This window comes from Pogona vitticeps, chromosome 4 (assembly GCF_051106095.1).
Source record: "Pogona vitticeps strain Pit_001003342236 chromosome 4, PviZW2.1, whole genome shotgun sequence".
Lineage (NCBI taxonomy): Eukaryota > Metazoa > Chordata > Lepidosauria > Squamata > Agamidae > Pogona > Pogona vitticeps.
This window is the reverse complement of record NC_135786.1, coordinates 37,315,300-37,437,195: the sequence shown is the minus strand read 5'-3', so window position 1 is coordinate 37,437,195 and position 121,896 is coordinate 37,315,300. Positions and strand designations below refer to the sequence as shown.

Below are 121,896 nucleotides of genomic sequence, written 5' to 3'. Positions count from 1 at the left end.
TCTTCACTTAAGATCGAGCTGTAAATTACAGATAACCTCTTATTCTCATGTATTCCAGAGACATGACATAGCCATACCTGCATTAGTGAGCTATCAAATTTGCAAACAATGGCCGGTCACAAAACAAGGCAAGCCATTTGGTTCAGTTTCAGTCTAAACATCAGAGGAGATTCCAGGGTGCTGGTAAACTTGCTGCCTCATTGCTTTACCTTTGCCCATAATGACTAATAAAAGTGGCCAAGGGGCTACCATAGTTTAGACTATCAACATCAGCAATGCCTCACTGAGGGAGAGTTACCTTCTCCTGTGTGTGAAGGAAACTATTATATGGCCCATCTTGAAACAGTCAAATTTGACAACAGATAATCTTAATAACTTTGTTGTCAATACACCCTTTATGGGCAAGGTAATTAAGCAGATGGTGGTGGAGCAGCTCTAGACATTCCTGGAGGAGAATTGCCTTGATCCATTCCAGTTCAGATTCAGGCCACGGCATGGTACTGAAACAGAATTGGTCTTGCTGCACAAAGAATTTTGAAGGGAGTCTGATGGAGGAGGAATCATCACTTGTTTGTGCTCCTGTATCTCTAAGCAGCTTTTGATACAGTCAACCATGGTATCCTCCTGGATAGACTCTTGGGTGTGGGGATTAGGGCCCTGTTACTCAACTCGCTCCAGTCCTTCCTCAAGTCCAAAAAGTGCAGCTCGGGGAAGATTTGTTGGTTCTTTGGCTCCTCAACTATGGTGTGCCCCCAGGGGTGATCAATATTTATGTAAAGCTATTGGGAGAGTTAATTAGGAGATCTGGAGTACAGTGTCACAAGTACATTGATGATACACAACTCTATCTCCCCTTTACAACCTCTGCAGTGGATGCCATCCAGCTGCTTGAGCATGGCCTGTCTTCAGTCTTGGTGTGCATCAGGGCCAACAGGCTGAAACTGAACCTGAGCAAGATGGAGATCCTTATCCTGTACCCTTCTGATAGGTTAGAGGGCAGTCTGCCTAGGTTGTGTGGGGTAATCCTCCCACTTAAGGATCAAGTTTGGAATCTGGGCATTTCCTATGATCATGGGATTCCCAGACTACAGCTGTGTCCAGGTCAGCTTTTAACTAACTGAGGCTTATCACCCAGCTTTGCCATTACCTAGACGAGGGGGCCCTGAGGATGTTTGTGTATGCATTGGTGGTCTCCAAGATTGACTACTGTAACACTCTATTTCTTTGTGAGTGACCCAGAGAGTATAGCAAGTCTAGAATATGGCCACCAGGTTGGTGACGGGTGTGAGTTAATTTGACCATATCACCTCAGTCCTGGCTTACCTGCACTGGTTACCTGTAATGTCAGGTTCAAGGTTTGATGCTTATTTATGGAGCCCTCCATGGTTTGGGTTCCTGTTACTTGTCAGAGCACCTCTTCCCAAGAACATCAACCTGCACCACCAGATCTTCTCAGGCCACATTATTCCTGGTTGCCACACAGAGGGAAGCCAGAAAAACATTGACCAGAAGTTGGGCTTTTTTGGTTGTGGCACCTGCCCTTTGGAATGGGCTCCTGGCTAAGCTGTACCAGGTCTCCTCCCTGTGTGCCTTTGAAAGTTTGTTCAAGACCATTCACTTCAAAGAGGCTTTTAATGGCATCTTCAAATGAACCTGCCCAGTTGTCCTGCCTGTCCAATTATAGGTTGGTGTTCTTGGTTTGTTTGCTTTATGATGCTTGATTTGATCTGATTTGATTGGATTCCTGTATATTTATAATAATGGTTATTGTTTAATTTATTGTTACACTTTTGCTTTGACCTTATTTGTTTGTTAAGTACCCAGAATAGTGCTTTGTACTAATGGGGTAGTGTAAAAGTCTAATAAATAAATAAAATAATTTACAAATTTTCGGAGGCTTGAAAAGTTCCTGATAAGACAATGAGATGTCTTTGCTGGATCAGACCAAAGATGTATCTACTCCACCATTCTGCTCAGATAGCAGCTAACCAATTGCCTATGGGAACTCTGCAGGCAGGACACAAACATAATAGCAGTTCTCCACTGTGTTTCACTGCATCTGGTACACAGAAGCATAATGCCTCTTTCCTCTACTTGTCAGTAGTGAATTACTCAATCATGTTTAATAACCATTGACATTCTTATTCTCCATGAATTTATGTTATCCTCTTTTGAAGTCATCCAAGCTGATGGACATGGCTGCATATTATGATAGCAAATGCCATAGCTGAACTCCATGGTGTGTGAAGTTATTTCCTCTTATCAGCATTTGAATAACCACCATTTAGTTACATTTGATTACCCAGGTCCATGTATACCTTTTGATGACTCTCAAAATCATGATAACTCTGAGTGTTGACCATTAAAGAGTTTGCAGAAATAAACTCTAATTTTCCAGAACAATAACCAAGAAAAAAACATGTAAAGATATACGGCAAGGTACAAGAAAGGAGGCTGGATATCTCAATAGTTTAGGTAGAAGTTGGGATTTCAATTCCCTACTTTGTCTTCTGAGAGAAGAGTCAGCCTGTGTGGCCTTCGGCAAGCTATACAGTCCCAGGGGGACTCCAGAAGAAGACAATGGCAAACCATTTCTGAGTATTCTCTACCTGGAAAACCCTGGACAAGGTCACCATAAGTCAGAATCGACTTGATAGCACACAATTATTATTGTTACAAAAAACTAGCCTCTTGGTAGTTAATGCTACCTTTAAAAAAAAAGGCATAAGCTTGGTGACTTGCTAAAGAAGCAGTTATTGACCCTCATAGAAAATCTCTGGCCATTTAAAATTTGCCTAAATAGATAATAAACAGCCAGATTTCATATCATACATTTATTTTCTCCTTTTATTTTCCCCTTTTTCCTTCTGATTCTCTGTTATGATCTCAACAGCCTTTAACACTCCATGGCAAAAGCTGGAAAGAAAGTCTCCACCAATAAAACCACATAGAGATGCACTTGTTCTTTATTGGAACGAGAAAGATGTCACAGTTTCTGCTTGGTATAATTCTCCTTGAAATGCGTAAACATAGATGCCATTTTTTAAAAGGGCAGGGAAGGAAGAGCTCTTAGAATACCAGATGGTACACTGAATGTTACTAGTAGTAATAAATAATGCCCTTCATTGGCTCTGGGTTTTGCCTGCTCTGTCCAGGAGCTGGCATTACAATACAGTGGAGATAAAGCCAACCTGGGTATTTGGACAACGAACAGGATGCTTATAGATCATCCAACGAGACTTGACGGTTGTGGGCCTAGATGGCAATGTCAGTATTATCAATATTGTTCATGTTCTTGTCTGCTTTGCAGGAAAAATACCGGTTCCAGATTTGCAGGAATGTGGTCCTGAATTTTTTGATCCTGAATGCATAAACAATGGGGTTCATGGCTGAGTTCCCATGTGTCAGAAAGATTGCAATGTGGGTGAGGATGCGAGGGGGATTCCAGGAGGGACAGAAAAAGCTGACACAGTTGCGTATGTGCAGAGGCAGCCAGCTGACAGCAAACAAGAAGAGAACCAAGGCCAGAGACTTTGCAATATGGAGCTCTTTCCCATAATACTTCTCTGGGTCCGTTGAACTGGAGCCAACCTTTTTGTTAAGCTGCTTGCGGATGATCTTGAAGACCTCCAGATAGATAACAAACATAAGGAGCAATGGAGGGAGCACCCAAACAAAGAAGTTGAAGTATACCATATACTCCATGCTGATAACATTCTCAAACTGGCAGCTAACAATGAACTTGAATTCACTAGAGTTCTTCCGCATGCTGTTCAGGTTGTTCCAGCCAAACATAGGGGTCAACCCCACAAGGAAGGAGATCAGCCAGCAGCAAGCAATAGCCACTCCGGCACGTTTGGGAGTCACCACACTCTTGTAGCTGCAGGAACAAGAAACAAAACATACACTGATGTCTTACAAATGACAAGATAAGTTGCGTTTGAAGAAGGAACATACTGTAGTTTGAGAACAGCATACATGTTCTAGATGTAGAAGGTCCTAGATTCAGCTTTTCACTTTTAGGCAAAAGAGCAGATAGCAGATGATTAGAAATACCCTAGTCTGTCTAGGCTCTGAGCTATATTTTATGATAATCCGTCATTAGAAAAAGGAATCCCTTAGTTGCATAAAGCATCTGATTGTCACAGCAGGAACATGTCTCACTTTACCAGAGTTTTCAAATTAGCTTCTCTCCATGTGAATAGCAATGTATCTAAAAAGCAGAAGGGTTCTGTTCATGTGTAGGTTCTACATGTGAGCCATGGCCCTGGAAAACTGAGGTTTATTTTGTGCAGAGAGCCTTTCATTTTAAATACATTGTTCTCCACAGAGAGGAAACAGTGGAGAGGAGAGGAGCTGGGCAGTGCTCGCCAAGATATGTATGTTTTGTTAATATGGTATGTTTTGTTAATAACCAATGCTTATGGATTTATATTACCATAATTGTATATATGCTGTTGTTAGCCGCTCCGAGTGGTATAACTATACCAGATGGGCGGGATATAAATCAAATAAATAAATAAATAAATAAATAAATAAATAAATAAATAATTGGTCTTTGGGAACTAAACAAAGGCTTCATTTGCAAATCTGGTTTTCAGGCATGAAATCATATCTCTGGAACACTGATTTCAGCTGTAATGATATGTTATCACTAAGATGCAGTTTGGCCCTGGGACTTTTGGAGAGTCACTGGTAACCACAATATTCAAACTATATATCCCAGAATCCTCCAGCCAACAGGGCCAGTGGCCATATTGGCTAGGGAATCCTGAAAGGTAATGCAAAAGAGTCATTTTTCCAAGCTCTGGACAAGATGGACGCATAGTGTGGACTAGTGTAAGGCAACTCCCCATGTTCCAAGAAAACATGAGAAAAAGGATACAGATGGCTTGTGAACCAGGATGAGATATTTTTTGCCATGAAATTTTAGAGAGAGGTACCTCCACCACCACCACTGCCATCACCCCTGGTTACTAGCCATTCTTGGCAAAGTACCTACGGATTCATAGTTTCACCAATTTTAAAATGTTGTGCTCCTATGCCAGTATTTAATCTTGATAGATTTTTTTTCAGGGAAGAAAAAAAAGACAGATGAGTAACTGGAAATATATGGGAAAGGCCAGATCTTCCTCTCCACAAATTTCATGACTGATGCAAGGGGATTCTAGAATAATTTCTTTATAGGCACTCAAAGAGAAAAGTTTTCAAGGTGGATTTCCAGACTAATTCAACTCCTTTAAAAGTGCCAGATATGACTGTATTTCCCCCCACCAAATAAAAATTAGATTACACCAGGCACTGAGGTAACAAACATGACAGATAGAAAACAATATGGTCAGTAAGGCAAATCATGCTTTGGTAGCTTTTCAGGAAAAAAAATGGTGGTGTGGAAATATGAACAATAAATGCATACTAATATCTTTAGTAAAGAGAAAAACTTTTCTCTTTCGGCAGGCCCTCCCTCCTGTCAATACTTGACTTTATATTTATTATAATTTTCTGTTTTCCCATCTTGAGCACTACTAAGCATTACTAATTACTATTGTTTTGAATTGTTTTTAACTGTTTTAGATTACAATGTTTGATTGAACCTGCCCGACGTAGACTTTATCTGAAAGGGCGGGACAGAAATCTAATAAAATAAAATAAAATAAAATAAAATAAAATTAAATAAATAAATAAATAAATAAAATAAAATAAAATTAAGAGAAAATCATTACCTGATTACCTGCCAAATAGGGAAAAAGTGAATCCCTGCCTCCATCACCAGGAAGAAGGAGGGAGATATTTGGCCCTTCAGATGTTGCTGGACAGCAAATCCTATGATACACCATCATTGTGTATGATGGCTATAGCTGATGGGCATTAGAATCCAGACCGTACATACTACATCCCTGATCAGTGTACTTTCTTCCCTGCATCTGTGCCAGCTTCCTGGTTATCTAACAAGACAACATAATGTAAATTGTAGACTGGGTTCAGCATTTCAAGTCCCATCTGAACCATCATGAGTGGCTTAAGACAGGCTACTGCATTTCTGATTCCCACATATAACATGCAGACAGTATGGGTGACCTCATGTAGGAGCCTGGTGAGAATTGCTCAGATAATATACTTTCAGGGTTTTAGAAAAAGTGCTATGAAAGTCATGCAAAACAAGAAAAGCAATGCAAAATAATATCTTTGAATTAGAAACCAACTAATGTTCAGAAAACAGAATACCCTTCCAGATCTATAGTTCTAAATTGTTGTTGATGGTGATGATGATCATGGACTCTTCAATGGACTGATAGTTACTGCTTGCTTACAATGAGGTTTTTACTGTGCCTCAGAGTTAGCATACAATGTTGTTTCTAAGCTTAATGTTTGATCAATATTTTTAAATGGTTTTGGTAATGACTAAAAAGAGATGTTGGCCTGGACCCAAACAGTCCAATATTATGTAACCTAAAAACACCACTCACCCGCCTCCAATTCAAAGCGCCTCTCTGAGAATTGGCTGCCTTTGCTGCAGACTGCTCAATTTGCAAACAAACATAATCAGTCAATGATTATGCGTCTCAGCAGCTGACACTTTCCTACGCAGACATTCCATTTTGAGTAGGAAGAAATTGCAAAACCAAGTCCTAGTAATGAAGTTTACATAGCAAATAAAGCTACAGATATTACAAATTTGAAGTAATTTGAAAAATGGCGGGATTAGAGTTGGGAAATTGGTCTTTCTCCATCCTGCAATTCTCACAAGCGGGAAAAGATTATTTGCAATAATATGTTTATTTTATTTTTATGAAAGGTTAGAGAGGCCAAGAATACAGTAGTCAGAGGGATAGGGAACATATAGTCTTCCAGATATTCTTGGACTAAAACTTCAATTGCCCATCATCACTGCCTATGCAGATGGGAGTTGAGGTGCAACAGTATCAGGAGGGCCACAAGTTTCCCACTTCTGCTTTTGAGATTTACAGGAATAAATTAAATTGCAGACAATTCAAACCTTGTAAACAAGCATCAATAATAAAATAAAATAAAATAAAATAAAATAAAATAAAATAAAATGATGATGATGATGATGATGATGATGATGATGATGATGATGATGATGATGATGATAATAATAATAATAATAATAATAATAATAATAATAATAATAATAATAATAATAATAATAATAATAATAATAATAATAATAATAATAATAATAATAATAATAAAGGAATTGACAAATGTACAGCTCTGTCTATGCACCATGGCAAGATCCAAAACCGTGATGGAACAGAGTTAGAAAATGGCATTGTTATAAAATCACTCTCAAATGATGAAAATTATAAATACCTTGGAATATTAGAAGGAGACAACATCATGGACACAAAAGTTACAAATGGACAAAAAGAAAATATATCAAAAGACTGTGGAAAATCTTAAAATCAAAATTAAATGGGGAAAATATAATCAAAGCCATAAACACATGGGCCATTCCAGTAATTAGATATCCAGCTGGAATAATAGATTGGACTCAAAACGAACTAGAAGAATTGGATCAAAAACACAGAAACTAATGAACATGCATCACACACTGCATCCAAAAAGTATTGTGGACAGATTATATTTACCAAGAAAAATTGGAGATTGTGGATTACTGCAAATACAGGAGGTAATAGAAGAAGAAAAAATAAGCCTAAATGATTACATCAGTAGAAGCAAAGAAAAAATTACTGAAAGCAGTGAAAATGGAGAATATTTTGAAAACAATAGAAACAAAGGCTCAATATAAGAATCCACAATTTGAAAAGAAATTAAACAGAAACCACTACATGGACAACACCTGAGAAATATTGATGGAAAACATGATCTTAATTCAAGATGGGCATGGCTAAAACTAGGGACCCTTAAGAAAGAAACTGAAGGCATGATTTTTTTCTGCAGAAGAACAAGCACTCCAAACCAACGTGATGGAAGCTAAGATCCAAGGAGTTAGTGCTAAGAGCATCTGCTAATGTCCAAAGATTGCAAATAGATTACAAAGTTAGACATGACAGAATGGCTAAGTTAGTGCACTGGTCATTATGCAAACAATATAACTTGCTGGCCTCCAAAAACCCATGGGAACATCAGGCAGAGAAGGTGTCAGAAAATGAGGAAGTCAAGATCTTGTGGGATTTCCAGATACAAATGGACAGACACCTTGAACATAACACACCAGACATAATAGTAACAGAACAAAGAAACGTCTGATTCATTGAAACTGCAATTCCAGGGGATGCCAGAGTTGAAAACAAAGAATTGGAAAAACTAACAAAGTACAGAGACCTGGCCATCGAAACATCTTGCCTCTGGAAGAAGCACACTTCAGTGGTCCCCGTAATTAGTGGGGCTTTGGGAACAATATCAAGAAATTTCACACAGTACTAAGCAGCAGCGGATCCCAGAAATCACACCATCAGAGCTTTTTAAAAAAGCAGCATTAGGAACAGCATACATACTGTGTTGATATTTAACAGATAGGTTTTTTGTTAAAACTTGTATCTGTTATATAATACCAGTGAATGTTTTTATAATTTTGACTGCGCCTGGTGTTTTTGAATCATCAACATAATCATTATTATAGACCATGAAGATGTTAAGAAAATAACAATCTTTCATGCAACCTAACACTGAATCTTAATGAGAGGAGGGAGCTTTCACAAATTTAGGTGGCTGTCTTCTGCCACTAATCAATTAGCGAAGTTCTTTTTCCCACCTCTGGCTTGCCTCTTTCTTCTCTCCTCCTGTTCCCCTCCCTTCTGTTGTTTGCTTGCTCCCCTTCTTCGTCTCTGACCAAAGCAGACATGCAATTCTCTGCTCCTGACCTCTAACAATGAGGCTGCAGGTGGATCAAGTCTCCCACATGGTTGACACTTGCAGTTTCTTTTCTCTCTCTCTCTCTTTTACACTTCTGACTCTGAGTATCGCAACAGTAATTAAATATATTTTTTCTACTTAAGATGCTTCTAGAGTTATTTTTATTATACAGTGGTGCCTCGCATAACGAGGGCACCGTTTAACGACGAATCCGCATAGCGATCTATTTTTTGAGATCGCTAATGCGATCGCATTGCAATATTTTCATGGGCAAAACATCGCATTGCAATGATCGGTAAGCGTTTCGCTTACCGATCTTCACATTGCGATGTTTCTAAAACAGCTGGTCGGCGGTTCCAAAATGGCTGCTGGGTGCCCAAAATGGCCACTGCAACCATTTTCACGCGACTTCCTTCACGCAGTGAAAATGGCGGCGCTATGGAGGATCTTCGCATAACGGTGAGTTTGGGCCCCATAAGAATGCATTAAATGAAGTTTAATGAGTTTCTATGGGGTTTCCCCGCGTACATTGCGATGTTTCCGGATAGCGACGATCAATCCGGAACGGATTAACGTTGCTATGTGGGGCACCACTGTATAAAGTGCTAGTTACTGTGAAAGGGGTGGATGCTGAGAATTTAGTTTGTCTCTCTCTGTCACACACACACTTTTTCTGTTGCTGTTGCTTTGTTTTTTCTTTATATTACACTAAATAAAAAAGTGGGGGGAGGGGTTTATTAAATTCCCACAAGAGAAGACTGTGAAATATTGGGGGCTGTAGTTCTCAGAGTCCCCCAGCGTACTGCATTCCAAAAGAATTTTTACAGGCTCTACAGTGGGGTCTTGACTTAAGAACGGCTTGAGTTAAGAACATTTTGACTTAAGAACCACTCTCATAGGAAAATATTGACTTGACTTACGTACTTAGATTTGAGTTAAGAACTGAAAAAAACCACGTGGGAGGCAGGGAAAGTGCAAAATTTGAACTTTCAGTTAACTGTTGGCCAGTGAAAAGGGTGCCTGTCTGCTTCCTCACTCCTCCCAGCGTTTAGAGAGTGGATTGGGAGACAGTCTTCGGACTGCCTGGTACTGGACTGCCTGGACTGTATTTTCCCTGCCTTCCCTGAACCTTTCTTGACCTAAGAAAAAAAGAAACAAAATATCCCCCTCTAGTGGTCGAAGGCGGAATAGCAGCTTCCCATTAGTTTCTATGGACGGAAAAGAGCAGATACGGATCAAATGGTTCTCAATGCATTCCTATGGGAAATGCAGATTTGACCTGCGAACTTTTTGACTTGAGAACCGCCTTCCAATACGGATTAAGTTCTCAAGTCAAGACCCCACTGTACTTAATATGCAGCAATAATGCCATCTCAGTCCTGCAGAGTTCAGTCAGATAAAACAGCATATTGAAACAAACAGCAAACAGAAAAAGACAGTGAGTCGTGAGTCTCGTGACTGCTTCTCTTGATCAAAGTTGGCTTCCAGGAGCCTAAAATAATGCCGGCCAGCTATTTACTGAAAAAGCCCTTCTTGAACCTCACCTTTTTGGATACCAGCAGCTCCGTCTCTCTTACTCCAGTCTTGGCCTCTTGGCGCAGTGGTTAAATTGCTGTACTGCAGCCAAAACTGTGCTCACGACCTGGGGTTCAATCCCAGGTATCTGGCTCAAGGTTGACTCAATCCTTCTGAGGTCGGGAAAATGAGTACCCAGCTTGCTGGGGGGGGGGCAATGTGTAGCCTGCATAATTAACTTGTAAATCGCTTGAAGCGCTATGGGGCAGTATATAAGCAGCACACTTTGCTTTTTTTGCTTTGCTTTGGGCAAATGCTAGCATATGGCTGAAAGTTGTTGGGAGAACATTGTTCCTGATGACTAAGAAAGTGAGTCAAATGTATGTGATGAGGAAAAGAAACAAACAGTGAAGAGAAATCCCTTCCAACCCTTTCACACAGGTTTCACGCTCACCTCAGTGGGAATGTTTTATAAAAAGTGCCAGATGCTACAGAACAATATTCTCTTTCTTTCCTCATAGATGAAGGAAAACCTCACAATTAAGTTTGGGCTGTGTTGATGCCTCATCATTTTCTAATAAAGCTAAATTCGCACAGTGCAGTGCTCTGGCACAATCACAAGGCGACAAGGAGCAATTACTCTGTAGTGCTCCTGGGCGTTGCTTACACAAAGGGATGTCTAAATTATCCTACCACCAAGGCAGAAAATGAATTCACAGAGAAGTCGCTGGAGTATCCCTTCCTTATGTAAGAATCCTGGCAAGAAACCCTTCATTCAGCCAAGGCCAGTGTTTCATGGAAGATGAATTAACTCGTAATGCTGGCACTACAAAAGCATGCCAGAGGTATTTTCTCTTCGTAAAGTGCCAGGACCAAATAACTGAACAGCTAAGTGTAAAATGCATATTTGGCCACCCTGGTAGTCTCCTGCTTAGAGTATGACTGTTGAGAGAACTCTAATTGCTTTAAGTGACTCAGAAATGGAACACCAATTAGATGCAACCTCGGTGGTTCACCATCAAATAATAAGTGCAGATGTAGCTACTGTACACCTTCATGGATTGCTGCCATGTCGTGGCGAAGGGGCCTGAGTAATTCAGAGATGCTATGGGATATGCCATGCAGGGACACCCAAGACGGACAGGTAATAGTGGAGAGTTTTGACTAAAAGCGATCCACCTGGAGCAGGAACTGGCAAGCCACTCTAGTATCTTTGCCAAGAAAACTCCATGGACAGAAACAAAAGGCTAAAAGATATGATGCTGGAAGATGAGCCCCTCAGGTCAGAAGGCGTCCAACATGCTACTGAGGAAGAGCGGAGGACAATTAGCTCCAGAGCTAATGAAGTGGCTGGGCCAAAGCTGAAAGGACGCTCAGCTGTGAACGCACCTGGAAGTGAAAGGAAAGTCTGATGCTGTAAAGAAAAATACTGCATAGGAACCTGTAATGTAAGATTGTGAAAGCCTTCGTGAATACAAATTAAAAACACCTTTATTTCGCTTTTCTCACAACCTGCATAATTCTGTACACTTTAGTCATGTCCTCTTTTACTGTTCCTTTTTGTTTTCTAAACTGAAAGGTCAAAAGATTGCTCTGAGTGTGTTACTCGCCCCCCCAGCTACTCATCACCAGACAGAAGGAAACAGAAAACAGGTAAACTGAGCATGAAACTAATAAAATTATTGTGCACTCAGATCCCCATTTTCTTTCCTATTCTTACATCCTTTTCTTGTTATGTCGGTTGCACATGACTCAGATTTAACCAATCACAGAGCAAAGACCCATGGGTCAAAATTGCTTGTGATAGCTTTTAGGACACATGAAATATCTGGTGTTTTTTTTTCCAGACTCTCTGCAGCTGTTGGGTATTATAGAACACAGAGAAATCTTTTTTCTCCTCCAGGGTCTTCTGCAACAAGAAAGTTCATGGAATCATAGAATAATGGAGCTGGAAGGGGCCTATAAGGCCATCAGGTCCAACCCCTGCCCAATACAGGAATCCAAATCAAAGTATATCTGACAGTTTTGGAGATTTCTTTACCTCCCAAAGTAATTTCCATTGTTGTACTGCTGTAACAGATAGGATGTTTTTCCTGATATTCAACTGTAATCTGACTTCTTCCCATTCTTACATGCCCTGCATTCTGGAATGATTGATAACAGATCCTCATAACTCACAACAGTGGCACACCATTTGCTTCAAATGCACAATGGGCCCAGGTATAAGTAACCACAATATGTCTTCCCAGTTCCTCTCTTGCATCTAGCTTTTTAACATGCCAACAATATGCAGTTGCAAACACCTTTGTGTGAGCTACTGGGTCTTGGTATCAGTTGGGAATGGATGGTAGTGGATATCCAGGCTAACATGAAAATAAAACTTTATCTTTCTTCTGTCGGAATCCGGCTCCGACAGCCTGTGGTGATGGGAGGGATCCCTGAAAGGTTCTGGAGGGAGAGACCTCTGAAATAAAGGAGACTGCAGTCGAATTATCTGGTTCAAAGCGTGCTCAGGGTCATCAGCTGAAGTACAGGATCTCTGTTACAATGGCTCACTGTCTGATCTCAGATCACTGCCCTGTCTTGTCTTGTCTTATTCAGCGATGCCTGGCACCTCCTTTTATTGTATTATAGGTTACAAAACATTAACTATCAGGTTACATAACTGAATGCCACGAGCCAATAGGGCGTCGAGTATAATCCGCCCAGCATCACACCACACGAGAACATCAACGTGACATTAACGTGGTACATAAAGTAATACAATATTAATACAACATGAGTACGTGACCATAAGCATGTAGGTTATGGTGCGTATACCCATATCCTTCAGCCGCCCACCCTCCCCGGAGATTTGTCTCCCTGTCTTGTGCCTTGAGACTAGCAAATGTAAGCTTGGCCCGTAACTAAGTTAAGATTTTTTTCTGGTGCCAATGGTGTTTCTTGGTTTTATTTCTTTTGATTTTATCATTGCTTTGCATTGCTCTTATGGTTTAAAACTTTACTGTATGTGTACAATTTATTCAGTGTGATAAATATCTCTAGGTTTACCCCAAACAGCACCTTTAACATCTCATGCATACATACATACATACATACATACATACATACATACATACATACATACATACATACATACATACATACATACATACATACATACCAAGCACTTGTGGGAGAAAATACTGTGGAATGTGTTTGACAGTGCACCGTTGTGAGTGATCTATTTTCATGCTGTATTAGTGTATGAAAACTAGTGTATTCCTTTGCCTTTTTACATGGTCTATCCTGGCCACAAAGACACACCACAGAGGGATATCACATGCCATAGACAGCCTGGCTTCAGAAGTACATCATCACATTTATCTTCATGCATAAAGAGCATTTCTTAAATGATTAGAAAACAGAATTGTTACCTCATTAAATAGTAATAAGGAAAAAAGATTTATTATCAGTTGCAGACTGTCACAAAGATGTCCACAAAGGCTAATATTCATAGCAAAAGTGCCTTTTCACCAGAACAATTCCTTTCCACTAAAAATACACTCCAGACCCATACTACTATTCAATAGCCGGGCTTCATGAGAACTAGGTTGGCTGTATCTCACACTTATTGTTACCCAAAGTTCTGTGGAATGAGGTCCACTTGTTAAATCTAATGCCATATAAAAGATTTAGAAATATCAAATAGTTTGGAGCTATGGCAAGCAGAAGGGTGAGGAATGAATGTTTAAAATAAAATATGTTGATGTATTTCTCCAGAGTCCTACTTCTTCAACTCATCAGGGTGTGCCAATGACCCTTGTTATTTGAAAGAGAAAAACATACAAAGGAGGAAGGGCACCTCAAGCTTCCCTGTGCCTGAGGTGGGACATGAAGCCCCCACCCCTGGCAATACTGCTGCTATTGCTGCTGACACACGCACACCCATCATTCACCCATGGCAATAGGAAGACAACCATCCTGCTTTGGCATGGCATACCAGTTAAAGGGGTCATTCATTTCTCCACTAACCATAAAGAGGAGGAGGAGGAGGAGGAGGAGGCAGTGAAGAAGGTGACACCTAAAGATGTGGCCAAAGGGAGAAAGGGGGAGGAAGCCAAGTTTTTGTATACCAGTTGGCTGTTTCCAGACCGCTTCCTTTAGCTGCTTTTACAAAAAGCCAGTTATTGCCTGTCTTTGTAGGTCCTTGGAGACAAGGCACTGGGAGAAGGGGGAACTTTCATAGCACAGGCAAGTTCTTTTCACCCTTCTCCCACAGTATCTTGGCTTGGGAGCCCCTTCAGAACCAGCCATGACAGAAAGAACTGGACTGAAAACAGTGTGCCTGTCATTTGAGGAGCAGCTCAGCTATATACAGAGAGGCCATCATGTGTGACAGAATGTTGGCCAAGAGATGGGTGACTACCACGTGACAAATTGTTCATAGCAATTATACAGGAAATAGCTGTAGTCTGCACTAATAAAAGGGCTACGCACATCAGTGAAATCGCAAATCTTCAAGGTATATCCAAATGAAAGCTTCAGACGAAACAAACAGAGAGCATTAAGTGAACAGAAGTTACTTTTCCAGCTGAGTGATTCCCTAAAAATATTAAAGGTTATAAAAAGTACAGTTGGACTTCTGTCACTGCTTTGCATAATGAATCTGGAAAAGCAAGAATTTATTTCTACAAATCTGTGTGGAACTGTTGCCATGGTACTTCTGAAGATCAGACACTTGTATGAGGTGTGTTCCTGCTAAATGGGCAGGCTGCCGCTTCACAACAGTTCATCTAGCTCACCTGACTGACTGAGTGAAAGATTGTTTTTCCCCTCCTGGTGCCAAACCTGTTAGTAGGTACAGTATACATCTTCTTGTGCTCTACTCCCTCTTTCTTTCCCTCTGTGAATGCATCATTTGTGCTCTATACCCTGTACAGGTCTAACATCCTTTAAGAGCAAGCTACACAGTCCCAAGATTCCCCCAGAATAAGGGAAAGGTAAACAACTAGAAAACCCTGAAAAGTGTCAGCATATGTCAAAATTGACTAGATGGCACACAGTTATTATACTATTGCTCAACTATGTCTTGAAATCATGGCCTGTGATTTCAAAACTGCTCTAGCTTTCTTATACTGTATGTGTTGCAGCATATAAGCTGGTTGTGGTGAAGGGAAAGCATTTTACATATATTCAGATGCATCCCTTTTGTTTGGTATCACTTTACATATTTTACAGCATAGCTCTTTCAATTAGCTTTTGAGGCTGAGTTTGTGTGTAATGCAACTCAGACCCTTCAGAGCCCCTTGTGTCATCCATCCCTTTCTGATCATTTGTCCATGGATAAAAATCTTAAACTGTCTTGGGAAATATCAACTATCTTAAGCTCATTTGAATGGCTCCTAGGACAGCAACAACACAGTACAAATTGTCACTTGTCTTGTCCTCACATATGAATAAGAGAAATCAAAAAATGATTCCCCTTCCCTCATGAGAGGGCAAAGAACTTTGTGAATTTTTCAACAAGAGAACTGAACGAATTTTCATGAAAGTGGGGAAAAATACACAAACATCAATGTTAATACAATGTAAATTGCAGAAAATGATAATGGTTGGTACTTTGTCACACAGATTTAAAAGGATCAGAAGCAACAGATGGGTTGTTTGTGCCTCTTTATACAATCAGGCAGTCATTCTCTTGTTGTTCATGTGCATGTTTATGCTTCTGAAAAGGGAAAAGATACCACCTTTGCCAAGAAACAGTTTCAGCCAATGTCAAAGACACCAACAAGAAAGAAAGAAAGAAAGAAAGAAAGAAAGAAAGAAAGAAAGAAAGAAAGAAAGAAAGAAAGACAAACAGACAGACAGACAGACAGACAGACAGACAGACAGACAGACAGACAGAGAGCATTTGTTGTCTCATTCTTGCCCGGAGGTGAGGAATTTCAAAGGCCTTGAAAATTGCTCATCATGAATTCAGACAACTTAAACTGCTGAATGTCCATGTCCTGTGCATAATGTTGTCAAGTGTCCAAAAGAGCTACCACATATATCAAACAGTCTTTAGCACCTTCAGCACTATCTATCTATCTATCTATCTATCTATCTATCTATCTATCTATCTATCTATCTATCTATCTATCTATCTATCTATCTATCTATCTATCTATCTATCTATCTATCTATCTATCTATCTATCCATCCATCCATCCATCCATCCATCCATCCATCCATCCATCCATCCATCCATCCATCCATCCATCCATCCATCCATCCATCCATCCATCCATCCATCCATCCATCCATCCATCCATGGCCTGTTCTTTCCTTCTGCTGGCAATCAGATGATGTCTGTGCTAATGTAGCTTGTCCACAGAGCATCCCTACCTGCACCTTTCTGGGCACTGTCAGGGTCTTGTACTTTTTATTATGGCTAGGATTGCTCTGTTTTGGTTCAGTTCCAGGATGTGCAATCACTGGAAATGAACTAAACATCTCCAGACTAAAATACTAATCCACCCTCCGGAGACATCAGTCCCCTGACATCATAAATTAATGATATGTTGTCAAGTCAATTCCAATGTATCTTGACTCTTTCCAGGGTTATTTAGGTGTATAATATTCAGAAGAGGTTTACCCTCTTTTTTTCTGGGCTGGCTCTTCTATAAGGCACGGAGGGAATCAAATTGCTGAGCCCTGCCATCCGGGTGTTCCAACTCACTAAACTCTTGACCATATCAGACCCGTGGAATATGTGAAGGAGGCCTTAGAGCCATGCAGGATGCACAGGATAATGCTATGTTGTATAAACTGAACATATAACCAGCAGGACTACTGGGTGCTTTGTTAGGTATACTGGCAGACAGAACTTTAGTAAGCCTGCTGATATTTTTCATAAAGTATATCTAGATGGAAATATGACTATAATTTGACTGGATGTCTATCTACCCCATTGACAAGTAAAACAAGGAGGGAAGGCAGGAGAGAATAGTGTAGATAGGGAAAGGACAGAGAAGATAGACAAAAGGGGAGGGCAATCTGAATCTGGAGGAATGAAACATTAAGGAACAATTTTGGATTTATGTGGACATCCAAGTGCCTAACAGTACATTCAGCAACAAACACTTTTCCTGTGTGTGGGTGCAAATACAAGGATGATTTATTCAAATCTGCAACAACAACAAAAATCAGGAAAATCAGAGACAAAACCACTGTATGGACGGGCCCTTTAGAAGGGGTACGACTAGCACATTCCCCACTTCACTTGTTGATGGGCACTGGGTAACAGGATGCCTGAAGAGAGCTACAGAAATACCATCAACATAAAGCATAAGCCTATAAAACTACTGTAAACTACAATTCCCAAACTCCCACAGTCAGCAAGATGAGCACTAAGCAACCACGCTTCTGGAGGTTTAGGCAGTTCGAGGTTCTGGAAGCCCAAAATATACCATTTCCAAGTTCTGCCATTGTGTCTCTCTGTCCAAAGTTTGAACAACATCAAACAGATCCTAAGTGCAATTACAGCATCCATGGAGCCGATAAGCAAGCGGTTTCCTTTATTATGAACATCCAGTTCTAACCTACATTAATGGTTTTATTTAAAGTGCTGTAATTCCAAATATTTTGCAGATAATTATCTGGGCTTGTGTAGCCTTCCTCTTGAGCCTTCTTCTACATGTGCAGCAGGCATTTAAGATCAGAAGCAAAGACAACAAAGGAACAAGACACGGAAACCTAAGTGAATGAAAATTGAAAAGCTTTTGTTAAGGAATTCAAAGGCAGCACCAACATCTTGTTCTGACTCTGGAATAATAAATTCAGTACACCACATTTCAGATCTGACCTTAAACTTCTACTTTCTTAATTCATTTTTTAAACTTCAAAAGGCACTATATTTTGCATGAATGTTGAGAATCCTGAATGCTAGAAGAATGGACATGTTGAATGCTAAAGTACACATTCAGGGGAATCCATTTCTGAAACAACTCATCCTTGATGTGGCAAAAAAGTGTAATTGTAAAAAAAAAATCATTACAAAGAGCAGCTTGTGTGTGATCTGGGTTATCTCTCAAAAGTAAATAATGACTATGCTGGGGGGGGGGAAGGGGAGACTGTTATAAGAGCAGGAAAGACCCACTTCCTGAGCATATATTTTAGACTTGGATGACATACCATTATCCCATCTAATGCAGCATCATGTTTGCACATCGTGGTTTGCAGATACACACTGGAGCCAGCAACACAAACAAACTAAGAAAATGAAAGTGAGAGGAAGCCCCACCATTAGGCAGAATGAGGTAGATCTGGAATATTGTGAAAAAGAAAGAAATTGGTACAGTACTTAATTTTTTTGTTATTGTAATTTTATTGCTATATTTCAGGAAAATTAGTGTTCTCTATCTCATGCACTGTGAACTGGCTGAACAAAAGGTACCATTCGCTGCTACTCTTTTGTCCACCCAGGCAGCTAAAGCCAAAAGTCCACTGAGAAGAATCATGTGCATAAGGGCAATTGTGCATGCAGTCTTCTCCTTTTGCTGGTTGTCCACCAAACAACCTATTACACAACCAAGGATGACTGGAGTATTCCTTTTTATATGCTGTTTCCCCAAATATCTATGTTTTGGCTGGCCATTTCCCCCAATATATTCCCTTTTGTATGTGGGTAGGGATCCTTCAGTCTCAAGAGACTATGGTAACGTGCTCTGTATGAAGGTCTTGGAACAGTATCTTGTGTGGCTGAGAAGGCCAATTCGAGAGAGACATTCTCTTCCACATTGAAGACAAATACAATCTGTCCCCTGTCCAGCTCCCTGGTTTTGCTTGTTTCGGGACTGCCTCTTTACCTCGGCCTGCTGTACAAGTGTCTCTTCAAATTGGGAGAGGCCATGATGCACCGCCTGCCTCCAGGCTGAACGCTCAGACATCAAGGTTTCCCATCTGTTGAGGTCCATTCCTAAGGCCTTCAGATCCTGCTTGCAGATGTCCTTGTAACACAGCTGTGGTCTCCCTCGGGGGCGGCTTCCCTGCACTAATTCTCCATACAGGAGTTCTTTTGGAATCCGACCATCAGCCATTCTCACAATGTGCCCAAGCCAACGTAGACGGTGCTGTTTCAATAATGTATACATGCTGAAAATTCCAGCTCGTTCTAGGACTACTCTATTTGGAACTTTGTCGAGCTTTTGTATGCAGTACTTCAAAATATATCAATTATTGTCCTTTTTAAAACAGAATTGGAGAACTCTTGCAGTATTTGGTTGAACATGAACACTGAAGCAGAAATGCATTTTCCTTACATTTGGGAAGTACAAATTAGTCATATTTTTATTAATATCTGAAGTAAACACATTTTCCCCCTGCACCTTGATGGAAAAATAAAAACAATCAAACTAGCATTGGATAAATGAAGCAAGAATGAATGAATGAATGAATGAATGAATGAATGAATGAATGAATGAATGAATGAATAAATAAATAAATAAATAAATAAATAAATAAATATGTACACTGTAAAACTAACCCCCCTCTCTTTTTAAAGCAAAATAGACCTTCTTTTGCTAACCCCTATTGATGTCTTAGGTACTATCCAACAGGTACCCGTGTCTCTCATATAACCAAAGCTGCACTTAATATTGAGCCATGAGAGATTTATAATTTGACCTTGCAACAATTCTATAAAGTGGGCCTGGCAGAGAAATGGCAAATTTACCAGAAGCAAAATGAGGGTGCTTTTTTTTAAAGTCACTGGCCCAAATCCTATTGCTTAGTTTAGTAAATTGCACCAGAGTATGCCCCTGAATCAATGAGGATTTGGTGACTCAACTCCTCTATAAATTCCATTGATTCAATGGTTGTTGTGGGTTTTTCGGGCTCTTTGGCCATGGTTCTGAAGGTTGTTCTTTCTGACATTTTGCCAGTCTCTGTGGCCAGCATCTTCAGAGGAGTGGAGTAGGAACTCTGTCCATGCTCTGTTGCTGTTTGTTGGATAGTATTTATAGCTGTGGGAATGGCTTTTGTCTTTTTTCAGGAGATAGGGTGATCATGTTTTTGTTGTGATGAGGGGGGAAGAGGGAGAGATTATCTGTCACTGTGATTGATGGGTGTCGTTAGCTGGTCTTTTTTGTGCAATGATCTCTGGCCCTTGTGGCTGGGTAAGAGTTCGTTGACCTTTTGCAGGTTGTATTTTTCAGAATGGGGCACCAGGCCGTGTTTAGTTTCAGACCTTCTTCTTTCCTGTTGAAGTTTTGTTTATGTTTCTGGATTTCAATGGCTTCCCTGTGCAGTCTAACAGATTGCTGGTGTTGTCCAGTACTTCAGTATTTTGAAATAGAATTTCATGTCCAGCTTGTTTAAGGGCATGTTCAGCTACTGCTGTTTTTTCCGGTTGCTCTAATGTGCAGTGTCTCTCATGTTCTTTGATTCTGGTGTGAATGCTGCGTTTTGTGGTCCCGATATATACCTGTCCACAACTGCAAGGCATCCAGTATACTCCTGCAGTAGTGATGGGGTCCCTTTTGTCCTTTGCTGACCGTAACATTTGTTGTATTTTTGTGGTGGGTCTGAATACTGTTTGTAGGTTGTGTTTTTTCCTCTTCAGTTTGGTGTTGTTTTCTTGTTTTGATGGCTCTTTTGATTTCATTCTTGAAACAGCCACCCACAAATAAGGTATTTCTGCCATACATCAAAGGGGTCATGGACCGTATGGGGAAACTTTTGAAAAAACACAACAGCAACCAGCAGAAGCATGGTAGGAAAGACAACAGAGATGACAGACTTGTTCACCATTCAGGCTAGTACAGATTCACATCCTATGTTCCTATCTCAAGCTGTTTGTTCTAACAACAGTCTATTATTACAGTCTGATAGCTCTGCCTGCATCTATTGCATTCAATACATTACTGAGGTTTTTAAATTGTTTACTATATGCTGAAATAACTAAATAATGAATAATTAATAGCAGGAAAGGCTATACAGTTAGGATTCATTTCACAACAAGGAAGATCACAGCAGCCCGAAAACAAGATCAATGGCTCTTGCTAACAAAGAGTGTTGATCTGAGCTCAAATGGAAGGGAGAGTAAAGCTAGAAAGACAGATCAAACTGATGAGAATAGGAGAGAATAGGAAGGAGAAAAGAAAACTGAGGAGGTCTTAGCAGAGTTCAAAGTTTAAGCCAGGAGGACCAGCAAAGTTTTTTTGTTTTGTTTTGTTTTTTGGCAGAGTGAGGACATCAGCTCAGATGGCACAGAGTGAGCAGGGTGGCCAGAATTTAATTTTTATAGTTTATAATTAGAAATGATTTTTATAGTTCAAACAGAATTACAATGCAACAAGTGGTAAAGACAGCAACCAGGTGAGTTGTGTGCCCGCTGAGTGTGCTGTCCTCCTAGCTGGCCATTTCAAGGTTCCTGCTCTCCTGCTCTGTGGTTCTTTTTCTTCAAACAGACTGGTCTCTTCTTCAAATGCAAAAAAATATTCCAAAGGGGACAGTCCTTTAAATGGTGAGCTATGCTCCCTAAAAGAGGGCACATGGCCATGCTACCTGGGAGCATGGCAGAGCAACAGCTGCCATTCCTCCCGTGCCCTTCATCCTGTTCCCTCTTGTTGGAAGACAGAGGTGTTTGTATCTCATGGCCTTGATTCCTAAACTACACTGCTCCCCTCAGATACCATGGAGGCTTTTGTTCTGCCACAACTATTGAAGTAGAATTCAGCTGCCAGGTCTGTTGGCATCTGTACATGGGTTGGGAGAGTCATGTGTCTTCTTGTCCTTTGCCTCAGTCAGCAAAGCACTGTAAGCAGTGGAAAACATAATGCATCCCTACCTTAAGGCCCACTCAAAATAAGGAAGAATGCATAAAGCATATTTTACTGGTCCTTCACAACATCCCAAAATATGAAGGATGAGAGTACAAGCCACAGGTTCTTGAGGCAAGTTAAGGCAAATGAACTGGACATCCAGAGGGCATCCAGAGGCCGTAGTAAAGAAATCAGTGGGCTCTTCTCTCCCAAGTGAGGAGTGAAGAGAAATTGGCTTTAATTTAGTTTAGGCTAGGAGGGGGAAAAAACTTGTCATTTCCCTGGCTCATTCTTAATGCCATCTTGACTATAACGAGTGCTAATGAAAGCTGATTTCTCAGATCTGCAGGGTTATTATTTATATGTCATTATTTTTGGAACTCCTTTTTTGCATAGTAATTCGAGTAAAATCAAAGAAAGTGCCCAGTGCTGCAAAAGCGTTTCTCGTAACAAGCAGAGTAATATTCTGACTGTCCTGATTCTGTCAGTGGTGGAATCTGGCTCACAGCTTTGCTAGCAAAATCAGCCACCCAGGAGAAAAGAAAAAGAGGATTCCATGTAAGGTCAGGGGTGGGAAGGGAATGAATGACAGATATGGCACAGTCCTAACACACAGGGCTGTTGTTACCATTAGAGTGAGTGAGGCCCAGGCAGCATATGCTGGAGGGTGGCAGTAGCAGTTCCTTCTGATCTGCCCCAGTACTCCTCAGCAATAAAAGTCAAAGAGGTGCTGCAGAATATACATGCATCAATATACAGTAGTAGGCATCCTTCAGTCTCAAGAGACTATGGTAATGTATGCATCAATGTAAACTGGTAACAAATGTTAAATGACAAAGATCATTTTTCACTTTTAAAATTTAAAAGAGGGTATGGTCCTTTTGTACTGAAGGCAAAAAAGATCTTGAAAATTTGCATCATCATGCATTTGTTGTAGTATAAAAATACAATAAAATGCTATATTTAAAAAAAATTAAACATCATATTAAATCAACTGATATTTAAACTTATTACAGTATTTAAAATTTAAATGCCGTCCTACACTGAATTAATTGAAGGTGCCTCATTCTTGTTTGCACAAGGCTTTGCTGTTAAGTTATTAAGATGGAATTAAAATATAGGAGCATTTCCTGAGGATAATCTCTGTTCTCCTATCCCTTTCTCTTTTATTTAGTACTACTCATTAGGGTAATTCCTTCCAGTCACTTTGGAAGTACAGTAGGCCTTCTCCCTCCCCTTCACTAAAAAGTGATAGCAAAGCCCTGCCTACAGTTCAGAAGCAAGAACATATGCCTGTACGGTCCCTACAGGGCAAAGCTTATAAATGTTACATTTTGGAAAACAATTCTCAGAAATGTCCCACTGGTCTTGATGACGAGAGAATTATGAAGTTATAGTTTGAACAGATGACTTTAAATCGTATCAAGAAAACCTGCTAATATGTGAAGTGAATGGCATTTCTCTAGCTGAAATGGCACTTAATATAAAAGAATATGGTAATTACCCAAATAAAGTTAAATGAGCAAGTAGCTAGCTTCAAATGAGAACAATGCAATCAACACTTTTTCTGAATCGAAACATATAACACGCATGCAATATAATTTGCAGTCAGTTAGTCCAAAGGTTCTTCTTCAATCCACCAAGGGGCTGGAAACTTCAGAATAAGGATGGAAAAGAAATTCACTTTAGCTGAGCTTTTTTTAAATTGTCCGATTTGTGGTCCCCAAGATTAGTGATGAAAGTCTGCAAATATCTTTACCATTCTCTGGAAGAAACTATGTTTGCCAGATTCCTCCTTTGCATTCCAAATATGTAGAACTACATACAAAATATGTCTATTTGAAAAATGTGATTTCTCTGGTGAAGTGGGTTGTAGTTCACAAAAGCTGATGCCAAATAACATATACTATTCTTAACAATGCCACAAGATTCTTGGCTCTTTTTGCTTCAGCAGACTACTGCATTAACCTTCCTGGGAATTTGAGTATTAGAAAACAAATATACTAGGAAAAGGGCATGTCAAAATACAAACAAATTTATGTGCGGAAAGGGGGAGGGGGTCCTTGTCCCAATATGGAACGTAAAGACCAGACTACAATTACATAATGAAAAAATTAATGCTGTCTTCTACTAGAAACTCACAGGCAGCTATATAAATTTACAGCTTACAGTTCCACAAAAAAATCTACTGGAAAAGCCAATGTCTACAGCCAAATTTTATGACACAACAGCATCCACTCAGACTTGTCAAACAGAAACTCTTAGTTCTGGAATTTAAGTCAGATATTACTTAGATCATTTCTCAGAAGTAGCAAAAGCAGAGCAGCAAAGCAAGTTCCACATAGCTTGCTGCTTCTTCAGAATCAGGGACAATGAGAAGCATCGCTGTGCAACACAGGCACATTTTTGTTACTGTTCCCATAGGGTATGGCTCTGATGATTCTCAGAACCAAGCAACGAGGAAACAGCTATTTGTGAGAGCTGCACTGATCATCAGTAGCTCCCTTAAGACGCAGGAACCCCGCCAGAGCTGTGGAAGCAAGCGGCAAAAGAGCTGCACCCTGGTGCCTAAGGTGACAGCCTTTGTGGGACTAATGGAAGGGCCAGCTCTTTGCCTGGCACAAATGCCATTAGTCTGTCTCCAGTGTCTAAGGATGTTTCTTTCCTTCTAGATGTGTCGGTGTAATTGCCAGTTTGCTACCAAGCATGCTGTCAATCCATAGCTTGCTCCCAAGAAAGTTGTATCTTGCCAATAACATTTACAAGATGAGTTTATTCCTCAGTCTAAAAGTTCTCTGAGGTAACTTTTAGTAGGACCGGAAAATGTTTCACAAAGCCCCAAAGGTCTCATTTTTTGCTGTTCAAAAACTAACATGTCATCCAAATACATGAGAAAGTGAATCCAGAATGCTAGAGGAAAAAAGGGAAATAGTGTGGAAGCATGTTCTTCACAATCCCCCTTTCTTAGGCATCATGTACTACCACTGTAATTCCTAAATCTCTGGTGATGCCTGCAAATTTCTGAATCAAACCTAACTACTTCTCTCCTTTTGATCACCTTCCTGCCCAGTGTTTATGAAGCCTGTATCATTTCCACTGCATTATTAGTTGTATAAGGGACTTTGTAGAATACCCAGTGTGGTGTTATGGACAGAGTATTAGACTAGGACTCTGGAAGCCTGAGTTCAAATCCCCACTAAACCATATTTAACTCACTGGGGGAGTGAGTTAAATATCTCACCTTGAGAACCCTATTAGGGTCACTATAAGTCAGTTCTCAGCTGATGGCACACAACATTCAAGAGATTGTTATGTGAAAAATTATACAAGACGGTTTTCATTCACTTACACAATTTTTGTGCAGCATTGTACCCAGTACCACTGTATTAGTGAATAATTTCAGCCCACTAGGACTATGCAGAATTTAGGTCTAAATCATATCATGAAATCATCCTTAGATATAGCCATGAGTTTTCTAAGGTTAGAAGGTTTTGTGTTTTCAATTTATTCTTGCTTTGGAATAAATACTTCACCACTCATATAAATAGGGGGGAAATATTATGACATTTCTGGAGTGCCTAATCAGAGCCTGAAGACGATTTTTCAAATCAAAATACCACAAGATTAGAAAAGAGTAGAATTAATTGAAATAACATGCTGAAATCAAGCAAATGAAATCATTCTATGTTAAAAGACATTAAAAGCAAGGTAAAATAAAACTGATTTTGCTACCTGCCAAAAAATATTCAGTGATACAGACCATCTCCCTTGGACGAAATTTTAATAACCTAGGTGCATCCTACCACAAAACCCTATCTGTGTTCCCACCAGCTAAGCCTCTTTTGCTGATACACGCAAGAGATTCTTGGAAGATAATCTCAGCCTGCTAGCAGCTCACATGGAAGGAGGTAATCTAGGTATCCATCTGCATTGGGAAAAAATAGTGGATGATTCAACAAACATGGCACCCTCCAACAAGATCCTGCTTGATAAAGTTGTTCTGATTTTCTTCCATTTCAGTCCTGCCCAAGCAGTGTGGCCTATTAAGCCAGTAATAATCTAAGAGCAATGTACGGCAGGCCATCATCAACTAGGAACTTGATCAATCTTATCTTTGTAGTACTTTTGTTGGACAACCAAAAACAAGGTGGTTGCCAAGCACAAGACAGGCCATAATGTGCATTTAATTTAATAAGTCACAAGTTGGGCAGCCTATTCCACCTTATAATAACACTGAAAACTTATAGCTCAGTGGTGTGTTTAGGTATCTGGCTGCAGAGCCAGAGGTTGGGAGTTTGATTCTGTATTGTGGCTCCTGCAAGTAGGACCAGCCTGTGTAGTCATGGGCCAGCTGCACAATCCTAGGGCACCCCCAGAATAAGTGAATGATAAACCACTTGAGTATTCTTCATTTGGAAAACCCTGAAAAAGGTCACCATGTCAGAATTGACTTGATGTACAATAATAATAATAATAATAATAATAATAATAATAATAATAATAATAATAATAATAATAATAATAATAATAATAATAATAATAATAATAATAATAATAATCAGCATCAGCAGCAGCATCAGCAGCATCAGCAGCAGCAGCAGCAGCAGCAGCAGCAGCAGCAGCAGGAGGAGTCGTCTCACCTAGCATAACCATGCACAATACGCTCATGCTAACACAGAGGGAATGTTGGAATCCCTCTTTCTCTCCCCCTTTTTTTCAATGACATATTCATGCAAAGGGAAAGTTTCTGAAAGTATTGTGGGGTTGTATATTCTAGCCCTGACCCGACTGACAAGACAGATAGAAGCAACCAGTATAGTCTTTCTCTCCAAACTGAAGTCTTACAAATAGAACTCTTCCACCTGAAGGGAGCCCCTGCCTAATCAAAGTCTCCCATCATGAACTATACGCATGGAATACCACTTTATCTATGTGCTGCTAAATACAGAGACAGAATTAGTAAATACGTGGCCACTATAAGAGTCTACTGTGAAATTAGCCTGTAATGTGCCTGAATTTTCCCTCCGTTTTCTTTCCCTGCTCAGAGTTCTGAAGCTATCAAAACTCTGTTAGATACTCTTACTGTTAATGTTACATATTTTGAAGAACTTACTGTTTCTGTGCTATCAGAAGCCAGAAGAATGCAGTTTCTTACCATCACTGCAGCAATGGTTGAACTTGTGCTCTAATGTAGAGAGGAATAAGGACTGCTCCCTGAAGTCTTGGATTCCTGCTAAATTTCCACAGAACTTCTGTGGAAGAAGTATCCCATTGACCGAGCCAATATGGGCTCTCAAGACTCTCTCAAAGGAAAGAGCTCAGAATGTAAGTCTTGAGGCCAGTAAGCACACCAAAGGGCAACATAAGACACAGAAATCGCTGTCCCAATGTCCACATAACAGAAAATGGGCACCCCACATCTCAGAGGCTTTGGTCAGTGAGACAAAAAACAGACACCCACTCGCACAAGAGAAGCAGGTTAGGAATGTAAGACCTTTGTTTGTGTGTGTGTTTATTTGTGTGTCCTTCTGTCTGCTCTGCTTTCTATATGGATGAGTAAGAATCCCCTTCCAGCTCATGTTTTAGAAGAATTTACCAAAATTCACAAATGTGTTCATAGTCCAGGTGGGAACAAGTTGAGTTTGTTTTGCTTGTTTGTTTGTTAATTCAGGTGGAAGGCATAAAAACTGACAGAGACCTCTATCTACACCATAATTTGAACATTTAATGCTTAAAAGCGCAAGGTTTGAATCACTGGGTATTCAACCTTCAATCTGAGTTGCTGCATTTTTAATACCTCCCTGTATGACAGGTAGACACAATATGGTCATCTCCACACTGGAGAACAGCTGTACCTGTTAGTTAAAACTTGGGAGATCATTTGTTTCAATTCATAATTTTTATGAATTTACCCAAATTGGCTAATTGCTTTCCCAGAGGGACTCAAACTGCAAATAATTTTAACAGTTTTTCTCATCTCTGGTTGCCTGTGCCACTGACAGCTCCTATGAAAACTGAATATGGATTCTTAATACAAAGAGGCAAATTGATTTCAGTCCTGTATAGCAATAGCAAAGATGTTGCCTCTGTAAATAAGAGCGAACTGAGCCGTGTTGCAAAAGCATGACTAAGAAAATGTTCAGAAGCATTCACAGCGTGGCAAATAGCCAGGAGAATCTCATAAATTTCACTAACCATTGTAGCTTTATAAATATATCAAAGTGAGGCACAGACTGATCAAAGTCTTAGGAGGAAAAGCATCACAAATGCAGTGGGATGGGCAGAGGGAAAATAACAAATGGAGACTGATGAGGCAGAGAACATTGCTCAAGGGGAATCAACTGACTATCAGAACAGTTCAAGAAAGAAATCACACGAAGTCTTCAAATCAAGATTGCACAATCTTCTAAAAGAGATAAATATAGCCAAATACAATTTAGCTTGGCATGATATAGTAGGAAAAAGCTACAAATGTTAATGAAATGTACAGGGTTCACAGGTCCCTTCTGAGTCATTATTTGGAAAAGCTTGGGCTGAGCAACATTAAAAATTGATTGCAATTTGAACAAAGTTGACAGAAATTAACCTGATTTGTATAATTAGAAGCATGGGCAGAAAAGTCAAATGCATTTCACTGCTGTGCCTCCCACTCCATTCCATTCAACACAAAGCAAATCTTCATCATGGAATCTGATGGAGCCTAAATCTTCCATCCTTCATGACTACATTGTTTTAAGGCGAACTGATATTCTGATGAGCCTAAACCTTTCAAATACAAGGTTGACAGAGCTTTGAAAAGTAACTTCTTTTGACCACAACTCCTAGAATCTCAGTTGGCATGGACATAGATTCTGGGAACTGTAGTTTAAAAAGTTATTTTTCCAGGCTCTGAAAAGGACAGATCATATTTTCTTTGCTAAATCCAAAAATATCAAAGCTTCATTAGACCTAAATACAGTCATAATTCTCTCTTCAAATCCCCTTTAAGGGATTGACCCCATTCCAATTCAATTCAAAAAGAGAAATGAACCAGTTTGCAGTTCCTCATAGGCATAAGGTTTAGCAGTGCTTCTGGACCACCCTTTACATCACATTCCTTTCTTAATTTGGTTCCTCATTGTCCAAAAGTAAATTAATGCATATTGTTAGTAAATGTGTAAGTCTGTATGTTTGCATGGACTTCCTGATGGACTTCCTGTGCTTCAGAGGTACAGTAAGAGTACTTCAGATCCCTAAACAATATGAGGGTCATGGGTTGCCCTCATATACTCGATATGAAAGTGTGTTCAATTCAAGCCAATTTCAACTATAAACAAAGTATAAAAGAAGAGAAGGAGAGCTTTGAAGTTCCCAATCAACAATTAGCACTAAAAAAAAAAAAAAACCAGACACAGCAGGCATACAGAAGTGACCGAGTCACAGTCTTCCCCACTGTAGTGAGATGTGCTGCGTATCAATGCCTAAAGCCAAAATGCTGTTGAGTAAATTGTGCCTGCATAAGGGCACTAATGTAACCATCAGGGGCAGATTGCTGTGATTAAAGGGTTCCTCCTCACTTGCAGCTTGCCTACAATTGGTCTCATTATGGGTGAATTATGCAAGGGTCAAAGCAGGAACTCTTCAATTACCAGCAATTTACTGCTGCCAGTAACATTATCCAGCAGAAGGAGATTGCTGGTAATTGCAGTGCTCTTGCTTGATCCTGGCACATTCCTGACTCACACACAATGAGCCTGATTGCTGGCAAATTTCAGGTGAGTCAGGCAACCCTGGAGATGGAAACAGCAAGTTATGCCTACATAAGAGCGCTGATGACATCATCACACTTACGTAGGCATAACTTATGCACAGGATTCTTGCCAATATGTACTAAATGATTGTTTGTTGGAACTGGGGATGAATGAGAGTTTCAATGCAGTCCATTTATGCATTGCCATTAGGAAATAGCAATTTCTTCATATTTTGGATAGAAATAACTAGAAATTTTAGAAAGTTGGATACAGAGGTAACCAAAACTGGCAGATTCCCCCGTTCATACCCAAGGCTATGCCTGCTTAACCCTTAAAAAGTGTGGATTTGAGCGCTTGTGCTTTCAACTACGTTTTTGCTGACTTAGGGTTATCACCTCTTTTTTTTCTATCAGAAACTCCTTATCTTTAACCCTATATGGTAGGCACGTGCAACTTGGTCCTCCCCATGCTGCAAATAGCTGTTCCTTCTGAATTTCACTTGTGCAAATGGGCAAAACTGTACTGTTAACTTATTCTGAAGACTTTACTGCAATTCACAATTCTCTTCAAGTTCAAAAGAAGACAGCTGCCTGCTTTAAAACCAGTACAACAGAAACTACAAATGTGCAGCAAAGATTAAGAAAGATGAAAACGTGTCCAAGAGAAAGAGAACTATGTCATTAATTAGCAGTCCAGGACTCTATAAAAGCCAATACAGTGATCTTTTAAGCAGTAGGATTCATGCCCAGAAAAATAAAAATGAGCACAAACTCTAGTAAAATAAATATACTGTACACTGATAAGCCTGGTTAAGAAAAATGAGGACCATATTTTTAAATATGTTTAAATGGTAGAAATTAGGAAACATGTTTACAAGGTAGCCAACTAAGGAGATTTATTTTATGTATTTATTTTTTTTTCTATTAATATATTTATTATCACAAAAATATTTCAGGGCACAGTACAGACAATAGATTTAAGACAATTTATGCAGTTACACTTAAGACATAACTTTTAGTGGCAAATGACCATAAGTTAAAAAAACTTCTGTCAGCATTTTAACAGCTCAGTACGCAACAGATAGTGTGTATAGAGATTTCTTAACTTGCAGCAGTTCACTGCTAAGTTATGCCTTAATGAAGGAGGAAAAAGGGATAGCAGAGGAGCTGATTATTTGCACCAGTGTTCATTTCAGAAGTTGTTGGATGGAACCTATGCTTGAACTTGTGTTTAGAGGGAAGGAATCTGTCAAAATAAGACAAAGAAAAGTAAGACGTAGTGACATCCTAGGACTAACTGACAAGTTATAACTTAACAAATCACTGGGTATGGGCAGGATACACCCATGTGTCTAAATAGGTTAACTATGGGTGTGTTGGTTTTATAACCAAAATAGGCAGCTTTACACTACAATCAACCTCCCTAGCAAGGAATTGGAAAGTAACCAATGTAACACCATTTCTTTGCAGAGAAAACCAAATGAGATTCAAGAGCAGGTTACATGCAGATAATTCTTGTCTTCCTTGGAATTCACTGAAGGCTGGAATGAATTCAGTGGACGCTTCTGGTGTTTTTGTGAAATGCAGGCTTTCGTTTTACACACCTGCATAAGCAATTACACTTGAAAATGAACCCTGTGCTTACTCCCTGATGTCCAATCACAAAACAAAGTAAACCAATTTGCAACCTATAGGGTATAAAAAAACTCTTGCTGTGACAGTCAGACACTTTCAGCACTCATGGAATTCCTTCTTCCAGTTACATGTTATCTCTAATATAATGTCTTTCTGACTGACTACAGCTATCATTAATTAGATAATAGAATGTCCAACTTATATCTTAAGAAAATTGGTAGGCACTAGTTGCAAAATTTGAATTTGAATTTTTGAACATATAAAAAAAGCATTTTGCTGAGGGAGAATGAACATTTCTGCAAAGGCAAATATTTACCAATATTTAAGGTAAGGAAAATACACCATCAGACAGATGCCCTTCACGTGTTCTCTCGCCTATTGTCTTAAAGCTGCACCTGCTTTTCCAGAGGCTATTCGGTGTGCAGGGCTCTAGACTGTCTATTTTGAATCATATCCAGAAAGGCTTACAAATATGGAAGGAGGAAAAAATGTTCCAGACATTTGTATGGTAAACACAATGTGATTAAAGCTTCAGATTAATCTCTCATTGTCTCGACCACAATCATCATGGTTTATAGACCTGATTCTTGATGTGGTGGTCAACAAATATCTCAGAGCAGAGTAACAGTAGCTGAAGATCCCTGCAAGAGACAAATTTATTGCATGACCCCTGCTTCTTTATGACTTGCCCTAAAGGCAGTTTGATCTTTGACATTACAGGAATGTTGTTCCTCCAGCATGAATTACCGTACTCTACTAGTTGTTGGTAGCACATCAGCAATCAATCAACTCTAAAAACACACAGGAAATTTATCTAAGAGCTCTTATATGATCAGTCCTTCTCACACCATTATTCCCTTCTCTGGCTCTTTTTCCTTCTCCATGTGCTCTTGGATTCTGCTCTTTTTGATTTTTTCCTCTTTTTTGTGCATATGAAAGTAGGAAAAGAATAAAATAAATAAAGTGAACCAGGCATTTCTGTACTAAACACACACGCAACGTGAAGGAATCGCTCCCTTCCTTTCCCTCTTTACAAACCTGTATTATGTGAATATGAGGCTGAATGAATTCTTGAACGCAGGGAGGTGGTTTTGGATGGCCTTTGAAGAATCTCAAAGGTAGTCATAGAGAGGAGGGGCAGGATGTGTTCTCAATCATCTCAGAGTGGAGGATTGTAATAATGAGCTCAAACTGAAAAGAAGTCAGATTTAGACTGAATATCAGGGAAAAACTTCTTAACTGTTAGAGCAGTTTGACAATGGACCAATTACCTCAAAAGGTGGTGAGTGCTCCAAAATTGAAGGTATTCAAGAGATATTTGGACAACCATCTGTCAGATCTGCTTTGATTTGGATTCCTGCATTGAACTGGGAGGTTGGATTCGATGGCCCCTTCCAACTCAATTATTCTATGATTCTATTAGATTATTCTATGATTCTATTAGATTCTATTCTTGGCTATATGAATCTTGGTCAGAAAATAGGGATTTGATCAGGAAATATATGATGGCACAACAACAGTGGGTCGGTTCCTCCTCTTTGATTGGTCACCCCCTAATTGGATTACTCAATACTTATTGGACTTAGTAGAACGGCTGGAGATTCCCTTGATGGCTTTGGAAAAGTGGTTGAAGCAGATATTGTTCTTTATGCTGGATATTGCTATCTCTAAACACTGCTGTAGGAGAAAGCATTTGAGATAGGAGCTTACTTTCCTCCTTCCCACGGTGTGCTTAAGACATCTAACTGATGGCAGCTGTGGTCAGTCAGAAAGGTGTTTTATTAAAAATAGCATGTCACTTGAAGAGGAAATTCCATGAGTGCTGAAAGAGTCTGACTGTCAGTAAGAGGGGTTTTTTTTATACCCTATAAGCTGCAAATCAGTTTAACTTGTTTTGTGATTGGACATCAGGAGGTAGGCACAACCTTTATTTGCAAGTATGATTACTCAGGCACAAAAGTTTGCTGGAAAGATGTCCCTCAAACACTAATGTAATCTTACCTTTCTAAAGATGGGCAGTCCCTAATACAATCTGAGTTTTCAGACTCAGGAATGAATGGACTTTCAGTTTCTCCTATGCTTGATTCATATACAGCTGTATTTAAAAAGGCTATATTTAACAATAACACCAGAAGCCTCCCATGAATTCATTCTAGCCTCCAGTGAATTCCAAGCAAACAAAAACAAAAACAAAATAAAAAACTGGGTTATATAATCCTGAAGTGTTCACTGCTTAGAATTCGGTTTCAAGGAAATAACATCATTAGAAGTTCATAGCACGATTTAGAATAGCGAAGAACATTATGGATTGCTGAAATTGTAATAACATTTTTGAAGAAATAGGAAATCAGGAAGAGTGGGGATAAAATGGGGTTTGAAAAGATCTATATGATAATCTTACTTCAATTCCTTTTAATCGATTGACATGTTCATATTAAATTAATAAAATGTGATCTTATTCAGTTTAGTTTCTTTTGGACATGAGCAATGTCCAAATGAAACTAATTCCTTTTTACTGATTGACATATTCATATTAAAATTAATAAAATGTGACCCTATTTAATTTAGTTTCTTTTAGATATAAGCAATGGAGACCTATGACATCTTTGTAGTTCTCTTCTTGCTTATAAATATAAACCCCAAGTATATGAGGAACAAATTGACACATCTACAATGTACGAACACCCAGTATTTCCAAAATGCAAATGTTGTGAGTAGTCCACACATGATATAGTGAAGACATTTTTGCAAATACTGGAGCATGGCTTGGAAAAGTTTCTTTTTTGGACTACACAATTCAGTTCTTACTGCACATAATGCAAATATTTGCACAATGCAAATGTAAATAATCTACAAAAGATATAGTAAAGATTTTTTTTGTCAAACACTGAAGCACAGCTTGGAAAGGTTATGCTTTTGGACTGTGCCTCCCAGAACTACTGGCCATGCTAGCTAGGAGATTTCAACTTGTAACATATTCAAGCACTGGATTAGAGTGGTGATGAGAAAAGTACTGAGCAGGGAAGGTTACAGAGGTCATTCAGAAAGGATGAAAGAGATTAATGAATGGCTGCTCCCCTAACACTCATTTATCATTTGTATAAATTGCTTAAGTCTGAAGAAGCTCAGGCCAAGTGGAAATTGTGTTTCTGTGCTTGGAATCCTCCAGCCTCTCAACTGCACAGCACAGGATAACAGCCAACCTATGCGGAAACATCTGTGATCAACCCCTCTGGCTAGACCTTTTTATGCTAAACACCTTCAGTTTCAATCATCTTCTCAAAAACAAGAGCTTAGGCATGTTAACTGGCAATTTTCACTCCATCCCAAGTCTGAGAAATCAGTAGTGGGAGAGAAACCAAAACCCATTTAAAGGCAGCACAAAGCCTTTGGCCACATGTCAAAGATCAGGCAATAACAACTATATTAGGACTAACCAAATATGTACAAAAGGCAGTTGGGATGGGGGAGGGAACAGAAGAGAAGACGGATAATTGCAGATAATGTTGAAGGCATGAGGCCACATTTGTCAGAGTCATATGTTGGAATGGAATATAGGCTTCCCAGGTCTCAAGGCACCCACTAAAATTGCAAGAATTTATTCTTATTCTCCATGTCTATAAGAAGGGTGACAAATCTCTGAACAAATGGAGCCCTGGAGGAGGGTAAAGTTCAACTTTGGGGGCATAATGTGCCATTAGTGCCTAAGTATCCTTCACCACCCGTTCCTAGCTGGCATCAGATCTCAATGTCTCTGCACAGAGGTGTTTGTATGTGTCTTGTACCAAGATGATAAAGGCTCTTTCCAGCTCTGTTATTCTATGGCTGAAACCATTCTCTCCAGGAAAAACTGATTGAATCCACAGCAACTTCTGTTGTATTAAACAACATCAAACCCTACTACAGTTCAAAACTGTGTCCAATCTGATTCTCTTCTGATACACTATTGGGTAATACAGCATCACTGCTTTTCTTCCATCAGTTGTCTGCCCATCCTTTCACACCTGCCCAATCCACCTCACTCCTCCCATGACTGTCAGTTTCTTCTCTGCTTTTTCTTTTCTGCCTCATTCACATATGCAGATGTGTGATTCCTTTTTCGTTAATAAACCACAAATCCAAAGATACACCAAAACATTTTTCTAAAAAAGCAAAAAAGGGGGGGGCAAGAGCAGGGCATGACATTCCCATCATGTGGTGTCACACACAAGCCCTGATACACCCATGATAAGAGTTTGCATGTCCACCCACACCAGATTAAAACAAAGAAAGAAGTGCTGAAATTTGGACATGTGCTACAACCCGGACCACACCTCTTTGAAGTTAACCTGCAGCAAATATGCATTGTTCAGTTTCTCATAAACGTCTAGTTCCAGCCTAGGATTCTAAAATCTTTGAAGCAGCATGTCAATCTCCCTAATCCTTCTGGGACTGCCAAGTAAAGTTATGATCTGTGGTGAAAGCATGCTGTTGGCCAGATTCTTTCCCATGTTGCAATTCAGCTGCAAAGCCAACTGGAATTTTGTCTTGCTTCTTTCAGTTGAATCCTAGAATAACAATGCCGTCCTGCTGTTTAGAGGAGAAGTTGCAAAGGTTTATAATGCTGCTCTAGCCTATCTTCTGTGCAGCCTGCACAAAATGGTCCTGTGCCCATTCTATACAGATACCCCTTCCCAATTGTCTGTTTCTAAAATGTAACTATTTGCACCAATCTGTCTTTCATGATTACATTTCCAGTGTCCATTTCCTAGTAAATTTACAGCCATGTCTGTCTGGATTATAAGAAATCTACCTATGAGACATCACAGTTGCGACTTTGCTGCTTAAACCACATCACTTCCATGCTAGTGAATACAGATGTTACATTTGCCTTTTGAAATGTTTTATCTGGTTTGTGTGCATGAGTGAAAGATAGATACATGTTGTTTTTAATGTTTTTCAGCAGCATGAAAGCCATGAAGGAAGGGTACGTGCAAATGTTCCTGTAATTTTGAGTGTATGTGCGAGAATTAGCACAAGCTGCATTTTAGATAGAAACATTCTATGGAAATATAGGGATCTGTGTTTTATGCCATCAGGCTCCGTATTATGTTCAATGAGTTCCACTGTCTTTCCAGGAGTCTTTAGATTGGATAATTCTTTGGTCCTGCATGCAAATGCCAGGATTTCAACCTGGCCTCTTCTTCATGCAAGACGTGCACATTGATTGGTCTGACAATGAGCTATGGCCTTGGTAGTTTTAGTCCTCCAGACTGATTTTGCTTTTTTCCTTTTATTGCTGTAGGTATTTGGGATTGATTGGTATGTTTTGGTATGGTTTCAAAATTAACTTCTACTTCCTGTACCTATGTGTCTATTTAATGGTTATTTTAAATAACTGTTAAAAAGTGGACAGGATGGAATTGTGCTACAGCTGGAGTTGAGATTTTTTTAAAAAATCCTCTACAGCCCAAAAAGAGTGGAGGGAAAGACACAGCAGCAGATGTCAAGATGAGAAATTATGTGTGTACTGTATATGTGCTAAAATAATTAAGGGGGGTATAGAAAATGCGAACCTGAAAATATTGTCTCTGTCTGTCTGTCTGTCTGTCTGTCTGTCTGTCTGTCTGTCTGTCTACCGCCCCATTAAAGCAATATTCTGGGGAGTTTAACACCAGATTGAAACCAATTACAGAACATTAAACAAACAATAAAAATACTAACAGTATAAAAAACCCCAAAGGCACCAGAACAATTTGTAAAAGCAGCAGGGCAGGAGATGAGCAAGGTAAAAAGAAATATCTTAAGTTTTCTTCTAAATGACTAAAGGGAGGGAGCCAGGTGCAGCTCCTCTGGTAGCTGATTCCATCAATTGGGGCCATCACAAAGAAGGCCCTGCTTCCAGTAGAAGACTTTCTGGCTTCCCTCGGGGTGGCCACCCGAAGCAGCCTGGTCCGGAAGGATCCAGTGGGTTGGGCAGATGACATTGGGGTCAGATGCTCCGACAAGTAACTATACTTCAAAAAGGGCACAGTGAACAGCAGTTTACTAAAGGTTACTATGGAATAAGCAAACCATTTTCCAGCCAAGTCTACATCAAGCTGTGGGAAAGAATTGAAAGTGTGTTGAAAGAATGTTGGAATATGTTAATATTCCAGATTTCATTCTGGAATTATTCCTTTTTGGGATAAATGCCAGCTCTGATGAACACAGGTTTCTGATTTTTTCCTAGAGGTCTATAAAGATCTGAAAGGAGATGTTCAGGGGCCAGATTCCCTAGCCTGACACAAAAACAGAGCATCTTTTTAAATTATTACAGTATATGACGCACAGTATGGTGTACTAGATAGAGCAATGGACTAGGATTCAGGGTGGCTGGATTTGAATTTCTGCTCAGCCATGAAAACTCAGTGGGGAGCATGTGTGAGGAACAGTTAAAACCACTCTTTCAATATCTTACTTATCTTGAAAGCCCTATTGTGGTTGCTATGAGTCAATTAACAACAAATTGAAAATACCCTCGTCTGGGATCTGAAGTCCCAAAAACGAAACATTCCTAAGCTATGTTTCATCATCCCAATATCCCAATACCAGTAAACACAAGCTTCTATAAAGACTTCTCTTCCCTCCCACCCCCCCAATTATCATGCTGCCTGTCACTCATTTGTATCCCTCTCCTTGCCTCCCTATCTTCAAAGTCCCAGGACTTCTGCGATTTTTCAGTATGTGTCTAAATGTTGTTGGCACATCAGTTGGGGGGGACTACATGGATAATATCAAAAGAAGAAAACTGGCCTGGTGCCATAGAATAAAACTGAGAAGAATGTTTGCCCTGTGTGAAAAGCTTTGTACCTCTGTGGACAGAAATTAGTGTAAGAGAACAGTAATCCAGCAAAATGAGGTACCCAAGCCATATTTTGGGATTGCATCTGACTAATCACACAACACTACAGGCACCATCATGACTAAAAGCCAACAGGAGAAGAGTTTCTTCTCCTTCAATAGCTGGAGGAGCATCTAGGTAAGGTATAATTTCTGAAAGACCTTATTATGTGTTAAGTGAAACAGAGTTAAACCCCATAGAGATATAGGTCCAACTCACATCATTCCTACCAATGGCAATGTGCTGATTCAGGAATATTTTGGTGAAAGAACTACTGGGGTTCTTGAAAGGTCTCCAAAAGGATGTAATGAAAGGACTCCTTCCTCTCTGACTGTGTTGGGCAGTCACACAACAGGGAGCCATTTTACACAGCAGGTGGCCATTTTGAAAGCCTGACGATCAGCTGTTTTGATTGTCGTTAAGCGAAGAATCGGTTCCTGAAGCAGGGAACCGATTTTCCCCTATTAAAACATCATTTTAAAATTGTGATTGCAAAAACTTCATTGTTATGTGATTTCCTCATCTAACGAGGTAATTGTTAAGTTGGGGCACCACTGTAACACTATACCAGACAGCAAGAAATAAAAATATTTAAAAACATTAAAAATAATACCACAGCAGCAAGAAATAAAAAACATTTAAAAACATTAAAAATAATACCACAGCAGCAGTTACTAGTGGCTGTGAGAAACTAGTGGCTGTGTGGATGGGCACAGGACAAAAGCTGAAGTGCAACGATTCTAAAACCTCATGTAGCCCCCTTGACCTATATACAACATAGTTTAAAAACAGATTAAAAGTTTTCCCCAGAAGATGCACATATGGACCCCAAAACCACATTACTATCATGTGACTTTAAAACAACTTTAAATCCCCTGATCCATCTCCCAATTCATTTTCATAGTGGAACTACACCCTTAGTTTCTGTACTCAACAGGTTCCAGAACAGTATGAGAATAAGCTACAGGGAAGGAATTTCCACATCACTGTCAAGTCAGTTTGTATTGGATCTAACTCCTCTATTTAAACAATATCTGAGACCAAAAGAAAGCACTATTAGATCAGCATATTTCCATAAAAGCTGAGTACATAGGAAGGTAGAATTATCCATCCAGGTTTTATGTGGTTTATTGTCTGTTTTATCTGAAAAGAAACACTACATGCTTAGAAGTATATGAAGCTCCCATAGACAAATTGTATCAAACTAAAATATAGAGGAGATACTCCCTGAAATGGCAAAACATGTTTATCATAGCATAGTTTTCCCTGCACCTACATATCTAGCATTTAAACTAGTAAATTTGATCATACTATATTCCCCAGTCTTGGTGTACCTTCATTGACTGCTTAGTTTTTGTGCTCAATTCAAGGAGCTGATTATGACCTATAAATCCCTAATTAGTTTAGGACCTTGATAGTTTTTGGAACGTCTCTCCCAGAAATCAGCCATCTGTCTTACCTGCTCCTCTCAATCCATATTGTTAAAAGTTGTTACACTGAGAAAGACCAAAAAGATGAATATGAGAAATTGTGCCTTTTTTTATTGTGGCCCCTAGTCTTGAGAATAAAATGCCAACAAAAATAAGGCAGACTTATTTAAATTATGTAAGGCTACCTTTAATAACCAAATCTCCAAGATGCTGTCAGTAACAACCATTTTCATTTTTATAAATAATTCTAGATTTTTATTCTGAACAATAATTATAAGCATAAATTTCAACTTATAATTATTGTCTGTGTGTCACTGTATTGTTTTTGAATTGTATTTTTTGTTATTGAGGAGTATTGAGGCTTTGTGAGTTTTAATCTTATGCAATCTGCTCAGTGTAGTGTTTGCACTAATGGAACAGTACAGTATATACATTGATTGAAATAATGAATGAATTTAGGATGCTTTGCTTTGTGCTTGGACACTGAAGGGTAAACATAGACTTAATTTGCAAGTTTGATTGCTGAGACATATATTTCCAATACAATCTCACACTTTAATCTGGTTAACCATAAGGAACATCATTCCTGTTAATGTCTAGTTTGACCTATAGTGGTCTATTATTATTATTATTATTATTATTATTATTATTATTATTATTATTATTATTATTATTATTATTATTATTATTATTATTATTATTATTATTATTATTATTATTATTATTATTATTATTATTATTATTATTATTATTATTATTATTATTATTATTATTATTATTATTATGTCATATTATTATTACTATTATTAGTTTTATTTATAAGCCGCATTTCTCCCAACAATGGACCTAAAACGGCTCACAACATTAAAATTCACATAATTAAGATAAAATTAAAAGACAAACAATATATGGATTAAAATAAAATTTAAAGATTAAAACATGAAAGCATGAAAAAGATTAAAATTATCTGCTAAAATGGGGTTCAGGGATTCAGATGTAACTGTTAAAAATCTGCCTGAAGAAATGGGTCTTCAGCTTTTTTCCAAAGGATAAAAGGGAGTAGGCCATCCTGATCTCCCAATAGCCTGGGAGCTGGCACAGAGAAGGCCCTCTCCCGTGTCCCCATCAGCTGTGCTTGTGCTGGCAGCGGGACTAAGAGGAGGGTCTCCTCTGCTGATCTTAATTGCTGAAAAGGCACATATAGGGAGATCGTTCAGGTAGCCTGGACCCAAGCTGTATAGGGCTTTATAGGTAATGACCAGCACTTTGAATTGGGCCCGGAAATGGACTGGTTGCCAGTGCAGTTCTTGTAACAGGTGTGTTATATGCTCCCAGTCAGTAGTCTGGCTGCAGAGTTTTGCACCAGCTGAAGTTTCCAAACTGTCTTCAAAGGCAGCGCCACATAGAGCGTGTTACAGTAATCCAAATGGGATGTAACTAAGGCATGTGTCACTGTAGCCAGATCTGACATCTCAAGGAACGGGCGGAGCTGGCGCACCAGCTTTAGCTGTGCAAATGCACTCCAGGCCACCACCAAGACCTGGTTATCCAAGCTTAGGGATGAATCCAGGAGCACACCCAAGCTGCTGATCTGAGTTTTCAGGGGGACTGTAACCCCATCCAGCATAGGTAGTATCCCTGTTCCCTCATCTGCCTGCCGACTAACCAGGAGCACCTCTGTCTTGTTTGGATTAAGTTTCAGTTTGTTTGCCCTCATCCAGCCCATTATTGATGCCAAGCACTGGTTTAGAGTCAAGACAGCTTCCTTGGAATTAGGTGGAAAGGAGAGATAGAGTTGAGTGTCATCCGCATACTGGTGACACTGAACCCCAAAACTCCGGACAACCTCTCCCAGCGGTTTCATGTAGATATTAAAAAGCATGGGTGACAACGGAGAACCCTGAGGAATGCCACAGGCCAATGGCCAGGGTGTTGAGCAGGACTCACCCAGCACCATCTTTTGAGTTCTCTCCTCCAGGAAGGACTGCAGCCACTGTAAAACAGTGCATCTGGGTCCCATTCCAGAGAGATGGCCCAGAAGGATACCATGATTGATGTACAGTGGTGCCTCACTTAACGACGATAATCCATTCCAGGAAAATTGCTGTTAAGCGAAAATATCGTAAAATGAAAATGAAAAGCCCATTGAAATGCATTGAAACCTTTCAATGCGTTCCAATGGGCTTAAAACTCACCATCCAGCGAAGATCCTCCATACAGTGGCTATTTTCGCTGCCTGTATAGCGAGGAATCCCTCCCTAAACACAGCGGGGAGCCATTTTAGTTACCCGGTGGCCATTTTGAAACTGCCGATCAGCTGTTTAAAAATCATCGTTTTGCAAAGAATCGGTTCCCTGCCGCAAAGCAAAATTCCCCCATTTAGACCATTGTTTTGCGATCGCAATTGCGATCGCAAAATATCATCGTAAAGCAGATTCGTCGTAATGCAGGGCAATCGTAAAGCGAGGCACCACTGTAATGTAATGTAATGTACTGTACTGCCTCTTCACAGGAATATAAAAAAGCAGATTATGTGAAAAATTGTTTTCCTGTAGGTCCAACTGAAGATCTGTCTGTACTGCTGCCCACCTTATTGGCTTGTATGGATTTGCTTTTCATTCTGTTTGTCATCTTGTTTATTTTAACTGTGGTTGTTCTGAGTCTTACCACACTGTCCACTGCTTTTTGAAAGTCCTCTTAAATTCTAGGACCCAATGACACTTTGCAGCTGTTTAAAATGAACAGGTTCATCTGTTCTTTCTTATAATCCAATTGACATTCCCTGTGTCTCATTTTCATAGAGACACTGATTTTAAAAACGGAAACAACCTCTATAACCATTTGCAAATTAACATTTTGTCCTGCAGAAATCAAGGTTAAACAGACAAATACGAAGACAAAAGATCTTTATCCACGAGGGATATGTTCCTCTGATTAGAATATTTGCATGTCATTATTTTAGTGTTGATTCACAGATCTACATATAAAAATATGTCATCACCCAATGTATCACTTGCAGGAGAAGATGTGAACTGTCTCCATAAAAATTTATTGATCTGAGATGGTATCTTTCGTTGCATATATCACATCTGTTCTACAGATTCAAGTCATCATCTGACCTTATGGTCATTGAATGGTGAACCTTTTGGGCTGGTAAGAAAATGGGCACTTCATAAATTTGTCTGTGAGAGCACTGGCCCTAAAGAAAACATAACGTAAAGGAATTATATGTCTTTGGTTGCCTCCATATGGAAAGCTCCTAGCTGTACCAATTAGAAACCACTGTACTGCTGATCCATCCTTAATGGATTTTCTGCATTAAGAAAAGAGATGGAATGAGTTGTGGGAAAGTATGGGGAGGTTTTGACGTAGATGATGTCATCCATTCTGGACTCTTCTAGGTGATTATGTGATGGAAGCCAATGCACTATAATTGTTAGAATGATGGACTAAGGCTTGTCATATCTGGATTCTCATCCCCACTGAGCCATGAAATTCAGTTTCTTGGGCCAGTGAGTTTTGCTAAGTCTGATCTATCTCACAGGTTTTATGTGGTTTATTGTCCACATAACCAGGATGAAGTAAAGAAGAAAAGAACTGTGTTCAGCTCTTTGGAGAAAAGGTGGGATGTAACTGAAATAAACAAACAAAAATGGTTCATCTGGAAACACACACAGTCATTTCTCAGGAACAGAATTTAAAATAAGATTTATAGTGTTCTTCAATACTAACAAATCATATCTTCCCTTTCGGTATCAGCACAGAAAGAATGTGTCCTTCTGTTTTTCTGGTCTGAAGATAAACACTGGATGAGTTGTTTTCCAGGAGTTGAGTTCTCAACTTTATTTCAAGGTTTTCTCCAGATATCATTGATGTCATGATTGTTTTGGGTTTTTTGGGCTCTTTGGCCGTGTTCTGAAGGTTGTTCTTCCTAACGTTTCGCCAGTCTCTGTGGCCGGCATCTTCAGAGGACAGCATTAGGAAGAACAACCTTCAGAACACGGCCAAAGAGCCTGAAAAACCCACAACAACCATTAGATCCCGGACGTGAAAGCCTTCGCGAATACATCATTGATGTCATTTGCATTTCCAGTAAAAGGGGGAGGATGTCAAATTCCTTCCTAAAGCCATGTATTTCTGGAACTCTCACTCAATAAATGGATTCTAAGACCTAAGGCTTTTCAATGGGCCTCTAAAATCCATTTATTTTCAGCCCCTTTTAGTTGAGATGTCATTTTTCCTAACAGTCCACATTGGCTCCTGGTTTTAAACTAGTCCTTCTAAACTGGTTAAATTGATTTTATGGAAGTGCTGTGCTGTGATTTTTAAAAATATGCACAGTTAGTAGTTTAAATTTATCTGAATATGATGTTTTCATAAGATCATAGAATAATTGAGTTGGAAGGGGCCTGTAAGGCCATCAAGTCCAACACTCTGCTGAATGGAGGGATCCAAATGAAAGCAGATCCGGCAGGTGGTTGCCCTGTTTTCTCTTGAATGCCTGCAGCATTGAATTTTAATGTTTTATTTCTGCTGCTTTGAAAGGATTCTGCCCAGAAAGGCAAAAGCAGAAGATTTCAGGTATATGAATATTTTATTATGGAGAGTTGAAGATATTACTTATTCTCTTCTGGAATAGCATGCAGTTAAGTGTGTTTAAACACAGGAATGCCCTAATTGCCTAGCAAGGGGGAATGGTGGCACCCCATCCATTGGTTTACTGCCTCTCAGGCCCTCTTAGGAAATGCTTTTCTCTCAACAAAAGATGAAATTCTATTTGGACTATTGAAAAATGCTTTGCCTATATATGCTGGTATAGAAACATGTATGTTATGTTATGTGCTGTCCAGTCAGAGCCATCTTATAGCAGCCCTAACAGGGCTTTCAAGGTGAGATATTTAAAGGGTGGTTTGACCAGTTCCAAACTACCATCACCTCCCTCCAAGTTTCCATGGTTGAGCAGGGAGTCAAATCCAGGTCCATCACTCTATCAACCAAACTACAGTTTTTCTGATTCAAAAGACTATTAATCTCTCTTATTTGCAGGTATGTTTATGTTGGCACTCTGAGAGGCTATCTTGCACCTCCATCTTATTTACAGGAATATGCACTTCTTGGCTTTATTAGTCAGTTTTTCAAACCAGATACTTGCCTTCATTTCCTTTCAGACAATGAGATCCCCTGTAGTTTCTGGGCAAGCATGCTAGTATTTTAGCTGATAAACAGAAGCAGATAAAGGAACGAAACTTTTCTTGTGTTTATCATACATCCTCGTTCTGCAGGAAGTATGTTCAGCAGGAAGTATGTTCAGCAGACAATCTCCTGTGGGTTCCTGTCACACATTTACATGCCTTCATCTCCTCTGATCACGGTGAATGCAGAACAGTTGAATGTTCTATATATATACAAGACAGCAGCTCTGCCACAGTGAAGAACCTTTCCCAGTGTGGTGGCGCTGTTCAGCTGTATTGGACTACAAAATCCATTGTCCCCAGCCAGCATAGCCATTCTAGACCATCCAATAAACAGAGCTTGACAATACTTTTATTGGACCACTAAAATATCATATACAGATGAGCTTTCTAGACCTGCAAGACACTTCATCAAGCTGGGTTTGTGAGGCTAGGAAGAGAAACAGAAAAGGTGATGCCGTCCTGTCCCTCCAGCGCTGCCTGGAGGCTGTACTGAAGTGGATGCAGGAGAACGGGCTGCGGCTGAACCTGGACAAGACGGAAGTCCTGAGGGTGGGCGCTCCTGTTGTTGGCGGCTTGGGTGACTCTCATTTGGGGGGGTGACCCTGGCCGCAAAGAGTGGGGTTCGCAGCCTGGGGGTACATCTGGACCCGAAGCTTACCATGGAAACGCAGGTGGCGTCCGTGGTCCGCACCGCCTTTTTCCACCTTTGGCGGATTACCCGGCTGCGTCCTTACCTAGACACGGGGGCGCTCACTATCTTAGTACATGCGCTTGTAATCTCCAGATTAGACCACTGCAACGCGCTCTACGTGGGGCTCCCTTTGAAGCTGACGCGGAAACTTCAGGTGGTGCAGAATGCGGCAGCCAGACTTCTCACAGGAGTGAGGAAACACCAACATATCTCTCCTACTCTGGCCATGCTGCATTGGCTGCCCATCCGTTTCTGCATTGACTTCAGAGTGTTAATGCTTACATATAAGGCCCTAAACGGTTTAGGACCTCGGTACTTGGCGGAACGCCTGCTCCCACCTAGATCTGCCCGGATCACCCGCTCGAGCCAGGAGGTGAGGCTGAGGAGCCTAACGCCGAGGGAGGCGCGGAATGAACGAACTCGAAATAGGGCCTTCTCGGCAGTGGCTCCTCGCCTCTGGAATAATCTTCCTCCGGCGATTCGGGCAGCCCCTACACTGGGTACTTTTAAGAGCCAAGAAAAAACATGGTTGTATGTCCAGGCCTTCCCTCCTGTCAATACCTAATTTTCTTCTTTATTTATTATTCCCTATATTCTTATATATGTCTGTCTATTTGTAACATTATTAGTATTTATTGTATATGTTCTTTTTATTGGAAGCCGCTCAGAGTGGTCTATTAGATCAGATGGGCGGGACATAAATAAATAAATAAATAAATAAATAAATAAATAAATAAATAAATAAATAAATAAATAAATAAATAAATAAAAGTTGAAACATTAACCTGGCTAAATTTTGGGAGTTTCAGAATCTATTCATTAAAGTTCCGGAATGCAGGCTTACAGAATTCATTTAAGGTCTGTTGGTAGTATCACTTTCACCTCAGGGAATGTAGAGGTAGTATCACTTTCACCTTAGGGAATAGTCCCTGTTGGTAGTACTGTATCACTTTCACCTCATGGAATACTCACTGGGGAATATTCAATGATTCCCTTTCTCATCAAGCTTGTGAGTTTTCACAAAGTAGGAAATGTGTCCAGAGATTGTCCCTTTCCATATGTACAAAGTGACAACAGAGAGGAGAAGGACTGCAATTATTTAGGATCTACATATAAACAACAACCCTTAAAAAAGCAGGGAAACTGAATAGTGCCTGTAGAAGTGGTTTATAATCCACGAAGTCTATTTCACAGTGAAACAGATTTGCTAGTCTTAAAGATGCCACAATACTTTTGTTTTTGTTTGGCTAACATCTAACAATCCACAGCCCTGCCAGAGAGATCCTTCTATGTGCAGAACTGAGGGCTTGGCTGAGCGTTATGGCACAGTGGTTAAACTGCTGTACTGCAGCCAAAACTGTGCTCACGACCCAGAGTTCAATCCCAGGTAGCCGGCTCAAGGTTGACTCAGCCTTCTATCCTTCCAAGGCTGGTAAAATGAATGTTCAGCCTGCATAATTAACCTGTAAACCACCCAGAGAGTGCTTGAAGCACTATGGGGCAGTATATAAGCAGTATGCTTTTCTTTTTTTTGTCTACATGGCTGGTTGACAGTGAGCTAGTCCAGGCTAAATAGGGGGTGGGGTGGAGATCTTGTGTGCCATGCACTGCAATCTTTGCATCCTATTTGGTCCACTGTACTGTTTGGAGAAAAATGAAGGCTTCCTCCCAGAAAGGGAGGAGGCAAGGTTTTAACCTTTAACCTTACAGCCCATGAAGCCAACTTGCTTTCCCAGGGACAGAATAAAAAAACACAAACCAAAATAGAGCAATCCTACCCACACCAAAGAATATGAAACCCCTGTCAGGGTGCCAAAAAGGGGCAGGTAGGAACATTCTGGGGGCTGGCTGGCTTACTCCAGCGAATACATCATCTGATTAGCAACTTCAGGAGAGAGCCAGCCCATCCCTGCAGTGGCCCAGACAGCAGGCTAAATGCCTGTGCAGTCATCCCCTAAGACAGGATGATTTAGAACTTACTCTGTGCGGCGGCAGCATTTTCTTCCCATTCATACCTTTGTTCTATTGCAGTGGTCCCTAACCTTGGGTCCACAGATGTTCTTGGACTAAAACTCCCAGAAGCCTTCCCCACTAGCTGTGCTGGCCAGGATTTCTGTAGTCCAAGAACATCTGGAGACCAAAGGTAGGACCACTGGGTTTAAGGAATGGCGACAGCCTCCTCCCATCTTACATATGTGCATGGAGTTTAAACCAAGTGTCACTCTAATAGATGTCATTAGTATAGGGCAATTACGTGACACAGAGGCAGGCTGTGGGCTGGTCCTGATGGCTGCAAATGGAAACATTCACTCAGTACCTCTGAAGAGAAGGAACACAGCTTTGGAGGCCAGCAGCTGCTCACCAGCTGTGTGCTGCAATCTGCAAAATGCCACACCAAGGGCCATCCAGTTTTGTGCTGTTTACTCCACTTCCCTCTTCGTTTACATCAAACAAAAGCCAGCTGGAGGCAGTGTTATTTGTTTTCAGTTCTATTCAGCAGAGTGTTTATTTGTTTTGGGCTAGATGTCTGAAGCATGATGAGGCTCTCACCTTGAGCTCCCCCTTTTGTTCCTAGCAAATACATCCACATGATCACAGCAGCAAGCAAAGAGCAATATTTATTAATCTGGCATTGGGGAGCATGATGATGACAGGAGGCCAGAGCATCTATGGAGGGCACTCTTAAGACCTTGGGATGCCCCATGCGGCCGCAGGGATATGGACGATGTACCTGTTTTGCTGCACTCAGGAGCTTTTCTTCACTCTCCTCCCTTCTGGTGCATGTTTACAGGGGTATATATTACCACAAATTTTAAGGCTTTCCTTGAGCAAGAAGCTGACAATACTAGTAATGCTTCTGGTGGCTACCTCCGTTCCTGTTGCTTTGCCTCCCACTGCTGTTCTGCTTACTTTCCTTTTTTCACATATAAGCCAGCACATTATTGTTTTTATGTCTACAAGTGTAGCGTCACCAAATAACATTTCATGGCAGGGGCTTCAGGATTAGTTTGTGGACAGAACAGTGACAGCAGGTGCCGGAGCAGCTGGCAAGATGGTAGCAAAGCTGAAAGGGAGTCATTTCCTTAAAAAGGAGGATTTTAATCTCTACTGACTATCGACACAAATTTACAGAAGTATACTCTCGTTTTCTTCAGAATTCAGAGATACATCACAATAAAAAAAATCAGATGACAGCAGACATTCAACCTTTTAAGCTACAGACTAGAAAATAAATGCACATTTTCTGGAAGGTCCTTTCCCCCCTTAGCATCTTGACTCTGACTCTTAATTCAAATGAAAAGGTTATTTGTTTTGGTTGCATATGGATCCCCTCCTCATGCTCTGTCTTCAAAGCAACCCTGGGAGGTAGGAAGCTGAAGGTCACCCAATGAATTCCATGACTGACTGTAGACTTGAAAACAGATCTTCTAACACTCTGCCCACTTTGCCACACTGAAGTCTACCAGTACTGACTGTATTTTCCTCTCCCAAAGAGTCAGAATGTTTCCAGCATAGCTTTATACATATGACAATCTCCTAATACTATGAGCTGAGGCCAGGGTTGAAATAAGCATACCACTGGCTATCAGCATCCTTGTCTGAGAACTACAGATAAGGTATGTACTGCAAATAGCCTGCTCTATTTCACAGACATGCAGTGAAGGGCATTCCCAAGCAGTCCAGCCATCACAAGTTAGATCACTTCATACAAGCTAACAGGGTGACTTGGCAGCAAGCAGTGAAACTGGAGCAAAGACAGCAGTGCATGGGGGGGGAGCGGTATCACTGACATCGTAACTTCACTGTTTATTGTCTTAATTTCAGCCCTTGTTACTTCTTGTGGAGACAAATTATACATTACAGACAATGTGTTGTTACAGCTGAAGTCACTTTAGTGTCCCCAGATATGTGATTTAGGCAGAATTTTGTGTCTGAGAAATCAAAGATGCAGATGCAGCCTGTTTTTAAGTCTAGAATACCAGATGCAAAATAAAGCAAGCTAATTTGCAAATGGCTTGGAATGAGACATGTTCCTGCATGAAAATAGATAAAATCCTGTAGCGCAGCTCTACCTGTGCAACCGGAATGGTGTCATCAGCAGTGGCTAATTGCCACTGATTAAAGGCTTGCTTTTGTGATTTCAGAATGCACAAAGGATGCAGAGACACATCCCAGAACCATAAAAGGAGCCTTTTATCACTGGCAACCTGCTGCTGTTGATGACACCATTCCCATTGTACAGGTGGACCCCCACCCAACAGGATTTTGGCCAATGAAATACCTTCAGTAGCTACATAAATTCCTTCCTGAGCCTGACCTATCATAGGGCAAAACGAGGCAAATGCCAAAGAAGCCACTAGTGGCAGCCACCAGCTGTTCCACCCTAAGGTTGTTACATTCTGTTGAATAAAAGAGTTGTTCATGCAACATAATGATCTACTCTCAAATTAGTCTGCTTATCCAAAGGCCAAATCAGACATTGTTAGCATATCATTAGAAGAAGAAAACACATTTGCGTTTTAACTGTGCAACCCTTTCTGCATCTATATCTCCGTAATTAAAATGCAAACTATGTCACTACTAAATACTTTATGAACCTTTGCAATGCAGGCTAAGACTTTGACTTCTGATAAGCCATAAATTTGTGTGATTCTTTTTTTTTTTACTCCAGCTCCCAGAATTCTCCACACATTTCCCAGGTGGAATTCTGGGAATTTCTACCTAGAGACACATTCACGTCGCTACATTTCACTCACCTGGAACAAGGCTTTCTTCCAGGATGTCCTAGATCTATTTCCTGTTTAAAAAGAAAACTGCCCCAGTACTTCATGGGAAGCTTAGGCCATTGTGGGAGGTATAGTTCCTTGTGGGAGTGCTCTAATAGAGTCTGAACGGGCAACGAGACTACAGACTACCCAGGAAGCACTGAGACCATTTCTTTTTAGTCTATAGGGCAGGTCCAAGGTAGCCTGGAAGAAAAGTCTGATCCTGGTGAGCAAAAAGCAGATGTGTGGAGGAATTTGTAGATGTATGTCTATGGGGAGGAACTCTCAGAATTCTTTGTGGGGAATTCTTGGGAGAATTCTGTGGGTTGACTCTTTTAAAGAAAAAAAAGCCCAGAAACAAATGGCACACTCTTAATGACCAATCAGAAAGCAAATCATTTTAATAAGCACAGTACAGGAGATTACTTGTGGGACTATCATCTAATGCTTTTTTAGACACTCAAGGAACTGCTATTTTTATTTATGCCCTTGGGTACAATGTCTGCATTGCTGAAGTAAGATCAAACCAGGCATCAAATGTTTCATTCATCCATCCATCCATCCGTCCGTCCGTCCGTCCGTCCGTCCGTCCGTCCGTCCGTCCGTCCGTCCGTCCATCCATCCATCCGTCCATCCATCCATCCATCCATCCATTTCCTCCCCATCTAGACCAAAGTCTACTCTGGGCAGCTAACAATAATAGGTAAAAGTAAAAACAATATAATAAAATAAAAACAGTAATAGTATAGTTCAAGATGGCAAAAAACAATCGAGAGGGAAAGCCTGCCTAAAGAGCCAGGTCTTAAGATTGGTCTTAAAAACATCCAGCAAGGGAGCCAGACAGATCTCTGGGGGGCAGTCCTCCTGCATTATCCTGTCTCCTAGCTCATGTTTGGCACTGAAGCTGCTGATTTTTTAAAAAAAAGCTGCTGAGAGGCACCCATCAGGCCATTCACAAAAAAAAGCCCGGGTGAAGATCATATTCCTTCCCTACCCATCTCACATAAGTGACTTGTTTGCTGTCCCTTAATCCTTCTCCACCCAGGCAGTGGGTTAATCTCCAGTCTGTGCTAAAAGGTCATCATGTACTGAACAAATAACTGGTCCTGTAAAAATCGAGAGCTTTGAAACCCCTGCCTTTTGTGAGTCATGGAATGTAAAGCAGGGCTCAGTCAGCCAAGCTCCAATAAAACCACAAAGGCTCTTGATTGGTTTAGGCTGCAAACCTGTCTGGAGATGAGTCACTGTCCCACCACCACCACCACCACCACTGGGATGCTCAGAAGGAGGACCTGGTGGCTTTAGCAACCAGACACATAAGAACAGCTTCAGTGGTCTTTCCTGTCAAAACACCACTGGTGCCAAGAGCACTAGGCCAGTGTGAAAGCAGACTGCAAGCACTGTCTCTGTCTGTCTGCAGCTGATAAGCAGGCCAAAGGATCAGAGGGAGACTCCACTGAGTGCATGGGACAGGAAACACGATGCAATGAAATATGTCAGTTCTTGTCCTGTCAGTGGCCCAGTCAGACAGCAGTGTCTTGGAGTCTATTTTGGATATATGTCCTTCATGCCCTTCTAAATCCATTCAGAGATGCAATCTTTCTATACAGGATGAATGGCTGGCGCAAAGGCCAAGGACTACCTGTCTCCCTCTCCTTAGGAGAATATGCTATTTCAGGCGGTGGCATATTAGCATCTGCACTTGAGCTGTAGCCATGCAGGGAAGCAACAGGTGTGCCCTTGCTGCCTGTGTGGCTGCAGAGGGCTTGCGTCTTTCTTCTCACTGTCAATCAGAAATCTCAGGAGACCAAAATGAAGAGAGATGTTTGGGCTTGGCTCGTGCAGAAGAGCTGCAGTGTGTCTCAGAAAGGAGAAATATCTCAGCATTCATTTCCATGCTAGGCTCCTAGTGTACAGCAGAAGTCATTGCTATGTTTTTGACTGGATTGCAGAAGCCGGCCTGGCACCTTTTCCTGGTATTGATCTGTTCAGTCCTTGCCACCACCTGGGGCATATTTGGATACAGTAACAGCATTTTCGCAGTAGACCCCCACCTGCTGCTATATCCTGTCAGACCTTGCGGGCACTTCTTTGGGGATCTAATTCAGCGAGCAAGTCCAGAAAAGTAACACTTCCAAGAAAACGTCCAAGAAGTTACCTGTCTTTTATCGATCAATAAAGGCATGTATTATCTATCAGTGACATTCACAGCAGAGCATCTGTTCTGACTGTGGCACAGGGTTAACATTGTGCATGTAATCCTTGGGTTGTTCCCTTGTTTGCTGCCTTTGGGGATTTCTATAGGAGCAAGAAAGTAGGCTGAACCACTCCAAAGCCTGGCCCATAATAGATGGTAGTCCTTAGCCTTGCCTCACCTCAAGGACAACATGGCGGTCCTTTGCCATTCCACAGTCAATGGTTGGCTGGACTGCCAGGTGAAGACAGCAATGAATGAGCATCCTCCACCACATCTTAAGGCAGCAATCCAGTTTAGGGGAATAAGATAAAAGCCGCATGGCATCCAGAACATGATCCTCCAACAGGAAGAAACTGTGAGGGGCTACTGTTGTTGTCCACCAGCATCTGTGGCCTGAGAGGATTACCTCTCATGGGATGGTTGGTTCTGCTCAAACTCTCCTCTTTTTAATTTGAAATTTCCAACTGGAATCAAGTCTTCCTATGAAGCAGGATTCTATCAATTACAAACGTTAAATGAAACCTCTAGGACATCACCATATGTGATTGTTTCTCCTTTGGAAGCCATTTTTCTTGTTTCTAGGCTCCATTTTCTAAGGTCCTGTGGGCACTCTCTAATACCAGGGGGGGGCACATTATATTCCCCCGGTGCCCACCATAGAGCACTCCAGATTTTAACCACTTGAGCAGGAGGAAATAAAGAGGAAACACTAAGATATTTAAGGTCTTAAGGGAGGTCTTACAGGAGCCTCCATATCTTTAGAGGAGCCCCATAAGGCTCCTGATGCCAAACCACTGTTGCTGGAAAGCTTCCAGATATTATTTTTTTTAAAAAAAAATATGATTTATCATGCTCTAGGGTGGCCTTGTTGGCTGCAAAAATGTTCCCGGAGCACCCTTGAACGAAGGGATACATCTACTTTGAATATTCAGTAAGCCATCTTTGAGAATGCCCATCCAGAGTTGGGGCTGTCATCCTAATAATCTTAGATACTTAGAACCCTTATTTCTTTCCCAGGAGAAATGTATTAGCACGGTCTCATGCACCCCAGGCCCTGCACTGAAGGTAACAATACAATTTACACCCCAAACAAGAAGCAACAGAAGTGTTCGATTAGATATTTGAGAGCCTTGTGACAATGGAGGGGATCCTGTAGAATGCATCTATATTGCTGGCAGTCTTTCTATGGGCCAGGGAGAATATTCACTGCAGGGCTACTGACTGACTAGTTATCCCTTAGCTTCTGATAGCAAAGTACAGAACTCTTCAGAAGACAAACGTACCTCTCAAATTTCCTTTATCACCAGCTCACACATCTCTATTCTTTAAGCAGGTAGAAGGGGAGAGCTGTACAAAACCAATATCTATAGCTCATTTGGCAGCTCCAGCTACTGTACCCCAAGGGGGAAGAGGCAACTTTCAAAAGAAACTGAAGATATTGCAAGAGTCATTACTGCACATTGTTCCTCCCTCTGTCATGGGACTGCAAAATGTGTCCTGCATAGCTCTTCTTCCAACCCTGCCCCACATTCCCTCCTGCAAAAACGGAATTGTTTTGATAGATTTTCGGGGAGGAAAAGTCATTGTCTTCTCCTAGAAACCTCCATAGGGGATAAAAGTCTTCAAACCCCCAAGGGGGGGGGGGAGTGGGATTCCAGAAAGTGGAAATGGCTTTTCTTTTTAAAGTCACATTTTACACAGTCGGTGTAGCCACTGCTTGGTCCTAGGGGTGGAAAATGGGCTCCCTGGACCCTCCAGAGTTCTCCATTCTTGCTTTGTAGCAAAGGCAGTCAGCCTCTGGCTCTCTGGATGTTGTCAGACTCCAACTGATCAGCCCCAGTGAGCGTGGCCAACGGGCAGGGCTAATGGTGATATAGACCAACAGCATCTGACGAGCAAGTTGCACTTTCCAGAAATGTTGGGCTGTCTCATCTCTTGCCTGCTGGCCAATGGCTATGTTAGCTGTGGATTATGGGATATATATACCATAATCCCTGGAAGGTTCCAGGTTGGTGACAATTGTGTCTCAGTTCAAAGAGGGGATGAAAGAGTACATGTTCTCCAGAGGAAGCAATGTTGATTCTAAAAACCGTGGTCTCTTTTATTTTTTAAGACTGACCGTTGAGAAGAGATGCTTGCATACAGAAAAGGAGATAAACTACTTCCTATCAGAGCTGCAGAGTTCACCGAAAGTTCATATGCTCCTCCATTATACGCAGGAACATATATGCTGCTCAAGGGAAGTATAATCCTCACGTGCCGTTTGCTTCACAAAGATCTGACCTGTCACAGATATAAATGAAACACGTTGTCCACTTGAAACTGAATGGAAGCTGTTCAAGTGGATTGTGTGCCAAATGACTCAAAGGATAAGATTTCCTGGCAGTGGAGTATGCCACTGTGGCATCATTACTACATTACAGATTAACTAAATGTTAATACAGTTAAGTCAAACTATATGTTAGCACGTCATTTTGGCAGACCTGTCTTCCTCAGTAAATGTACTTGTATGCAAAACTTGCATTTACCTTCTGATAACAAATCACAAAAGAAAGCAAGATAATCTGCACACTACAGGAGATATGAAATGCTCCTGCTGTGACAATTATATTTTAAAAAACATTTAAGGAATCCCCCTCTAATGATCTATATGTTAAAATTAAAGAAATCCAAGTTTAAATCTTCACTCGGTGAGCATATTTAATAAATTAATTAATTATCACACCAGCAGACACGTGAGGGTTTCTCTTGATTGGCCTCTTTTATGGGGTCGCTAATGCATGAGATCAACAACCTTCTGGATTCATTTTTTTTTTTTTACTCATTTGAACAACCAGGTTATTTTCATGTTTTTACCAGCTAAAGCATTGAAGCTAGATGTGCCTTTCCCAGTGATGTACATGTATTTCCCCTCAACCACAGATGTTTTGTATGCCTAAAGCTCCATATAATCCAAATGCAATTTTTAAACATTTTTTTAAAAATCCTATTTTGAGATCAGGTGCTAAAGCAAACTGTGTTGTGTGGGTGGAAATCTAGCCAGCAACTGTGTGCTGTATTGCATTTAGCCACCTGGCATAGCTGCAGCAGTTTACAGCACTGCTGTCAAAGAAGCAGAATCCCCTAAATTCCAACTTGTGTGGGTTGAAAATCAGAGCTTTTGTGCAATTGAGAGTGAAATATATATAGGATAGTAACTAGGGGTGGGCCACACTAACCCCCTCCCCAAATCATGATTCTCAAAACTCACAGATGTTTGTTTTGGATTCTCTTGGAATATCACCTGATAATCTCTTTCCTACCTTTGTTCACAAACAAGATCTCTTTATTTTGTATTAGAAAAAGATTGGGCCCTAAAAGGAAAGGGAAAAAACTTGTGTTCATGCCAGGAAATGGCAAATTCTGTGATATTCACACAATTCTACCACCTAGTGACAAGGAATGACAGAATTGATTTTAGCCTTTACAGGCCAGAGTAAATTATATGACTCAGGGACTCAGGAGGATGACGAACTGGCCTTCATGAGAGAGATAATCAGCTGCTCTCCACATACTCTTTTCTATTCCACTTCTTTAAAAACATTCTGTTACCTATCTGCTTCTACTAAAGAGGCCAAAATGGTGCCATTCAAGGCTTAAATAGCTTTCTTTGGAATTAGATGAAATAAACTATTTACCCTGCAGTGTTTAGTGTTATGCTAAGTCTCTTTCACACACATGGCAAGCACACTAATCTGATTTTAATGTGATGAAGGCAAAAGGCAGAATGTAACACAAAATATTCTCAGAAGGGAATGAGATATTTTATCATCCAGGAAAAAAAATCATGTTCAAGACTAGGAAAAAAATCGGTCATGGATTCTGTGATATTCACACAATTATACCACTTAGTGACAAGGAATGACAGAATTGATTTTAGCCTCTACAGGCCAGAGTAAAAAAATCAATCATTGCCCCCAAAGAAGTATTCCTATCCCTACTAGTAGCCTCTTTGGATCCCACAACCAGCATTTAATATCTCATTCTTGGGGAAGGTATTAGAGCAGGTTGTGGCTTCTCAGCTCCTGAGGTTCCTGAATGAAACAGAGTATCTAGACCAATTTCAATCTGGCTTCAGCCTGGTTATGGGACAGAGACAGCTTTGGTTGTCTTGGTAGATAAACTACGATGGGAACCAGATAGGGAATCTGTGACCCTGTTGATTTTGCTGGACCTCTCAGTGGCTTTCAGTACTATCGACCACGGTATCCTCCTGACTCGTCTCTCTGGAATGGGTCTTGGGGGCACTATTTTACAGCATCTCCAGTCCTTCCTGGAGGAGAGAACACAGAAGATGGTGCTGGCGGACTCCTATTTGAAACCTTGGCCGCTGACCTGTGGAATACCTCAGAGTTCGGTCTTCTCTCCTATGTTCTTTAACATCTACATGAAACCAGTGGGAGAGATTATCCAGACTTTTGTGGTTCGATATCACCAGTATGTGGATGACACCTAACTCCACCTCTTTTTGCCACCTACATCCAAGGAAGCTACTTTGGCTCTAGATCAGTGTTTGGTATCCGTAATGGACTGGATGAGCGTGAATAAATTGAAACTTAATCCAAACTAGAAAGAGGTGCTCCTGGTCACTCAAAAGGCATAACAGAGAATAGGAATGCATCCGGTATTGGATGAGATTACATTCCCATTGAAAAAACAGGGGCTGCCGATGGAAATTGTAAGGAAACTTCAACGGAAACTTCAATGCAGCAGCCAGATTGCTGACTGGGGTTGGTTACAGGGATCACATATCCCCTCCTATGACAGCAGCTCCACTGGCTGCCAATCAGTTTCCATTCACAGTGCTGGTTTCAACCTATAATGCCCTAAATAGCCTTGATCCAAGCTATCTCAAGGACTGTATCTCCCATTATGAGCCAGCTTGGGTGTTAAGATCATCAGGAGAGGCCTCTCAGTCCCACCATCTTCACGGGTGCGTCTGATGGGGACACAGGAGCCAGCCTTCTCTGTTGCTGCACCTTGACTTTAGAACTCCCTCCCATTGGCCCCATCTTTGCTATCCTTCAGCAAGCAGGCAAAGACTTTTCTCTTCAGACAAGCCTTTCCTCAGTAACCAGCTACCTGTGCGTGATTTTTAGATAGATGGTTATGCATTACTATGTTGATTTTTAATATTATTTCTGTTTTCCTTTTTTGTTCTTTTCCATTTCTTAGAGTAACATATTTTAAATGTTTGTATACTTATTGATCTTTGCCTTAATATTGCGTTGTTAATATTGTAAGATGCCTCCTTATTCACTGTTGGTAATTTTAAATATTGTCTTTTAATTATGTTGACCACCATTGTATACTCATTGTTTTCAACTTAAAATATTGTATTTCATTGTTGTAAGACGCCTTTGGTCCTTTTCAAGGAGAAAGGCAGGATAAAAATATTTTAAATAAAAAAAATTCAGTGTACACAGTAGGCATAAAAGCATGCTAAGGTTTGTGATGATAATAATACTATTTATTAAGTACCTGATGAATGAAATGTTTTGCAGTTCATAAAGAGCCACACATTCTTATTTATCATGATGACTGTTAGATTCAAACACTGTAGTATAGACCAAGGCATTTCCATACAGGAGTGAGAACAATTCTCCTTGAAGCCTGGATGATGGTGATCATCATCATCATTATCCTACCCATCAACAAAAGTAGGATAATATTGGCCTTTAATGCCAGATAATTAAGGGTTAGTGCAGTTGTGGAAAACAATTCTAGTATTTTAGGGTGAAGAAATTTCATAGGCAGTAAGTGTTAATATTATTTATTGAACATTTGCATATAACTCAAATTATTCATTATCCCAAAGAGGTTACTTTTTTCAGATTAAAAAAAATAAAAGGATCAAGCACAGCACAAATTGAAAGAAAAACTGGGCCTTCTTAGGAAATGATTTCTATTCGTTCACAGCCATCTGGCTGTTCAGTATCAGCGCAGATCAGGCTGGAAGCACTCAAAAAATATATATATTCATGCATGTAGGTTTGCTTCTTCTCAGATCAGGCTGTCTCCCTTCCCCCCTGCACACACATAGAGTTTAGGGATTAAGAAGCCCGTCTGGGCTTCTCAGGCAGACAATGTTCAACTCTCCAACAAATCTTCTGATTAATCATTTCTACTACCCCTCTTCATTTCTTTCTTGGAATTATAATAACATCATGATCTTTTCCAGGATTTCCAATATATTTAGTCAGATTTCCTCATTCACCTATGTCATTGGTTTTTAGAAGCTGGGGTTGCCCCCCCACGAATGTTCAGAAACACTGTAATACTAGCAGGAAATAACCCTGCACAAGAGCATTGCTACTATTAGGGAGAGTGAAGTGGCAGGTATTGGAAGGCAAAAGTCGGCAGCACAGGGAAGAGTTGCATGCGATGCGCAGCCTGTCTTACATCTTTACGCACTCCTATTGTCCTTCAGTGTAACAGAGGATGCTATCTTACTATTAGCACTGAATCCCACTTGGCTTCCTCATGTGGAATGGGAGCAGGCAGCATCTTCTCCTTTGTCCCGAGGGAGTAAGATTTAAATAAGGAAAACATGTATTGGCAGGGTGGAGTACTAATTCAAGGATCTGTAGCTCCCTTTACCTTTTAAATGTCTTCATTTTTAAAAGAACAATAACGCTGAAAGGTTTTCCAGTTTGGTTCATATCTTCAAGGGCCTGATAATTGTTTGCTGTTGATCCATACTCAGAACCAAACTATATGTTAGCAATGTTGAAATCATGCTTCTGTTCCAGAGGTGGGTTACCACAGTGAGTCTGAGAAATCACATTGTAAATGTGCTCCATGTTTACACCCAGAAGACCAATCAAGAAGATAAATCAAAACATGCTAATTTGTAAACTGTGGGAGATATGAAAATTTTCTCCTTGGTAACACTTTTACTGCATAGTTCTCTCTTCTCATGATAGGTTCTCTGTAATGTATTCCCTGAGCCTCCGTGATGCTCAGTTAAGCTTTTTCTTAGCAATTTCTCTCAACTGGAGACTAAAATGCTAAGAAACAACCAAGGCCTGTCCCCCTGAACACCCTTCCTTCACTCCCCTCTTCCATAAATGTTTATCATCCCAATGTGTGCTAGACCAGTGGTCCCTAACTTTTTTGGGGCTGCAGACCAGCTGGGGTGAGCGAGCTCCATGCATGGGGGGTGGGGGCACCCCCACGTGAGCATGACATGCCCCCCGCAGGTGCAACACACACCCCCTGAGCATGACATGCCTACCATGTGTGTGTGCAGGGGGGGTAATCTATATCTGCGGCCCAGTTCTAGCAGCCCCACAAACCAGTACTAGGCCGTAGACCGGGGGCTGACGACCCCTGTGCTAAACAAAGAGGTATAAAGAGCCAAACATGGTTTAAGGTCAAGGAAAGAATCTATTCTCACCAGCCCAAGGAAGGGCATGGGGCCTTTTCCTCACCCTAAATGTCTTATTCCTTTTATTTCTTTTGATACAGTCCCCCTCTGTACATTATTTCCTAACTGGAAAACATTCACAAAATCTGCACAAAGAAGTCCAAGACTCTAGCTCAGATCTAAAGCCACAAAAGGAAGAGACCTAAAGTCAGAAGCAGGCCAGTATCAGTCATGGGTTTTATTTTTAATCAACTATGTCTCATTCACAAAATATTATGGGATGAGGACAGTCTATTCAGATAATCATGTCTTCCATTTGTAAGTCCACCCCCATGTTCTTCTAATGCTTCCTCTCCTCTTTCTCCAAAACCATAGTGGAGGAAAAGACTGAATAAAAGCAGTGTGTCTTTTGATTAATAATGGTTGGAACTCTCCCTCTGGAAGCATCTCAGGACAGAGTGACTGAGATCTAGCCCAGAATTAAAATCAATACACAAATACCTAAAGACCCCTTTTGAAGTTTCGCTTTTCCCACAGAACACATATCTTTTTTTCCCCTTTTGTCATTTTCTTCTTACATTGATCTATGTTATTAACATAAAGCTGAGTGGAATTTATAACAGAAAGTGCTTTTACTTTTTGTAAGCATTTTTATCATGGTGTCTTCAGCTATACGTGCTTTTTTAAAAAAAGACAGCACCAGAGATTTTGGAAATCTTAACAAAGCCACCAGAAACTGTAAAAAAAAAAAAACATAGGTTCTCTCATAGCTCAGGGGGAAATTGCTTTCTGGACAAGCTGCAGAATCCTCCAGCTGTGAGACTCTGAAGTATATCCTTCAAATGTCATTCTTCCAAGTTCTGAAACTTTCTACATCTTCTCAAAAAACTTACCATGTGATAATTCACACTAGAGTAGGCCCAATGATGGTTTTATGAGTCAACTCTTCTGAAAGTTCTATGGATTCAAATGTGCACACTCTAACTGAGATCTACTGTACTATACAAGCCATAAATTTCCATTCATTCTATGGGCCTGCCCTAGTGCAATTTACTATGCCACGCAACAGGATTTCGGCTCATGAATACACTGTAGCCAACAGAGAGATATGGAAGAATTAGGAGAGGGATAGCTGTCTGATAGCTCAGTGACTTAGATATAGGAGTTTGATTCCCACTACCTCCCAGGAGAAAAGAAAGCCTGTTTAGCCTTAGGAAAGCCGCACGGTCCCAGAAATGCACCTAGAAGAAGGGAAGCGTAAATCACTTCTCCCAGATTTCCCCAGCCAACATGACCAGTGGGGGCTACAGTCTGAAAAGGGTGACTTTGTCAAGCCCTGGATTCTTGCCGTGTGGTGTTGTCATAAGCATGAAAAAAAAATTCTTTATAAACCACCTCTGATAATCTTTTATGTCTGAAGAAGTTATTCTTACCGTATAGGAATTTTGACTCTGAGGTAGCGATCCACAGCAATGGCCAACAGTGCCAGAATGGAGCTCTCGGTGAGGATGAGGACAGGACATGCCAGCATCAGGCAGCTGTAGAAGTGTATCTCTAGGCCAATGTTGATGATGATAGCGAGGGGGATGGCAAGGGCTCCCACGGCAACATCTGCAACCGCCAGTGAGACAATGAAGTAGAAGGTGGCATCTCGAAGGGCTGGGTTCACTTTGACAGCCCAGATCACCAGGATATTCCCAGGAATGGAAACAAGGGCAATTAGAACCTCTATGGTGATATAAACAACCTGGAAGGCACCTTTATCATCCGGCATGATGGTGTAGTCCCCACAAGCTCCAGGGCCCCTGTGGTGCCTGAAATGAGGACATAATTTGTGGGTTTTAAGGACAAAAGAGCCTGTGAAAGTATACAAACCCAATCAGCTTCTCATACACATTCACCAGTCCAGCAATGGTGAACCTATGGCACGCATGCCAACGCTGGCAAGCAGAGTCCTCTCTGTGGGCACGTGAGCCATAAGTCGCCAGATTGCTACCCCTTGGCAGCCAAACCTGAGGAGGTGGCTGCAGCCGCAGTGCTACTGCCCCAACAGGTGGCGGGCCAGGATCCAGAGCAGCTGGCGCTGGCGGGCCGGCTGAGCTATAGGTGGTGCCAGGGTTGGGCACAACTGGAGGCAGATCCAAAGTGAGGGCTAGAGGCACCTCTGTGGCTGGGCTTCCCCTTTCTGCCACCATTTCTACCACTTCTACTTCCGCCACCACTGCTGCTGGTGCCCGCCACCTGCTCTTCCCACCCCCCAGTTTGGGCAATTGGGCTCAAAAAGGTTCACAATCACTGCACTACTCTATATTTAGTAGATCTTGAGAGATAACAGATTTCTTTGCATTCCACATTTCCCTTCATATTTCTCATAAGCAGTGCAGAAGAAAGGTAAACTACATGTTGGGATCTTAACATTATGAGAGGCTTCTAACAACAATAATTAAATAAAAAAACACACAAAAGCAAAATACTGTATTATGTGGAGTTCATTTTACATAATATGTATTTTTTAAAAAAGCCCAAATCTGGTTGCTTAGCACAGTAAATTGCCCATGAGTAGGCCCATTGAATCAGTGGAGATTTACTGAGTCAACACCTCCATAAATTTCATTGATTCAGATGGGCCTACTCTAAGTGTAACTTAATTCATGTAAACAGCACTTACATATTTTGGACATAGGATGCTATGGAACTCTTTTAAGCCTGCCATATTTTAGGGCCTCAGCATATCTTAATCTGGCCCTGTCTCCAAAACTGCACAAATGATTTCCAGGATCTTGGAAAATCTCCTTCATTCTTCCCGTATGAATTTCTGAGCTTCCCAGCTACCCCATCCATTGTGCTTTTCCTACTAGCTGGGATGCCTCACCTCCTCCATGTGCTCTTTTCCCTAACTGGGCTATTTGAATTTCTATTCAACTCCTCTAGCTGCCTAATAGGCAGGGGATAAAAAGGAAGCCAACTGGCCCTGAATGATGTTCTGCACAAAGAATCCTCCTTTCTGCCTATCCTGGCTGCTTTAATTACACACTGGGTCTCCTTTGTTTCCACCTGTCCTCTTCATCAGCTAGGAAGCCTTGCACTGGTAGCATCCTGGCTGATTTACACAGTAATAGGACAGTCCTGCAAAACCAGAAAGAGGTGATCATGTTACATCTGCCCACATGTTATCATCTTATTAATAGCTGTATGATTCTTGTTTCAATTAAAGTATTTCCTATTTAATCCATAAGATTATCAGATTTCGGCAAACATCTCAATCAAAAACATTCCAAAACTGGACAGCAATGCCTGGGAATACCATTTCGCATGCCTTCATGATTTACAAGAGGTCACTCTCAAAACACAACAGAGGGTTTAACTGGATTTCATGGCGCAGATTCATACATTTTTCTCCCATATTTCTAGCCTTGGCTGGTTATATGTGTTTGGGTTGCAACTAGCAGATTCATCACTGGCACAAACAGTTCCTTGTTCTGAGAAAGGAAATTCATATGGTCAGTTCAGTAACTTCATCTGTTTTATATATATATCTCCTATTGGGATATTATGTTGTTAGCAATGTTGGCAAATGCCATATGGAGCAGAACTTACAGGGTTGAAATTCTGGGAGATTTTGAATGGCAGAGACAATGACATTATTTCCCATCCCACCAGTTATCATCAAGTCCCCTCACTATAGTTGATGGAGAGAGTAATTATGAGGTGATTGCACTACCTCTCTTAAATCAATAGCCAGGGAAGGTAGCACTTCCAGGACAACTGGAGCATACCAAACATTTCTGAGGCTGTTCTAGGACAGCATGCTATTGAATAGAAAGGCATCAAACACCATAAAGTAATCATAAGATGTCTGTCATTTGTGCTCACGCTCTGTATCATCTAGGAAGTATTCCTTTGATATCTCTACTAAACAAAGCAGAAGAAGCTGCCTTACTGCAGCTAAAATTCATGAGACTGACTATGAAATTAGGCCAAAAGTATATATTGCCAAGGTGGTGGGTTAATGAATATGGAATACCTCTCTATTTCTCTGCATTTTTTAGTGCTAACCTTGGCAGGGAGGCTCCGTGTTCCCATTTTCCACAGCTAATAGAGCAATTTTTTGCCAGTTTGTGTGTCACTGTAACTGAGCGGCTGATGGGCTTCAAGCCCACACAAAACAAAACAATATTTTGCATGACGCAAGTCAACACCTAAGATAGTATATATTTGTATGAATTCTGCTGGTTTTATTATATGGATGTCTCTCTTTGTTTTATTATGTGCTAGTATTGGATACTCCAATATCTAATGCACTGTATAATCCATTTAGTCTGCAGCCTAAAAAATGCAATAAAACAAACAAACAAACAAATTAACTAATCTCTGTTATATTTGGGGGCAGGTTGGCTGGTTTATTTGCAAGTGCTTGGAAATGATGAGAAAGAACAAGCAGATTAATAGTACTATTCTATAGATAAATTATTTTGCCTTTTCCTTCCTATAGGACTTGTATGTTGTTGAACAAATCTTTATTTTCTTCAGTTGATAAAGTGTATTTGTTCTTTTGTAACAGGCCTCCAGTGCTTTTGAGGAGTACATGTGTACCCAACATTCTTTAAAACTGTAATTCCCTAGTTTACACTGTGGTAAAATATGAAAGCAAAAGTTCCTACCAGCAAGAACTGTTTGATGGGGAAATAGATTGACTGGAGAGTCTTCTTTCCTTCACTGGGAGTACTTTTGCAGAGTCTTGATGGCCATTTGTTGGGGATGTTAGAGTTGGATCCTGCATTGCAGAGGCTGCACTGAGCAGAGGGATAGCATAGAAGACCTCCAACGTCCTTTCGGACTCTTCCACTCTATAAGTCCTCCAATATTGGTCTAGCCGTCCAACAATTATTTACTTTTTGCCCTTGAGAATATGGCCTATTTCATCCAGGACAGGCAAAGTGCAGTTTGGGGCTGAATGTGTGCCACTAGCCTGCTTTTGCATCTCTATGCCTCATTACACTTTATTGCCTTCCTGAAAATGTTTTCTCCAACCAGAAAGAAAAAAAGTGTCACCACACCACACCCTGAAGTCTACAGGGGCAACAATTCATCTTTTATCCAGGTCAACAACAAAGACACTTTTTCTATCCCAATAATGTCTGCTTTGACTAGCAGCAAGGTCAGATGCAAAGCTTTTTTTCATATCACCTGCTGATTTATTTTTAATGGGGGGATGCCAGCAGCCATTGGCAAGACCTGAGACCTTCTACATGCAAAACCTGACCATACTGCTGAGTGATGGGGCTTGCTGTCTTTCTTGGATGCAGGCAGTTTCCAGTGCTTGTAAAAATTACTTTTTTGGACCATGACTTCCAGAATGCCCCAGCCAAGAAGCTTTTTAGAAGATTTTAGGTTTTCATTTTAAAAAGTAATTTTTCCAAACTCTGACACTTTATAGGTCCTCCTAGAAAACATGCTACAAAGACATTGCAGCCCACGGGGGTCATGCTTCTGCAATCAAGTCTTGTAAGACAATGTTCCAATATCCTGTTCACAGATACTAGATGGTATAGATAGAGAGGTCACTGTCCTTTTCTATTGAAAAATATAAATTAGCTTATATTTGGACTCCTAAACAGGAACTGGAAAACTGGGCAGTAGATACCAGCAAATAATTTGACCACTCAAAAGATTCACAAAATGCCATGGGCAGATACAGGGTGGAGTTGGTGTTAACTTGCAGCAGACTCTCGCTTCATAATCCATGCTCAATAGGGACACTTGTACAACCCAGTTCCATTCATCAATCAACACTGCAATGAAAATATGACCTAGAGCAACTGCCACTTTCCCCCAGATGTGAAAGAACTGAAGTCTGAGTTCTTAGAAAAGATTACACCTCTGTAATACGACTGCTATCTTGAGAGATGGCATGCAAATTTGACACAACTAACACTGTAAGATAAAGCTGATACCGTGCAGGGTACACACATTATTTTGTTTTTGATGTCTCATCACAGTCTCCAGTTCAGTTGGTTTTTGCGTATTTTCATGACACTTGAAGCTGCACAACGAAGCAACTCTTTTCAGATGTCTGACCGGCAATGTGGTAGGGTCAGCCGTGTTTTGGTGTGACATTCAAGGGCTATCGTGAAGAAGTATCATGAGACTTAACACTACCAGCAAGAACAATGAACTGCCAATGTCCAGGCCACTTTGGACTCTGTGATTTGTTTTCCTCCTATGGTGGTAGCCGTTTATCCATTAAGGCACATGGAGTGGTGCCACACCTCAGGCTCCTCATCTCTGCCAACCCACTCCCACTTGCTTGATTACCAAAGGCAGAGGACTTTCTTTGTATGAATGTGTGTGATGTGTATGAATGTCCACTTCCCCCCCCCCCGACTCTGACTACTATTGGTTACGGTGTCTTTTGTCCCATTAACAAAACAGCCATCACTGTCCTACGGAGAGATTGTCCTCACTCTCCATAACATCTTTACCGTCACAAAGCTATCACTGCTGGATCAGGATTAATGTGACAGACGCATTCCCATTGTTCCGGAGAAACAATTACTTGTGCACAGTTTTTGACCCTAACAAAAGTTGGGCTGACAAACAAAAGTCATCAGTCTGTCTAAGACAGCATATTCTTTTCTTTCCACTACCTTTCACATTTTCCTGCACATTTTCATTCCATTCCTTTTTATTTCTAATAAAGCTTGTTTTGGAGGGAAGCAAAAGAGCTTGGAGCTGTGACTTTTCTGAACTACAGAATATCTCCAAAATCTCCCCACCAGTATAGTCCAAATAGTCTGGGGAAGTCGTATTTCTGAGCTCTGGGAAATGATAGCCCAACAGTTTGAAGGACTAGACCATTCTCTCAGCTGGTCTGAGAAGACAAGACAGCAATGACCACTGGCTGAGTTCTAGTTCTGCTTCATGCCTGACATTCGCCCCACTGACCTCTGACTATCCCCATCCCCTCCATGCATTCACCTGCTAGCTAGTCCCTCCATCCAGCTGGAATGTCTTGTTGTCACTGGGCAACCCACCCCAGCCAGAAAGGTATGACAAATTCCAGAGGACATTTTTCACCTGCTTTCATCTAACCTCCTTAACAAAAGGCAGCACCCCACCCCTGCAACGCTGGCTGGTCAGATTCCCCCTTCAAATCATATTGCTGCATTTCTCACTTCTGCATACCTCTCTGCCATTTAAATAAATCCCACCAATTAAATATATGAACAATCACAGTTGCAGGGGAGAGAGAGAGAGAGAGAGATCCCAAATGAAGAAAGAACAAGATTCACACTTACTTTCTCTTGCCCAGAGTCCCGAGTGTGCCTTTATGCCACACTCTCTCCTTCAAGCGAACACTTCCCACCTAGGACAAGCAAAAGGCTGAGGGAGAGAAGGGACCATTCTGCTCTCTGATGGTTCAGCTAGACAACTCCTGTGTGTCTTGGCATCCTGGATCAGAGGAGAGCTGCCACCTGCCACTTCTGCTGCCTGAATAGCAAACAGGACATGGGCTTCACTGCAGTGAATCTCAGCTCTGCTGCAGCCACACCAGTCCCCAGATCTCATCCCTAAGTCTGCCGCTCTCCTCCTGCAGCTTCCAACTGCCTTTCAAGCTGTCACATGGTCTTCTACATTGCACGATACACTCCTGCTTGCAAGATTTTAAAGAGGTAGTGGTCTGTTTCCAGTGCCTGTGTGCCAGTATGTAAAGGGACACGGTTGTCATTTTTAAAAGTTCACTGTTGTCCACAACAACATACTGAACTAGGCACAGATACATCCAAGAGTGATTCTTGCTTTTGTGTCCCAGAAAGGTGGAATTTCCCTGCTAGCAAGCTGGCTGGAGTCTTCCCTGTCAGAATCCTTCATTAATTCCTGGAACTGAGAGAGGGTCTCCCAAGAAGATGTTGTCTTTAATTTCCAGTAGGTGAGAACTGGCAGCAGCATCTACTCAGTACTGCTAGGGGAAGTGGCTCTGTGCATGTTCAAAGGTGTTTTCTTTATTAATTATAGCTTTACCCATGCCAAGATTCAACCCAATATGAAACAAACAAACAAAACAAACAAACCCAGTTCTGAAAGTCAGGTATTGGGTTGGGGGGAAGCTGTATGTTGGCCAGAAAGACCTGATGAGGGGCATCTGTAAAATTTCCAGATTGCCTTTTATCAACCTGTAGATCTCTGCAGATGATCTAAGTTTCTCCAACTTCTGAGAGCTGGTGGATGGCAACCACAGAAACCGCTTTTGGCTGTGGTATCTACTGAATTTCCTCCCCAGTGAGACACAGTTGGCAGTTATCCAATTAGCACCCAGTAGGTACATTTTTAAATTTCATAGAGTGTTTCAAGTTTTTGAGCAGGGTTGTTTTTTGTTGTTGTTGCCTTTAATATTTTTCTCACTTATGTTTTATTATATTTGTCATTGGGTAAACTATTCCAAAACTGATGCTCTTATGCAGTGTGGGAACATTCTAATGAACAGGTTTTTTGTTTTTTTAAAAAAGCTATGTTGTCGACTGGGGCACTTCAAAGGTCATCTACTCCAGCCTTCTGCTGGAATAGGAAACCTGTTTCAACAATACAGTTGTATAACTCTGGCAAAGGGAAAGGTGAAATAAGAGAGAAAGTTTTTCTGCTTGCATGCTGGCTAAAAAATAAGAAGCAGAGAGTAGCAATAAATAGTCTCCTTTTTTCCAGTAGAGGGATGTATAAAAGTAGGATTATCCCAAAGATTTGTAGAGAAACTGGTGCTTTTTAAATTTCTCACAAATAATCTGCAATCAGGAACAAGATGCAAAGTGCCCACAATTGTAGCTGATAACACATTATTCAGGGCGGTTGTAAGTAGTCAGGAATGAGAGCATAGTAAGGTCCATCGGCTTGCTCTTCAGCAAGGAGTCGACTCAAAAAATGGTAGGCAATGACACCCATTGACCAAAAGAGAGTGCAACACCATATTTCTGACAGTGGGCTGAGACAGTGCTGTAAGCAGCAGCTGGAAGAGTATGAAGCTGAGGCAATCAGACCAAAACAATACTGGCCAAGATCCTGAACGAGGAAAGTAGGATAGTCACTTATGCATCACCAAAAAAAAGAGGACAAAAGAGAGAGCCCAGCTGCATAAAATTACATGTGCTGATTTATAGATAAAGATGCAGAATTAGAAACTTTTTACAACTTTGAACAGGACTATAATACATCTTACATGGCTGGGAATGAGTATGAACAGGTGACTTGTGGGCTTGCTGAGCAGGACCGTAACAAGGGCAAGGCAACTGAAGCTTTGCCCCAGGAGCCCAATTTAGAGGGCACATCTTTTCCCCTAGACTTCCTGGACTGGTCCAACAACCTGGTCTGCTGCCAGAGGAGAAATAGCCTTGGCCACTGGGAAGAGCAGAGGAAAGGTGCCTGGTAACAGAACAGGCTCCAGTGAGACATAAGAGTGCTAGTGGACCCAAGACGATAAACCAGATAGAAGGTGGAATCCAGATGGAGGGCTTGTTTACCTGAAATATATGGATAGACCAGGCCTCCTTATTAAAGGGGAGATGTACTTGGGACATTGTAGGTTAGATGTATTTGGAGTGAACAGCTTATTAAAATACATGGTGTGCTAAATTCCCTTTAGCTAGCTGGATAGCTCAGGGGTTTAGGTATCTGGTTGCAGAGCCAGAGGTTGGACATTCAGTTCCCCACTGGGCCTCCTGGGAGTAGGGCCAGCCTGCATGGCTTGAACCGTTCCAGGATACCCCTAGAAGCTGTTTGGAAAATCATGAAAAAGGGTTGCCATAAGTCAGAATTGACTTGACAGCACATGATGAAACTCTCTCCCCCTAGATCTATCTATATAAAACACATTTTAATTTCTTTTTGTAACTTTGATCCGCGGAGGAGGGAAGATGCTGGCAAGATGTTCACTGCTGGGGGCAAAATCACTACTTACAACTCTGTTGCTGATCTTGATGTCCAGGTGCATGGATGGAATATGCCCAAAGACCCCTATCTCATTTTTTATGGTTCTTTATCTTTCATTCGGACTTGGAGAGCATCTACAAAAGAGAGGATGGCTCTTGGGCAAATCTTCAAATAGCAGACTGGAAAAGAAGACATGGGATCACCTTAGAGCAGTGGTTCCCAACCTAGGGTCCCCATATGTTCTTTGTCTAAAACTCCCAGAAGCCTTTACCATGTTGGCAAGATTCTGGGAGTTGTAGTCCAATACCATCTGGGGATCCAAGGTTAGGAACCACTGCTCTAATGGAAGGAGGGGAGAGGAAAGGGTGATTAGGAAATGTAAGAGGAGAAGCAAGTAGCAAGACTGCCCAGCCTAGCAATGTTCCCTGCGGGTTAGCCGGATACTGTCAGCAGCACCTTCTCAGCAACGGATTTCACAGCAGCCTTACTAGAACCCAAGAAATAACCAGTCCAGTAGCTTCCTTTAGAGTAGGCTCTACAGCCTCCTGATGCCAGAGTGACATCCACTGAAAGTGCCAACACAGCCAATAATCACAACCTGATAGACAGCTTGGACGGAGCCGTACGTTCACTTCTACATATCATATATTTTGCCCCAGAAGGATGTGCTTGAGGGTATGGTCCCACTGGCAATTTGAATTGATCCCCGTTCTATCTTTTTTATATATATGAGGTTCAAGTCAAGTGATATATAAATGGGTAGCCACATTTACTTTTTACTGAAATTAAATCAATTTAGGTAAAGGTAAAAGTTCCCCTTGACATTTAGTCCCGTTGTGTCCAACTCTAGGGCACGGTACTCATTCCCGTTTCCAAGCCATAGAGCCAGCATTTGTCCATAGACAGTTTTCATGGTCATGTGGCCAGCGTGACTAGACATGGAACGCTGTTATCTTCCCACCGTGGTCATACCTATTTATCTACTCACATTTACATGCTTTCACACAGCCACTGCTAGGTTGGCAGTAGCTGGGACAAGCGACAGGAGCTCACTCCATCGTGTGGACTTCATCTTACAACAGCTGGTCTTCCAACCTTGCAGCACAGAGGCTTCTGCAGTTTAACCCGCAGCTCCACCACATCCCTTAAATCAGTTTATTTCTGGTAATTAAATCAGTTTGGCGGGCTACATTGAAATTAACTTACGGTATTTCCTTACTGTTTTAGGAACACACTGTTCTTGAAGATTTTGATTTTCAAAAAAGTAAATCATATATCACTAAACTGAGTTTCTACAAGGCGCTACCTAGTATCATAATAGTCAATAGAAACTGTGGGGGAAACACCAGAGAGGTGACTCCAGCCAATTACTGAAGGAAAAATGGGAGTGGGAAGAGAGAAGGCTTCCAGCTGGTTCAGCAGGAAGACAGCTGATGCTGGAGCCTCGGCCCCTGCTCTGCTCTCCTGGATGCTGCTTCTCCTGGATTAGGGGGAATGGCACAAAGGTTGTGTTTATACAGCCACTAGTTCTGCACCTGCTCTGTGCCCCCTCTGCACCTGGTGGTCTTCTGCTGCTCCACCAGCCCCTTCATCAGCTGAATGGAAGGAATGGGGTAGGTGGCTGTGATGCTGAATGAATTTATTAAGTGATGCAGCGATAAACATTTTAGTAAAAAATAAAAACAAAATTTAAAGGGAAAATGGCAGTGCCCCTGCCACCAAAATCTATGTAGGCACAAATTAAAACGACAGCAGCATTCACATCTCAAAACTAAAACAACACACACACAAACACACCGGTTTATGTATCTGTCTGCAGAGCCAGAGATTAGGAGTTATATTCCTCACTGTGCCTCCTGGACTGTGGCTGGATGTGATGATCTGTAGGATCTCTTCCAGCTCTGCAGTTCTGAAATTATTACTATTATAAGAGAAAGAGAAAGATCAGTTCAGAACTTACTATCCATAGTCAGTTGCTGAGATTCAGACTGAAAGTGTGGTTTCATTTTGATCTGAAGTGAACTTGATTTGCATTAATTTCCCAAAGGTTTGGATATCTTCCACTTTGACTCTAGTGGCAAAAATCAACAGATGGCGAGCTGTAACTATTCCTTGACAGAACTGGATGAAATTTATTGGCAACAAGTCTCCTTTTGAAGGAATCAAGCTTGCCAAGTTTGAGGCAGAAAGAGGCAGACACTTTTATGCAAGAAGCCTTTAAAATCTGACAGATTTGTAAGGGGGCTGTTGTTTTCCTATGAATCAATCTAACCAGCACTTCACTTTCCAGGAAGGAACTAGCCTTATGAAGGTGAGTGCAATCTAGACAATGTAAACATATGTACAAAGAAAGGAGAACACTCTAGTCCTGCTGACCTCCATCACCTTCTACTTAAGGGGGCAATCCTCTGTTGAAGTTTTCAGAAAACTATACTTCATGTATGACAGAAACGGATATTGGGGTAGAGCTTGTATGTATGGTCACCTATTTGTGTGTTCATAATGAATTTTGATGGTCTGTGTAGAGCTATTCTGAGCAATACCCATGTTCCCCACTGGGGACAGTCGCCATCAGCTGATCAGATATGCCAATCAGGTTTTCTTTCATTCTCTTGGGGATTTCTGAAGCTCCCTCTACACACTTCAGCAGCTTATTCCAAGTACCTTCCGATGATTCTCCAGAGACGAATAAATAGATGAGGCTACAAAGAGGCAGATCTGTTGTATCCTGTGTTTTTTGCAAATCCTCTGACTGTGGGAGAAAGAGACAAAGATGTAGGAGGGCACCCTGGGATTAGTAATGGATGAATCCATCTCTCACTGTCTTCTCAATTTTCCAATATTAAACTTCAATTTGCCTGGAAAACAGGACACTTTTTTTCTACATTAAAAATGTACGAAAAACAAATTGGAAGTGTTATTTAAAAACAAACAAATTAGAATCCCAAGAGTCTCCAGTAATGATCACAGTAGCTAGGGAATTCTGGGTACTGTAATCCAATTGCAAAGGTTCACTGGGACATTCTGAGAATTACAGTTCCTGAAGAAAAAAAAAAAGAAACATCATTGTTCTAGAAAGTGTGTACAAATTTTGGGGAGTCTCTCCATTACTGTGCGTATGCATTTTCATATGCTTTTTTAAAAAATTAGAAGACATTATTGCAAAATTTAGAGATGTCTTCATTTTAAAATGTAACTGGATTTTCGTTTAGTTTTTGACTGAAAATTGAGAGGGTAGGCACATTAATATTAAAGTGTGAAGTGATAAAAATTCTCCACTGTCCCTATCAGAGACCAGGATTATGGATTAGGGGACAGATGAGAAAGAGCATCTCAGTGATTCTCCTCGAACTGTCTGCATTTTATCTTAGAGCCTCCTTAGAGCTGCGAACATCTTGTGCATACAAATTTGACAGGTTCCCTTTGGCTATATTCCAGTCAGCTCAGGCTGGTGCAATATGCCACAAATGCTTGTTCCTGCAGATGGAGATGGTTATGCGGCGCAAAAAAAGGGGGTTATTCAGATTTGCTAACGTAAGGCCAACAGTCTGCAGGAGAAACTTGCCTCATGACAGCTCATTTCTCTAAGGAGCAAAAAAGTAATAAGTTATCTCTCTCTTTCTTGATGACCTCCATGAAAAAGGAGGGAACAGGAGTTAATTGTTCAGCCAATCACGATGAATTATGTCATAACCTATGGATTTGTGCAAGATGAGATAAAAAGGTATTATGCAACAACCTAAAGGCTGTGCTCTGGATTCAAGCTCACCCACACAAATGGTAAATTGACCTTATAGGAAAGAGTTCTGTGCTTCAAGCCCCCAAAAGAACAGCTGATATGAAGCAAATGAGAAACAAATGCGAAAACAAACCTGACACACATGCATACAAAAACCTCTTAATATGGAAACTCCAGTATTCTTTTCTGGGACATTGGTGATCAATGTTTTGTTCACCTATGACTGAAATACCTACATTAAAATGTGCAATAAACTAGTGGAATAACTATTTGGTTGGATGAAGTAATACCATTTAGAACAACTGAAAGTGACTGATGTAGAACATGAATTATGTGAGCTTGACATAGAACTACACAACAAAAAGCTGCAACAAACAAGATATATGAATGGGTGTTGCAAAACGCAGATGTCCAAGTGAAGGAGGTCTGTTATGAATACATAAGCAACTCATCAGCTTAGCTACTGGATATGGATTATGCTGCCCCATAAGGAAAGATGAAAGAATTGGCAGTGACAAGCAATAGCAGATTTCTCTATGCTCTCTGCAATAGTTCTTCTATTCCATGTGCAATATTCTATCCCTCTCTGTAGAAGGCAGACATCACAGGTGGAGGCCTGGATCTGGCACTAGTTAAAGTTCATAACAATGGAACATGTATTTGCATGAATGAGGTTGCCCTATAGAGGTTAAAGGGGAGAGGATATGAATAGACAGAGAATTCTAGCACATTTCACAAGCTCCTGCGGGACAAAAATTAAACAGATTTAGAACCTGGAGATAAAGTGTTAATATTGTATTTTAGAAAGGCTGTGCTCCTGAGTGGTTTGTTGCTGCTGTTTGTTTTTGTTTTTTGGTAGGTGGATCTGGAGGAGAGATGTGTTTAGGAGACCATTTTGTTATTGTTGTTGTTTAGTCATTTAGTCATGTCCAACTCTTCGTGACCCAATGGACCAGAGCATGCCAAGCCCTCCTGTCTTCCACTGCGTCCCGGAGTTGGGTCAAATTCATGTTGGTAGCATCCATGACATTGTCCAACCATCTCGTCCTCTGTTGTTCCCTTCTCTTCTTGCATTCACTCTTGCCCAACATCAGGGTCTTTTCGAGGGAGTCTACTCTTCTCACAAGATAGCCAAAGTTTTGGAGCCTCAGCTTCAGGATCTGTCCTTTCAGTGAGCACTCAGGGTTGATTTCCTTCAGAATGGATATATTTGATCTCCTTGTAGTCCAGGGGACTCTCAAGAGTCTCCTCCAGCACCACAATTCATAAGCACCAATTTTTCGGTGGTCAGCTTTCTTTATGGTCCAGCTCTTACTTTCATACATCGCTACTGGAAAAAAAATCATAGCTTTGACTACGCAGACGTTTGTCGGCAAGGTGATATCTCTGCTTTTTAAGATGCTGTCAAGATTTGTCATCGTTTTCCTCCCAAGAAGCAGGCGTCTTTTAATTTTGTGACTGCTGTCTCCATCTGCAGTGATCATGGAGCCCAAGAAAGTGAAATCTGTCACTGCCTCCATATCTTCCCCTTCTGTTTACCAGGAGGTGATGGGACCAGTGGCCATGATCTTAGTTTTTTTGATGTTGAGCATCAGATAATTTTTTGCACTCTCCTCTTTCACCCTCATTAAGAGGTTCTTTAATTCCTCCTCACTTTCTGCCATCAGAGTGGTATCATCTGCATATCTGAGGTTGTTGATACTGTACTCTACTGTAAATAAATAATGTCAAGGCTAATTCTGGTGTTCTTCTCTGTCATAAACTTAAAAAGTGTTATGGGCCCAGCATGCCCTTGCCTCACCTGTAGTTGTTACTGAAGGAGCAAGATTAAAGTAGACACATTACAGAAAGTATTGCTACAGGAGGGGAGGAAAAAATGCTGGTGTCTCTAAGTTCCAGTAAGCCACTGGAACAGTTGAATGAAAAGAATCATGCCAATTGGAGTATAACGATACAAACGCTACTCTAGAAGGATGGTATATGAGAACCTGTAATTAGTCACCTACTGACTCTCCCTTATTTATGTATTTATGTATTTATTTATTTATTTTATATCCCGCATATCTGGTCGTGTCCCTCTATCATATGGCTTCACAGAGAAGAAAAAGCAAGAGCTACAATAATTCTAGGTGTGGAGGACAGTCAGTTGTGAGCTGTTAGAGGCCTTACAATGGCAAAAGAAATTTGGACCACTTTTAAAAAATCTACACGTGAGGAAGACACAAGAGAGTAAAGTATATCTGGCCAGGAAGTTATATCAAGCAAAACTCAACAAAGGAAGTTCAATTCATGAGCATTTACAAACACTAAGGGGTCTTTTTGCCGAGTTACAGGAAAGAGACATGACTTTCACAGATTTGCACAAGGTTTATATAATTTTGTCTTCCCCTGATGATTCCTGGGATGGGATAGTTTGTGCCATGGAAGTAATGGCTGAATCAGATTTAACTTTGGAGTTTGTCACTGGAAAACTGTTGCAAGAATGGGTTAGAAGGCAGGAGCAAGAAATCATGGAAGGCCATAAACACAAAAGTATATTAAAGAGTAATGATACATTAAAAGGCAATAAGGAGATGTTACAATTGTGGTTCAGGAAAACATTTTAAAAGAAATTGTCCTCAGGTACACATGAAATACAAAACAAGAAATAAATAAAGAAGTTACAGAAAATAAAACCATTCTATGCATATATTATAAAAGCAGAGACCACTAATGCAGATACTGTAAGTAAAATAGCCTGGCTAATTGATTCAGGGGCTACACATTTTATGGTAAATGAAAAAAGGCTGTTTGAATATATGATCTTAGCAAGAGAGTTTGTAACTCTTGCAGATCAAACTCAAAGAAATGTAGAAGGGAGAGGGTCTGTATATGTAAAATGTATAGATACACTTGTAACTGATGTATTGTATGTTTGTCAGTCAGAGAAGAACTTAATGTCTGTTTCAAAACTAGATATCGTGAGTGATCGTTAAAAATGGGAAATGGGAAATACTTAAACAAGGAAAAGTATACACAACTGGAACATTAAAACATCTGTTATATATTATAAGAGAATATCAAGTGAAATGTTGTAACAATGGAATAGCTCTGCACAATAATTGTATACATTTATTTGATAGAAGATTGGGTCATGCAAATTTCAAAACAATAAGATGCCAAAATTATGTACAGATATGAAATCAAACGTAATTCATTTGTAGTTTGTAATGTATGTAAAAAGTTCAAATCAACAGCTCCATTTAAAAAAAAAACCTGAAAGGTATTCTAAAAGAATTCTAGAGTTATTACATATGGATATAACAGGTCCATTTCAAAAATCTTTAGGAGGATCTAGATATTATCTTATAACAGCTGATGATTTTTCCAGATTTGGTTTTGTTTACTTAATGAAAAACAGGGGAGAAACTGAAAGAACAAATCAAAATGTAATTAAATGTGTGGAAACAAAGTAGACTAGGAAAATATCCAAAATAATATCTTATAGAGGAGGTGAATTTACTTCTATTTCAATTAAAATTTTTATTTCTGAAAAAGGAATGAAGCATTAGTTAACAACACCATGCTCACCAGAACAAAATGCAGTGGCTGAAAGGAGGAATAATTATCTGCAAGATATGGTTAGAACAATGATCAATGATTCTCCTCTTCCCTTAAATTTTGGGGAGAATGTATTACTGATGTTAATTACATTCAAAATAGGATTTATTCTAGGGCAATAAATTCTACACCATTTGAAAAATTTTATGGAAACAAAGGCACAAAGGAAGGGGGAAATGTGTGCAAGGGCAAAAAAGGGCAATTTCTTAGCTTTTGAAAATTCTAGCTATAAAGTGTGGTTGCCAAATGAAAATAAAATAACTACAGTGGGGTCTTGACTTAAGAACTTAATCCGCATTGGAAGGCGGTTCTCAAGTCAAAAAGTCTGTAGGTCAAGTCTCCATTGACCTACAGTGCATTGAAAACCGATTAATCCCGTAACAGGCCGTTTTTGTTCCATTTCGGTTTTTTTCTGGTCTGTAAGTCAATTCTCAGTCTGCAAGTCAAACCTAAATTTTGCAGCCAGAGAAGTCTGTAACTCAAAAAGTCTGTAAGTCAAGGGTCCACTGTATAAGTAAAAATATTGGATCAAATGAACGGTATGGTCAATCATTAGGAAAATTTACTATGGTACATTTAGAAACAGGAGTGAGTACTGTAGTTCACAAATACTGTAGCTGATTACATTAATATACAGTGGGACCTCGACTTACGAATGTCCCTACCTGCGAATGATTCGACTTACGAACGGCTTATTTCGCAAAAATCTACTTCGACTTGCGAACGGAGCCTCGACCTACAAAAAAAAAAAGGCAGGTGAAAGGGGCGGGAAATTCAAATTTCTCCTGACTTTTTTTTGTTCCATTCAAAGCATTGGTGGTGAAGAGGCTGCTCTTTCGCCCCCAAAGGTTAGGAAAAGGGGCCCCCATTGGAAACGTCCTAGGAGTCCCTCACCGCCGTGATCGGAGGCAGCGGTCACCCAGCACTGGGAGGCTTGAGCTGGCTGGGCGCTTGGCCACTCGCCCCCAGCCACAGTGGAGGCAGCAGAATGTCGGGAGGTTTCGGAGGCTTCGGTCTGGTAAGTACTTTTTAAAAAATTGTTCTGAGTGGTTTTTGGAGGGTGGGTTTGGACTGGGGGGGTTATGTTTCTGTGTTTTGTTTTTGGATTTGTGTTTGTTTTTTCAGTCCCAACATGGGACTTGCTCTGTTTATTTTTAATTGCCTAATATAGCAAAGGTGTATCACCTAATATAGCAAAGATCAGCCAAATGAAATTGAACTAGAAATACTTGTTGAAAATATATCTGAGGAAATGAAAAGTGAGGAAGCAGAAAAATGAACAAGAAGAAAATATAGTAAGTTCACAGCATAGTCCATCTCTTAGGAGATCAGAGAGGTCAAATATTGGTAAATCTCCTGATAGATTCCAAGCAAGTAAAATAAAAGTGTGTTATATGAAACTGGCACCTGAAACATATGCAAATATAGCTACATTACCTCTAAATATTGCTAAAAATTGGAGAAGAAGAAACTGATAGTATAAAATAAATTCAACTTGGCATCTAACCACGCTACCTCCAAACAGAAAAGCAATAGGGTGTAAATGGATTTATAAAATAAAAAGGAACGCATCAGGTGAAATTGACCAGAGCAAGATCAGTAGCTAAAGGTTACAATCAGGAGCATGGTAAAGATGATAATGCAGTTTTGGCTCCAGTAGTAAGACATTAACCTATTAGATTATTGCTGAAAATAGCAGCAATAAAAGGATTACATGCATTACATTATGACATTAAAACAGGTTTTCTTTATGGAGATGTAGAGGAAACATTATACATGGAACTGGATTCACTTTGGATCTGAATCCAGTTTGCAAATTAAATAAATCCATTTATGGTTTAAAATAAAGTCCTACAGTAGATGTTGGAATGTTAAGATTGACTATACTTTAAAATTCGTAGGGTTCAAACAAGGAGTAGCAGATCCATGCTTATATGTAAAATAAGATGGACAAGTTATTATGTGTTGTCTAATTGATGTTGATGATATTCTTCTAATATGTCAATCTGACAAGTAAAGAAAAAAAATTGAAGAACACAGAGCACAGTATTTTGAAGTAAAAAGTTTACTTAATGTAACACAATATTTAGGAATGGAAATTGAAAGAGATTCTGATGGTAATTTCCTCCTTACTCGGATAAGCAAAATAGAACAATTATTATAAATTTTTGGCATGCTAGATAGAAAACCTGTTAAAATGACAATTACAAGCAATTTTCAAAGAAGTGAAGAAAGTCAACCATTTGAACAATCTGAATTAGACAGGAGTGCATTTGGCAGTTTATTATATTTTACAAAATTAACAAGGCCTGACATAAATAATGCAATAAATATATTAGGTAGAAAAGTAGAAAATCCAACCCTAAAAGATTGGAACGGTGTAAAAAGAATATTCAGATACCTGAATGATACTTGCAACAAGTGTTTAAAAATGATCTTCTACAGGATTAAATAAATGCCATGTTAATGCAGATCATGGAGCTGATGAATCATGTAGAAAATCTACTTCAGGAATGGTAATGGCGAAAAAAACTTGCTAATTGATTGTCATTGTAAAAGATAGAAGTAGCCATTTCAAGTACTGAAGCAGAATATATATGTCTACAGCTTGTAATGCAATGATATGGTTTAAACAATTGTTATCAGATCTCAAAATATAAATGAAAAAACTGTTGTATTTGAGGATAACCAATCATGTATTAGATTAGCAGAGACAGGCAAGCATAGTAACAAAACAAAACGATGCTGATATTAGATGTCATCATGTAAAAGATTGTATAAAACAAAATATAACATTATGTTATTGTGAAACAAATATGATCGCAGATATATTAACAAAGCCTATAGATGTTGAAAAATACAAAAGATTTATAAAACAATTGCAACCAATTGAAAAATAACTGGATTCTAAATGTATATAAACACAATAGTATGTAAAAAGACTGCAGTCTTTCTAAAATAAGGTATTGTATTCTACAAAGGCTCTGCTGCTATTTTCGTTTGTTTTTGTTTTGGGGTGGGTGGAACAGATGCAGCTAATGTACTAATTAACTCACTGAAAATGCTGAGCCTCATCCAAAAAGCTCACTATAAAAGAGGGAGCATCTCAAGAACCACTCCGTATGCCCAAGGCTAAAGGGGGGATGATATGGATAGACAGAGAATTCTAGCACATTTCACAAGGGCTAAGCAGATTCAGAACCTGGAGATAAAGTGTTGGTGAACACTGTACCTGTTGAGTTTCTGCCTGGCAGGAAAAAGGTTGGAACTGCAGTGTCAGGAGTTAGACAGCATCTCATAGGCATCCTTCAGTCTCGAGAGACTATGGTAACATGTTCTGAATCGAGGAGTGTCCTCTCCAGAGCATGAAGCCCGGGTAAGGTAATATGGAGGATAGGCTGTTACCCAAGCAGCAGATCCCCCCTCTCCACATTGCTGAAATGGTCCAATGGAAAGGCAAGAGCCAATACGACTGGTTCCAGCAGCGTCGCAGGAGTTGGCAGAACGACATGAGCTGCCTTCGGGACTCCAGCTCCGGATTTTGCCTCGAGGTTAACTCCTGAAGCCTTTTCCATTGGTGGATATAGCCACAAGGCAGTGGAGGTTTGAAATCAGAGTTTTCCTTCTCCTAGATGGGCTGCCTTCCATGGCTGACGAGCCCCACCTACCCGGCTCTCATGAATAACATCAGTCAATCAATATTCTATGTACTGAATATCTTCTGATATTTATTCTCATGTCAGTGGGGACTGGTGTTAGACAGCATAACTCCTGACATTAGTTGCAAATCTGCAATTGGAGAGGCGACCAGAAGCTCAAAACGAATCTGTCAACAGCTATGCACCAGGTCTTCAGGACGGTTGGTCACCATGACCAAAATATCTGTCAAGTTAATTCAAAACAGGTGATTTTGAAAGCATCAGGAATTGTGGACCTCAGCCCTGCCAGTATCCTTGGCACTGTCCCTTCCCTAACTGGTGATTGGTTCTAGGTGGTGCTGGGAGGTTTGCTCTGCTTGATTTGCCTTTAGGAAACCTTCCTCTTCTCCCCCTTTAGCCATCCCTCAAGCCTTTAATGTCTTGAGTGCCATGCTAGAAAAGAAATACCTGCAAATGTCAGCAATTCCTTCTATCTAAATTAAATTATACAGGAGCAGCTTTCTGATTTTAATTCCATGAAATGCCTCTGCTCACATTCTTTTTTTTAAGAAAAAAAAACCTCAGCCATCACTGGAAAGAGTTCACATTATTCATTTTATCCACCTGGGAATAATTCCAAGTGTAATTCCTAATACCATTTATAACAAATTTGATGTTTGGTGCAGGACAGGAGCAGGCCAAACATTTCCATCAAAAGCAGCAGCATGTTGCAATTTATAGAATAAATAAGATCAATTCCCTTGGCAAGAGAGCTCCAGAGTACATTTCCTCCCCCTGCCTCCCCCTCACCTCATACGTAAAGATGTAAACGAGTGCAAAAAAGCAAAGCTATGAGCTGGTGACCTTGGGGCTTAGATGCAATAAGAGGTCTGAGTTTTCCAAATGTCAGTCTGAAAAGGGATAGATTGCCCTCGGGGTAAAAAAAAGGTAGGGGTGATGCAATAATTTAGAAAGAAAAATATCACCAATGCTTTTCTGGAGCAGCTCATGTGATTTGCTGATAAATGGAGAAGATGTATGGGAAAGGAATTCTTTTTCATGTAATGTATTCACAACTTAGAATTTTATAGCAGAGAGAGAAAACAGGCATTTGAGGGCAGAGTGGTACAGAGTGCTGTACCAAGCAGTGATTGGGGTGGTATGAATTCAAGCTCTCATTTTGCCAGAAAGAAATATAAACATTTACAATCTTAGGAAATGTTGACTTCACAATGTTAAGCATACAGTGGGTTCTTTTTCCTGCTTAATCACAAAAGATCATAGGTTACAAGCATTCACGTTCAAACCTCTATGTGAAAAGGCAAGTCTCTTAAAACTGCCTCTTCTCAGGAAATCTTTGTAATACTTTTTAAAATACAGTATGTAAGAAATCAATTTCCCTACTATTTTTTTAAAATTGTTTTTTGGTAGTTAACTCAAAACTTAATTGAAAGCTTCCAGTCAGGAGCAAAGATTGCAGAAATGAACTTCAGGTGAGCGCTAAACTCTGCAACCTGAACAAAGTGAGGTAAAAAATAAATTGTGTTTTCAGGAGTGACCAAAAAATAAACATGGAAAACTCACAGAAATTATCACAATAATTGAAATAAGAGGAATGTTGTGTGCATGGTGGGAAAAATAAAGATAACATCACTGCTGAATTATGTATGTTATGGAGAACAAATGTTCTGCGTGCATAAGCTCTGAAATGGACTAGGGCTGACTTCCCAGGAAACATACTTAAGATTGTGCTACGTGGCTACACGCATGTCCACATCAAAGGGACTTGCTTCCAAATAAAACAAATAAAGGGTTTAGTTATTAGGTGATGAGTTTCTAGAGTACAAAAAGGCTAGAAACATGGGAGAGAAATGTATCCAAAAGGAAAGAAGAAGAAATTAGATGTGTATACAAGCATTCATTCAATTTGTCATTTAAAAACATTGAAAGAGGGCTTAGATTTGCAGATGCATTTGCTGAAATTATTTCAAAGTACACTACTATCTTCTCACAACTTTCAAGGGCTGAGATCATTTAACTTAATCCAGCTGACAAGCACAGGCTGATAGAAAGGTGCCACAAGATCATAGGCAGGCCATAAGGCTTTCTCATCCTGCTTCAGATGCATCCACCCACTGGAGTGCACAGCGTCAGCATTTCACACAAACATTCTCTTGAGACAGGACGGACTTTGAGGGATGATCAGGGCAAGGGATCTCTTATCACCAACTACAAATTTTACAGCATGCTCAAAGAAATACCAGTGGCTGGTCGGTGGGATTATTCAGGGAGACGTGAAGAGAAGCAGCTATGTGATGGAGGCTGACCTGTTTTTCCCTGGGAACTTTCCAAAGGCAGTTTTGTTTAGAATCAAAGCTGTGCCTGAATGAAGTTGGCAACATTTCCCAGGTTTAGAGAAGAAAGAGAGGGTTTCATCTATTGCAGATTGACGGAAGAGGGATGAGCTGAAAAAAGGAGGGTAAACAGGATGCCCTCCAGAGTTCCACTATTTGTGAGCTACTCTGACAAAAGGTGATATTTCTCACGAATTCTCAGGACATGTCTTAGAGCAAAGATATATTCATATTAATGAAATAAAATATTAAGTTTTCTTTTATCTCTGCATATGCTGCTCAGTATCTATTTTCCCAAGTAATGTAGGTCTTGGCCTCAGTTGGTCAATGCTACGGCCAGATTCCCCTGTACACACCTGTTCCTTTTGAGCCCCAGGATAAATGGTTCACTGCACAAATGGGTATAATGAGGGCAATTTTGGTTGCCATAGAAACATTACCTATTCCCTTTTTAAGATAAGACTGAAAATTGGTTTGAATATTCAACTATGCCATATTGTTCACCTCAAAAGTCCCACACCCCGGAAGCTATCAGCAACAACATCCTAAACCGCAGTGGAGTGTCTAATGTGGAACTTGAAAAAACAGAGGCAGTCACCCTCTAGGCTAGATGCAAAATTTCAGAACCCCTGTTGTTTTCACTATGTACCACCAAGCCATTTCCAGCGTATGGCATCCCTATGAATTCATGACTTCCAAAAGGCCTCATCATTAACAGTCTGCTCATGTCTAGCAAACTAGATTCCATCGCTTATCATATCATTCTATCTCATATAAGGTGATGTTAGCGTAATATATTATATAACATACAGTACTTGTATTGATTTACGATAAATACATTTGTCAGGTCTCGTTAGGATCTCACAGACACACATACAGCCACCAAAGGAGGACAAAAATATATGTAAGTCTTAAAAATCTCCCAATCTCTTCCTTCAGACAAGATGTTATGAAGAGGGAGGGGTTTTATAAAATCCTGACCATCTTGAAAACATGGTGTCCTGAGATAGAATGAGAGAGGAGGGGGCTACAGACATTCCAATGAGGCTTTAACAGAGTGTGTGATAATTTTAGTAAGTATATCAGAAACAAGAAAGACAGAAAAGCTTTGCTTTTTTTTTTGAAAAGCCACAATACTGTACAATCACTTATTTACCAGCAAGTAAGCCATATTGCATGCAATTACAACTGCTGTATAGTAACTTCTAAGTAAGAATATGCTGCACAATAGCAATGCTACTGTCATAGCTCCAATTTCCAGACAGAGAACTGATGTAAGAGGCACAGAATTCTAACTGTAAGGCATAATGTAGTGACTGGAGGCACTGGCGATTTTGTATTGGGAGCTTAGGGTATGATCACACAGGCATTTATCCCACTGTTTGGTCCAAATTCACCACCAAGTATCAGCTGCAGGAAGATTCTTAACCGTACATTTAAGAAAAGTCACAAAGAAAAGAAATCAGCCTCCTTGCCTCTCCTGTCGTCTCTTGTGTCTGGAAGGAAGTTCCAATTTTTTCAGTTGTTTAAATAAGTGATGCAGTGCATCAGTGCTCCCCTAATACAATGCATTTTTTTTACTTCTTCTCCCCCTGCATGGAGCAGAGAAAGTGTTTTAAAGAGACTACGGACCACAAAAATATAGGTGCTGGAGGAGACTCTTGAGAGTCTCCTGGACTGCAAGGAGATCAAACCTATCCTTTCTGAAGGAAATCAAACCTGAGTGCTCACTGGAAGGATAGATCCTGAAGCTGAGGCTCCAATACTTTGGCCATCTCATGAGAAGAGAAGACTCCTTGGAAAAGACCCTGATGTTGGGAAAGTGTGAAGGAAAGAGGAGAAGGGGACAACAGAGGATGAGATGGCTGGACAGTGTCTGCAAAGCGACCAACATGAATTTGACCAAACTCCGGGAGGCAGTGGAAGACAGGAGGGCCTGGGTGCTCTGGTCCATGGGATCACGAAGAGTCGGACACGACTAAACGACTAAACAACAACAACAACAATTCATAAGGTTGCCATAAACCAATAGAAAGGTGACAGCACATAGGCGGAACAATGAGGCTCGGCCCACCCTTTGAAACAACAAGATAGGCCAAGCCTGCTCTGAATTCTTGCTCCTTTTCCTCTTAGTTAAAGATTAAGCAGAAATAGGGATATCCTGCCCCCCCCTTTAGCAATTTTTCACTGACATACTCGGGAATGCTCAGCACTGCAGCCTTCACCTTCTGATTCTCAAATGTTCCATGTCAACTTGAAGCAATATGAAGGAAAATGTAGAAATTAAATAATCCATCTCAGAGATTTTGCCCTGCTAGGAAACCTCAAAGGGACTGTTGAAGAGGAAAAGGGTGGGGAGGGGGGTGAGAGGTGGAAATGGAAACTTTTCTATTTTAGTTTAAACCATTTACCTTCTGTAAAGGTAAATGGGCAGGGGGTCGAGCCAAACTTCCTGGAACCAACTAAGCGCCAATTTCCAAATGCAATCTAAAACACATTGAGAGTGCTTTTCCATGCCAAAAATGTCTGCCTCCATTAGCAGTTTCATCAAAAAAAAGCAATTAACCCAATGGATCAGGAGTGACCAGCTGTGACATGGGCACCAGGGAGAAGGGTCCTGGGGAGCACCGAGTCAGTAAACAGGGCTGTGGCAATGGCTGCTTCCTGGACTCCATCAATATAGAAGCCAACCTAGGAATTGCTGAAACAGGAGGACCCTGAGAATGAGGAGATTAATGTATTTCCAGGAAATACCAGTTTCCAAAAGCAAATAACATGTGAGCTTGCTAGTACAGGTTCCTAGGTTGGCTTCTGCTTAAAGCTTGTCAGCTTTTTAGAGACCCAAAGAGGGTTATAAGGGCACCTGGTGTTTACTCTCCATCTCAAATATGCAATTCATTCTTAAAAGCAGTTCTCTGGGTCACACATCTTATGAGGAAGAGTTGGGTATCCATCAATCAATCAAACCAGCAATAAACAGCAGAAACGTTAAAAGGTGTAAGGGGAACAGATGAACCTGCCTCAGTGTAATGATCTGTCACAGAGACCCTGCCGATAAGTGTGCTTCTAAAATCATTTCAGTCAGTGAGTATGAGAAATAGGGTACCTGCTTGAACGGCACCCCACATTCACCACTGAGATGACTGTGGCCTAACCTCTACTAATACTCAGCCAGGTTTTAGAAGCTTACCTATTGAAGGCTGTTGCCTCATAAATCTTTTTTTATTTTACCTTTGCAAATTACAGCATTAATGAGTTCCAGGAAGGACTGACACTTTTATTTACTAGGTATAATTTTGTTTAAAATGATTTTCAAGTTGCTGTTTGGTTTCACTGTGATTCAGCTTTATTTTACTTGAAGCTTTGTGGGAGAACTGGATCTTCGAAAACTGCTTAGAAGCGCCTGAATGCATGTGGGCTTGTTTTTAAAAGGGATTAAAAGCAACGCACGAGGACAGGAATGTGGGAGCCCCACATATCTCCATTAGTTCTCCATCTGTAAAGACAATAATTTAAAGAAAACCATGTCCTCTATGTGATCGGGTACTGGTTTATTTTTTTTCAGGCTTCCAATCATGTTGAAAGATTCTACATATGGCAGAGGCTTTCCTTTTCAGGCTGTTACTGCTCACAACAACCGACTGTTGAGTCCTCTTATGGAGAGAAGGGCTGTTAAGGAAGGAAGGAATTTGTAGACTGACAACAGTGAGGCTAGGATACTCCCACCTTTCATGTTCAGTTTTGAATGCCTGACAATGGTTTGTGGGCATCTAAGGGCTGGGAAATGGGACGTAGTGGCGCTGCGGGTTAAACCGCAAAGCGCCTGAGCTACATGGTTGAAAGATCAGAAGTTTGAATCCACGCGACGGAGTGAGCTCCTGTCGCTTGTCCCAGCTCCTGCCAATCTAGCAGTTTGAAAGCACGTAAAAATGCGAGTAGATAAATAGGTACCACTGCAATGGGAAGGTAATGGCTTTCTGTGTCTAGTTGTGCTGGCCACGTGACCACAGAAACGGTCTACGGACAAACGCTGGCTCTATGGCTTAGAAACGGGGATGAGCACCGCTCCCTAGAGTCGGCACGACTGGACAAATTGTCAAGGGGAACCTTTGCCTGGGAAGCTGCCTTATAGCAGGCTATGTTTACCTTGCTTATAACAGGCTATGTTCACCTTGCTCAGCATTGTCAGCTCTGTCATCAGCATGTCAGAGTCTCAGGCACAGATCTTTCACATCACCTGTTGCAAACTGATCCCTTCCTTACTAGAGGTTTAATTGGGACTTTTCGTACCTACAGCAGGTGCTCTTTCATGCAGCTGTGGTCCTTTCCCCAGGCTGCAAACCTTTTTTTCCAAATGCAAATACAGAACTACCAATTTCTGTACAAACATGATGGTTCGGCTCCTGCTTGACTTGCAGAAGACTCTAAATTTAGCTTCAAGAAATAGAATGTGGGTTGGACAGTAGGGCCCTTGCTGGATTTCACTAGGTGGCTGCTGTCCTCTTGTGGCAAAGCACAGCACAGCAAGGGAGTCAATGGTGAAAGAAAGGCAAACTAAACAGTGGCTAACTTTATCTCAATTTATCTGATAAGAGGTTTGCTGCATTTGTGCACCACCCCTATCTCCAGCCTTATATTGTTTCAATATAAGGTAATACAATGGGAATGGGGGGATGCAGAGTGACCAGCAAACTTCTGTTTGGTGAGTTTGGGATAATTCAATCAAAATTGACAGAAGTGGTATTTAAAACCAAAAGCAAAAAAAAGTGTGCTGCTTATATACTGCCCCATAGCACTTCAAGCATTCTCTGGGCAGTTTACAAGTGAATTATGCAGGCTACACAATGCCCCCTCCCAGCAAGCTGGGTACTCATTTTACCAACCTCGGAAGGACAGAAGGCTGAGTCAACCTTGAGCCAGATAGCTGGGATTGAACCCCCAGGTTATCAGCACAGTTTTGGCTACAGTACAGTTGTACAACAGTACAACTCCTGGCTTGACTTTGCAGCGTTCATTTTGAAACTGGCGTAAACATCTAGCCATGATTTGGGGAACTCTTGTATTTTTTTCTGCACAATCCACAGATATGTGGTGCTCTTTGTTTCATTTTTTAAGTGGTCTAATTGACGTATCACCAACCCTCACCTTCAGATTGTATTTACACCTTTTGTCTTCACATCAGGAACACAATCTTGCTCATGTGAGGTGTGCAGTGAATACAAATTACCTGCAGATTAGATTTAAAGTATAAGGTTGAACAGGAACCCAAATGAGCAGGACTCAAGCTGAGCTGGAAAGGTAGTGATTGATACATACTTCCATTTCACTCAGACTGCTACCCTTGTGAAATATAAATATACCAGATAAAATAAAATGTAAATTTGTTTTATCCCAGCACACTAATAAGATTTGGAATAAGATTGCAGCTGGCAATTAAAATGAGCTGTCTTTGTAAGGTAAATTATATAGTGCAAGCCTTCTCTGGGTGCTGCCTCCAGGTGGGTATCCACTGGAGGGGCCAGGGCACCAAACCACAGATCAGTTGTTCAGTTGCGAAACAAACCATGCCAAAGTGGCAAACCAGCAGTTCATGCCCATCTCTATAATTTAGTGTGTGAGAGACCTGAGGCGAGGCTATAGAAGCGCTCGCCGGAGTGTTGTCCTCCTTTAAGAGAGAGAAAGAGACTCAAACGGAATCTACGGCTACTCGCGTCGCGGTCAGACATCTGGGTATAGATACCTGTGATTTGGAACAGGGTGTGAGGAGACTGTCAGTGGCTACCCAGACAGGGATAGAAAAGGCGGGAACATGGATGAGGGAGCCACAGTTGGTAGAGGCAGGACACGGAGATATAAAAGTGGAGCGAGACAACATACCAGGAGGTTGGGAATTGATATGGGTGGAGGATCCCTGGACAGGGAGATGTGAGAAAGTGAGGGTGCCTCGAAAGGAGGCAGATTACAGATGACGAAGAGGTTTACCCCCCAAACTGTCCTATTGGGGAGAATCAGAAGCTAGAGAGTGGTGGAGAAGGTTGAGAGAGGAAAAGGAGGCGGTAGAGAAGGAAGAGAGGGAAAGGAAAGCATGGCGTCTGGAGGAGGCTCGCCGGAGGAGGTATTTACTGGACCCTGGAACCCCTATGCAGAAGGAGCCGACCCCTATGACCTGGAGAGGGGAGATGAGGAGACCTTACCCCGATAGATTGGACAGTGAAGCTAAGGAACCGGGTGAGACTAACCCGTTTTCCAAAGGACCCTGGTATGATCCAAATTACAATCCCTTTTTACAAGAAGTATGGACACCCTCGTTTGACCCGTTGGCGACAAGAGAAAAGAACAATGACAAGTTTAATGTTGACACTTCTTTATTTGATGTTCCAATAAATCCTAGTTCTGTTTTTCAAAAACCCGAGCATCCAGTGTTTCTGTCCGATAAGCCTGAGGTAACTATTGAACCCTCACAGTGTGCTACACATATGATGTTCTCAAATCAGACATAAAATAAAATAGTAAAGGTGGCATTTCTCATTTAAATGTTAGAGGCAACTTTTCTTTTTCCTCCTGTGTTATTGCGCACTGGGCAAAATCCTGCTGAGTAACTTTGCACACCGTCCAGCTCAGATCAAGTGATGGAGACATTTAACTTAGGGTGCAACTAGACAGTGGGAAAGGTTACATACATCTGATCACAATAGAAAAGGCTGCTTTGCAGAGAGCCATCTCCTTTATAGCAACCCTCCCATCTGTCAGATAATTGCTCCAGCCCAGCCTCCGAAAGTAGCAGCCCTACAGCCGCGCCAAAAAGGTCCAGCTTGGGCACAGATCAGGGCTGGGTCTGAACACTGTTGCCCATAAATTTATGACCACTGGGAAACTGCTTGCATCATTCTACTCCACAAGCTGTCCAAAATGCAAGCTATTTCCCAGTGTGATCACACTCTTACACCAATTAAAAGCTCCATGATCACCTGTTCTAGGTTCTGGGGCTCCCTTGGGGCCCCTTTTGCCCTGGGGAAGCCTTTGGGAGCCTCAGGGTGTTGGGTGGGAGAGTCTTTAAAAGTTTCTTTAAAATTGCCATCAGTTTACTGCTGCTGAGATTAGGACTGCCGTTGCTGATCTGGAAGTGATTTTTGACTTTTAAAGCCCCCATCTCAAGACTCCCAAAGGCTTCTCCAGGGCAAAAGGGGCCCTGATGTAGCCTCAGAACTTAAAACAGGAGGATAGGAAGCTTTAAACTGGTGTGAATTCAGTATTTCTGGCACCTGATCTAGTTTGTGCCAGTCGCAAGGTTACACAACAGGGTTTTACCCACTATTTCCCTTTGGAATCCTCTGGGAATGCTAGCACTTTGAAAATTACTTTTTCTGATAAGAGCAGCAGGATTATTGTTAGAATGCATTTACATTTCTGTCCTCCTAAGAGGAGCATAATCTTGCAGATATGACATGTGCAACAAATACAAATGACCTGCAGATTAAATTCAAGGTATAAGTTTAAACAAGAACCTAAATAAGTGGGAACCAAACTGCTTTGGAAATTTAGTGATTGATAGATACTTCCATTTTACTCAGTTTGACACCCTTGTGGAAAACATATACTTTCCCCAATATATACTTTTCCCAGTATGTTAACAAGACTTGGAATAAGACTGACAATTAAAGTAAGTGGTCTTTTCAATGTAATGGATAAATTGCAAACAAAGAATCTAGGAGGGCAGAAGGGCCCACCTCAGTCAGAAGAACCATTTTCCTTCTTCCTGTCCCAACAATGACTTCTTCTTTGTGACCAAAGTCAACAAATGGTCAGGAGAAAACTTTGATGACTTTCCTGGTTATAGTAAGATCCAGTGGCAGCTAGAGTTCGCATTTCAAACCTGTGTGTGTGTGTGTGTGTGTGTGTGTGTAAAACCATTTTGTGTTAATGTAACTAAATATGATACACATATAGTGTTCCCAAATAAAGCACAAAACAAAATAGTAACAGTGACATTTCTGTGTTAAATGTTAGTGACAGCTTGTTTATTAATCTGCATTATCTCACATTAAAGGTAAAGTAAAGGTTTCCCTTGACATTTAGTCCAGTTGTGTTCGACTCTAGGGGGCGGTGCTCATCCCCGTTTCCAAGCCATAAGAGCCAGCATGTGTCCTTAGCCGATTTCTTGGTCACATGGCCAGCGTAACTAGACATGGAACACCATTTCCTTCCCGTTGAGGTGGTACCTATTTATCTACTTGCATTTTTACATGCTTTCGAACTGCTAGGTTGGCAGGAGCTGGGACAAGTGACAGGAGCTCACTCCATCGCGTGGATTCAATACTACAACTGCTGGTCTTCTGACCTTGCAGCACAGAGGTTTCTGTGGTTTAACTCGCGGCGCCACCACATCCCTTATCATCTCGCATTACTCTCTTTCAAAAACTGCAGAAAATGCCAAAACTTAGAAAATTGGGACAACTACTCCCAGAATCTTGCATCCCAAACAGTTTCGGCTGGCTGAGGGTTCTGGAAGTCTTAAATAGTAACTTATCTAAACTCCTGGAAATGCCCACAGGCCTAAGCAGAATACAAACAAAATGCTTCCATCGGTACAGGCTTTATGACACACCAAGGTGGGATATTTTAAATAAATGGCTTATTTGCCACCCTTCTCACACAACTGGGACCTAAAGTGGCTTACAAAAGAGATAGCTCAGCTGCAGTGGTCCACCAATACTTGGGCAGCCAGTGTCTGAAACAGATGAAGTTTCTGAATCACTTCAAAGGCAATTGACCTCTTAGAATCAGTTGCTGGGTAACTGGGGAACTATTATTGTACACAAGCTCTTCTTGTAGAGTTTCCATAGGCGTCCAGTTGGCCAATGTGGGAACAAATACCATACTAAATAGAACTTTGCTGTGATCTAGCAGGGCTATTCTTATGCTTGTTTACACATTTTATGATATTTTAATCCATCTAGTATTAAAATGTCACTGACTGGATTACAAAATGCTAGAAGAATACAATACAGTATAATGTGGTACAATTAAAAAGCCAAGAGCACTGGAAAATATGTTTTAAAAAACAGCCATGAGATTTGTGGGGGAGAGGAGAATCTAAAATATCCAGCAAAATAGAAAAAGTGACCAAAAAAAACCCCCCACAGTGTACCAGATGAGTGTCTTTTGAGGCAGCACTTCAGAAATTGGGTGCCACAACCAGGAAGGCCCTTTGTTTTTCTCTAAAGAACTCTCTTAATGCCCTGGCGGGGCGGGTGAAGAGTCCCTGAAGATGACTTAAGTCTCCAGTCAAGTAGACAAATGAAGAGATACTTCTTGTGAGGTAATCTGGCTGTAAATTGTTAAAGATTTTAAAGTTCAACACTCGCACTTTTGAGCAGCTCCAAAATGATTCTGGGAGCCAATACAGCAGATAAAACACTGGCATGACACAATCTAATCAAACAGTCCAATTTATTAACCAAACAGTTCTGTTTTGAACTAACTGAAATTTCTGAGCTGTTTCCAAAGGCACTGAATACACAACACATTCCAGTAATCCAGGCAGGTGGTTAGCAGAGCATGGATGTTCCTTTGCAGGTTATCTCTCTGGCTAGATAGAGCCGCATGTGGCATACAATATTAACTTAAGTGTATACATGTTATCACTTAATATAGGTATTAAAATACAGTACCAAAACTCATTCTCACACACCCCTTTATCTGTAGAATAGCCTGGGACACCTGAAGCTGATACATTTTATTTATTTATCTCTTGCATTTTGGAATATCAGTCCTTAAAAGACAACTTACTGGCAGCATAACAAAAAATACAGGAAATAAATATGATAGTATACTTGCATCCAGGGACAGGGCCAACAGTACATTGAAAACCATCTTGTCAAATGTGATATCCCCAACATTCAAATGATTTTGGTTTAATCATTTAGGAGGCAAGTATAACCTACCATTTGCTTTAGAATAGGCCTTTGTTAGTAAGGAATGCAAATGCAAATGACTTATTTGTAATTTTTTCTCCTATCTTGTCTGTGATGAGAGTCTCCATATTTTGAGTATAAAGATCTTTAAAATCCATCACATAGGGCCTGGTCCCACTGCCGGAATAAACTGAGAGGCAGATCATTTCTTTGGGATTTGGCCTAAAGTCAAAACATCTGTGTTAGGAAGCAAGGGAGGGGGCAGTGGGAGAGGGGGTGAGCAAGTGATTGGGCTGCTCCTATCATGGGTGTTCACATCTGCGGAATCAATTCCAGTGAACTGATTCCACATCCACCTCAAATTAAATGGACTTCTGGCGGAGTAACAGAAAAACTCACACACCCCTGGCACATTGCTCCACACGTACCTAGCATGTATGCTAACATTTTTTAAAAAGAACTTCTGTTCTGTTTTGTCTTCTGTATTATTTCATATCTATCTGAAACCATTCGGAGAGACTGTCCAGAATTTTGGGGTTCAGTGTCACCAGTATGTGGATGACACCCAACTCTACCTCTCCTTGCTACCTGAATGGAGTGGTTGAGGGTGAATAAATTGAAACTTAATCCAGACTAGACAGAGGTGCTCCTGGTTAGTCAAAAGGCAGATCAAGGAACAGGGATGCAGCCGGTACTGGATGGGATTAAATCCCATTGAAAAAACAGGTGCACAGCTTGAGGGTGCTCTTGGATTCATCCTTGAACCTAGATGCCCAGCTGTCGGGGGTTGCCCAGGCAGGAGTGCATTTGCACAATTAAAATTAGTGTGCCAGCTATGTCTGTTTCTTGAGAGATCTGATCTGGCCACCATGAGACACATCCTAGTTACTTGCTGACTGGATTACTGTAATTCACTCTATGTGGGGCTGCTGATGGAAAGTGTCAGGAAATTTCAACAAGTCCAAAATGTAATCACATAATCCCTCCATTACAGCAGCTCCACTGGCTACCAATCAGTTTCTGGTCAGAATTCAAAGTGCTAGTTTTAACCTATAAAGCCCTAAATGGCCTTTGTCCAAGCTATCTCAAAGACCATATCTCCCATTATGAGTCAGCTTGGGTGTTAAAACTCATCAGGAGAGGCCTTTCCCTCGGCCCTGCCACCTTTACAGGTGTGTCTGATGGGGACACAAGAGAGAGCCTTCTCTGTTGCTGCACCCAGACACTGGCCCTCCCATCCACAAGAGGCCAGGCTGGTCCCATCTTTGCTGTCCTTCCTCAAGCAGTTGATGACCATTCTCTTCAGGCTAACCTTCCCTCAGTGAACCACTTAACTGTGTATGATTTTTATGCATTATTGCTTTGACTGGATTTTTAGTTCTACTTATCTTTTCGACTTTTGCGTTTTCCATTTCTCAGAATGACGTTTTTAATTTTTTTGTGTACTTACTGATCTTTGCCTTAATATTGCCTGTCAATGTTGTAAGATGCCTCCTTATATATTGTTCATAGTTTTAAATATCATCTTTTAATGATGTTAACCACCATTGAATACTCATTGTTTTCAACTTCAAATCTTGTCTTCTTTGTTGTAAGCCGCCTTGGGTCCTTTTGAAGGAGAAAGGTGGGGTACATGTGGAAACAAGAGAAAACCAGTTGAACTCTTTTTGAGAAACACATTGTACCAATTGAATTAAAATCCACAAATCTATAAAAGTAGCACTTTTCCTCCTGCAAAGTCTCTTAAATTATTATCTTAAACATGAAACTATGGTAACAAATGCTAAAACTATGACAGCAGAAATCAAGTTATTTATATATTTTATTTAATACTTTAAAATAGGTGATTTCTATTTTTCTAAGAAAAGAGAACTAAAAATAAGATCTGGAGGAGAGATGTGTTTAGGAGACCATTTTGTCATTGTTGTTGTTTAGTCATTTAGTCGTGTCCGACTCTTCGTGACCCCATGGATCAGAGCACACCAGGCCCTCCTGTCTTCCTCTGCCTCCCAGAGCTAGGTAAAATTCATGTTGGTAGCTTCGATGGCACACTCCATCCATCTCGTCCTCTGTCGTCCCATTCTCCTCCTGTCTTCACACTTTCCTAACATCAGTGTCTTTTCCAGGGAGTCTTCTCTTCTCATGAGATAGCCAAAGTACTGGAGCCTCAGCTTGAGGATCTGTCCTTCCAGTGAGCACTCAGGATTGATTTCCTTTAGAATGGGATAGGTTTGTTCCTCATGCATTCCAGGGGATTCTCAAGAGTCTCCTCCAGCACCACAATTCAAAAACATTAATTCTTCAGTGGTCACTTTTTTTGTGGTCCACCTCTCGCTTCCATACATCACTACTGGAAAAACCATAGCTTTGACTATGCAGACTTTTGTCGGCAAGGTGATGTCTCTGTTTTTTAAGGTGCTGCCTAGGTTTGTCATCACTTTCCTCCTAAGAATCAGTCATCTTTTAATTTCATGGCTGGTGTCACGATCTGCAGTGATCATGGAGCCCAAGAAGGTAAACTCTGTCACTGCCTCCATATCTTCCCCTTCTATTTGCCAGGAGGTGATGGGACCAGTGGCCATGATCTTAGGGGTTTTTTTTATGTTATGCTTCAGACCATTTTTTGGGCTCTCCTCTTTCACCCTCATTAAGAGGTTCTTTAATTCCTCCTCACTTTCTGCCATCAGAGTACTATCATCTGCATATCGGAGGTTGTTGATATTTCTTCCCCACAATCTTAATTCCTATTTGGGATTCCTCCAATCCAGCCTTTCTCATTATAGCTGAGGACAAAAACCGATGAACCTGAACTGACCTGAACCACAATTTTTTCTTTTATAATTTAATGAACTTCCTGGATCATTCCTTCCTGCTCCCTTCCCACTGCCCTTGTCGCCTCCCTACTTGGTCCTCTTGCCTCCTCCTCTTCGTCCTCCACCATCATGAGGCACAACAGGCCTGGCTACCCTTCTGGGAGCTGGGTCTGCAGTGCATGCCTTCGCCTGTCAGCACAGTGCTGAATCTCCCATTTGCATTGATGGAGGAGGAGGAGGCGGAGAAGGCAACAGGACCAGGTAGGAAGGTGATGAGGGCGGTGGGAAGGGGTAGGGGTAGGCTGTGGGGCTGCAAATTGGTGATCCAGTGCCGGATCAGGCCCCGTAGCTCCTGATCACTCATTTACAGCAATGGGGGAGGAGGCAGGACCAGGTAGGGAAGCAATGGGGGGAGTGGGAAGGGGTGGGGGCAGTCTGTGGGGGTGGGGATTTAGTTTCCCCTATCCCCTAGGCACAAACATTTTTAAAAACACTAAACTGGTCTATAGTTTTTTTTAAAGTTTGGGTGGTTTGTGGTTCATAGTTTGTGGGTAGCCACGTACCACGAACCACAATTTTTTGTAGTTACTGCCGTATTTTTCCATTTATAAGACAACCCAATGTATAAGGTGACTCCCCATTTTCTAACCCAAAATTAGAAAATTTGATCCCTGCTTTTCCCTTCCTTTTGCTAAGCCACAAAATTTAGCAAAAGGAAGGGGAAAGCAGGGATCAAAGGGCTCCTTTTTGACTTACTTTTCCTTGCCTTTTGCGAAGCCATGGAGCTTAGCAAAAAAAGGAAGGGAAGGCTCCCATCGGGTAAAGGCTGCACGATGGCAGCCCTTTGAGCCTGAAGCCCTTTCACGGCTGCTTTATCCACTTCCTAAGCCCCTTTCATGGGTGCTTCAAGATCAAAGGGCTGCCATCGTGCAGCCCTTTCACAGCTGCTTTACCGAAGGGAGCCTTCCCCATCCTTTTTGCTAAGCCATGTGGCTTCGCAAAAGGCAGGAAAAAGCAGCTGCCTTCCCTGTATAAAACAACCCTCAATTTTTTGGTGTAATTATTTAAGAAAAAGTGTCATTTTATACATGGAAAAATACGGTACCTATTTCGACAATGCCTGTATCAGAGCTAGGAGAAGCTCTTTTTTCAGACTTCAACTCAGAATCCCTGGCCATGCCGGCTAGGAGCTGTAGTCCAAAACCATTAACTTTTCCAAATACAAAGTGTGTAAAGATGCAAGAGGGATGAGACGATCTGTGAAATTTTGCTTTCTTACTTATTCAAATTTTAAAAATGGCAAACGTCTTCCATCACAAATGTAAAAAAATTTCCAAATATTGGTCATTTTTTCAGGAGCAAATGGGTATGAAATCCTCCTCCCTTTGCACAATCTAAATTCAATACAGACAGGTATTCACAGTATGGAGGGAATCCTGTTAGATTTGCCTGGTCTTCTATATGTATCCTCCCCGCCACAAAATTGGCAACCTTAACTCAATAGTAACAAAACTGAATAGGCACAGATTTAGAGCCAGACTTTTAAGAGCTGACTATTCAATGTCCTCAGCCTGGGCCAACAGTCAGTTTTAGTTTCTTTCATGTATTCATTGAGATTTTTTAAAAAGAAAGAAAGAAAAGAGAGGATTTTCACATCTTTCTAAATTCTTGTTTTAAAACGAACTTTGAAAACTTTTGCCAGTCACTAATCCACTATGAATTGATTTCAAGTCATGTTAACCCTTTCCAGGGTTTTCTAGATATGAAGCGCTCCCCTGGGACTGTGCAGTTTGCCCAGAACAACACAGGCTGACCATAGGAGCCACGGTAGGGAATCGAACTCCCAACCTCTGACCCTGACGCCAGATACTTAATCATACTAGTATGAATTATGGAGTTAGTGTCGAGTTTATCCATACTAACCATATACAAAGAACAAATCCTAATCTCTTGTTTCCACCAAAGGGTGATGCTGCGCATAGGAAGCAATGGGTTGTTTCCTGTTTTGATCATTGTTTCTTGGTGTCTGTCTACATGTAGTATTAGTCCTTAATGGGTTAAATGAAAAGCAGAAGGAAAGGGGCAGGACCTCCTTGCTTCATCCTATGTGGCCTACTTGCGGCACCAACACCAGTCTGAATATACACATGCCCGTTCAAAATAACCTTCGTATAGTAGTGAAGCTAAAAGTGGCATGTGCTAATGCACTCATATGCCTGGAACTTTATAATTGTTCATTATCACAACTGAGCTAGAGAAAGCCTTGGCTAAATTGAGAGCAAAAAATTATAGTTGAATGGAATAAAATGGATGTTCTGCCTGAGAAACCATTACCTCTGATTTCCTCTGCTTAGCAGTACAGTAATAATAAAGAAAATAGGTAACAACTTGCTGCCCTTTCTTGAGACCTCAAATGTGTTGCTAGAGGCAGCCGCCTCAATGTGCCTAATGAGAAGGCTGGCCCTTCTCTATGGAAAAATCCAAGGTGGAGAAATTGGGGACAGAAGAATATGAACGAATGGGGTGGAGAAAGTGACGCACAAGGATTTAAAAGGGGTAATAGGCCTGGCTAGGCTGTGCCAGCACTTGGTACTGACAGAGAGTTTAGCAAGCTGAACATACCCTGAGTTGTGAGATGACATTATTGTGACTGGGGCCAGAGCATATGTGTTAGCGGAGAGGTTGATAGCCTTTTCTTTGGCACTGGCACCACGCTTAGGAACTCAACAGCTGAGCATCCTAGCATGACTCAGTCTGTTTACAATGCACTGTGTTGTGTGAGATGCAACCCAAAGCATATCTCACATTCAGGAGCTTAGTTATCATTCCAAAGATTTGGGTCCCTGAGGGAGGGCAGGGAAGCAGCTGCCCCATATGATGGAATGGGTAGAATGGAAGAGGAAGGGAATGGGCCCAGGTAACTACCATCAGACACCGTGGGTTGTGAAGAGAAGGAAACAGCAGGAGTCTGCTTTCCTCAGAAGAACATTGGCAGTAGGTGTGTTCTAGTCTCTGAAGAAAATGTAACAGACCTCACTTATTGTTAAACTGGGCCTAGTTTATTTATTGCATTTATATCTCGTTCTTCTTCCAAAGAGCTCAAGATGGCTCATAGAGCTCTCTTCCTCCTCCATACTCACACCTAACTGGTGTAGTAGGTTAAGAGCTTGGGAGTAACTACTTATAAAACATGTAGTTATCAGTATCTAGTTGCTTCTGGGCAACAAGTAATCTAACTAATAGTTGTGGAGATACTTTTTAGATGTAATGAGAAACACCTAAGTAACTGAAAATGGACTAATAAATGGTTACATCCAAATGTTTCTTTTTAAGGCCATTGGAAGGAATTTTGAAGTGCATTGTGACAGGTGTTTTTTGAGGTTTCTTGCCATACTACTATAAATTCTGAGAGGCAAGGTAAGTATTCTTTAGTTTTGTCTTTACATTTTTAAATGAATATTTCTATTGCAATGTCAGAACAGGCTATGAATGAGAACCAGAGAGTATTCTTGGTATTTTTCTTGCCTGACAATAGCAACAACAGCATGCTTAAAAAAACCCACACACAATGTAGTGAATTATTGTGCACTCAGAGCAACAGTAATGATAACATTAATCTGGCTGCCAAGAAATAAGGACGTTTCTTACAGAAAGTTCCTTTCAAAAAATGGCCTGAGCTCTCATCAGGCTGAGAGTTTGTGACTGACCTAAGGTCACCTAATTAATTTCATAGCTCGGTGAGGACTCAAATTGGGATTTACCAAATCTTTGTTCACCACCAAACCACACAAGTTCTATTGTTTTTTCTTTTCTTTTGTGCCTATCTCTGCATACCTGGGAGTCAGTGGCTCACTCATATGGATGCCAGGGCTCAGCAGAGAACCACACATGCCTGAGAAATTTTATTTGACTCACTGAAACTCTTTCAACATCAGGTGTTTTGGGGAAGGAGAAGCTTCCCAATTTCTTTCAGATCACATTTCAGGAAAAAGCCAGTACAGTGGGGTCTTGACTTAAGAATGGCTCGAGTTAAGAACATTTTGACTTAAGAACCACTCTCATAGGAAAATATTGACTTGACTTACATACTTAGATTTGAGTTATAAACCGAAAAAAAACATGTGGGAGGCAGGGAAAGTGCAAAATTTGAACTTTCAGTTAACTGTTGGCCAGTGAAAAGGGTGCCTGTCTGCTTCCTCACTCCTCCCAGCATTTAGAGAGTGGATTGGGAGACAGTCTTCAGACTGCCTGGTACTGTACTGCCTGGACTGTATTTTCCCTGCCTTCCCTGAACCTTTCTTGACCTAAGAAAAAAAGAAACAAAATATCCCCCTCTAGTGGTCGAAGGCAGAATAGCAGCTTCCCATTAGTTTCTATGGACAGAAAAGAGCAGATACGGATCAAATGGTTTTCAATGCATTCCTATGGGAAATGCAGATTTGACCTGAGAACTTTTTGACTTGAGAACCGCCTTCCAATACGGATTAAGTTCTCAAGTCAAGACCCCACTGTAACAGTTTAGGAGTAGATGGACCTCAATAGGAATTTTTTTTAAATTGTCCATTGTGTAAGACAATTTACATTAACTAATTATTTTACCTATAGCCAGGATGTTTGTGTAAACAACTCCTTGGAACTTCATTCCCTATGTTAATAATGGTAACTGTCACTTTGTGCCTTCACTCCATTTCACTTGTTCCAGATATAATAATATATTTATATGTTTATAAATCTGTGGCCTACATGTTTAAGTCTGTGTGTCTGAAGAAGTAGATTGTATAATCCACAAGAGCTGACACTGAAATAAATTTGTAAATCTTAAAGGTGCCACAATAGTGGTATTTTTGTTTATTGTATTCTGAAATGTGGGATACAGAAAACCCTCTCCCAGCCAAAAGCCTTTTGAAACGGATGCTTAATCTTTATAAGCAGAATGAGGGAGACTGATTGACTCCTTGTCAGAGTTCTTTCAACAGAACCAATGCAATTGCAAGACAAAAAGAGAAAAAAGTCCATGCACGGTTTAACAGTCTTTCAGGCTGAAATATATTGGATGTTTCACTACAGATCTACATTCCTCAGATCTTTCCAATGACCAGCCAACTGATATTTTGGCTCTTGCCGCTGCTTTATCACTCAGAGTCAGGATCCTTTTTCTCTACAACTCTGCCCAGACAGTCCATCTGTCTCTTCATTCATTGTCTATCCCAGGGCAGAGAAGCCATTGCTGGCCATTTATGCCATCACTGTTCTCCCCACCCCACCCCCATGAGTGTTGTTTAGCAAAACCCAAATTGATTTCCTCCTCCTCCTCCTCCTCCTCCTCCTCCTCCTCCTCCTCCTCCTCCTCTTCTTCTTCTTCTTCTTCTGACTTCAGCCAGCTTTTCTAAGTGTGTGGATTTATGCACTGCCAGAGAATGTCAAAGAGTATGGAATCCACCACACTATCTCAAATAGTTATGAAGAAAATCATTATGGAAAACAGCACAGCCTTTTTCTGGATCTAGTAAGACCTAATAAAGTAAGCCATTTACATGGTGTGCAAGAGATGCTTGCTTTCCTTTCCCAGAGGACAACTCCTGAGAAATGGGATAATCAGGGTGTGCAGAATGAAGTATGATTATAATCTCTGCTGAAACCAAGCAGTGTGGCGCAGTGACAACACTACTGTGTCTGATGTATTATCTCCACTTAGCTGTGCAATTCACAAGAGGAATTTCTGCAATTAATTGTCTTGAACCTGACATCACCATTTGAAGAACAGCTTTTGGCACCTGATTGCGGAAACATGACAAATGGTAACTTTATAGCCAGGCTCAATATATTCAGAAAGCCCCCAGATCAACATGATTCCTCTTGCCACTGTAAAATCTCCATCACTTTAAGCCACTGAAATGGAGAATGTGTGGTCTTCCAGGCATTGTTGGACTGCAATTCCCATCAGCCCTAGCAGACCCAATACTGAAGGGAGATAAGAATTATAGCTCAGCAACATCTGGAGGACCATACGTTCTGTGCCCCTCATGTAAACTGTGTTAAGTTTATATATGATTAGGTGTTATACACCATGGGCTCATAAAGGCAGTGCAGAGAATATTGCCAGAGCAGCCGTACAAATCATCTTTTGATAAGCTGCCAAGGTAAATGTATTTCACACTTTAAAGCATGCAAAACCCATAGACCAATTGAACAGAAGTACATGTGCTTCAGCTCACTGAAGCCAATGGGTTTAAGCATGCTTCATGCTGCTTTGGATTACAGCCATAGTCTCTTAACACTACCCTAATATTCAACATTAACCATTGAATTAATAATTAATTCAATTAATATTCAAGGGTGAACATTCTATCTGTAACATTCGGACATTCTAACCTGCATGGAACATCTCTGTTTGAGAGCACATAAGGGTTCTTAATACCTGTTGAAAGATACTGAAAGCTACACATTCCCTGAATCTGGATGTAGCTGCTATTTCATTTTCATGAAGTGCAATGAAGAAGAAGGGAAACCTATTGTCAACGGCTCTTCTGCATTTCATTGCGAAAAAGGGGGGAAAGCATACGCAAGTTTACTGTGGGAGATAGGTACAACCTGTTAACCCATGGCCTGTGGTGGAACTCCCTCCAGGCTGTTAATATTGTCCTCTGGGACAATATTGACAGCCTATAGGGACAGCAAAAACCTCCCCTCCTTGGGGAGGAGAGGTTTTTGCTAGAGACCCATTTTATCAGAGCATCTGTTCCCTTCACTTCAGGCTGGAAATCTGGTGTGTCAGCACAGGGGAAAAGGCCTGTTCCACATTCCACAAGAGGGGGTGCAACAAGGGCGGGTGGAGTCAGCAGAGCATTGTGGGGCAGGGGCAGAGCAGCTGTTCCAAAATATGTTACAACTTGTCATTGTCAAAAGAGCAATAATATATGATAAGTGGGTGGAAAGAAGCAAGGACCTGAATCTTGAGGAGAAAGGTAGTAGAGGAAGGACTGGAAACCCTGGACAGCTAGAGTAATTTGTAAACACTGAGAAAAGCAGGAAAGGCACATAAAACCATAGAGGAAAAACAATAACAGTAGAGGGTGAAGACAAATAAAATACTTCAAAACTTTGGAAGAGTCCTCATTATATTCAGGAGTTGTGAAATTGGGTCCAAAGCAGAAAACAGTTCTATAAGTGTTATTGCACGAATTCTTGCACAGTTAATTGCACAGCTAGGCACACAATGCAGACTGTCCAGGCATACCTCCCTGTGATCTTCCACATGTGCAATTTTATGTAACATCAAATGGATTGAAACCACTAACTGGTATCCTCTACCTCGTCCCCAGCAACAATTGTTCATGTGACACAATGTCTGTTACAGTGATAGAGTTAGAAGCAGCAGGTCGGTAGTGTCCCACTGCCAAAACCTCAGACCAGAGGGTAAGGCTTTGTCACTGAGCTAGGGCATGGGACCAGAACTGCCTGTGAGTCAATTGCTTGAGGAAAGAGGCACTAGAAGAACCTGGCAACATCTATGTATTAGATATTTCAATCCAAAGCTGTGGAGGTACCCAATTTCTTGGTGCCTGGGCAGGCAGTACAGTGGACCCAGCAGTGGCAGTATTTGCCACCACTTCTGCTGGTGCTCACTTCTCGGCCTTGCCTACAGCATACAAGAAACATGACAGAAAGAGATCTCTTCCAGTCTGTATGCTAGAAATTGTACCACCCACTTCTTGTCAGTTTCCATCTTTCTCCTTCAGGGCCTAAGGCACTGCTGCTGTGACTTCTGGCTCATGAACAGGTTACAAGGCTGGCTCTCCACTTCTTAAGGTAAAGGTAAAGGTTCCCCTTGACAATTTTTGTCCAGTCGTGTTCAACTCTAGGGGGCGGTGCTCATCCCCGTTTCCAAGCCATAGAGCCAGCGTTTTGTCCGAAGACAATCTTCCGTGGTCACATGGCCAGTGCGACTTAGACACAGAACGCTGTTACCTTCCCACCGAGGTGGTCCCTATTGATCTACTTGCATTTGCATGCTTTCGACCGCTAGGTTGGCGGGAGCTGGGACAAGCGACGGGCCCTCACTCCGTCGCGTGGATTCGATCTTATGACTGCTTGGTCTTCTGACCCTGCAGCACAGGCTTCTGCGGTTTAGCCCGCAGCGCCACCACGTCCCACTTCTTACCTTGCTCAAAATGCAAAATGAGCCCAAGTGTACACATCCAGCAGCTCTTTCTCCACTACCCTGCCTTCAGCGTGTGTTTCTGTATGTGTCTCTGCCTGTGAGAGAGACAGAGTGAGAGACCTAACACTGTGTAAGCACAATTTACATGCACAATGTAGAGCTCTAGTCTCAGCTGGAAATGGGTGGGGACTGGTTCCCAGACTTTAATGCCACCTTGTATAAAAATAAGACTTTCTCCTTCTTCAGCACCACTCACTGTAAGAATTCTCTCTCCTCTCTTTCAGGAACACACAGATTTGTTGTTGTTTAGTTGTTACATCATGTCCAACTCTTCGTGACCCCATGGACCAGAGCACGCCAGGCCCTCCTATCTTCCACTGCCTCCTGGAGTTGGGTCAAATTCATGTTGGTCACTTTGATGACACTGTCCAACCATCTCATCCTCTGTCATCCCCTTCACCTCTTGCCCTCACACTTTCCCAACATCAGGGTCTTTTCCAGGGAGTCTTCTCTTCTCATGAGATGGCCAAAGTATTGGAGCCTCAGCTTCAAGATCTGTCCTTCCAGTGAGCACTCAGGCTTGATTTCCTTCAAAATGGATAGGTTTGTTTTCTTTGCAGTCCAGGGGATTCTCAAAAGTCTCCTTCAGCACCACAATTCAAAACCATCAATTCGTTGGGATTCATTCAGTCCAGCCTTTCGCATGATGTATTCTGCATACAGTGGACCCTTGACTTACAGACGGCTTGACTTACAGACTTTTTGAGTTACAGACTTCTCTGGCCGCAAAATTTAGGTTTGACTTGCAGACTGAGATTTGACTTACAGACCAGAAAAAAACCAAAATGGAACAAAAACGACATGTTACGGGATTAATCGGTTTTCAATACACTGTAGGTCAATGGAGACTTGACTTACAGACTTTTTGACTTTGAGAACCGCCTTCCAATACTGATTAAGTTCTCAAGTCAAGACCCCACTGTATAAGTTAAATAAGCAAGGGAGACAATATACAGCCTTGTCGTACTCCTTTCCCAATTTTGAACCAATCAGTTGTTCCATATCCAGTACTAACTGTTGCTTCCTGTCCCACATATAGATTTTGCAAGAGATAGGTCAGGTGGTCAGGCACTCCTATTTCTTTAAGAACTTGCCATAGTTTGTCATGGTCGACACAGTCAAAGGCTTTTTCATAGTCAATGAAGCAGAAGTAGATCTTTTTCTGGAACTCTCTGGCTTTTTCCATAATCCAATGCATGTTAGCAATTTGGTCTCTAGTTCTTCTGCCCCTTCGAAATCCAGCTTGTACTTCTGGGAGCTCTCGGTCCACATACTGCTGAAGCCTATCTTGGAGGATTTTGAGCATAACCTTGCTATTGTGTGAAATGAGTGCAATTGTACGATAGTTGGGGCATTCTTTGGCACTGCCCTTCTTTGGGATTGGGACGTAGACTGATCTTTTTCAGTCCGCTGGCCACTGCTGAGTTTTCCAAACTTGCTGGCATATTGAGTGTAGCACCTTTACAGTGTCATCTTTTAAGATTTTAAATAGTTCAACTGGAATGCCATCACCTCCACTGGCCTTGCTGTTTGCCATGCTTTCTAAGGCCCACTTGACTTCACTCTCCAGGATGTCTGGCTCTAGGTCAGCAGTCACACTTTCTGGGTTGTCCGGGACATCCAAATCTTTCTGATATACGTAATTCCTCTGTGTATTCTTTCCACCTCTTCTTGATATCTTCTGCTTCTGTGTGGTCCCTACCATTTTTGTCCTTTATCGTGTCCATTTTTGCACATAAGGTTCCTTTAATAGCTCCAATTTTATTGAACAGATATCTGGTTTTTCCCTTTTTATTCTTTTCCTCTATTTCTTGGAACTGGTCATTTAAGAAGGCTCTCTAGTCTCATCTTGCGATCTTTTGGAAGTCTGCATTCCATTTTCTGTGATGATTTTTGTTGCTGCCTCCTGTACAATGTTACGAGCCTCCATCCATAGTTCTTCAGGCACTCTGTTCACCAAATCTAGTTTCTTAAAACTGTTCTTCACTTCAACTGTGTATTCATAAGGGATTTGGTTTAGATTATACCTGACTAGCCCAGTGGTTTTTCCTACTTTCTTCAGTTTAAGCTTGAGTTTTGCTATAAGAAGCTGATGAGCAGAGCCACAATCAGCTCCAGGTTTTGTTTTTGCTGACTGTATAGAGCTTCTCCATCTGTGGCTGCAGAGAATATAATCAATCTGATTTCGGTATTGCCCATCTGGTGATGTCCATGTGTAGATTCACCTCTTGTGTTGTTGGAAAAGAGTGTTTGTGATGACCAGCTTGTTCTTTGCCCTGCTTTGTTTTGAACTCCAAGGCCAAACATACCTGTTGTTCCTTTTATCTCTTGACTCTCTACTTTAGCATTCCAGTCCCCTATAATGAGAATAACATCTTTCTTTGGTGTCAGTTCTAGAAGGTGTTGTAAGTCTTCATAGAATTGGTCAATTTCAGCCTCTTCAGCATCGGTGGTTGGTGCATAAACCTGGATTACTGTGATGTTGAATGGTCTGCCTTGGATTCTTATTGAAATCATTCTATCATTTTTGATATTGTATCCCATTACAGCTTTCCCCACTCTTTTGTTGACTATGAGGGGTTCTTAATTTCTTCTATAGGATTCTTGCCCACAATAGGAGATATGAGAATCATCTGAATTGAATTTGCCCATTCCCATCCATTTTAGTTCACTGATGCCCAGGATGTCAATATTAATTCTTGCCATCTCCTCTTTGACCACATCCAGCTTACCAAGGTTCATAGATCTTACGTTCCGGGTTCCTATGCAGTATTTTTCTTTGCAGCATCAGACTTTCCTTTCACTTCCAGGCGTGTCTACAGCTGAGCATCCATTCGGCTTTGGCCCAACCACTTCATTAGCTCTGGAGCTACTTGTACTTCTCCTCTGCTCTTCCTCAGTAGCATGTTGGACGCTGTCACGTACCCCCAGTGACCCCTGTGTGTTTTGCCTCTCACACAAGTTCACCTTCGGACACAACTTGTTCTTTACCCTTTTATTCGCTGCCACCAGAGGATATTATCCTCACTATATCAATTATGAGTCTCACACTCTTGCTGCCAAACAAAACAAGGTTTATTCAAGGATAAATAAGTCAATCACAGAAGGAAAATCATGGGTGTTCTTTTATCATTCATCCATTAACCGTGCATTTGATTACATGTACGATTGCTCGTATTCATTGGCTTTAATGAAGATCTCAGTATATTCTCTGCCTGTCAATGTACTTCCAATTCCTTTTAACTCTTTAATACTCTCTAACTATCCAGCTGTCCATTATCCTGTCTAAACACTTCACCATCTTTTTCCTAATTCTCTCTCTGTCTCTCTATAACTGCCTCTCTGGCACTCCCAGTTCTCTTGACTCTGCCCCTCCTGTCCTCTCATAGGCTCCTGCACTAGAGCTCTAAAATGATGGACAGGAGTGACGTGTGGGCTTTCCGCCACAGATACCTTCCAACCTGAGGGGCTCATCTTCCAGCGTCATATCTTTTAGCCTTTTGTTTCTGTCTATGGAGTTTTCTTGGCAAAGATACTGGAGTGGCTTGCCAGTTCCTGCTCCAAGTGGATTGCATTTATTCAGAACTCTCCACTATGACTTGTCCATCTTGGGTGTCCCTGCATGGCACAGCCCATAGCTTCTCTGAATTACTCAAGCCCCTTCGCCATGACTAGGCAGCAATCTGTGAAGGGGATACAGATACATACCTATTATACAAGACAACTGTCATGATGCCACAGCTGGTATCCTGCAACCTGGTAATCCTATTAGAGGTGTTGAATACGTAGCATTCTCATATACACTTATATATCGATAAATATATTTAGTGATCACTAATAATTTATCTTAGCATTGAGTTGCCAGAGGGCTTGGCTCTGGGATCTGCTCCAATTTTACCAGTGTTAATCACCCATAGTAGGTTAATGTGCTTAGAAATAGAATTAGGCCAATAAATCCTATGGTGATTATTTTGCTTCTACAATTGAGTTTGCTGCAAGTCTTCTGCTAAGCTGACAGGTATATGAACCAGAAGAAATGTAACATACCTTTTTACATGTGGCCCTGGTTGCCAGATGGGTCATATATAAATCAAATAAATAAAATTTATATATATTTTAAATGACCATGCATTTTTTATTATCTCAGCACTCTCCTGTTGAGAATATATTTAGGTACATTATCTTCCTGGTTGGACAATGTCATCGAACCTACAGGAATGAATTTGACACAACTCCGGGAGGCAGTGGAAGATAGGAGGGCCTGGCGTGCTCTGGTCCATGGGGTCATGAAGAGTCGGACACGACTAAACGACTAAACGATGATGACGCTGACATTATCTTCCAGCTTTTCCTTCTTCCTCAGGACATTCAAAGGTGGAGAAAAAGGTTGCAGCACACATGCTTCCTGTCTGCTTGCTAGCCAGCCAGAATTGGCTTCAGTGGACCCAGAGTTCTGTAACTAGATATATTGTTGGACTTCATCACCCAGAAGTCCCCCAAAGATTGAATTTTGGCCATTGGTTCTGGCCAGTTCACCAAAACCTGGAAACCCCAGTGTGGGAATTAAAGCTTTAGGGACTAGGCGCCAGACAGTATCAAGAATACCTTGCATACAATAATGATGATAAAAATGAAGTCTATTCCCAGTGTTCCAGCACAGAGTAAGCATCAGGGGTTGGCTCCAGTGGAAACTTGCCAAGGGCCCTGTGTCAAGAGGAGCTGGGGTCAACTCCATATTGCCAAATATCTAAAGTCCCTGTATCCTGCTCTCTTTCACTTGCCTGCCAGCAGGACTGTCCCTCCACCCCCTACCCAGTTTCAGAAAACCCTGGGCCTGAGACTCTATGCAGTGTCAGTGCTCACTCCGCAGCTTCCCTGACATTTACTGAGATTCCAAGGCCAAAAACGATAGATCAGAGGGTGGACCTTTTGATGTGATGGGTCAGAGGGAAGCCTTCTTGTTTGTATAACAATTGCAAAGTAATCTGTGTACATTTGCAGGTGCCTGAGAAAGTGAGACAAACCATGGATGTCCTGCTTTATATCCTAAGCCAATATTGTGGAGACAGCACACATATCAACACTTTTGTGCTGAGCCAGTAAGTCCTGGCACTATTTGGGAGTGGGAGAAGATGGGTGCTCAGGCTTTAAAGCCACTCACACGGTGAAGCCAAATGTTCTCCTCCTGCAGCATCACTCGCTTTAAGATTTCTCTCCAAGCCTGGAGTCCAAGGAATGCAAACCAACATCCTAAAACTTCAGATGGTACCTTGAGACCCTATTCTGCATATGGTTAGGGAACATGAACCCAATCTGCAGGAAGGGGCATGAGATACATACTGCAACACAACCTATATGGGACTAACTCTTCTCCCCTCCAAAAATGCAATCACTTGATCTGCACTTACAAGTATGAAGAATGAGTATTTTGTGAAAACTAAAGAAAATAAGTAAAAGCACTGCGATGAAGAGAGGACAAAACGTCTAGTTAGAAATGGAGCTAGTCAGAGAGCTTGTCTAGAGAGATCAAAACAACGACAAAGGAAGAAAGATGGATAGCATGGCCGTCTACCAAAATATTTTAATTGATTTATTATGCACTCTCTGACCAATTGATTATGCTAATATATCTGCATATTATCAACATCCCTAATACAAATACACATTTTTTTAGATGGTGAAGGAAATAAAATACATACAATTGAAAATAAACTGTTGAATGTTGTTTGAAAGAATGGTAGTTCAAGTTCCTTCCTTAGGGACTGAAATAAGGGAGTTTGCAAGTTAAGCTAAGTAAATGTTCACAGAAAACAAGTGAATAAACCTGATCCTGCTTAATTCTCTGATTGAAAACACAGGCACTGCCAGACCTTGTCCAAGTTGCTTTTTTTTGGTACTACATTTCCCAGAATCCCCTGATCAGTTTGGCTAGTGACTACAATGCCAAGAGACTGAGAATCAATGAAATGAAAAAAAAAACAGCTCAGGGATAAGATGCTGGTTCTTGTGGTTTCCTCAAACACTTGTCTTTTTGCAAGGAAGCTCATCTCAGCCCTGTGGCTGATATTCCTCCTTGATGGTGAACTGCCCCCACTAAAGGCCCTGCAGCCGCTCTCTTCCTTTTAACACAAAAATGTCAGCCCATGACAGATTGGAACACGTTCGCCTCTTGCATACACAGTGTCGCCTTTGTGCTGTTACCATCAGTGAACATCCATCATGGTCTAACCTGACAGCCGGCAGCAGAGCCCTAATCCCTCCGGCCAGTTTGGAATTACGCAGTCAGAGAAGCCACCTCCACCCCAGCAGACTCCTCCAGACGCCGAGGAAGAATGAAAGAACCCTCTAGTCCCAATGCAGCACAGGCATCAATGTGCAGGGAAGTCGTTCAGCCCATCTCAGTGAAATCAGTTTCAGGCTATGAATGAATGGCAATCCACTGTGGAGTGGACCAAGGAGGGCCAGAACACACTGGACCTTTACCGATACAGGTGTAGACAAGCAATAGGGGAACACAATGCAGTTGTTTATTAGACACATATACACGAAGGTGCATATGAGCTCCCAATGGTGTAACATGTGAAGCTGGGTGTAACTGAGATCCAGGTTCAAGTTCACCCCACATGAAAGTGTTTCTTGGACTAATTGCTCTTTTTAACCTACCTCACAGGGCTATTGTAAAGATAAAGCAGGGAGAAAGAGTCAGGTACATCATCTCAGGCAAGATATAAATGTAATTAGGTAACTAGTTAATAAACAGCAATACCAAAAAAAATACCAAAAAAATCAGCAAATCCTGCAACAAGCTGAGAAAAAACTCAAAAGGCGATGGTTAATAACATAAAGAAATTGTTTCATGTGGAAGAGTCACAGGATAGTTAGGGATATATCTTCTAATCAACTACATAAAATAAATCCCATGGCACCTTAATAACGAAAAGCAGAAACAGACAAGAAAGAAGCTTCACAATTAGAAGCAGAGCTGCTTTAAGAAATAATTGATTTTTATTATCTTCCAATCAAGATAATTGATTTTTATTATCTTCCAAATGGAGCTTTAAGAGGAGTGTCAGAAGTTGGTTTTGTTTTGTGACTGGTTATTGAGAGGTAAACAGTGGGTTTTCTTTCCATATTGATTGTTCAAAACAAAGCAACTTTGAAGTATGAGTCTCTGGAGTTTTCACTCTTTACTATCCTCTAACTACAAACTGCTGCCTTGTCTGTTTCTGCAGCAAGATATTTCATTGTGTGGGTTCTAACCATAAACTGTTAGGCCTCCATACATTTATTAGCAAACTTCTCTGAGGAGGTTATTCTGAATTCTAGGTGCTGTCACTAAAAGGGTCCTATGTCTTTGGTCCATCTGTTATACATCACAGTGTTTGGCCAGATGTAGAATTAGGGCCGAACTACACATTACGTTAGCCACATAGGTGGTCATAGGCGATTGTCTCAGGCAGTGGAACAATGAGGGAGGATGATTATCATGTCATCCATATTTAGCTATGGATGGCTTCAGTCCATAATTATATTTATGCATCCTGAAAATAATTTTTCCTTCACTGAAACTAAAGTTGAGAGAACTAAAAGTATAGAGCATCACAACTGCTGTTGTAGAACGATGGAGAAAGTATAGCAAATCAGTAACATGGAATCAGTAACATGCCTTGCCCTCAATTCAATGAGAAATTATTTGAAGCCAGCTTTTCCAAACATGGTACCCTTGAAATGTGTTGAACAGAACTCCGATCCCCAGCTAGCTTGGTCATTGGATATGCTCATGCTGAGGGTGATTGGAATTGTAAATCAGCACATCTTTCCCAACTTGGAGACAGCTCATTGAGACAATGTAGAAAGCATCAGGCACTGAAACATGACTCAAGAATTGGGTTTATTAATCTGCATCATTGACCTACTTAAAACTGGGTTACACAGTATATATTAACTTATAAATAAGATTCAGTGTAAGGACTTGTAGTAAGATGGTTGATCAGATCTATGTTTGCTTACTAAAAATCATATGAAATAAAGATTAATAAAATAAATAAATTAAATTAATAATAATAAATGAATGAAATAAAGAAAAGTTTGCTCATTGCTATTCTAGTACTCAACTGACAGGCTAGGATAGAGACCCACACCACCCCCTTATCTTTGGTGGTGGTCCTTTCAGTTAGTCTATGAAGAACATGATTTGGCTGATGAAGAACATGATTTACATATCAGTGGCTCTTTCTTAAATAAGTCTGTAGACGAAAAGCCTGGCTGAGATTCCAGGAAATCTGTCTGTTGCTTTGGGTGAGGTACACAACTTCCTCATGTTGCTATAAGATAAGATAGGCAACTCAAATCCATCTTGAAGCGGTAGGATGGTAGTGCAATAGAATTTGGGTTATATTTCAGACAGGATGAGTCAAAGGAAACTTATTCAGTGGAGGCTGAAGCTGCTTTCAGATTGTAGACAAAATCTAATCACAGCTTCAGGCCAATTATGAGAATTTGAGATTTATATTATTACGGCTTAATGCTTGACTACACATTGTAATACTCCCATTTTGCTTCAGCCTTGGTACACTTGAAATTAAATTAAATTAAACATTTCCAGGCACAAAATGTATAGCAAAGTACAGTTTTTTAGCTGGAAAATGGGGTGGTGGTAGTTAAACATCCACCTGGGGGGGGGGTCATGTGTTATGAATCAATTCTGCTCTTTTAAAAATCATATTAGTCTATGTTGAAGTAAATTGTTTCGTAAATTGTGTTTGCCAAGTTTTGTGTGCCAAGTTCAATGGGTTTTCAACCTCAAGGTACCCTGTAATGTAAAATGTTCCCTTATTTCCTTATATGTTTTTATTTTAGTGTTGCATCACCTAGGCAGCTAACTTATTGGAGGTTTAGCTTCTTGTGCCTCACAAGTCTGTTCAGCTCCCAAATTAAAACCAATGTGCCTCTCATTCTGACAAAGCAAATAAAAATATATTGCAATACATTATTGCTTATTTCCTGTTTATTGCCTCTTTGAAAACTAAATTGTAGTTTGGCACATCAATCTAGCACTATGCCACTTCAACACAATAGCCATACAGAAGGAAAATAATGGTTTTAGTATGTGTTGATTCTTAAAAGGAGAGAGAGAAAAATCAGGACCTGAGGCACCAAAGTGCCAATTAATGTATAAATGCAGTGATTTGAAGTCCCCTGGACTGATACATCACACAGCTTATAAGAAGACTGAATGTAAGGTGTGCCTGTGAGGATGCACACCGTGACACAAAGTCCATGTGATGTTAAACTGACTTCTAAAAACCCAAACCAGCTCTCAATTCATTTCAACGGTGTAGTCACACCCTTAGTTTCAGCAAGCCTTGAGATATGTGCCTGAGATCAGGAGAGTGAAGGTTTCTGTTTTTATTTTAAGAACAAACCAGTTCCACCTCATGCCCAAGCACAGAAAACTGTGGTTTGTCCTAAATAAACCATCAAATTTGATGAGATACCAGTATCAGCATTAGAAACTGGTAGTATATTTTCCTTCCAGAGACATAATTCTTTCAAAGTTCCATGGCTGAGCAAGCAGACATGTAAACGAAGCCTGTATGTACCTACCAATGACCAATCACAAAAAACACAAGGCAGATGAAAACATATTTTGCCTTTTAAGGAGAATTTCTTCTACAGTCTATAGATTAGTTTGACATTTGTTTAAAATTCGAATAAAATTGGGTCTCCAGAACCTGATTTTTTTTAAAAAAAAAGAAACCACAAAACTAACAACAATTAATGGTCATTAGAACAAACTGTAGATCACACATGTGGAATATGGCACAGAATTGTAGTTTGTTCCAAAATGAAAGCACCCTCACCCCTCTTCCTCTTTGTACATGCAAAGGAGGAAATAAAGGACATGAATCCAATGCTTGCTACACCTCATTGGTGGTCATCTAAACCAGGAATGGATGTGAGTCTTCAGCTGTTATTAGACTGATACTCTTAGCATCCTTCACTATTGACTATGCTGGTTAGGACTAAAGTGGGTTGTAGGCCCAAAATTTTGGAAAAGTTGCATCAGAGAAGTCTTGATCTAAACCATGGTGGTCAGAACTGGCCTTGAGAGTAGCAAAGCTCAATGCATTACAGATACATTCTCAAACCACAGATATTTGCGCCCTGTTTAAAATTAAACATAAACTCCTAGTCTTGACTGGCAGTTCAGTTATGAACTTCCAAAAAAGTCCCAGACTTCCCTGATGAATCATAGACTAGTTTGACTTCTAACCGTGCATGGGCAGACTTGAAACATGCCAGATATCTGCCTCAAGTCCCACCCATTGAGCTTGTGGGCTGAGAAATGCAAGTAAAATAGAAAGTCCCTCCCCATTAGGCAGGGGATTTTGAAAGAGAAAATATCACCACATTTTTTTGATGACATTCTTTCCATTGACCAGTCCCTTGGCTGGTATTTGGCCCGGGGGAAGGCTGTACTGAAATGGGTTGAATATAGGTAGACTCTTAAATGCTTGTCCTCTGTACATTGACACAGACACAAGTCCTACTGAGTTCAGCTAGAGTTGTTCCCCAGTAATTATGCTTAGGCATGTATGCAGCCTCAGCCTTCCAAAAGTAGAATGACATAGGCAGAAATTGAAAAAGAAAACTTTTATTGGCATATGGTGTAATGATGAAAAACATTGGATTTAGATAGATGAGACCTGGATTGAAATATCTGATCAGCCATCAAACTCTCTGGGAGGTTTGGGACATGTCGTCTTGCACTAGTCTGGAACGAAGGAAGGAAGGAAGGAAGGAAGGAAGGAAGGAAGGAAGGAAGGAAGGAAGGAAGGAAGGAAGGAAGGAAGGAAGGAAGGAAGGAAGGAAGGAAGGAAGGAAGGAAGGAAGGAAGGAAGGAAGGAAGAAAGAAAGAAAGAAAGAAAGAAAGAAAGAAAGAAAGAAAGAAAGAAAGAAAGAAAGAAAGAAAGAAAGAAAGAAAGAAAGAAAGAAAGAAAGAAAGAAAGTAATGGCATGTATGATGATGATTAGAACTGTGGAGCTGGAAGGGACCCCAAGGAGCATCAAGTCCAGCCTCAGTCAAGGAAGCACAGTGGGGAATCGAACTCCCATCCAGATATCAAAATCACTGAGCTATCTAGCAGTTAGATTTAGCTTGTACACAGATGCTTGCTAAAGTATGTGTGTATACCAAACTCATCAGTTTCTTATATATTCGCGAAGGCTTTCACGGCCGGGATCTAATGGTTGTTCTGGGTTTTTCGGGCTCTTTGGCCGTGTTCTGAAGGTTGTTCTTCCTGACGTTTCGCCAGTTTCTCTGGCCGGCATCTTCAGATGACAGCAACCTGTACTCTGGTGTAGTTGGCTTGGGAGTGCAGTATTTATGGCTGTGAGATAGGCTTTTGTCTTTTCCTGTAGATGGATGATTAGTGTGTATTGTTGTGGGTGTATTGTTGTGCTAAGGGGAAGAGATTATCTGTTCCTGTGGTTGATGGGTGTCATCACTTTCTTGCTTTATACTTCTTATGCCCCTCTCTTTCAAGAGGATGTTAGGGTAGTTTGCATGGATAGTTTAAGCATTCAAGGCTAAGCACAGCATTTCTGGAAACAAAGACCAATCTGATAACATGGGCAGATCAGAATTTGGGGACTTTACTGTTTTGACAGTCTTGGAAACCCCCAATTCCGGGGAGGAAAGCACCTTTTCTGAGCTTTGGGATTGCTCCTTGGTGAGTTGTGGCAGACCAGTGACAACCAGGAAAAAGTACCTTTTGTGGCCATCTTCAGCACCTTCCATCTGCCACTGGTTTGGCTGACTGAGCTCCTAAAGATTTGCCACTGGACAGTCAGACATTGACTTGGCAGAAACAAAGCATTGCCCAGAATTCTTTCTGGCAGCACCATGTACTGTGGAGCTAACTGAGAAATCGGTCCATGTGATCTTCTAGAGGCAGCAAGGACCACCAAAAATCAAGGATAAGGAGCATCAAAATATGAAAGTGGAAGTGGTTGGAAGTCTATGTCCAATTTTGAAAACTTGTTTGGGTGTGCACCAACCAATGGCGCAGGGGGACTGTGACCTATTGAAAAAAATGAACTGTAGCCCCTGGATGCTTCCAGGAGCAGCAAGGCAAGTGTTCTTGTTGGGTAAGCAGTTTTCTTGACAGGGAGACTGGTGTGCACTTTGACAATCCCAGGTCTACAGAGAGGTGGCAACCCAAATCATGCCACCTCAGTCATAGTGGAACCTGAGGTGTTTAGAAGGTGCAGCAGCTTTTCCTTCCAACTGAACCCTTACACCGGCCTTTGTTGCTCCTTTCCTTTCTGGCAGGGCTGGGGGGCCTTGGGCTGCTGGTAAGGAGCAGTAACTGAAAGGAGCAGATGAGAGAGGAATGCCGCATAGAGCTGCCAAGCTCAGAGAGACGGCTGATCATCAATATCAGTGTAGGAGAGCAAGTGAAAATAAATCCAATGAGGCTGTTGTGTGAGAGGCGGCTGGGCTACTCTGGAGCACATGCCAGCTCCACCATCCATTCTCCCCCTCCTCCCCCCCAGCCACCCCCCACTTCAGCCATAGCATTGCCCCAAGCAGCAGCCTAATCCCCACAGGGAGAGTACATGAAATCAGATGGACAAGTTTTGATGTGAAGCAGCAGCTTAGGGCAAGCTCAGGTTTCCTGGAGGTTTGCTATATTTATCTCTGTGATTTAATGCCCGCACGGGGTTTAAATGCCACCAAGCAGTTGGTGTGAGGGGCCGGAGTTTCACTCCCCAGCGCAGGCTCTGCCTTGCCAGACGCTCACCATGGAACTCCTAGAGACCAACCCATACTTTTTCACAGACCAACGTTTTTATGATGGGGAAAACTACTTGAGCCCTCGCTTACATGGCTATGAGCAGACGGCCTACCAAGATCGAGCAGCCATGACCCTATGCCCGGAGGGAAGGCCTGGCATAGAGGAGAAGGCGTCCGCCCTGCCTGACCACAGTCCTGGACAGTGCCTGCCTTGGGCATGCAAAGTATGCAAGAGGAAAAGTGTCTCCATTGACAGACGCCGTGCAGCTACCCTGAGGGAAAAGCGACGGCTGAAGAAAGTCAATGAAGCTTTCGAAGCTCTGAAACGAAGCACCTTACTGAACCCAAACCAACGGCTCCCCAAGGTGGAAATCCTGCGCAGCGCCATCCAATATATTGAACGCTTACAAGCTCTGCTCAGTACTCTTAACCAACAAGAGCGGGACCAGCGGGAACTGCGTTATTGTAACACCAGTACCCAGCCAGTGGTAAGTGCCAGGGGATGATGGGTACAAGCCATCAGTAAATGTCAGCGTTGCTTCAGAACACACACATCAAGTGATTTATAGGAGCCATTAGCTACTGCTCCAGCTACTGCAGTAAAGGCATTCCAGATAACCTGGCATGAGAAGAGGGGATTCCTTCAGTTCTGAGGATGCCTGAATGTTGCAATGCGAGTTTTAAATGCCTTCTGTAGCTTGCATATTAGCTTGCTTCATTTTGTGATTAGTCATTAGGAGATAAGCAGAAGCTGTGTTTGCAGATATGATTACTCATTCATGAAATGCTGATTCATTCATACTATGGGATGTCGCCTTTTAATGACAGCTATCTGTAATGTATAGTTTGGACTGAAATGACTAGCGTTGTCCATAGGCTTCATACTCCAAAGTTCCAGTTTGACAGTGGACACCTTCTTTTCAAGGTTTAACAGTGGTTACTAAATCATATCCAGTGTAGTGTAGTGGATAGAGTGATGGAGTGGGACTCTGGAGACCAGGGTTCAAATCCCCACTTGGCCATTGAAACTCACTGTGGGAGTGAAACTGGTAAAACAACTCCTTAAATATCTAATTTACCTTGCGAGCCCTAATAGGGTTGCTATAAGTTGGTTCTGACTTAATGGTATATGACTAACTAACCAACTACCCCATCGTACCTGTTTTAGATTTTTTTCCCCCAGACAAATTGCCCTTCAGAAACAAGTACAATAGTCAAAGAATATAGGAACTTTCATTCTAATAATCTTGGAGGCACCAGTTTATGGTAAATTGGGGCATACATATCCCACTGTATTCTGACCATTTATGCAGCTGAAGGCAAATTGTCAAGTCAACGACTCAAATACAATATGGAATAGAGGGCTGTATCCTATCTACCTAAACTTATCACAAAAAGACAGAAAATTATTCGAGTATAAAGGTGCTATAAAAGTTGCCATACAGTCTTCACATTCCCAGCAGACAAAGCTAATAGATCACCATGCAGAACATGTTTCATTTGAGTTTCTCCACCAATACAGGTGTGATTATGCATGTGATTATGAGGTGGCTCTCGTTTAAATTAACTGAGCATATGGAGAACATTTGCTATTTTTAAAAAAGTGTGGCAAAGCCTGATAAACTGCTCAATTAAGAACTTTGCAATAGATGCTTTCAATATCTACAGATGCATGCTGTATCAACTATACAAAGTACATCAAGGTTTTTCAAAATGGGCAGGAATAGCAGGGCACTGATTGGCACAATCCTTATAACCCAAGTGACCAGTAGATGGAATTTTGTTCAACAGATGGCACTTTAGAAGCAGGTTCCAGCACATGTGCCAACAAGGAAGGACTTGTGAACTGGACACCTGTTGAGTTCACATGGGTTACTGGATGTCTCCATTTAGAGAGGCACAAGGGCATTTGGGTACAAAGCCAGACTTTCATTGCTAAGGGACAGAAGATTTAATAAAAGATGGAGAAATGTGTGAAAAGCATTCTTGGTTTCCTCTCTTGCTCTGTGGAACGACTTGCCTAGCAGCTTTTGAGACTTGCCCTTGAAGACCATTCTGAGATGAGAACATCTTGCAATATACTAGCCGAAATCCTGTTGCTTAGCATAGTAAATCACACTAGAGTAGGCCCATTGAGTCAATGGAGATTTAGTGAGTCAATTCCTCCGTAAAGTCCATTGATTCAAACAAGCATACCCTGCAGTATGCAAAAGTCACAGTTAGAGCTGGCTCATTTAAATCAATGGAACTTATAGAAGAGTTCACTCATCAAATCCTCACTGATTCAATGGGCCTACTTTAGTGTGATTTACTACACTAAGCACCAGGATTCTGGCCATTGTTATTTTACTGTCATAAAAACGTAAGTGCCACTGTGAGAAGGAGGATAAGAATCAGGAAAACGGATGTCTATAGAATAGTTCTCACAGCCTTAAGTAAACATTTGCTGTTTTCTAAAATTAAAATATAATATTCAGGACAGGCAGTAGCCTATTTCACCCCTCTTCATTTTCATTGCCTGGAGAAGGAACAAGTGTTTTGATGTTTAGATCAGTTTTGGAAGGGTAGCAATTTGTAAAGATTTCCATGATACTGAGTCTTTGGTAAATGTTAGACTGAACATCAGACTGAAGCCTTTTATTTTTAATAGTGAGCTCCATGTTTCCTACATTTTGTATGATCAGACATTAGCAAGAGAAGCATTCAGCTACTGTGGGTGCATCGTGGTTGCACTTCTGTCTATAACAATGGAGAGAGTAATTGCAGTTCATTCTTGAGAAAGTCTCACAAATAATATGCCCACTTCTGATCAGCAAAAGAGTAGAAGATAGCAGAAGAATCTCAGGTCTCAAGAGGTTGTTGAGTGGCATAGCTGTTGGCAATAACACACTCCCTTGCTCTTGTTGTACATCTGGGTGTGCATTCAAGTGTCCTAGACTTAGGTCTAACATTCATGAGAACGCTGCAGATTACAACTAGGAATGAAAGCCTTGCTTGTCTTCTGAGTTGCCGCTGTTATGGATTTAATAAAGCAGTAACATCTTGAAAGGGGTCCTAACAAATGAAAGCACACATTAAAACAACTAACTTTGTGTGCTTTGTGGTGGTACCACAGGTACCAAATCAATATAGAACACCTGTGAATTAAACTGAACAGAGATACATTTGCTAAACTCATGCTTCACTATCCAGGTTTAAGATCATGTGCTTTAGCCTCTCAAAGGCCAGTTGTATTAGTTGGTTGCAGCAAAAGCAAGGAGTCCTCTGTCATCTTAAAGATGAATACATTTATTCTCAGACGACCTTGCATGCTATAATAAATTTGCCTTTCGCGTGTCACAGGATTGTTTGTTCTGTTTTTATCTTTTGTTTTAAGAGTGTCAACCTGTAATTCCTGACATCGTATGTGTGGCAACCCCAGACCTACTGGAGTATGCCACCATGTAGTTATGCTGCCACCAACCATTCCCTATAAGGAGTCACACAGACCAGGAATGGATTTGAATAAATAAAAGAACAAGGTTTATTGAAATAACAAACAGGGTACATAAAAGAATCAGGTAAATAGGATAATGTAACGTGGCATAACCCCAAACATACACATATAACAGATTGGTTCCCACAGAACCCTTTAAGGTAACGCACAGACCCTGAACCTATCAGTTCTGGCTACCTAAATAGAAACCTGAACCTATCAGGTATGTACTAACTGACACACAGTAGTACTCAGTCTGACACCCAGACTCCAACTCCTCACTCTCCACATATATATACAGTACAGCTCCTCCCCCCTGATGTCCCGCCTTCCACTCCCCATAGGATGGAACTTTCCCTCCAAACCCATGACAGACAGGTACCATCAGTGCTGTATGTGACAGTATGCCTCCTCATTTTCAGTTGAACCACTGTCACCACTCTACCAAGAGCTGTATGGCTTATCTCTACATAATGAGTCCAAGCCCAGTTCAGGCTGGCTCTGTGCAGGAAGCAATTGCATCATGTATTCAAGCACCTAGCACCCGTCATCGACCTCTCCCAGATTATTCAGGGTTTCAGGCCATAATCTCTCTGTTCCAGGGATGTTGGACAATCTCTTGGTCCAAGTCCCAAGTCCAAGTCTGAGTCTTTGGTACCAAGTCCCAGGTCTGAGTCCCTATGAAAAACAACCTTTTTTTCCTCAGAAAAAAGATAGAGAGGGGTGAGTGGGTTGCAAATCATGAGTCAAATCTGAGTCATTGAAGAAGAAGAAAAACACGAGTTGAGTCTGAGTTGAGTCACTGATGTGACTTAAGTCCAACTTGACAGTGTGTCCTGCAGTTCAAGTCCCCATCCTTGGTCTGTTCCCTTCTGAACAAAGAAAGGCAAACTGTGTTATGGTAGAAGATCAGGAACTACTCTTACTCTGTTCCAATGGCATCGCTTCCAGGCACACAAACCAAGGCACAAGACCTTAGCTTGTATGAGTCTGACCACTGAAATTCCAGATCAGTTATCTCCTTAGTATGACTTCTGGCCCTTTACACTGTTTTTTTTTTTTTTTTTTAAGAGCCAGGTTAACGTAGCGGATAAAGTGTGGCAGCTTGGAGCCCTGAATTTGAATCTTTGCTCATTGGGTGGGTGTGTTTCTGTGACACTTATGAAATCACCCCTTAAGTATCTCACCTGTTTTGGAAACTCTACAAGGGCCACCATAAAACAGGATCCTCTTTGTAGCATATAACACACAGTGCCTCTGGGAGTTGATTTCAGTATTTTAGTTAATGGTTGTCTGAAATACCCAACAGATAAGAAGCCATGCCCCAAAGGTAATATTTTTCAAACATAAAAAAAAATGGATAGAGA

The 121,896-nt window shown here is 41.1% G+C and overlaps 2 protein-coding genes across 2 annotated transcripts in view; one reads left to right on the top strand and one right to left on the bottom strand.

Moving 5' to 3' along the window:
• Positions 1–2,948: 2,948 nt before the first annotated feature.
• Positions 2,949–67,993, bottom strand: ADORA1 (adenosine A1 receptor). Its single transcript, XM_020782586.3, has 3 exons — positions 67,354–67,993; positions 61,489–61,869; positions 2,949–3,880 (listed from the first exon to the last, which is right to left on the bottom strand). Exons 2-3 carry the CDS (start codon positions 61,827–61,829, stop codon positions 3,256–3,258), a joined length of 966 nt encoding a protein of 321 aa, XP_020638245.1. The 5' UTR covers positions 61,830–61,869; positions 67,354–67,993; the 3' UTR covers positions 2,949–3,255.
• Positions 67,994–116,987: 48,994 nt separating this feature from the next.
• The window catches only part of MYOG (myogenin), a 9,891-nt gene continuing 4,982 nt past the window's right edge, over positions 116,988–121,896 (top strand). Inside the window, exon 1 of the mRNA XM_020782376.3 lies at positions 116,988–117,542. Coding sequence (XP_020638035.3) covers positions 116,988–117,542 — 555 coding nt within the window. The remainder of the gene's footprint in view (positions 117,543–121,896) is intronic.

Coding starts and splice junctions, on each gene's coding strand:
- ADORA1 (XM_020782586.3), bottom strand. CDS start 61,829: ATGCCGGATGATAAAGGTGCCTTCCAGGTTGTTTATATCACCATAGAG. Junction 3,881..61,488: donor AGAGTCAAAATTCCTATACG/GTAAGAATAACT, acceptor TTGTTCCTGCAG/CTACAAGAGTGTGGTGACTC.